The sequence below is a fragment of the Mirounga leonina genome, unplaced genomic scaffold (genome assembly GCF_011800145.1).
Source record: "Mirounga leonina isolate KUSES-001 unplaced genomic scaffold, KU_Mleo_1.0 Mir_151, whole genome shotgun sequence".
Taxonomy (NCBI): Eukaryota; Metazoa; Chordata; class Mammalia; order Carnivora; family Phocidae; genus Mirounga; species Mirounga leonina.
The window spans coordinates 67,798,372-67,939,161 of record NW_023270377.1 but is presented as its reverse complement, the minus strand read 5'-3'; the positions used below and the strand labels follow the sequence as shown (position 1 = coordinate 67,939,161).

Genomic DNA, 140,790 nt, shown 5'->3' with positions numbered 1-140,790 from the left:
ATTTATTTATTTATTTATTTATTTATTTATTTATTTATTTATTTATTATTATTTTTTAAAGATTTTATTTATTTATTCATGAGAGACAGAGAGAGAGAGAGAGAGAAGCAGAGGGAGAAGCAGGCTCCCAAGGAGAAGGGAGCCCGATGTGAGACTTGATCCCAGGACCCTGGGATCATGACCTGAGCCGAAGGCAGACGCTTAACCGTCTGAGCTACCCAGGCGCCCTATTTATTTATTTAAAGATTTTATTTATTTATTTGAGAGAGAGAGAATGAGAGAGAGCACATGAGAGGGGGGAGGGTCAGAGGGAGAAGCAGACTCCCCGCCAAGCAGGGAGCCCGATGCGGGACTCGATCCCGGGACTCCAGGATCATGACCTGAGCCGAAGGCATTTGCTTAACCAACTGAGCCACCCAGGCGCCCCAGATCTAATATTTAAAGAGGAGTCAAGAATCTAAGATTTTTATGTGAAATCTGCCAATTTTTAAAAACTAACAACTATACAAATTTGTATAAAACACTGCAAACCCAAAACAACAGAAAAGGCAAAACATTTAAAGGTAGACAAAGGATTTCAGGGAGATCTGAGGCTGGACTTACAGTGGTTCTCCTTTCATTGGGAGGTCTAGAGACACTGCCCAGGAGAACTTCCAATTTCTCTCCACTGCATTTCCCCCCTCTTCTTCTTTTTTTTTTCCTTCAACTTTATCCTCTATGCCCATCTCCAGCTTCCTTTATCTTCTCACTTTTTTCTCTCTTGCTTTTCCATCAGAGCTGCCAGTGTCCTGTATGAGTGCCTTGCACGCAGAAGTTTCTGAAAAATATTTGTTTTTGAGCCAAGGTGGTGGGGGTTAGGAACAGGACTGATACCCAGGGGTAAAGACTCTCTACTCTCAGAATTGAGAACATTGTTGAAATTGGAATACATCACACAGTAGGACCTACTTGCCATCTTTGTGTTATATGTATAGTAGGATGAAGACCACAGTAAAATTCTAGCTGTCATTATTTCAGCAGCTACTTATGTTAAATTGTAGAAAACTAATAGCTAATATCTATGGAACATTTGCTTATCCTCATGTGGGATGCTCTACACTCAATAGAAGTCAAGGGGAGCGCAGTTCATGCCTACCCGTCCCTTCACACACAAATTTCACAAACTCAGGTCCAGGAATTCAGAGATTGTAAATTGTGAGGCAAGGCCATGTAGAATTTACTTTTGAAATTCTGGAACGTTTATCACTTTCCAATTCCAATTTTTTGTGTGTTTGTGTTTATCTCATGAAATCTCTTGAAACAAGATCTGTGCATTTGTCTTTGGGGTTGGCAAAAATGAGGGGAAGGTGTGGAGGTTAGTTTCTGTTCTTGGCCTGGTTGCATCTTCACAGGGGAAGTGGAGTGATGCTTTGGAAGAAAAGAAGTGAATAGAGGCAGGAGAATAGAAAGGGCAGCCATGGAACAGGGGTAGACTGAGGCAAAAGGGGATGGCCTGGGACTAAGGAATAGAAACCCATGTGTGTTTCCCGTTTGGTGCAAATAAAAATGGGAAATTTTGGAAGTTTCCAAGAAAGTTGTCCCTTACGTGGGTGAACTAAATGGATCTTTTTCATTTCACCACTACATTTTCCTATTTGTTCCTAAAATCCTGCCTAATTCCTCCACAGCTCTTTTATGAACTGAGGCTGGTGTTTCTGGGACCTTCTCCCTTTGTGGACAAGCCCATATCTCCCCTTCTTTCACTGGGACCTGGTGGGGATGGACCAGCAGAAATCCCTTTGGTGGTGATGACCATGCTTCCATGGGGGGTTTTTACCTTGCCTTTCACAAGGAAATCTAGACCACTGCACCTTTGTTTCCCTGGCAACTGGCACAATGATGGGCAGGTCATTGGTGGGATTTACTTTGATAATAAATAAATAAGTGAACCCAGGTTTCTTAAGCGGGTCTTTAAGTTTCTCAAAGGAAGACTATTTATACACTGGCGCAGAGATCCTGGGCTAAGAATATGAGGGCACCTAAGGCCAACGTGAGGTAATGGGATTTCTGAGGAAGTGTGAGAAGGCTAACTGGAAGCTAACTTGGCATTGAGTTCTCTGTTCCTCCTTCCCTTCTCCTGCCTTAGTACCTTAGATGCTACTCTCAACAGGCACTGGGCAGAGGTGAGAGGGAAGCTCCAGACCTGGGGTGATTAAGGAGTGGGGTGAGAAGTCAGGAGGGCAGGGATGCCTGGGTGGCTCAGTTGGTTAAGCGTCTGCCTTCGGCTCAGGTCATGATCCTGGAGTCCCTGGATCGAGTCCTGCATCGGGGTCCCTGCTCGGCAGGGGGTCTGCTTCTCCCTCTGACCCTCCCCCCTCTCATGTGCTCTCTCTCTCTCATTCTCGCTCTCTCAAATAAATAAATAAATCTTTAAAAAAAAAAAGTCAGGAGGGGAGGTCAGAAGGATGCACTGAGCATCAGGGCTGCCTGTAGACAGATGTGTGGGAAGGAGGGCTTTGACCCTGGTCCTGCTCAGGAAATGGGACAATGAATAGTCCCATGTACAAATTATTTGAGTGGCATTCTGAGAAGTTCTTCAGCCAACTTAGAATAGACAGAGAATATTATAGATAGAAAAGATACAGTTCTCAGCTTTTTTATGATTTTTCTGTTGCTCAGAGTAATAAAATTTTATCTAAAGTTTAATTTGATTGACTCTTTCAGGAAATTACTTTGCCCTGAGAATAATCCTGTTGGTTGAAACAGAAAACTGTTATAAATGACAGGCATTTTATACTATATGAAGTTTATAACATATATTTATGGGTGTAAGATACATGTCTAAACTTGGGAAGAAAGTAAGGATTGAGACTGTGTATAATTACACAAATTTCTATGTGTCGTATACTTATATACTTTTTATAAATGTGTAACTATAGTATGTTGCTCATGAAAAATTATGGCTTAAATTCCAAAGTGCCATTGCAATCCAGTCTTGCCTGTGGACATGAGGTAAGCTCACAATAATTTCCATACACTTTTGTTCTCAGAACATTAATTTTTGAGGGAGCAAAATGTTAATTTCAAGTATTGGTGATTTTCTTTCCAAAGAAGGAGTTAATTTTGAATGGATTAGCATTCAATAGGCCAATTGGACTTAATCTGCCATCTGACAGTTACTCATATGAGGGAAATATGGCCCCAAACCATTGAGGTGAGACACTGGTCTGAAAACAATTTTAACCTGAAAAACCATGGAAAATATGGATGCGTACACACATCTCAGCATCCTAAGAGTAATCAAATGCCAGCAGATAGCAGAAATAAGGACTAAAGATTAACACTGAAGATATAAGAACACTGTTTTCATCTTATTGATTAACTTCTCCATTTTGTAATTCTGTGAAAATCCCACTAGCATGTTGAACTTTTCAAAATATTTTTCTATATTTCATTTTTTAGAACAACAGATTATTTTTTTAGCTAAAGGCTTACCATTGGTCTTCCTTTACTGTCAGTTAATCTGTAACCAAAAATATTTCCCATCTTAGCTATCATAAGCTTTTTTTTTTAACATTTATTAGTACAAACTTTCCCCCTTCCCCTAGACCCCAAGACACAAGACCTGTTTTTGTTGTAATTTTTCCTGTTTTAGAATTTGAGCTTCTCAGGTGCCTGGGTGGCTCAGTTGGTTAAGCGACTGCCTTCGGCTCAGGTCATGATCCCAGGGTCCTGGGATCGAGTCCCACATCGGGCTCCCGGCTCAGCGGGGAGCCTGCTTCTCCCTCTGACCCTCTCCTCTCTCATGCTGTTTCTCTCTCGCTCGCTCTCTAATAAATAAATAAATAAAATCTTTAAAAAAAAAAAAGAATTTGAGCTTCTCTTCATCAACCATTTCCTAAGAACCTATTCCCCTAATATCACTGGGTTATTTGTGGACAGAGTCTTAATTTAAATTCAAACTAGCCCCAGTATCAGTTCATAGTATCTTCCATCTTACAGCAAACTGAAATCAATGTTAATCTTCTAAAAGGATTGATTTATCACTTAATGCTTTCTTGATAATAGTCTTCTAATCTGATTTTTCATTGCTACTGCATCTAGAGCAACAATTTCACCTTTTCTGTAGCTATTCCTGGGATCTCTATTTGCTGCTGCCTCCCGACGTTTTTGGAAAGTCTCATAATACAAAACTCCATAGGTTCTGTTTTGACTTTTCCGTTCTTACTTATCTTTACAATAATGAAAAGAAATGTTAGTTAAAAATATTTTCTCTAAAGGCCTGCCCAGACTTGTAATTTAGCAGATATTGTGGGGGGTGTGGGGGTGATACGGAATAGTGCTTAGGTTTCTCTATTGCTGAAGTAATCCTGGGAATCTCTTCCTACTCGTGCCTTAAATTCCTCAGTATTTCTGGTTGCTCAACAACATATCTGTGAGTTTATATGTCTTCTTAGAAATAACAGACTTACTTTGGGAAATAAGCACTTAAGAAATGTTCAATCACTTGTGACCATGCATTAGTGCACTTTCCGAGCTATCCTAGGCAGATAGAGCAAATCAGAGAAAATTCTTACCTCTTGAAGGACGTAAGATAATGCACATCACCAATAAAGCAAGCACAGCAGAAGTGGCAACTCCAAGTACAATTTTTAACCATGTCTACATAAAATAAAGAAAATTGACATATACATAGTTTCTGTTAAATAGTAGAAATGGCAAGATTTTGTTTACACCTAAATCCTATTTCTCTCTCCCCACAAAACCTTTGATTGTTTTCCACTGATCTGGCTATAATTGCTGGAATTCTCCCAGCTCTGCAAGGACAAATGTTTCTACAGTATATTTAGAACAATCTCCCAATCCCAACCCACTCCAGGAAGTACATACTTATGTACAAATCCTCACCTTCTAAACAATAGAAAACTGTGATCGAACTCAACTCAGCCAGTCCTCCTTCTTTAGCAACACCTGAGGCTGCATATACTAACCTTCATTTTTCCAGATGTTTTTGAAAGTTAGCTAATTCTGACTTCGGAGCGTAGGTCACCGGATCTGTGAAAACCGTTGAAAGAAGCAAGTCTGTCTTCAGAGTTGGAAGCTGAAGCTAGGACAAGGTTTTTTTCTTTCCACGGACTTTTGAATACCGGGCCAAATTTCAAAAGATTTCTGTAAAATTAGAAACAGATTTTGGGGGCGTTCTTGGCCTTGAAATGAACTGTGAGTGGCTCAAGGGAGGTTTTATAGCCTTCTCATCCTTGTAAATTCTACACCAACATCTGCTTACGTTGACATACAGAGGTTTTAGTTGTCTTTTTTTTTTTTTTTAACAAGGTCGGGTTTATGTTTCATTTTCTTCTAGAAATCACTTACGGATCACTTTGGCAAGCGATCACATTTTGTGTAACCATTTTATTTGCAACCAAAAGAAGAATTTAAAATAGTACAACCTCCAGGTACACACAATACACATATATCTATTTTTTAGCAGAGAAAGAAAATTAAAGCCCTATAAGAGTTTATGAGACATACACCACATAAGTGCACATTTTTATTCCTCTGGGAAATTATGAGGTACTTGCGGACAGAAATGTTTTTCTTTCAGCACAATTTCTTTGTCCATATAGCACCATATGCACTTTCAGTAAATACAGAAGTTTAAAAATTCAACTGTCTAAACCCACGACTGCTTTACTTTAAAGAAATAAAATGCCATCTGGTGAAATTTAGTATGGGTTAGGTGTGTATGCACAGGCCAGAAAGATGGAAAGATCAGTAAGAATAATTTACCAACAGACCTTTGGAAGAATGGAAATGGCTTTGCAAAAGTGATATTTTTTGCTTCCATCTCAGAATATATTCTGAGAGAGAAGACCATTCAGTAATCATAGAGCCTCTAAGACAAATAAAAAAGCATTTGAAAACAGAGGTAAGTCTTAAGTACAATTTCATTTTGGCTAAATCTATATAATTGCAAAGCAATTGGTCAGCCCGACAGATCAGGAAAAAAGGTTGACTGAATTTTTTAAAAATACATACATACAACAGTCTCTTGGAGTATTCTGGCTGGTTCAGTGCAAGACACTCGGATAGATTGTGCTTCCACATAAACACAATTGTTAACCTACTGTGTCTTTCGTTTTTCCACTCATGATTTTCTTTTCTGGAAGTTTATGACGTTCTCACAATGACTAAAACAAACTTCATGTTGACATCTCCAGGGTTGTTCATGAAAGGTAATGAGGAAACAATACTGAAATCTGTTGCTGTTTGCTTTAGTCAATTGGTCTGGCTCCCAGAGGAGGCTTTCTCCAGCAAACAGCAGAACAGTGGCTTGCGAACTTCCTTTCAGACATTCTCCAGACAACCCTCCCTGAATTCCGGTCTTACGAAAATTCTGTTGAGGAAAATGAGTCATTAAGCGCTTACTGGCAGAGAGATGTAGCCACCCAGATTCTAGATGAGTCTCCCTCTTTGGCAGTTGATGGGACCCGCTCTTTACAAACTGAAGCAATGATTAAGAGTAATATCCAGGCTATGCCCTAAGCTTGCATTTCTATTGATTGTGAGATCCTCAAATCCGAGATAAAAGCCACCAGCTAGGTTCCAAATGAACAGCTCCTGTGTGTGTCCTCTCAGATTGATTGCCTCCTTTGGAAAATTCACACAGCATGTTCTCAAAAGTTTTGTCCCAGTCTGCCAAAGCCCCAGAGTCCACAAGTACTTTTTAGTGTGTTATTTCCAAGACTTCACGTTCTGAAGAGTGACTGTAATAAATGATGAGGGTGTAATTAAAATGGATACTATTTGCTTTAGCAATTAAAAATGCACTGACATGTGTCTGGTCTGAGTACCATTTAGGATGGCAGCCAAGTGTGGGTGTCCACAAGAGACTCATTTAATAAGTTTTATAGAGAAATTGGGGTGCTTTAAGAGGAACAGATTTAGGTTGAAACTGTTAGTGAGTGGGGGAAATTTTGAGGCTGAAATATGTTTACTTAGTTTTGTTTATTTTTTCCTTGGAAGGTTGGTGATTCAAATTCAACTTCTGGAAAATTCTTACTGGTTTAAACTGTTTTTAGAAAAATGGGACTAACTACAGAAGTAAAGATGTCAAGAGTTTTTCCATGTGATTCCATAGGTTAGGGACATGTTGCTTTAATAGAGCTTCACATGTCCATCCCTCTGAGATACTGTCTAAGTGTTCTAGCTTTCATCCAAACAGAGACTCGCACAAAAATTTGGATGCTTTTAATATTATAACATCTTTACTGGCTTTTTCTTCTTTCAGATTGAATACAAAAATGCTTATGCTAACATTTTTTTTAAACATTAAGGAAACTGACTACCATTCTTATTTTATACAGTGAATCAACATCCAATCAGTTTGTCTGTCAGGAAAACACATATGAATAAGCCTCAGCCTGTGTCCTCAGGGAGCTTACTTTCTAGTACAAGCAGGGCAGGGAAGTTCTTACATATTTGTTTCTTTTCCCTTTCTGGAACGCTGGCTGAGAATGAGCCTCAGTCTGGGTTCGTCCTTAGTAGGAAAGAGACTCGTGATTGGCTGTTGACTTCAGCATGGATCCAGGAAGAGAGTCATGAAATCCACATACCATGCTTGTAAGCCATAGAGTAGGTCTAGTTTTGGTCAGGACTGGGACTTTTTTCAGAAAGTGACTCTAGATCTATTCAAATGTAACAAAAATGGAAAGTATGACTTCGGCCTGTAAAAAACTAAGAGCAAGAATTAGGATAGTAGAGGTTCAACTGAGCTTTTCCCAAAGATGGGCCTTCTAAGGCTTAATTTGGAGTATGACTACATTCTGGTAAGCCCACTGGGAAAGTTAACTATAACATAAATCTTTAGCTTACTAAGACAGATTTCTAGAACTATTTAGCAATAGCTATTGTGTGTCTGCCAAAAATGAGTTTGATTTAGATGTTTTCCTAGAAAACACATCCAGTGATATACTCATAGAGAGTGAATGGGGTAAGACCATGCTGAAGGCATAAATAGGGATTCTATCTTTTTATTTGGAGGTAGAAGAATAAAAAGAGAGAGATACATTTATGAACCAAAATCTAAGACTAAGATTATTTAAGGACAAGTGATAAGTAAGGGGTATGAGGGCAGGAGTGGAGCCTACAGAAACCTTGATTTTTATAAAATAAGAATTTGCACTTAAGAAGTCCATGCATGCCCATCTGATTCCTTAGATTCAATAAATATTTCCAGGTCAGGGTATATACAAAGAGCTTTAATACACTATTTCTTTTAACTCATAACCAAAACTCATTTTACTGATTAGGAAATGGAGCCCAGAAAAATTAGATAACTTGCCCAGGATTCCAACAGAACCCAATATTATCATATTACATTGCTTCTCTGTAATACCTCCTGAAGCTGATTCAATAGTAATAAATATTTTTTAATTTAATTGACATCTCACTGATTTTCTATTCAGAGATATTTTAAAGGTATGATGGTAGAATCATTATCATTAAAATATGCACAATCTTCACATTTTCAGAGAACATTGTTATACATGTCTTAAAAGACCACAGTCTCACTCTACAAGGATAGTGTCCAAAATATTAATTCGGTTAGAGTTCTGTTACAATGGGGGTTTAGTAATCAGAACAATAATTATACATTGCCTGGGGTTAAAATGTCTTCCTCCAAGGACTTATTTAAATTAAGGGATTAAGCAGAATCCCATCATCAAAGAGATTTTGAGATCCAAGCTGAAGGATTCCTGAGATCTTCAAAGCTCATAATAACTATCACATAACTATAGATTTGAAAGAAGTGGCATAAAAGTGTCAATGAGAATTGAGAGAGTTTAAATCACTTTTTGAATCTGGTCTATTTCCTAAAACCACAATTGTTATGTAAGGGAGAATATGAAGCAACATGCCTCCGAGTTTGTAATTGGTACCTATTACCTTAATAGATGTTATAATTAGATGTCAGATATAATTAGATGTCAGCTATAAATAGATGTCTAAATATAATAATTAGGGCAAGTTCTCCTTGGATGTGCAGAGAGTTAACAATCAAAGTTAGATTAGAAAAAAAATTAGAGAAATAACCCATTTCTTTGGGTGCCTTGATGTACCTTAAATATGTAACTACTACATCTCCTTAGAAATGCTTAATCAAGAAAGACTGATTAAATGGTATAAATTGAATGTGTAAGCATTTTACATATGTTATTATAACTTATTAAAGTACACTGGTATTTCATTAATGTTTTTAAATTAGAGAATATTACTACTGATTAATGTTTATTGAATACTTTTATTGAGCCTGAGTCTTTTTTTTTAAATTTTATTGTTATGTTAATCACCATACATTACATCATTAGTTTTGGATGTAGTGTTCCATGATTCATTGTTTGTGCATAACACCCAGTGCTCCATGCAGAACGTGCCCTCCCTAATACCCATCACCAGGCTAACCCATCCTCCCACCCCCTTCCCCTCTAGAACCCTCAGTTTGCTTTTCAGAGTCCATCGTCTCTCATGGTTCGTCTCCCCCTCCGATTTCCCCCCCTTCATCCTTCGCCTCCTGCTACCTTTTTTTTTTTCTTAACATATATTGCATTATTTGTTTCAGAGGTACAGATCTGAGATTCATCAGTCTTGCACAATTCACAGTGCTTACCAGAGCACATACCCTCCCCAGTATCCATCACCCAGTCACCCCATCCTTCCCATCCCACCCCCCACTCCAGCAACCCTCAGTTTGTTTCCTGAGATTAAGAATTCCTCATATCAGTGAGGTCATATGATACATGTCTTTCTCTGTTTGACTTATTTCACTCAGGATAATACCCTCCAGTTCCATCCACGTCATTGCAAATGGCAAGATCTCATTCCTTTTGATAGCTGCATAATATTCCATTGTATATATATACCACATCTTATTTATCCATTCATCTGTCGATGGACATCTTGAGCCTGAGTCTTTTCTAAGCACTTTATATATAACTGTCTCATCTCATCCTCAGAACATTAGCACTATCATTATCCTCATTTTAAAGAGGAGGACATGGATGCACAGAAAATTTAAATAACTTCTTCAAAGTCACACAGCTTATGACTCGTGCTCATAAGTCATGTGGGTGGTAGAGATGGGACATGAACCCAGAAGGTCTTATTCTATAAGACAATTTGATTGGTTCATGTTTAAGATTCTGACAGGAGAGCATATATAGGTACAGTGATGGGATATGTAATTGAGGCTGGATCTAGGAGGAGGTGAAACAAAGGGAAGAAATTAAATGGGTTAACAAGCTGCATATCTTGATGAGGCGAAAAGCAGATTTTGTAGTAGTATCTGAGTGATAGAGTGGGAATTAAAAAAAATGTTGTTACCAGAAAGCAACATGTTTCAATTTAAGATTTGAGTCCAAGGTGCTGACAAGGCCTAGTATCCTTGTGCAGATACAGAGGTGGGTGGCTGAGGTAGATGAAAGGAGTGAAAGTAACTAGAGATGCAGTTGACAGAAGAGTGAGAGGCTCTGATGCCATTTGGGATGTCTATCTGGCACTTAATTCACCTCAAATTATGGTAATACTTGGGGAGGGGGAAGAAATACCCTGAGTCACATTCTAAACATTTTATAAAAAAGTTGAAGAAATTTCCAGTTCAAGATGGTAGACTGAACATATACATCAATTTCTTTGCCTTCTGAAACTCCGTTAGACTGATTATAAAGGCAGGAAAGGATAAGACATGCAACAAAGGAGGAAATGGAGAGTGTCATCAGTGGATGAAGCAGAAAAGAAATAGTGACACTCTGGGACACACCTAGAAAGGAACTTCCATGGAACAGTTCCAGAACTGAGATAGCACTTACCACTGAGGGTAGGAAAGAGAATGGGGTTGTAATGAAGGGTACTAACTAGTTGGATATCCATACATAGACTCTTCACCTTTGGATGCAGAACAATTCTGCAGCTGAGCATTTATTCCAGGCAAAAACATAGAAGATTTCATTTTAAGCCACATTAAACTCTTACTGGAGGGTACTAGGGGGGCTGTCTTGGAGTCAGTGCAACAGAATAAATCCAGTCCTCCAGCTTATTGGCTTCCCGACCTCTTTTCCTTAAACAAAACCCATCAGCCAACAAGCCCTGCCTGCATAGTAGGGTCTCTCCATTCTTACATCATTCTTACATCTGCTATAAAAACCAAGAAACAGTAGACAAGAATAATATCTTTTTTTTTTAAAAGAAGAATCAAAACCCTAAAACATGAAAAAAAAAGTAAAGACACTAAGAAGAATAAATAGGGGGAAAAAAGTCAAGGAAAATAGAAAAAGTGACCATGGAGGTAATTCTGAGAACAGAAAACAACAAGCTTGAATTCAGCACTTGCACTTCTGGCTACATATCCAAAGGAAATGAACACAGGATATCAAAGAGATATCTGCACCCCCGTGTTCATTGCAGCATTATTCACGATAGCCAAGATATGGAAACAACCTAAGTGTTCATCCATGGACTAAAGGTTAAGGAATTGTGGCATATACGTACAGTGGAATATTATTCATCAATAAGAAAGAAGGAATCCTGCCATTTGCAAAAACATGGACCTGGAGGGCATTATGCTAAGTGAGATAAGCTAGACAGATAAAGACAAATACTTCATGTTATCACTTATATGTGAAACTAAAAGAAAAAAAAAAGAGGGGAAAGAATTCAAACTCCTAGAAACAGAGTTTTCTACTCTGTTTCTAGTAGAAAAGTGGTTGCTGGGGGAAATAGGGAGAGTTTGGTAAAGAATACAAACTTTCAGTTATAAGCTAAGTAAGGTCTGAGGATCTATGTAAATTGTAGTGACTACAGGTGATCACACTGTGTTGTGTAATTGAAATTTGCTAAGAATAGAACTTAAATGTTCTCACACACACAAAAAAACATAAATGTGTGAGGTATTAATTAACTAGATAGGAGGAATCCTTCCACAATGTATACGTATATCAAATTACCACGATGTACACTTTAATATTCTCACAATTTTACTTGTCAATTATACCTCAATAAAGCTGAAATGAAAAACAAAAAATTTAAAAAGCTTGAATTGGCATCCTCAGTGAGATTCAACTGGATGCCAGTTTATGAAAAAGTAACATTCAAACAAACTCTAACATAATAAAAATATGATTGCCGCATTAGAAAAAAAAATCATTACAGGCTTTGGGGAATAAAATTGAGGAAATCTCTCTGAACAGAGAAATACAAGATGAATAATATGATGTAGAAGAGAAGAGACATAGAACATAAACCCAGCCAGTTCAATATCTAATTAGTAGGAGTTTGAGGAAGAAAGTCAAAGAAAGCAGAGGAATAGGGGTTATACAGAATAAATACGAGAGAATTTCCCAGTGCTGAAGAAGAAAACATGTCTTTAGGGCCCACAAAAAGCCCAGCACAAAACGTGAGAAAAGACTCATACCTAGACACATAACTGTGTAATTTCAGAATATTAATTTCAAAGAGAAAATTCTGAATTCTTCCAGAAAGAAAAACAAGTCCTCTACAAAAGAAGCAAGAATTAAGCTGACAACAAATTTAACATCTCCCAACTAGATGCTGCAAAACGACAGAGCCTTGTTTTCAGAGTCCTGAGAGAAAATGTTCATCAAGCTAGAATCTACTTCGGCAAGAAACCAGTCGAACATGAGCATAAAATAAATATATTTTCAGATGAGTGGGAACTCAGAAAGTTTCCACCCCAAATATCCTTTCTTCGGAAGAAGCTTGAGGGTGTATTTCAGCAAAATGAGGGAGTGACGTACTACAGTCACCTTTCAGAGGAGAACAAAGCTGAACCAAGAAATGGTGAATCGGGTCTTTGGAAACCAGACGCTAAGAGTGCGTGAGTGCCTGTCTCTTGCCATTTCTTAAGTTAGATCTATTCTTTTGAGTAACGATTTTTTTTCTAAGTTGGAGTTGTTTTTCATGCCACTTATAAACAAGAGTCCCGATAGTCACATAACAGATGGAGGCGGTTGACGGAATGTAAAAGTAGAATCTTAAGAACATTCTCTACTGATCAACATAAAAAGTACTATTGGACCCATAGAGGATGAAACATAATCCGACCAAACTCTTTAGGTCAAAAGCAATACCTACATATTCACAATAATTTGAGTGTTTGTTGGTTTTAAATTTTTATAATTCACTATGGACAAATCACAAAAGCTTTTTTTGTAGTCAGAAATTATCAGTCAAAATTATTTATTATGTGTATATGAATAGAATTGGATTTATATAGAATAGAAGTTGGAAAGTGGAGGAGGGTGAAGAAACACAGAGAGAAGGGCAGGGCAACTTCTGCCCTCATCTCGCAAAGCAAGCAGTTGAGAGATCTCATCTCGGATGAGCAAAGTAAGAATTGTAGAACACATAACACATTTTGCCCTGTCACCTCCATACAGTATTGAGGACACATTGTAGGAGAAGAATATTTACAGTAGTAGAAATATAGAGCCATATGATTTTTCATATAATTTCAGAATAAACTTCTGCACTAAGTAGTCTGATATAGTAGGTGACATCTATGTTCAGTATCTCCCCCCTTTTTTGGAACATTTGTTCCATGGCACAATAGAAAAAATGGGTAAAGGGCAAAAATAAAGTTTATCCAGGCCCATCTACAAATTATAAAAATGTAAAACAAATATTATTAGAAATTAATAAAGTAGGGGCAGCTGGGTGGCTCAGTCAGTTAAGACTCTGATTCTTGATTTTGGCTCGGGTCATGATTTTGGGGTCCTGGGATTGAGCCACCTTCAGGCTCCATGCTCAGTGCAGAAGTCTGCTTGTCCCTCTCCCTCTGCTCCTCCTCCTCCTCTCTCTCTCTCTCACACACACAAGTAAATAAATAAATAAAATCTTTTAAAAAAAGAAATTTATAAAGTAATTTAAAGGTTGCTAGACATCAAAGAAATGCAAAATAAAATACAAAAATGTGATTTTTTCATTTCTTGGATTGGTAAGGATTTAAAAATGGGAGCAGGCCCTTTCCCAGTTAGCTGATAATAGAGGGAAGTACTATAAACTTTCTGGAGTGCAGTTGAGGAGTAAATATAAAAAGTATGCATCCCCTTCAAGATAGTGATTCTACCTCTGGTAATGTACTTTAAGGAAGACATTAGATAAGTGTACAAAGCTGCAAATACAAGACTATTGTTGAAACTCAGTTTACAATATTGAGAAACTGAAAACATCTAAAAGCCCGTCCAGAGGGAATTAGACAAATCCATATGGAACATATCAAAATGAATGATGTACGTCTACATTTATTGACATGGACAACATCCACAATCCATTGTTTAGTTGTATAATCCCATTTTCGTGAAGAAGAGGCAGGAAAAGTTTATGTAGATATATACATAATAGAAACTCTGGAAATATGTGCTTCAGAGCATTGGGTTACCAGGTGGGGTTTGGTGGGCATAGTCTTTCCTGGAAGCAGAAAAGAAAAGGAAAACATTATCTCTAAAATATTTACAAACAGTAATAAAAGCCACTAAAATCAGTCTGCTTTTTTATTACCACTGTGTCCAGTAATTCTAAACAACTTTAGTGATACAGTACTCCTTCATCCTGAAGCAGACCACTGCACTCCCAGTATACCCCACACTTGGTATGCCATTCCATCACGAGGTCATGACCTGAGCTAAAATCAAGAGTAGGAGGCTTAACCCACTGAGTGCCCAGGCACCCCAAGAAGCAGATTTTAGAACAGTAAAGGAACTGGGAGAGGATACGGAACTTTCAGTAGCACATCTCATGTCACATCATTCAGGAACCTACCTATTGCTATCATGAGTAAGACCAGGTCTCTTAGGTTTTCAAGAGATAAATCCTATTAACATAGGATCACAAAAAAATCACTGGCCCTGACCTGAGATCTATATAGTTTTAAACCTACACATAATTTTTGGTTATGTGTCTAGTAGATGGTATCAGGAAAGATGATAGCAGTGATTTATGGATGAGAAAATAGGAACGACATTACCACCATGGACTGAAGTTCTCATTCAACTGTTATCTTCTCAATGAGAGTGAATCAGTCATTCAAAATTGACCCTCCTCAATGTCCAGGTTTTTTTTAGTTTACCTGTCTTTTTTTTCCCATAGATGTTACTACTTCCCAACATCCTATAATCTGGACATATGTATGTATTATTTCTACTGTTTATTCCTCTTTCACTCACATATAGCTCCATTTTGGTTTGTTTCACTAATTTATCATAAAGGTATAGGAGCAATGCTTTGGATAAAATAGGTGCTTAATAATATTGCTGTCTGAATGAATGAATGAATGATACAGATGATATGGAACACACCTGCTGCTCATAGTGGGTCCAAGCTAGATAATGCTCAAGGAGAACACCTCCAGGTGTGACCAGTAAAGGGTCAAGCTCATTATTGTTAAACAATCAGATATTAACCATTGTTATCTAACAATGGTCATTTAATCCTTGTGCTACTGCTTAAGTGTGCCTTTCAGTGTTGTTCATTATAACATGGAGAATTAGTAATAGGAGACTTTACTGCAGCAATTCAGTCATTTTTTCCTGAGAACTGAGGAAAGATTACTGGCTCTTTATGAGAAGTATCTGTTTTATGGATTAGTAAAGTAGAAATTAGTACAATTCCATGTCCACTTCTTTTTGACATTCTAGTTGGTGAAATTTCAAAGAACACGTAATCTAATCAACGTTGTGTTCCACTCTGATAATTTTTCCAGTAACTTGTAGTTTAAAACACACACTCACACACACACACACACACACACATGCATGCCAGAATTGTGGACCTATTTTTTGACAAGTGATCTGCCATGCTCTCGGTGAATGGCTTGGCATCACAAAATTTGAATGGCAAAGCTATGCTGATGTAGGCAAGGAGTTGTATGGGTTCCTGTGGGCTCTGTCTGGACCATCAGATGTCTCCTCATCCAGGTTCACACTGATGAATCATCACAGGGGAGGGAGCTGTAAAGAAGGATGAAGGAAGCTGCGGGCAAGAGAAAGGAAGAGCAGATGAGGGTGGATTCTGTAGGACCACACAAGCTACTCAGGCATTAATTTATTGTCCCACAACGTAAGGCCACAAAAACTGGCTACGGTGAGGCATGAGCTCAAACCCACAATTTCTCTTTTGAATACCGAAGGCTAAAGAAACTTTTTCTGTGATACTGAGGAATGCTCCTTTATTCTTTAGTAACCTCATTCCTACTGTCACAGGAAAAAGGAAAAACATTCCCTTCGCTCATCTCCTAATGGAAGGCAAAAGAAAAGACCCTTTGCTGAATGCAGGAGGGGTCATGCTTGAGTGCAAGCCAGCTTGCTCTAGTTTTGCTTTTAATCAACTAAGAGAAATAGCTGATGTGTGTTATTACATCCTCTCAAATATATTTTCAGGGCCTGAAATATTACTTATGCCAGAATCTCCTTATCACTGTGATCCCCACAATTTGTCCTTCACTAAATGTGAGGTCCCTCCTTTGAAAAATCCCTAGTCACTGACCTCTCAGTGCTGTGTATTGGGTATCACCATAGTGTCAAAACTAATATTTCACTGAAGCACAGAAACTTCCATGGCTTCAGTATTTCTAACATAGTTATATCTTAGTTATAGACACAATAAAAATACTCAAGAAAAAACATATTTTCTAGAATACTTTAGGAAAATACCCATCTGCTCTACAATTCTTTTCTACCACCCCTCTGAATTTTACCAAGACCAAAGAGGCAGCAAGCTTTTTGAAGCAAAGAAACATTGCCTACCTTGTGTGAGAGTTTATCCAATCTTCTAACTTGAACATACAGGCTAGAAAAGGTTTTCGGGAACACAAAGCACTTTAATCATTATATTGTTACAGTCTATGTAACAATTAAATAGTAGAATACTTCAGATATTAAACCAGCCACAAAAAACTTCAGTAAGAGACCAAATGAGATGGAGAATCAATGTCTCCTAACTCTCAATTCACATCTAAGAACTGACTACCTTATCTTATTTATGGGACTTATGATGTAGGGGAAATAATGGGAATGACAGCTTCCTTCTTCCACTTTTTTTGGTTATAATGGTCTTACCTATAATAATAATCAATTTATTATGATTTTTTAATGTCTGGAACAGAACCATCAGCCATCCTGTGCAGAATGAATTGTCATTGATCTGAATGAATATGCGTGTGTGTGTGTGTGTGTGTGTGAAAAACAGAGATATTAAGTCATTGAAGAAGGCTAAAGCAGAAATAGTAAAAGCCAACATCCCCCAGGAGAATAATTTAGATATTTGAGAGTCAAAGACCTTAATGTGGCAGACAAACCCAAGTTTTAAGATGAGGGGGAATCTAGATTTCTCTCTTCAACAGGATTAATTTTTCCCTTCTCAACTCAATGAGGATTAGTCCCATTTTTGACCATACCTTTGATTCAGTTGTCACTTTGACCTCTGTGGAGATGTGATATAGGAAAAGAAAAATAAATGAGAGTGAACAGACATGAAAGAGAGGGAGGGTCAGAGAGAGCTCTGGCCTTGTTCACTTGTGAGGCAGTAGAGTTATAATACACAGAAATGAACCAAAGTCTGACTCCTGCTTTTCCCTCTTTTCCCTTCAAACACTGCCTATAATTTTGCTTTTGCAGAAGAGAGGCTACTACTTTATATTCTCTCTTAATGGAAACAGGTTCTGAGGTGGAGAGATGCAAGCAGGGTTTAGTTTGTGGATAGGGTTGGAGGTAGAGAGAGGTTGCTCTCTGGAGATTACACCTGTAGGGAGGGGAAGAAAGCAAGATGGGGCAAAGGGAGACACTGACCTGTGGAACTATTGCAAAGGAAGGCCAGTCTACCCTACAGGGGCCTCAGGAGTTGGGATGGCCCTTCAGAGTTGTCCCAAATGGAGTAAAGGGGGACAGGCTTGTGTCTCCTCATCAGTCTGTGATTTGGCTTTAGACCACCGCCAAGAGGACATAATCCTTGAGAAGGCAGCTCCCCATAGCTTAAGGTAATACCCAGGGAGGGAGGCAGCCATATTCCCAAGCCCAGGGGCATGAGTGCCCTGGCCCTGAAGAGGGGATCTGGGCAGAGAACCATGGTGTTTATTATGTATTCTCACAAGTAATTGTTTTCATCAGATAGAAAGATAGGCATGACTGCAGAGATAAGATGTCAGAGAATTAAAAGAAAATAAGAGAATTCAAAGTTAGGTAGTAACTTGCCAGAAGAAATTGGAACTTAATGTTTAAACTGCATTTTCTCTATATCTGTCTTAAAAAATAATTTAGAATTGCCCTATTCACTGCAGTGGCTACTAGCCACATGTGTCTATTGAACACTTGAAAATGTGGCAAGTCCAAATTGAGATGTGCTAAAAATACAAGATACACACCAAATTTTGGAGGCTTAGTAAGAAAAAGATATGAAATATCTTATCAACAATTTTTATATTAGTAACGTATCAGTGTAATATTTTAGCTATATTGAGTTAAGATATGTTATTAAAATTAATCTCACCTGTTTCTTTTAACTTTTTTTTTTAAGATTTTTATTTATTTATTTGAGAGAGAGAATGAGATAGAGAGAGCATGAGAGGGGGAGGGTCAGAGGGAGAAGCAGACTCCCTGCTGAGCAGGGAGCCTGATGTGGGACTCGATCCCGGGACTCCAGGATCATGACCTGAGCTGAAGGCAGTCACTTAACCAACTGAGCCACCCAGGTGCCCTCTTTTAACGTTTTTAATGTAACCATTGACAAACTTCAAATTAATTTTGTGTTTCACCTATACTTTCATTGCACAGAGCTGGTCTAGACTAATCTTAAAGTCTGACAAAGGGGTCATTATCTCAGGCCACAGCCTAAGACAAAGCATTATTGGAAAGCATAGAATGAGGAGTGCAGAAACCTCCACATTCTCAGAAACTCACTTCCTGGCCTTTCTAGAATGGCCATCCCAAAGCACCTTATTTAGTTCTTAAGAGGCCAAGATAGCACCTGGGGTGTATAACCAGTTTGCCCCCATTGGTAGAGTGAGAATGGATGTAGGAAGTAACCATCCTTCTTGAGAACCAGAGTCTCTGGGAAGTAAAAAAAAAAATGCTTGCTTTACTCACAAATTGGGAGATTCTGACTCATTTTAAACCCTTTCCTCAGGACAAGGGAATTGTACCCACCACAGCTCAGTGATCAGTGTGGGTGGATTAGAAATCACCTGGACCCCAGGAGCCAGTTCTTGGGTGCAGTAGAATAGTTCTCCTGTATGCCGGGAATATGACCCGCATGAGGCACTAGGTGACAACCAAGCAGAGGCATGAGTCAGAATGAAAGCAAAAAGAAGGTAACGTAAAGAAATTAGTTGTAATTTGTTCCTATCACCAATTGTGCTGTACTTTTGTATTTATTCTGTTTATTGCCATCAATTCCGTACCAGCCACGATTTCTCCAGCTCGTGATTTTATTTCAACATCAGCCAGAATCACTCATTGCTTCCACTCTCGCTGCCAATAACCAAGTCCAGATGTTCATCACCTCAGACTCACTGGCTCCAACTTCCTCCCAGTTTTTCTCTCTTCAATATGATTTAGTCCACTAACCCTTTGTAGATCGTCTTTTCTACAATGTGTTGCTCTACTGCTCAAAAAACTAGAACGGCTTCATATTGGTTATCCAGTCAAGCCCAGATTCGGTTTGGCATTCCAACAGACATGCAAAGCACGTTCATTTTTCTTCTTCCTTCTTCCTTATTACCTTCACTTACAATACACTTCCTTCTCTTCTTACCTTTGAAATTACTATGAAATATGAACATCTACTATACCCCAGGCATTATTCAAATTCCTTACTCACTCTAATTCAGAAGCTTTTCTCTGTTGATCCCTGACTTTTCTGAATTCTTTCATACCTATAATTTGCATACCACATGATTACTGCATGCTCATATTTTTTTTTCTGATTATTTTGTGCCTATCATAGTTGAACTTTCAACCAATTGGTTAGTTCCCCAAGGTCAGAGATTACACCTTATACTCCAAATCGGAAAAAGAAATTAATATTTACTGAATGTTCTCTTTGTGTCAGTCACTGTAAAATGTGTTCAACATTTGTTATCTGGAATTCTCTGTAGTCACTTTTCCTTGTGTGTGTGCTTTCCCTTCATTGTTTCCATGTTGCTCTGCCAGACTGCCCTGATGCCAAATACTCCAACTGAAGTACGGAAGTAGATTTACTGGTCCTTTGGGATGATGATGGTGGAATTTCCGCTGGTAATTTCTCCTTGGGCTGTAGCCTCCTGCCTTGCTCCTGGGATTCTCTCTCACATTAACAGTTTCTCCCTTCCTCTCTAGCTCCTTCTAACTGATCCTGTTTTATGCAAAAAACAGCTCAGCTATTTCTTTGATTAATTTGCCAATGGACCTATAAGGAGGTCCCATTTTCAAAAATAAGCACACACATTAGGGGGCTTCTAAAACAAAGATTGTTCTCTTTCTCTGAGAGGTATTATGAGAGTGTTAAGTCATTAAAAAATCTATCATACAGACATTTTCTCTTTTAATCCTCTCAACAATCCATTACATGGTCTTTCATGTAAGATAGGATTTTGTGGTTTAGCTCTTGGCATTATAAAACTGATTGTTTGGATTTAGGAAATGAAAGTTTCTAGTTATGAAATATATTCTGTCTTGTTTCTAAGTTATTTGGTTAGAGAATAGGTCAGATGCATTTGAGTCATTTCCTGTGTGAAATACAATGTTTATACATAAGAGTAGCTTGATATTTGAAAATTGTAACTTCTTGTGGACTAACTCTCATATTTCTTTAGATATGATTGCATGAGTGAGTCCAGTCTGGTGGGAGAAACCCCAGAGTAATTTGAACAGGTAAAATTTAATATAAACAATTATTAACTACAATGGGATTAGAGTAACAGAAGATTAATAAGTAAAAAGAACTCTAAAGAATACAGAAATAGGGGTGCCTGGGTGTCTTAGTTGGTTAAGCAGCTGCCTTCAGCTCAGGTCACGATCCTGGGGCTCTGGGATGGAGTCCTCCATTGGGCTCTTTGCTCAGCGGGGAGCCTACTTCTCCCTCTCCCTCTGCCTGCCGCTCCCCGCTGCCTGTGGTTGCGGGCTCTTTCTCTCTGTCAAATAAATAAATCAAATCCAAAAAAAAAAAAAAAAAAAAAGAATACAGAAATAACAGAGCTATGGAACAGCCACTTCCCTTGTGCCTGAGATAGACAACCCAAGGCTGAGATTCAGATGTTATTGGAAAGAGCAGCCATAGGTAATTGAAAGCAAAGAATTTGCCAGGGTGCCACAGGAACTTGCTGGAAGTCTGTCTTCTGGAGCTTGCTGGAAATATGCCCTCTGGGTCCCAGGGAGAGCTGTTCATGGGAGTGTTCACGGAGACACTGTACACGTAACTGAAGAGATGCAGTGGCTGGCCACTGAGTCCTGCTGGCTGCCATGTAAGCCCCTGGTGCTGGAGAAAGCCACGTGCGCCACAGGAACTGGATGCTGGAGAAGCCACCCACACTTGCAGAAGCTCGCGATGCACCCGCACGAGAACCAGAAAGCAAACCCCTTTCTTTCCGCATTGTTTCTCCAGCACCCTCTACAGGCAAAGTTTCATGTCAATGCCAGCTGGCAAAGCAAAAATACTCGAAGGGCCCAGATGCATGTTTAGGGACCATATAAAAAAGTTGAATTTGGAGATGACAGATAATAAATTGATAACAAAAAAATTACATTCACAAAAAATTCCCCACTTTCCAATGTATACTTCTAAGGTGGAAAACACCCTGTGTGGATCAGGCATCTATAAAGCCTAGGATAAATGGACAGAGAGAGGAAAAGAAATGAGCAAGTAAAATCATGTTGATTTACATTATAAAAGGAAGAGTTTGAGAGGAAGGGTGGGGGAGATAAAAAAAGAATACAGGATGATTTCAGGAAGATAATTTTGAGGAGTTTTGAAGAGATATTGATATTGGGTTTCTTACAAATACAACCCTGTGCTGAGAGGTCACAGACAGGACCAGCTTTATTTGGGGAAACGTAACATTTTAAAGCTTTTCGAGTCCATCAGACTTTTAAACATTCTGATTTTTTTCTTTAACATATCAAAGAATAAATACAACAAAATGTAGTCTAATATCCTGCACATAAGTATTTACTAAATCATTGGTGTTTTATTTATTGTTTCTAAACCAGCCAGTCCTGATACTGCATGATAATCCTCTTACTTAGTTTCTAATTAGTCATTTTCCATTCATCAAAGCATGTTAAAAATCCTGACTGCTTTCCTTAAGTCCCCATGTCCATCCTGAAATCTAAAGCCCAACTTGGTGGGTAGTCTAGTGATTGATGCCAATAGAAAAACCTCACCAGCCTCCTACTTTTGTGCCTTTCCACTAAACTGTATCTTTTATTCGTATTTATTTTTCCTGTTTCAACAGCAGCAGAAGTATCTATCCTTCTATCCAATTGTCATCCCTTCTTTTGCTCTTGATTTCATGCCCTTTCTTCTTCCTATGCCTTCTGTGGCAACAGTTATGCCCTCCCCTCTCCCTTTGAGTCTTGAATCTCTCCCTGTTTCTTGGCTCTTGCTCCTTAGCCTGTCAACAGGCTTAAAACTTTGGACTCCCTTTCAAAATTTTCTCATCTTTTTCACAATACCCATTTAAAGATCATCTATGCTTATTGCATCCATTTCCTTCCTTACCAAAACTCACTCTTTGTTGAAGACTATCTGCCAGACTTGCTTGGGAGACACTTTCCTTAGCCTAATCGCATAGTGTAGTCAAATTGAGCCCTCATTATAAAGCATATTTTAAACCTTTTTAAAAAAGTACCCTGATCACTGAATATTGTGAACAAAGATGGACGTGGTACCAACTATCCATCCTTCCATCTGTCCCCGACCAAACAATGATTGTCTAAGCATTCTTTTCCTCAGATGGTTACAAGGTAGTGACCTTCCCTGGGCCAGAGAATGACTTGCTGGGCCAGCTGCTGAGGAGAATGTTGGAACAATAAGATTGAGTCTCAAGACATCTTTTCACTAGGATGGATGTGACCAGAGCACAGGCATCTCACACTCTTTCTCCCACCTCTGGTTCCATCTAGAGAAGTCTTGACCTTTTCTCATGACGATTACATCAGAAGCTGGCATCCTTTTTCACTCGTTTATTTCCATCTCAAACCCTTTTAGTGGAGGTGAACCTAGTTTAACTATTTTATAATTATTTGGGTAAATAAAGCTTAGTAATATTTTAAATCAAATGGCATGTTTATCTGTGAGATATTTCAAACTTATTATATACTTTAAGCAAAAATATTTTATTCTAAACAGAGTTAAAATGACTTTTCCTTTTCTAACCATATTTGATGGTAAAATTTTCTTTTATGGATTATCAGGTGTTCTCCTTTTTCTTATCTCTAGGTACTATCCATCCTCCACGCCCCCACCCCCAAGATGGGAAAACTCTTAAAAGGACTTTGAAAAATCTCCTGGACATGCCACAATCCAAGGCAATCTTCTATCTCCCAACCCTGTTGGAAGTAATTCTCTCCTTCCCTTCTCTTATAGCATCGGTCATTGTCTCCCCTGCTGGTATTTATGAACATGGCCAATCTCTGTATAAGTGAATCCTAAAAGCAAGATCCTTATTTTACTCATTATTGAATAAAAGATCCTCACTATTAGGTAAAAAATCCTGTGGGCAAGAGCCTTATTTTAATTATTAGTGCCTAAAATACAGTACCTTATAAATAGTAGGACTTAAAAATATTTATGAATAGAAAAGAAATAATTGGTCATTTATTAGATGTGTGAATATCCCTCAGTTAAATTTGTTTTTCCTTCTTCGTTTTTATTTCTTTGTCTATGTGTTATAGTGTTACTGTCTTTTTAATCTCTGCTTCTGTTTCATTTGGCTTCTATTTATTCCCTTTTTACCTTCATTTTATCTTTTTTTTTCCTCTCCTGCATGGAACACAGCATTCTACATGGAATGACATGTTTTGGTTTGTTTCTTGCAGTTATTTGAGTTTTGCATTTTGTCCCAAAATAAATGAGTGATAAAAATAAAACATCGAACTAAGTTGTCCACTAAAAAATTCAGGGCCTTAACTGATCTTTCTTCTCCACGAGGTTAGTAGCTTTCAATAGAAAAAACCATATAGTCTAATTAAACACAAGAAACATCATTCTTAGAGAAAGATTTGGGATATGCTTGTCAAATGAGATAAATCCCTTAAAAGTTGCAATTTTGAGCTCAACAGGTTATCACAATTATTAGCATAAATTGTGCAAAGTACAGTCATGAAATTATAAACCTGGGTAAAATGCTAAGAAAAAAAGGAAACATTGGTGTGGTATTGAATTGTTATTAATCTCAGGTGGGCAACCTTGTCCAAGATAACATAACACTATATCAGTTGTTTTGGTCCTTTTAGTACTATACAAATCCTTTCAGCTTGATGAATTATGATCATTTTATGGCCTGTTAAGGATTCAAAATTAAGGAACTAACCATCCAACAGTCCACTCATCCTATGTGTTTATACAATAAAATACAAGCATATTCATAAGAGACAGCAGAAGACAGGGTTTGAAGGAAATACTTAAGTTGAAAAAATGCTCATCTTTGGTTCAGTATTATTTTATATACACAACCAAATTAAACACTTAAATTTCTCTTGTGTCAATATCACGCCCATTTATGAAATTAGTATGTAAAAAAATAATATGCTTCATCAAATATATTCAACTTAAATAGTGGTCCAAACGTATTCTAACAACTGCATGGTTAAACACTACTTCCTACAAAGTCTGTTTCTCTTCCCATGGCCCCATTTAGGATCTGGCCTTTAATTTGGATTTAAAAATTATGAACAAATAGGGCTCACAGCCAATTTCATCTTCAAATGAGATACGGGATGACTAATTTCATGTAAAGAGGAACTTGGTAATACTCTGTGTGGAAAATATCTAAAAATTACAAAAAACATCTGTAATGCTTTCCATCTGTATTTCCTGTTTTATAACCTATGACCTAAGTAAAAGGTTTAAGGATTTAGAAACAAATAAAATCACCATTTGTGTTGGACAAAAATTACTGTTGACATGCTACAGCTCAATCTTCTCTCTCATTCTTGTTCATTGCTGACCAGTTCAGTACAACAACACTGTCACATTATTCTTGAAGGTAAAGACAGAACCTAATTAAAATTATAACTACATAATTCACCTCTCTTACAGTGTTTTATGCTTTCAACATCTGCTTGTGACATGCCCTCACGGTCCTTTGGAAAACCACTTCTTACTCATTTAGGTGCTGCCTCAATGCTTTACAGGCAAGATGTTTGTATAAACTGTAAACTATTGTATTTTAATTTCATATGGCCTGAAATGATCTCAAACTTTTGGTATAAAACCTTTACAGTCTTCTATCCACAAGGTTGGCCAATGATCTACTGGCTTGGAAATGCCTCTTGTTCTAAAATTTCCTGACACTTCCAGGCTTGAAATGCATGACTCCAGCCAATATACCTGTCCTGTGAGACCCCTGCAATGCCCTTTAGCAGATACGAGCTACCTTCGAATGTGTAATGTGCTTGCCAGGTATTTAGTTCACAGCTGATATTGCCACAAGTCATTAGACAAGTTCTCCAAATGAAAGCAGCCAGGGAGCCAGAAGCATAGACTAGGGCAATGCCAGAGTTGTAAGGAATCTTTGACACCACTTAATCCAGTTGCTCATTTTCCAGGAGAGGAAACACAGGACCTGTGTGAGATGAGGTTGCCCAAAGTGCGCCAGCCAACTTAAGGTTTTGTGGGGATGAAAACTAGACCTTAGAACTCCAGGTTGATGTCTATATGTCATGAGCATATTCTGTAAATCATCCCCAAATATTCAAAGTATTAAACTGTTCAGTAACGTTCGATCAAAATGCTGCAATTATTACCTGCACCATAGTTTGAGCTTTCAGGTATCATCACATGTTAAGTTTTATACTATTTGAAATGCGTATTTTAAAACTTTGAGGTAGAAGTAACACTTCTTTATTGAAAAAGAAATTACTGGAAAACACAGATGAAAAAACCTGATATTTGTTGACACCTCAAAAACAGTCTACATATGTTACAGTAGTACATTTAGCTATTTTATGCATTTGGTTTCCTGCATAGTTTCCAAAATGTTCTAGAAGACAGCAATAATTTAAATGGAGTCAGCTGGAGTTTTTAAAAAGTATTTTAAGAAAACCACAATCGTCTTTTGTCCTCTTGCATTCCCAAGAGTTCTGATTGGTTAATATCCATCTTTGTTTGGTTCTTATCAACAAAAGCTAACGTTAGACTGAATGTTAACGAATCCATCAAAACCACAGAAGAATTTTCTTTTCACTCCCTCCAACATTTTGTTTCTCCTTAGTCGTAGGAGGTAACACTTTCCATGCAGCGGACCATCCGAATAAGTGTGGGTTAAAATGGTCAGTCGTGGCTCTGTGTCAGTCATGTGGGTCTTCATGCTAAAAGCGGCTACTTGTCTGCTGGGAGAATGTCTTGAAGGCTGGGCCCTGTGTCCGTCTCCAAGTGGTCGTACTTAGTTGGGAAACACTGAAAATATCACAGTCACAGAGTGGTTACCCTTCTACCTGGGGTTAGGGACAAGAGGAGGTAGACACTCTCTCTTTATTCTCTAGTAACATCCAGCATCTGCTCCCTGCTAAATCCTGGGTGAGCCCTAGACATCTCCAGTGACAGGTAATCTTCCTTGAGCACAGTGTCATGTTCATGGAGGGAAAGCTGGAAAATAAGCCTTGAGTTACCCGATGCTGCTGCTTCATAATACCTCACCTTTGAGGGTGCTTCATATTTTTCAAAGTGGTTTCATATGTACACATATATCATCACTTACTCACAAAAGCTGGACAAGTGGTGGGAGAGGCAGAATTCTAAGATGCAAGATTTCTGCCTGCTGGTGTATATGCCCTCAAAATCCCCTCACTTTGAGTGTGGGCAGAACCTATAAGTATAATGAGATAGTCACTCCTGTGATTCCAGTTAGGATTTTCTTAGCACACAAAAGAGAGATTGTCCTGCTGGTTTTGAAGAAGAAAGCAGCTGTGAGCAGGCCACATGGTGAGGGCAGCCCTCGTTGCTCAGAGTGATCCCCAGTGGACAGCTAGCAAGAAAACCAGAATCCTCATCTTCAGCTACAAGGAGATGACAGCCAACAGCCTGAGAGAGTTTGGAAGTCATTCTTGGCCCAGTGCATCCAGATGAAAGCATCACCTGCTCCACAACTTGATTTCAGCCTTCTGAGACCCTGTGCAGAGGCCCCTGTCCAGGCCTCTGACCTACAGAACATGTGTAATAATAAAGGGCTGTTGTTTTAAGCCACTGAGTTTGTGGTAATTTGTTGTGTAGCAATAGAAAACTAATGAAAGCCAAGGCAAATAATAATACGACCATTTCACCAATAAGGACACTGGTTCAAAAAGATGAACTGATTTGGTTAATTTTATTTTGAAGATTGGTGACAGGACTGATAGCGATACCTTGGATCCTCATTTATACTCCAGCATTCTTTCCACATACCGTAATGCTCCACACTAATTATTATTGGTGAGTATTCTTTATCCCTGCCCACCAACAAGATAGATTCTTGAAAACATATTATATTATCTTCCTCCATGCAGCTCAACAGAGAGTAAAGCAATAATTTTATTAATCCTCACATCAGTTCTGGAGTATAGTAAAAATGTTATATCAGTATCATATTAAATGTTAAGTTGATAATATTTTTAAAGGTTCTCAAATCAAATGTCAATCTTCATCACTACACAAACAATATTGTGAATAGTCAAGATCGGGAAATGTGATAGGTAATTCTACCCACTTTTTGTATTGTTTCTTTGGCATATTATTTTTGAAAACCACTACAAAATTCTTTATTTTGAGACAAGGCAAATCTAAGCCTTTGTGCACCATCATCGTCCCCCAAGCCTGAAAAACAGAAGGGAGTGAGAGGAAAAATTAAATGCACATTCAATTAAGGATTCCTTTTGGCCAAAGTGAAAATAAGCACACAGCAATTTACTCACTTGGCCACATTTTTTGCAGATAATCTCGCCATTTGTTTGATAGTCTACAAATTTCTTTCGTAGTGCTTTGTTTTCTCTCACAATGTAGAGTTCCCTAAAATTATCAAGAAGTAAAAAAAAAAAAATCTCTGAGAATTTGCAATGGACAAATACGCAGCCTATGGGTATATGCTGTTGGATCTGAAGCTCATCTGTAGGCGTGCCCATCCCACATCTTATTCCTTCTCTCCTTTCACCCCTGTGGATCATCAGGCAGATGCCCCCTTTCCACACACACCTCCCAAGGGTCATGTTGCCTTTGGTGGCTTCTTCCAAGTCTGCCTATTATTTTAATGAGACTTAAGTTGTCCAAAACTCTGAGAGCACATATGAGTATACACCAAACTAATGTGCCTTGGATCAAAATGGCTTTGGGTCTTAACACTTCTCCCTCCCTGCCCCCGTGCAGTATTTGAAAAAAAAAATGACACTTGAAATGGGGATATGATGTGGGGGCTAAAGGAGGGGAAGTTCTGAAAAATGATGAGTCTCATTTGTACTATTTTCAAAGAACATTCACAATACAAGCTACTTCACCTCCTATAAAGAAACTTAAAATTGAGTCTTCCTGGACTTACTTGAATACTGGTGTCATGTTGACGTGGTGCATCTTCTCAATAACGTGGATATCTTCTCCAGAGCAGGCTAGCACACTGCAGTTTTTGCAGAGGAAATTTATTGATGATGGGTTTTCCTTGCAGTACTTTGCAATACTTCTCTTGATTTTCATTTTCTTTTCCATTATACTTTGCATCTGTAATTCCAAAATCTGCATTGAGAAAAAAAACAAACAACGTTTCTTTTTTTCCCCATAGTTTGACTGAAGTAATTCTCCCGGAATTCAGAGATCTTAGATAGTTATGAAAATGTACACTTGGCCATAGTCTAGAAATAAATATAATGAGGTGATCTCCCCCAAAGAATTTAGCATATAATCCTTCCTTATGATAAGAAAATGTGGAACCCTCTGGTGTTCTGAAAACAACCTACCCCGTTTTAGACAAGTTCTATTGTGAGAAAGTCCTTAGCAATATTCCACAAAAAACTCACCCTCTAAACTCTCTACCTTACCATTACTTTTAATTCTGTCTCATAAAACAAGTCTAAACCTTCTTTTACATGGAATATCTTGGAAGAACAAACAGTGCTATTGCATTACCAATCATCTTCTCTTACCTGAGATAAGCTCCCCAGTTTCTTTAAGCTTTTCTCACACATAATTTCTAGACCCTTCACTATCTTAGTCAATCTCCTCTTTACACATCTGTGGCAGAAACTACTGGCTTCCCACCCAGTTTCCATTCTTACTGGGAACAGAACTATAATCGCATCCTGGGTGGGAATATGCTAGCTAAATGACTACATTTCCAAGCCAGTGGTCAGTGAGACATAAGAATAGAATTTCCAGAAAGACTCCTTAAGTATCAGATAGCTGCCATATGCACTTTTTGCCTTTTCCATCTTCTTCTTCCTGCCTGAAATGAGCATGTGACAGTAGAATTTCAAAAAACTATCTTTGACCTGGATAATGAAAACCAAATATTAGGAGGGCAAAGAAGAGAGACAGAGAAGAGTCTTGGCTTCCTCACGACATCATGGAGCTATCATATGGGTCTAGATTGCCCACATTTCTTATGAGAGAATAAGTCCTTAAACCCCTGTATTCCGGGCCCTGTGGTTAGTGGCATAATTTATTTCATAACAGAAACAATGTAGAGACACAAAACTTGAGATAGGCACTGGCCAGTTCTCACACTATACCAATTCACAGTAGGAAAACCTGGTTCTTAAGTAATTTACCTCTAAACTGAACCTCTCTCAGATGGTAAATTTATATTAAATTGTGGAGGAAGTCATTGTTTTCCTGAAGGCTAAGGGGAAGTTTTAGTAAATGCAAACTATCCGTGCTGATGAACAAAGCCGAATAGTCCAACTTTGACTCTCATCTCTGTTTTGGGCTTTGATTCAACATAGCCATATTTAGTACAAAAAAGAAAATTAAACCTTGTGAGCAACCCATGGGCCATACAATAATTTAATCGGACAAGTACAAAGACTGTCATGTAAATGATAACAATTAGGTTGTTCTTGCAAGATATTTATAATTCAGTGAGCTGATAAAAGATGATTTGGCATAGGACCACGTACATGGCGGGCAATCAAGGAACACCTGTAGGTTTGACAGGAAAAATAAAAATAAGTCTAAGGTTAGTGTATGGGTATGTATCCAGGACACCAGGAACTAAAGGATTAGTTCCAAAATAGTAAAGAATATGAAACAATTAGAGGGGCAAAAAAATAAAACAAAGCATAAGAAATATATGGGAGGCACAGCTGCAGTGAGTCAAAGTCTAAATAAAATGTAATGATGGGGCGCCTGGGTGGCTCAGATGGTTAAGCGTCTGCCTTCGGCTCAGGTCATGGTCTCAGGGTCCTGGGATCGAGTCCCGCATCGGGCTCCCTGCTCCTTGGGAGCCTGCTTCTCCCTCTGCCTCTCTCTCTCTCTCTCTCTCTCTGTCTCTCATGAATAAATAAATAAAATCTTTAAAAAATTTAAAAAGAATTTTAAAAAATGTAATGATGTGGGAAAAGTTGTTGAGTCATTGTTAGGGAAAATGCTTTAAATCTTCACATTGTTTCTAGAAGTTTGATTTAAAGGCTTTCAGTTAGGTACAAATTCTGTATAAGGCATGGAAAACAGACCTCACCTTCTGTGTCAGTGCTCACCATTTATTAGTGGCTGCCTGAAAATTGTGTTGAAAAGGATTCGTAACTCAGAAGAAGGGAGTGCTGGGACCTAGTAGCGATGTCTGCTGTAGAGATGTCTGCCAAGGGAGCCAAACAGAACAGTAGTGGAATGTGCCCCTGCATCATTGCCGTCCCTGCTCTGAGTTTGTCAGCCTGGAGTAGCTTTAGGAAGGCAGGTCTCTTAGCCAAAGGAAACCTAAAAAGGTAGTTGATTCTGGGGCCCCCAAAGAGACTGTATCTTACTGTAGGCATAATCTGGAAAATTTCGACTCATAAACTCTGGAGATGGCCTAGAGTTTACCCAAAACACCTCGTCTTGAAACATCAATCTTTGAAAATATTCACTGGATTAACTTTCCAGTGACATTATTTGGCCACAGATGTTTGATTTGACATTACCAAATGTTTGGTTTGCCTTACATTTAAAGGGGTTTTAAAATATAAGTTTGTGTAGAAACCTGGCCAGGAAACCTTGGAGTTGGTTATAGCAATGCACACCAATTTAAAAGCATCCCTTTCGTGAAACTCTATTTAGGGTAGAGCCAATTCCAATGTTAAGAAACTAACATTCACACCCATATGCAAGGGTGTGAATTTTCTTCTAAATGGATTGTTTGCTATTATAGTAGTTACAGTCTTTAATTCAGTGGTATGGGGGATTTCCTGAAATATTGTAGAAATGCATTCTTCCTTCACTGCATTCCTCCTGCAGCTCAAATGACTACGCTAGTAAATTGAGATGAAGCCGATGACATATTATGTATCTAGCCTCAATGTCGCTCCTTCTAAGAGACTTTCCCCAAATACCCAATCTATACAGTATTCATCTAATGACTTGTTTCATATTGTCTTATTCTAATTCTGTAGCATTTATCCTTGTGGGATGCATTTCTTGCTTCATTTCTGTTTCTTGTTTCTCCTCCTCAAATCTCATTATGTATACTCTATAAGCCTCATGCAGCAGGGATCTGTCTGTGTTATTTGCTACCATGTTCTCTCTTTCTAGAACATTGCCTGGCACACAGTAGGCACTTCATAAAGATTTCTGGAATGAAAAACTTGTGCCTGTACAAACAGATTGAACCAAACCAAAATTACCAGGTTGCCTTGAGTGGGTGAGACATACTAGTCTTTCTGATCAAGGGCAGACTAAATTTATATCATCAAAGTTTATGGTTGGTTTCACTGGAACAGCAGCCTGACAATTTCTGCCCATCACAGATCTTGATTCTTTGTATGTGAATCTGGACTAAGCACAGCTCCTCCCAACTGGAACTTAAAATTCAGCACAATTTCTGTCTTGAGACTTAGCCACTTAGCTATCAATGGCAACCACATGCAGCCACTTTAAAGTGAAAAATAAATTCAAAGGGCCAAAAACAATACCTTACGAGCATACTCCTCTGGGTTCATATTTTGAACATGGTCTATAGCTTTATACATCATTTTCTCTCGGAAATCGTTAACTATCTCACGTTCAATAACTCCTGAGTTACTGTGGGCAACCAGGACGTAGGTGCTCTCATCAGCTCTGGCTCGACCACGGGCCTGAGAATATAAAGAAATCAAGTAAAGGAAGGGTTATGCCTTTCTGTGAACTCTCTCATTTTTGGCCTGGAATGGTATTCATTGCTCAGTGTCCCAGCCCTCAAGTAATTTCTCTATTCTCTGTAAAGTTAGTTATTATCCGTTTTTTGTAAGTCAGTTATTTGAAATTCAAAATGCACTTTAATGAACGATGTTTGAGAGCAATGATGGTTAGGTTACCACCCCAACCCTCAAGACCCTCAGTTACACAAGACCATCCTGTCAACCCTTTTTGTTCCCAGGAACCTGCTCTCAACCCTGAGAACCAGCGTCATTGACTTGGACTGGGGAGGCACTCCTCCAGCCTGGTAGGAGAGATGGATGGCAAGAAGGAGCGTCTCTGACCTTGACACCAGGGCTGGTGAGAAGGCATTCTGCTCCTGGTAGCAACATTGGATTTTGAGAACATTTCCCCATGAAAACATGCTCAACATGGTGATAAATTTCTATAGTCCCCTTTAGAAATTGATCTTTAGGTACATTTTGAGTAACAGAAAAAATGTTGTGACCTGGCCCAGGAACCTAACTACCAACTATAATATGATCTGTATAAAAATGCATTCAGTGTTATTTATAAACTGCTAACAGACTAACTCTTGAAATATAATTACTTCTTAATTTGGTGGTTATCTGGTTATCTTAGTCTTCCATGACTTCCATGCAAGGATGCAATTTAATGCATTTAAAAAAGAGATTTAGGGGCGCCTGGGTGGCTCAATTGGTTAAGCGACTGCCTTCGGCTCAGGTCATGATCCTGGAGTCCCGGGATCGAGTCCCGCATCGGGCTCCCTGCTTGGCGGGGAGTCTGCTTCTCCCTCTGACCCTCCTCCCTCTCATGCTCTCTGTCTCTCATTCTCTCTCTCTCTCAAATAAATAAATAAAATCTTTAAAAAAAAAAAGAGATTTAGTTAATATTACAGGAAGAATATTATTTATATTAACCAGCACGGCTCCCATACATACTCAATGAAAGGTAACAATTATATTCTTAAGAAAGTGTGGGTGGGGGGTCACCTGGGTGGCTCAGTTGTTAAGCGTCTGCCTTCGGCTCAGGTCATGGTCCCAGGGTCCTGGGATCGAGCCCTGCATCGGGCTCCCTGCTCAACGGGAAGCCTACTTCTCCCTCTCCCACTCCCCCTGCTTGTGTTCCCTCTCTCACTGTGTCTCTCTCTGTCAAATAAATAAAATCTTAAAAAAAAAAAGATACTGTGGGTAAGAGATAAAGTGAAATTAAATGGAAATTAGGACATTTCGTTTTTGTTTTGCATGTATAATTCTGCCTCCCCCAACATATTATTATGAAAAATTCCAAACACCCAGAAAAATCTCAAGAATAGGGAGGAAAATGCAGAAATAGTAGTGCTCCCTAAGGTGTGGGCATATTACTTTGTCAGACATTTTAGGGACACTGCACTTCAAATTCCTGGTCCAGCTAGGAGCTCACAGACATCCTAGGGATGAGGAGGCCTCTTTTGACTCTTACAGATGGGCCACTGTCCTGTTTCTAAAGAGTTTTGGGACACAGAAATAACAACCAAAGAAGGGTTGTTTAGAAATACAACAGTTATCTGTTGTCATATGAATTAAGCGACACCATAAAAGGCAGTAGTATGCAGCTCTTCAAGATTTCTTTTTCTTTTAACTGAGGTATAATTGACATATAACATTGTATTAGTTTCAGGTGTGCAATATAATAATTTGATATTTGTATATGGCGTGAAATGATTTCTCTTTTAGAAGGAGAATAGATATATTTTTAAAACTATTTGTGCTGTTTTGCTAAAAGAAAACAAACTGATACCACAAAATCAAAGATTCACATATTAGAGGTATTAAATGTACCTGGACCATGGCTATTTCATTAGTGACGAGGCCGTAACGAATAACGATATTACATTCTTTAATATCCAGACCTTCTTCAGCCACTGTGGTAGCGATGAGCAGATTTATTTTTCCTGTGCGGAATTTACTAATGACTTCTTTTTGTTCATTCTGTAGAAACAGTTTAATAAATTAAATTTTGTAAAGCTTAAACACATTAAAATCTTCTAATTAGCAGAAGAAATAATAAATTGCAACTGGTCAGTGCAAATCAAAGGATTAGATCATACACGGATCCACTGCCATCTGTTTTTGGCATTGAACAAAGACATGATAGTGAGACAACATTTGATTTCCAATCTGGGATTACCACACAATAACAAAAATATTTCCATCATCCAGTCTGGAAGTGGGAAGACCATTATTTATGCCAAGGAAATAAATTGATGGGTGACTTGGGAGGGAGGAAAAAGGAGATGCTTTCAGTGGAGAGGAGGATAAGGCAATGAGAGACTAGAATGGGCTTTGCTTTTCACTACATTAACTTTAGAATATTTAATATTCAGAAAATAAGATTCAGTGACACTTTTAAAGATCATTGAATTCTGAGTCACAGAGAAAATAACACACTCGATGCCACATCTGGTCACTGTAAGAGTCATTCAAGCAGGAAACCTATGGAATATGTCTGGAAGGACATGTGAGAAACAGAAAACGTTGGCTGCCTCCAGGGAGGGAGCAAGAAGACTGGAGAGCCGTGCCCTGAACCTTATTAATTCGGAAAGAGGTAAATATATTATGTGTTCAAAGAGAAGTTCAATAAAATGAAATAATAAATTATTAAAAACATAATTTTAAAAACTATAATTAAATGAAAAAAAGCTCTGAATTTTGAAACTTAATATAAGTAAAGAAATTAAAGAAGCACTCTGGCCCTTGCATAGGAGGAGTGGGTAAGCATAAACCTAGCCTGATAGGGTCAGGGCGGTTTTGTTCTCAGACTCATCCAAGCTGTTGGTCCAGTCTGGTGCACATTTATGCTATCTTTTACCCCCAAACATTAAACAAAAACATTAAGCATTAGACAAAAATAAACACGTCAGACCAACGGTATGTTCTCCCACCCTCTTTTTCTTCTTAGAGGCAGTGTGTGTCTTTTTTTGACTACTAAATGCTGGACAATTGTGCAGAAAAGCCTCTCTCCAGTCTTCTCTGATAACTTCTCCCTCTCACACTCATGTCCACTAATAAAAGCTTACATGTCTTTGGATTTTAGCAGAAGATGTCTGTGCTATTCAAAAGAGTAACTTAAGGGGCGCCTGGGTGGCTCAGTCAGTTACGCATCTGCCTTCAGCTCAGGTCATGATCCCAGGATCCCAGCTCCCTGCTCAGCGGGGAGCCTGCTTCTCCCTCTCCCTCTGCCCCTCCCCCCACTCGTGCGTGCTTGCTTTTTCTCTCTCTCAAACAAATAAATAAAATCTTTTTAAAAAAGTAACTTTAATAATGAGAATTTCAGACAGGGTTAGACCCTCAAATCACATCAAATAAATGCTGACTCCCTCTCCCAGTGAATAAGTCCAACTCTGTTCATTAGGGGAGGGTGTGGGGCATAAGGAAGGGGTGTGTTCTATATTTTGGCATATAGCCCCCAAATCTGAAACGGCTAAGGAGCAAAAAGTAGCTTGACAACATACTTTCCTTTTGTACGTCACCTCTTTTCAGAAAAGGAGCTGAGGCCACATATAACCAAAGTGAAAATACTAAAGTTAATATAACAGAAACTTAAAAACAGGAGTGGAAGAATACAGATGTACTATTTGTAAGGATTAACATAGAGGCAGTGAGACTGAACTTTAATTTTGCTTGTGAGCTTCCTGAAAGCTAGGGCAAAAAGGAAACTAAGTAAACTAGCTCTCATCACAAAGGAGGAAGTAAGCTCCTTACCCAAGGAAAACAATGCTTTCTTTTTCTGGCATAAATTTTAAAGGCAACTTTAACTGCGTACAGGCAGTTAGTATATTGAGCATTATAGTGTAAAATTTCAAGAACTATTTTTTTTCAGCAAACATTAAAACAGATTTAATTTGCTCCATTGCACTGAATTCTGATGACCATGACAGAATTGAAGTGTCCCCTTGTCCAACAAGACTCAAGGTCAATATGACTTCAGAAGAACAATTTTATTCGAACAAGCCATGCTTGTAATGTCTAACAGTGCCTTTTTTCTCTTCCATGGGTTTTACTGTGCACACGGTAAGTAGTATAATGAAATGAAAACAAAGCAAAAATAATCTTAAAAAGGAAAAGAAAATCACTCATAGTCCCAAATCTCTAACACATGAAATGTCTTCATTTTTCCAAGTTGCCTTACAGATCCCATCCTATGCAAACGTATTCTACATTTTTTCTAATTGTAATGCACATATTTTTGTGGGGGTTTGATTTTTCCACTTGATATTATGTCGCAACCATTTTTCCATTTAGTTACTAAGTTTAAATGTCAATTATTTTTGCAAAGGAAACTCAATTTTGAAAGTTCCTCCAAGTATGTGAAAAAAGTGACTCCCAACAATGCTTAGCTTATCAGACACCACAGATTAGATTGCTACTCAACTCACATTTTATTTTAAGAACAAGCATTCCATAAAATTATTTGTGGAGTGGCAATAGAATTGATGGAAAAAAAAAACTACAACTAATTTGGGAACAGTAATAACAGGATAAGGAAAGCAATTTAGAAGGATGTTTTCACCTGTGTCATGGGCTTGAACTCACTGCTGTGTCCAGCTCCAATCAGATGATGGGCTTTGACTCCTACTTCTGCAAATTTTTTATTTTCAGTAATCCACTGAGAAAGGGCATATGCACTCTGTCTTGTTTTTGTGAAAATTATTCCTCGGGCCGATTCCTCAGTCCTTGTATATTGTTCCATTATGGTGTTTCTTAATTTGGTCAGCTTTTCATTTTCATGTTTTGGGTTTTCAGCCAGCTTTTTCAACAGTCTCCTGTTTTCTTTAAGAAAGAATTAGTTTTAATTATAAAACATGTGAATAAATTACACTGGGAGATTTTATGTAATGAGATACCAAGATGTAGTTGAACTACAGTTGATCTTGTGCTATCTAATGATCAGGCTAGCTTAATAAATAAATGTATTGCAATCTTGTTGACAATAAAACCAGATGACCAAATGACTGTGATTATACAATTTATGGCTAATCTGAGCCCATCAATTGGAAAGAGCCCCAATATGAATGGGATTTCTTCTTTCAAAATGAAAGATGATTTTAAGAGGGACTTTTGGAAGCAGCAGGCTCACGCCAAGAGGCAAATGCATGAAGTACGCAATCAACATAACATTGATTCTTACCAAAAAATAAATCCATGAGAAATCTATCTGTCCTATCCAGGCTCAAAGGTTTCTTTTCATCATCTTCATCTTCATCACCATCACCATCACCATCCTCACCACTCTCATCACTATCATCTTCTTGGACCGCATACTTCTTCTCTTTCTCATCATTATAGAAAGCTTCAAGGTGATTATATGCATCAATTGTTCGAATTGTATCATTAATTTGTAGGGCCTCATTGTACTTCCTCAAATGCTCTGCACAAACACGTTCTTTGCGATTTCCTTCTCGTGCAGCTATGAAAAAATATGTTACGTACAGTGAAATCATGGTAGAACACACCCCTTAAAATTGTGCTGTGGACTTGAATATGTCTATGATACTGACTCCAAAATCGGCTTCACGTTGTTTTTGAGATGGGCAAGGTAAGGATCAAAATGTGCCTTGAGCTCTAAAAGTTTTCCAAACCCTAGACTGGCTACCTGAGCTCTGGATCAGCAAGAACACACACCTGATTCATGCCGACTCAGAGGAATGGCATGAAAAACATTTCAGTTGAGTTTGCACTTGGAGACAGAAACATAATATTTATCTTAATATGTTAAACATACAATAAGTGAAAGACTGGAAATAAAGAGAAAAATGGATGGATTGGTGCTTCTTTCCTTAGGTAAGGGATTAGAACATGTTCATCCTTATACTACTTCGAACACAGAAATTCCATTTGATATTCTATTTGCTTTCAGTTTGGTTGAGAATATATGACATATCATCTGAAATCTTGGCATAAACATGGAATAAACTAAATGTTGGGTCAAAACCCAAATTACCTTTTTTTTCCATTTGAGTGGTCCATTGTTCATAGGGTTGAGTTCCAAAATCTGACATTGGAGTCATTTGGCAAAAACTTTGAATCTTGTTCATTATTTCTAAAAGTTTATCTTTAAATGGATCCTAAAAATAAATTATACACTTATTCTTACATGCTTGTATTGTTAAAGAAATAACATTATCTTTGTTAAAAATAACTTCCATGTTATAATAAATTTGATTCAGAATCTTTGTCTGGACAAAGTAACAAGTTAATCTCTGACCACCTCTTTGCACATTTATTTTTTATCAGTAATCCACCCTTAAGCCACACACACACCAACACCATGTACCGCTGCTGGAATTTCCATTTTAAAAGTTTTACAAAAATAAAATTAATGGATAATATGCACCTTGAATGCTAATTGTAATTTAAAAATATATGTATTGGGGCGCCCAGGTGGCTCAGTCGTTAAGCTTCTGCCTTCGGCTCAGGTCGTGATCCCAGGATCCTGGGATCGAGCCCCGCATCGGGCTCCATGCTCGGCGGGAAGCCTGCTTCTCCCTCTCCCACTCCCCCTGCTTGTGTTCCTGCTCTCCTTGTCTCTCTCTCTGTCAAATGAATAAATAAAATCTTTAAAAATAATAATAAATAAAATATATGTATTAAAGCAATGCCCCCATTATTTAGAAAGCCTGTAATGTAATTTAAGAAACATTCCCTTTTGAAGAACTGGTTTCAGTATTATTTCTACCAAAATAAAAAGTTAAAAGTTAGACTTGTAATGAGCACCAGGTGATGTATGGAAGTGTTGAATCACTATATTGTACACCTGTAACTAATATAACACTGTATGTTAAAACACACACACACACTGTATGTTAACTAACTGGAACTTAAAAAAAAAAGTTAAGAGATAGAGTTAAAAAAAAAAAAACAAAAACCCAGACACATAAGAGTGCATACTATATGATTTCATTTATATAAAGTCCAAAGTCAGTTAAAACCCACTTTTGGTATTAGAAGTCAGGATAGTAGTTATCCTTGGGGGATGAGTAACTGGAAGGAAGAATAGGGGTTTTTGGGGTGCTGAAAATATTCTGTGTCTTAATCTGGATTTTGATTATACAGGTGTGTTCATTTTATAACAATTCAGCAATCTGTACACCTATGAAGTTGCACTTTTCTGCATGTCTGTTATACTTCAATAAAAAGTATATCAAAATTAAGTAAGTTAAAAAGTAACATGGCAACTTCTTTTAAAAATATATCCTGAGGATTTTTGTGGGGTTTTTAAAAATGATTATGAGTAGAAATATGCATTTAAAGTTATTAAGTATAACTGAATAAGGAACAAGAAGTGAATGAAAATAAAGTATATTCAAATGTTCTGGTTCAGCTGGAATAGATAGTAGTCATCTTCAGAATTTCCAAAAAATTGATCTATGGAGATTGGTCAGTAACATTGGGTTAGTACCTACTACATTTCAAATATAATATTGCCTATTATACATATTTCATGTTATTTAATCCTAATATCCTATGAGGTAGATTTTCAATGATTATAATTATTAGCAAGTACATAGAGCTAAAATTTATCATGCTTTTTATATTTTACAAAAGAAAGTATTGACATAATATACTGGTCATAATGTCCAAACTAACATAGTTGGTTTTTATAATCAGTGAAAATACTCATTGCAAAAGCATCATTAAAGTAAATATTTTACTTCTTTACCATGTCAGTGTTCTCTTAAGAAAGTAAATATGCAAATTAAGTAAGATTTCCATTATCATTACCAACTGTAATCTGGTAGCAACAAAATGGCTCTGCAAAATGTCAGAAAACCAGTGCTGAAATTCACCAAGAAAGTAAAAAGAATAAAATGAATTACAGTAATCACTCTAGTTTAGCTATACAACCTCTCTACCCTCACCTCCATGCTCACATGTAGTCAAGCTACTCTTCATATAAACTGGAAAACTAAAAGAAGGCTGGAAGAGAGAATTCACAGCAGTGCTTTGTTGTCCAACAATTAAAAAAAAGAATAAACCTGCAACTTATTTTGCTAAAAATTTAAGATAATATTCTTCAGATGGTTGGTATAAAATAATCTTTGCATCTTTCAGTTGAGTATGGTATTATAATGAATTGTTGAACATTACATCAAAAATTAATGATGTACTGTATGTTGGATAAATGAACATAATGAAAAAAAACAAAAGAACAAAAAAATCTAATAAATATAAATTTTTTTTTTAAGATTTTATTTATTTATTTGAGAGAGAGAGAGAGAATGAGAGAGAGAACATGAGAGGGGGCAGGGTCAGAGGGAGAAGCAGACTCCCTGCAGAGCAGGGAGCCCGATGTGGGGCTCGATCCTGGGACTCCAGGATCGTGACCTGAGCCGAAGGCAGTCATTTAACCAACTGAGCCACCCAGGCGCCCCGTAATAAATATAAAATTTTAAGCACATACTTCTCTGGTGTCATCTGCAATTGCAAACTTTTTGCATGGCTCTTTTATTTGGTCTTTGAGTTGATCAATATTTTCTTTCACAGTTTTAATGGTACATGCATCGAGATTGGCACATATCTGGAAAAGAGATTTTTTTCAATATTCAAATATTTACTTTTCCTTTTCAACTGATTCAATGTAGAATTATTTTTCATATAACAAATAAGGACCATGACTAACTAAATATAGCATTTTAGTATTGCTCTACTGTGGATCTGATTAACCAATACGTTTATCTCTATGGACTAAAAAGAAGCTTCTAAATCTTGTTGGTGGATAATTCCAGAAAAAGAAGTGTATTTATTTTCATTCCTTAAATTCCATTTGCCGGCTGGAAAAACTGACATGGAAACAATGCAGCAAATTACAGAGATCGGCAGAGAATGGTAATGAGATAACCCTATCACATAAGAGATTTTAAAGGTCATCTTGACATCCCTGGATTAGATTACCACCCTCCTCTACACATAACGAGGACAATGTAAAGCTAGGAGCAGCCAAAGCCTGGATGTGCCTGGATCTAGACTGGTATTAGTCCTTAATCCCATAACAAATTATATCTTGGAACAAATAATTGTGCCTCTCTCTGTTCTACATGATTTTTACTGAATTCAACTTAAAAGTAAGGGACTTAAAATATAAATTTTACTCTGAATTCACTGAACAATTGAAATCAACAATAGTACTTTATGTGGTGTTACCACTTGGGGTCAGCTGACAAGTAGTACAACCGCAACTAAAGATTCTCGTATCTCCATTTTCTCATTTAATTTGAATTACCCAGAATCTGAGAATCACACAGAACAAAAAAGACACAGAAAAAAATATGCAATTTTGAAACTCATGGAGTATTATGAAAATTAGAAATTTTCATAGTTTGTGCATATTTCTATATCAAATGGATCATCAGGTTTAACAACAGGAGTAGATATTTAAAATAAGGTATTTCATTTGTCCCAATTTTTCATTGATTCTATCCGTACTCCATAATTTTTGTGATATTTTTCTGTACCATAGTAATTTATTAGGGCATGTTACTGTTTTGTAGAAGATTGAATATGTTTAACTAAAACATATTGATTTCACTTAACTGATGATCATAGAATACCTTCTTTTATGCACTCCATGGCACTTGGACCTAATCTTACTCAAGAAGCCCAAGAAGCTCTGGCATTTGCTTTTAGGGTTTTTTGTTGTTGTTGCTATTGTGTTTTACATAAAGTTAATGGCTTACTTTTAAAATGTGTTCCTTGGCTTCAGCTTGCCTTTTGGCTCCTCCAACACCTGGTGAAGCTGTTAGTCCTAGTATCTGAGGTAGAGGAATCACTGGTTTGCATTCTTTCTTGAGTTTATTGTTTTTCAACTTCTGTTTCAAGTAACGCCTCATGATGTTATTATAGACTGCTTCTTTGTTGGTGTGATGGCATTCATCAATGACGATGAGGGAAAAGTCTTAAAAGAAAATCCAAGTGGTTCATTTGTCCATACCAGCAAGGTAGAGTGAAAAAAAGTACCTTAAAGGTAGTAAACTGCGCTGTGACGGGGATATCTTTTCTTGAGCAGAATCCTGGCACAGACCTCTCACTTTTTAAGAGGGCAATGGGACTATGTTAGTCATCTGTACATCCAGAGGTCCAGGTATATTAATTATGAAACTATTATTGTTAGTTATTATCCTTACTTAAGAGATTAATTTCAGAAAGTTTATAAAGGTAAAAAGTGTTACAGGATGGAATTCAATCCCTGCCTTATTCCCCACAATTAATCAGGATTACATTTTTGTTCTTTAATAAAACAATTTAATTTTAAGTTGATGAGGGTTTATTTTTATGTCAAATAAGAACCATAACATTTAAACAGAGATCATTTTGCCTTGTTTTAACACTGCATTTAATTATTACAATTATTATAATGATTATTTATACTTCTTTCCCTTTCTCTCACTTTCTCTTCCCTTCCCCTACAAAATAGAAAGGATTATATTTCATTCTATGGAAAAGATGGCATATCTAACAGTAGCCATTAGCATATGAAAATATCCTGTTGGTACCTAGAAATTAAAAGTAAATGGAAAGTCCAGTGAGTGCTTGATTTAATACCATATTCTTATGTAAATAAAGTGACCTAATTAAAAATGTATCATAATTTTTGTGTTTCCCCAAGAAAGTAGAAGAGTTTTAATGAAAACTTAAACAATGGAAGACAATCTAATCAGAGATAATCTTTTTATTTTTATTTTTATTTTCTTTAAGTAGGCTCCACACACAGCGTGGAGTCCAACACGGGGCTTGAACTCACGACCCTGAGACCAAGACCTGAGCTGAGATCAAGAGTCAGACACTTAACTGACTGAGCCACCCAAGCGCCCCTAAATCAGAGATAATCTTTTTAAATCAGCATTTTAAAGATATATAACTAATACAGCCTCTGTGCTATCATCAATATCACTAATTCTTCTTTTTCCAAAAATAAACACTTCGACCAACCTGAAAACTGGACACCATCATCTTCTCCTTTTTCTGAATTTAAAAGGGAGTTTTCAAGGATTTGAGCTGTACTGATGATAACATCATAGGTTTTGACAACTTCTGGAAATGATATTTTTAATTGGGTATCTCCACTTAATCCAATTGTATGATACCATTTCTTCAAAAATGGTTCAAACTCTTTGCGGAAGAGCTGTTCAACCAGTGGCACCTTTAAAAATGACAAAATTAAAAAGAGAGAGAGAGCATGGTCAAAGAAAAAGGAGTATTGATCAAAGGCCTACTACGTGGCAAGCATTATCAGAGGTGTTTACATTATCAGTTAATTAAGCATAACAACCTATCCATCATTACATTCATTAATTTGTCAATAAGCATTTACTGAATGCCTGTTAGGTGTAGACATTGTATCTGAGACATAAACATGTTTAAGATATGGGTGACAACTTTGAGGAACTCAGTCTAGTTGAGCACATAGACTAAGACTAAGCAACAAAAAACCACAAATTAGTAAAACACAGTGTAATAATTCTCCCATAGAAATATATACAAAGTGACAGCAAAAAGGCAGAAGTAACTGAGTACTCAAAAGAAGGGTTGAGAAAGAATTTTAATTTGTAAATCATGAGTCAATGACAAGATAAATTAAAACCAAGGCTGGATAAGAAATAAATTCTGAATTCACAGATCAGGGCCAGGCTATAAAGGGCTGTGAATAACATGCAGAATATTTTAAATTTAGTATAATAGTTATAGGACCCTTGTGAGTTGTTGATTTATTCCTGCTGTTTGTTTTGGGATGGGGCCAGAGGCAACATGCCTAAAAAACTGAAAGGAGCAGAGAACCAAAAGTGAGGAGGTAAGACACTGCATAGGAGAGCAGATGTGAGATGAAGGGGTAGACCACTAAAATAGCTTTGGTGGCTGAGAAAGAACAAAAGAGCAAACAGATTGGCAAAGTAAGTGGAAATCTTTCAGAGGTGACTGGCATTACCGAAGGGAGTAGTTGGCATTGAGGTTACTCGATGTAATTGGCAAGTCACAGTATCTTTGCATTCACTAGCAAGTCAAAATGCAGGTCTTCATGAAGACCCTGACCTGTAAGACCATCACCCTCGGGGTGGAACCCAGTGATACCATAAGGAATGTGAAGGCCAAGACCCAGGATAAAGAAGGCATCCCCCGTGGCCAGCAGAGGCTCATCTTTGCAGGCAAGCAGCTGGAAGATGGCCACATTCTTTCTGACTACAACATCCGGAAAGTGTCAACCCTGTACTTGGTTCTCTGTCTGAAGGGTGGCTATTAATTCTTCAGTGTTGCATTTATACTCCCCAGTGATGGCATTACCCTGCATTATGGCCATTTGTCCCAATTTAAGTTTAAAAATTAAATTACCTTATTTCGCTCAGCATAAAAAAAATTAAATTACTACTTTCAGTTATAGCTGAACCTGTTGAAAATTTTAATAAAGGTTTTGTTGCATGGTAGCAAAAAAAAGTCCTTTCAGCTGGCTCTCTGTATGTCACAGTGCCTGCTGAAGGTGGTTCAGTTGACCCTTCAATGCTACACATTACCAGTCATTTTGAATACCTCCTAGATTAGGGAAAGGAATGACCAGGCCATCTTGAATGTTATATCCTCAGAGAATTTTTCCCACGGGAGCCTACGGATGTATAGTGTGGCAAACAGAGAGTTGGCAGGAGGAGTTTCAAGGGCCAGCATCAAAGAGTAAGCATTATACTCCTCATAATATAATTACCAGATAATGTGATCAATGCTTATCTTTCCACTGGTCTGCAGAACATGTGTTATTCATCTTTTTACTAGAGGTGAGCCCCACTTATGTGTACAATGAGGGCTGGCTGACACCCCTGGCTGAAAATAGTGTACAAAGAACAATGCTTTGTATCATTGTTCAGTATAAATAATGAAGTTATTTAAGAGTGAATGTGGAAAAGAAAGGGGTAAAGTGGAATCTATGAATTTCAACGAAACAGTGCAGACCCAAAATCAATAACCAAGTTTGGTAAGTGGGAGAAAATAATACAAGGTGAGAAAAATAAGAAGAGAAACTTTCCATTAGTGTTTTTGTTTTTTGTTTTGTTCTGGTTTTGTTTGTTTTTTGTCAAAGTCAAGTTTCTGGTCCATCTGCCACACAATCACTTGAGAGATTTGGAAAATGCAGACTCCTGGGCCCCACCAAAGGGTCACTGAACCTAGGGACCGTCTTTGGGGACACAATTCTGTGTGCATAACCTGCACTTAACATGAAACCTCTCATGTGACAGTAAGTCTTTAGAATGTGAGAACCGCAGCTCTTCTCTCTCTTACACAAAGTCATTTCTGACATATTTTTCTAGAACTATTCTTTTCATTCTACTTACACGAGACAGAGGAAATAATCTGAGGAAGAAGTAAGAAAGACTCTGAAGTAGAGAATGAAAATTAAGCTTAGTGGGAAGAGATAGCAAGATCCAGGGGAGAGAAAGTCAGCCCTGAAAACGACTCCAGCCACTTACTTATTATGTGACCTTGGACAAGTTACTGAATCATTTCAATCATTTCAATTTCTACATCAATAAAATGAAGATAATGTTAACCTATGGTAGCACTGTTGTGAAAATTAAATGAAATAGAGGCTGTCATTTTTCTGGTCCTCAGAAAACTTCCCTGATATTTTGCTGATCCTTTTATTCCAGCAGTATAGTGAAAAAAGAAGGCCAGTTAGCTTCAGAAGATAAGGGTTCAAGTTTCAGCTCTGCTGCTTATTGGCAGGATGAGCTCTGACAGACCAATTAAAGCCTCAGAGCCCCAGTTTTCTGATGGGTAAAATGAGGATAATTACGGTTACCTCATAAAGTGCCTGTGTGGATTTAATGAGATACAATAAAAATAATTAATATTGTATAATAAAGTGCAATGCAATATTATCATATTATTAATAAACATCTCTCATTTCTTAGAGTGTAGATTCCTGAGAATAGGATCTGCCTTTGATTTGTCTTTAAATCCCCTCATGCTGCTGAATGATTTAAGAATCTCTATACCATGGAGTGACACAGCAATCTGGGGTTCTGCCCATAAAGGATGAGTCAAGACCTTCCAAAGAAGCAGTATCTTCTGGTCTACAGAGCAAAAATAAGTTTCCACAGGAGGTAGCAGGTGTTGGAAATCCTGATACTCACTCTGGGTGGCGTTGACTTCCTACTGAAGGACACAGAGAAAGCCAGATGCAAGTCTGACATGGCTAATTGGGAGGTGTGTGGTCCTCTTGGAGCCTTTTCCTGAGATGTGACAGAGTGCCTGCCAAGACTAATCAAACCCAACTGCTACCCACTTCTGCTGAATCATATGGGGCTGCATTATAGCATCTGAAGGAACCTGGGATTTATCTCTCGTGATGTTGAAGCCCTAGATAGGAAATAGAAAGTCTGGGAACCCAGGTGGTGTTTTCATTTCTCCCTGCATTTGAAGGCGATAACTTTGGGAAGCACGGAGGCAGGGAGATGAAAGTAAACGATGTTAGAGGGGACAGGATTTCTCTTTTCGAGATCAAGGGTTACAATACCATCTATTAGGCTAAATATAGAACTAAGGTTATGTGGCAGACAGGGCCAGACTCAAATGAAGAGAACTGAAGCTCAAGTTACTTTAAAATTGAAAGAAATGGGATGATAAAGTAAACAATTATGACATATATGGAAGAACTAGTGGAGAGGTTTCTAGTAATTCCTAGGGAAAAACAATAGAGAAGCAGATGATGAATTAGACTTATGTCCTTAAGTGTCTACACAACAGTGCAGTGAATATGAATAATTAGTGAGGATAATTTAACATTTAAACATGGTTGCAAATGTGGATTTGTAAGAATTACCTAGATCCAATGAGATGAAAGATTTGTGATGGGCATACAGCACTGAAAGAAGGAGTCATTATAAGAACAAGTTGCATTAGATGCATACAAAAACCTGAGACCTGCAATGATCAATCAACATGCGTAAGATGAAGAAATGAACGTTTGCATTTGGAAATTAACTGCACAAAGATAACTTAAAAGAATTTTAGTTTAGCAGATTTTCAGACAAAGAAGAAGCTGAGGCTTTTAGTTTATGGCAAACTCCAGGTGAGTCCTTGGGTGCCGGCACCAGTAGAAAAGGCAAACCTGGTCATGGGCTTAGAGTCACATCTCCTCTCTCTTCCAGTCTGCACCAATAAGACTGTATCTATAGTATTTTACCCAACTCTGGATGCTGTATTTGAAAAAGGTCCTAAATAAATGTCTCAAAAACTATGGGCACTCAGGATGATTAAAAATCTGGAAACCATGTTATATGAAAAATAGTTGAAGGAACTGGGAATATTTATCCCAGGGAACAAAAAGAAAAATGACTTAGGAGCCACATTGCTGCCTTCTCTATGTGAAGGGCAGTCGTGAGGCAGGAGAATTAATTCTTACTCTGTATAATCACACTGGAAAGAACTCTAACCAAATGTGGATTTCTGAGAAACAGATTTCGGTAGGGCTTTCCATCAGTGCCAGTCATTCAAAGAATGGATCAAGCTATCTTATTAAAAGCAGAACTTCCTGGATATCCCAGCCTATTCTACTCAGCAGAGGCGAGAGATGAAATGAGAGCTGGATGAGAGCTGGATCTTGAAGTCCTCTTTTAGCTCTAAGAGTTTATGACCCTGGGGCCTGATAAAAGAAGGGAAGGAAATAGATGAATTAAAAATATCTCCTAGGTGTTGAGGCTTCATGCTTTGGAGGAGGGGGTGTAACTAACAAAGAGACAGTTAAGGAGGGAAAGAGAGCCTTTAAGGAGGGAGATGGTGAAGGCTCAGTTTGAGGAAACTGCAGAATACTCAAATGGTCTCAAGAACTCCAGCTGAAGTATCTTCAAATCCCGTTAACTTTGTTCTTTTCTGTAAACCTGGCACTTAAGACCCTGTTCACTGGTTAAAGGGTTCCACTTAATTAGTTATGGAGGTGAGGAAGAGGGAGTGCGAGAAAGAACTAAAACTTACTGAGTCATTCCCAGGCTTGAGATAGGTTATTTAATTTAAATTTCAGAGCAACTATATAGGGTGGTATTATTTTGTTCATTTTACAGATGAGGGAACTAAAGCAAGAAGTTAGGATTTTGCCCAACGTCAAACTACTGCTGGGTAGAAGGTGTATTCAAAGCTAGACTCCCTTTATTCCAAAAGATAATGTCCTTTATAAAGAGAATACGTGAAAGGCTATTCACAAATAAATTCTAATGTATCACTATTGTCACAAGAGAAATAAAACTGTTTTAATAGTAGGCATTCAAGTATAAAGAAGAGGTTTTTCGACTTAGCAGATACATACAAAATGCATTTGGAACTACATGATAGAAATTACTCAGATCATAGGTTCTGAGTATGTTTCTTTGGTACCAAAAGGCAGGTTGCAACTAAAACCTTTGGCATAATAGAAATCCAAGAATATAGAAAAGCTGTATAGTCTATTACTATATATTTGGTAAAGGAAATGATGAAACTCTAGTTATTGTAAGTAATAGAAAAAAGACTATGTCTGACCATGGAAATGTATACTCAATTTTACTCCACAGAAATAAAGATTAATCTGCCCAATATACACATTTATAAATTAATAAACTCATTTATCTGAATAAAGCTCAAATAACTAGATTTTGTTTTGCAGTGAAGAAGACTTAAACCTGTTTATGAAAATTGTTCTTTAAATACTCCAAAATATAAATTATTAGAGGAAAACCTCAGTTGCATTTCAAGTAACATCTATATATAATTCTTGAAAGTTAGTTAACTATTTTCCTTTTTTAAAAAAGTATTTTATTTATTTATTTGTCAGAGAGCGAGCACAAGCAGGGGGAGCGGCAGGCAGAGGGAGAAGCAGGCTCCCCGCTGAGCAGGGAGCCCGATGTGGGGCTTGATCCCAGGACCCTGGGATCACGACCTGAGCCGAAGGCAGACACTTAACCTACTGAGCCAACCAGGCGTCCCTCTATTTTCCTTTTTAACTTGATTTAGATCAGCCAAATAGTCACTTAATTTTTTCTTTGTCTTCAAACAAATGATATATATTCTGGTAAGGAGGACTTGCCACCTTTGACTAAGGGTCAACAGTTAAAGAGACTCCAAAAAACAATATCTGATCCTAGATTCCAGTAATATTTTGAAGTCATTCATGTCCATAGACATGATAACTTAAATTAGTGTCAGTTAACCTTAAAGAATATCTGGGTAAATGTATTATTCTTTACACATAAATAACAGCTATTTGATTTATGCTCTGGTGTTATGAAAAAATTCATTTTAAAAGCTAATAACTTGGATATTACATACATCTGTAAGAGCAAAGATTTAAAATAAAATAAATTACTTATTTTGACATTCCTCTTAATTACATTAAGTCTGCGTGATCCATTGTTATATATGTCATTTTACAAATGCGTCAGAAAAATACAGTGAAAATAAACACTGTGGTATTATGTGCTATTTGGATACCTTATTGACAAGGACTATAACTTTTCCAGGTTCAGATGCTTTTTTCTTCTTGTCCAAGTGATCCTTGGCAATGTAAACAGCCACTCTGGTTTTCCCACTCCCTGTAGGGAGGCATATAATGATATTTTTCCCCTCCAAGGCTGGTTGGGCGACTTCCATTTGGTAAGGCCTGAGATGCAGTTCTGGCTCAGAAGATGCTCTTTCTGCCACATTTTCTTCATCTGAAGGAAATTAAAAGGTAGAAAAATAAGGGAACGGGCAATAAAATAACTAAGGCTAGCAAGTCTAAAACCCAGCATAGGCTTCTTGTGATTTAAACTCCTTTTCATGTGTCCAAACCAATCCATTTTTCTATTTTCTGTACCATATGGGTGTCAGCTCTCTGTTGGCATCTCCAGGGTCGACCCAGGCACCCCATTCTGGAAGTAGCCTGGGGGCAGAGGTGCAGAGGGAGTGAATTAACAGGATGAAGGACAGGAGGGGAGGCAACATGGGAGAGTCTTTTCACAGAGTGGGCAAAGCCAGGGGAAATTGCAAGAAGGGCTGCTGTATAGGATTGGCAGGAATGATTCTTAGTGCATCAGGCTTTCCAGTTCTTTGTTGAGCCCTTCTGCCCTACTTGTTTCTCTATAGTCTTGCCACCTACGAATCAAGAGGAACTGGGAAAAAATGAGTCATCGTTCTGTATCACCACTCCCCTTTACTTTTTATTGCGAAGAAGTTATTATAGCTAATGGTACTTTCCCTCATTTGAAAAACTTTATCTGACAACCAAATACCCAAAAAGCCTGGCTATCTATCTATCTATCTATCTATCTATCTATCTATCTACCTATCTCAAATATCTAAAATGGCAAAACAAAACAAAACAAAATCCTATTTTTGCCATGTGAGATAGGTAGATTAAACAGAAGCCATATTTAGGGAGAAGGGGAAAAACTTCTCCCATGTAAGCCTTTAACTGATATGTTTTCATTAAAAGATGAAAAACGATTCTGTTGATTTAAACTGACTTGTGACTAATTTTGGCATTTAGTTTTAAATTGCGATCTTTATCACTTCCTTATATGTATTCTCCACGTATTCATATTTTCCTGAAACTCAAAGTGTGATATATTAAAAATATTTCCAATTAACATAGATTTCTAAAGTTAAAATTCTCATAAAGTACTAACATGTATTAATTTTTTGAACATTAGAATAAAATTGTTATAACATACCTTGGTTTAAACATACTTTGTTTAAAAGTGATCATATTTATCTGTATTGGCCAGGGGAAAAAGATCTAAAAATGTATAATCTATCATGTGGAATGCAGTAAAATAAATATTATATCAATTTAAAAGCCCATATTTTGCTTTATGTAATCATAAGAAAAAATGAAATGACAGCACTTAGTACTTCATTACACATGAAGTGTCCCTTCTCTTATCAATGATTGCAATAAAACTAAACTAACAAAATCCCATTAACTTCACAAAAGCTGCTGATGGGTCCATTTCAGCAACTGGATGATTCTATTTAAATGGGTTTTAGCTTGTTGTGACCGCTATCTGCACAGGTAGGAAAATTCACACCAAACATCACTTAGTAAGAGTCATCTACTAACCTGGCAGGAAATTTGCCTTCTGTATGGATGAGTAAACAAAGAAGCAATACATTTAAGTTATCTTTGGATCATCTGCTGATTCATTTAATATGATTTTCAGGAAAAACCCATTTCAGATCACCAGCATTTAAAGAAATACATTTACAAGTTTGCTCTCCATGCTTGCTTTGAACTCTACAGCAATCATAATCATTCATCGTCTACTATATTTATGTAAGGTTCAAATTTATTTAAGAATATCTTTACTTCTCTGCTAAGTGGCTTTTATAGATTATCAAAATCCTAATATTCTACCTATATTCCCGGCATTGATTACCTAACTTTTCCCAAAGAGCAAGAATATTTGCAAAGGAAGATGTACTTTAAATTGTGTTTAATACCAAGATCCAGGAATTTACTTTTGCTAAATTGATATTTAGTTTAGGAAATTCCTTAAAAAAGATTAGCAAATTCCCTTTAATTTCACTCTCGGTATATTTTTGCATGGATTTAAAAAAAATAATAAAATTCTGCTTCCCTCGCAATAGTTGCAGGTACCCCTTTAAATAATCAGTTTCCTTTTTTGTTTTTCATGCTTACTACTATATCCTTGGGTAGCACAAAATAAAAAGGGAAACTTAGAGCAATTTTCTGTCTCTTCCCCAAGTAATCAAAGACGAAGTCAAATGAGCAAAACATCGATACCACTTATGCATCTTTGATATTTATTGTACTAATACATGTAAAATGAGTTAAGATGTTAAAAGGGCATTCATGTTCAAAATTTGATTCTGGAGCCAAACTCATGTTGTTTCTCTGCTACTTAACTCATCATGTACCACTAGTTCATTCTGCAGCAAATATTTACGGGGTACCTATTACATGCCATGCAGTCCCACGAATATAGTCCTTGTGTCCAAGGACTTTAGAGTCTAAAGTACTATAATGCTGCCACTGAAAATGTCTGGCTATTAGATAGATAGCTCAATTCGCATCTGCACTTTTGAGTCAAGTCCGGGAAACTTAATAGGTAGCCCCAAGTTTAAAAGGGAAGCACAGAGTGAACATAGAAAAAAAAATGAGAGTTGGATTCATTGTGAGAACAGCATCCAAAGAAGAGCTGGGTGAGTGCTAAATATTCAGCCTGATTCTTGCCTTATCACATCCTCTGACATAGGGATGGAAGAATTTATCCACATAAGCAATGAGAAGAGAATTTTCTCTTCTCTGTCACCAGAAGGAGAGAACTGAGCTGGTGTCAATGAGCTAGGAGCCAATTTCCTTTATAAAAGAAATGTTTGGGTTTTTGTTTGTTTGTTTTTTTGTTTCTCTTTGGCTTGCTTTGAAAAAGCAAAATCAATTAAATACAATAATGAATGTGGTATTTAAAATATGCACAAGCTTTGAATAACATTGTGCCCTTCCTCTACAACAAATATTGATTGAAGACCTGGAAATTATACTATACCATATAAGTGGTCAAAAAATAAAATCAAATAGGACTTAAATAATAACATTTTATTGGAACTACACCATGTGGCACATTTCATTCTCACATTGATTTTGACAGCTGAGTTATTCTTGGAGAGAAAAGGTCTGTCACTGCATGTGTTTGAAATCGACAAAGTATTCCTTTACCTATAGTATGTAACTACGGAAAAATACGCCATTCCAGCTGGACAAATATTAATAGGTACTACCTCGAAATAGTAAGGAAACACTTTCTACATATAAGGCCAATGTGTATTGCCAAAAATATTGCCACTTTGTGAGGTGCAGTATATCTCTCTAAAAATGAGAGACAGAAAAACAAAAAAGCCTTCCATAGCATAATGAGAATATTTAAACTTTAAGAGCATCATTAATATGTTTTACTATGATGTAACACTGCCACAGAGGAACATAATGTTATGGTAGTGGGTCACATCCATGATCCTTATGTCCCACTATGTAATTGTTGAAGGTGGACAAAGGACATATGGGATAGAGTTCCTTTGATGTCAACTTCAAAAGTTAAAATATTATCCCAAACATTGTAATGCTTTTCAGAAATTCAACATATGTTTACCAGTTTGCAATTTATCTAATCCCTTTTTTTTTTTGCATTGATTTCTACTTCAGTCTATATCATGCACCTGAGGGAAAAGAATTTCATAATTTTATAAATGCAGAATTTTACTACCCACTATCCAAAGTAATTCTTTGTTTCTAAGCACTGACCCCATCTAGAACATCAATGGGTGTCCTCTGAAAATGTGTTTGTCTTCAAATGTATTTGCCTTTGAAAATGTATTTGCTTTTTAAAAGTAGGTTGTGTTCAGATTTATCACGTCTTTCATGCCACATTGAGGACTGAAAATCAGCAAATAGTTACATTTGCTAACAGCGCTAAATAGACAAAATCCCCAGCACATAGAGGATACCCATTTAATATTTATTGAATGAATGAATATTGTTGAAAAGCCCTTACTTAGACAAACAAAAATTAGGATGAAGTCCAGAAGCTTAAAACAACCATAAAGACTTTAAATATTAGCTAGAGCATATTTTGAGTTCTAACATCAATAAAATTTAATAGAAATGTTAATTATTAAATGTAACAACTGTATAACAAGTATGGAAAAATCAAATACAACCCACAGAAATAAGCACAGGGCAATAACTTAATAAACACTGAGTGCAGTAAACAGAAAATGAATTAACCCTTTAAAATCCTGGAAAGCTTTTAAGGCAGATGACCACTTTTATGTAAACGATTCTGTCCCTTAAGGACTCCTCTAGTTAAATTTCTGTAATTCGTCTGACAATGCAGGGGAATCTGAAGTACACAATATTCTCCAAGTGTTTTCTACAACTCAATCAGAGAACAAATGAATAATAAAGTAATTTGTGTTTCTTAATTTGCCAGTTTCCTACTGATTCTTAGCTGGCCACATTGTAAAGCATTTTTTGTTTGTTTATAATTTGTTAATTCTAATTATGAAATAGTTCAAATGCACAGACAAATACGGAAAGGTGTATAAAAGATACCCGAGGATCTATCACCTCTTCTTAGAAAATGTTAACATTTTAGTTCAGTAGTAATCATTGGAATTGCACATTCAAACAACAGGAAGAAGCAATAGGAAATCGACCAGACTGATGGAATTTAGGCACTCTGATAACAGGAAGTATTGCTGGAGTGTGGGACTGGGAAGAGGCACTCTCATTTATTGTTGGTGTGATATCCAACTAATAGAGTAATTTGGGAAACACTTAATAAAGTCCTCATTTAATGACAAAATATTTTTTGGAAACTCTACTTCTATGCAAGAGCTATTTAGACAAATTGAAACTCTTTTAACTACATGTATAATTTTTAGTTTTTCATTTTAAAAGGACTCCTGTTAATTGGGTGATGGGCATTAAGGAGGGCATGTGATGTAATGAGCACTGGGTGTTCTATGCAACTGATGAATCACTAAACTCTACCTCTGAAACTAATAATACGTTCTATGTTAATTAATTGAATTTAAATAAAATAAAATTTAAAAAATAAAAAATAAAAGGACTCTTGTTATCTGCAGTTAATCTAGAGTCACAATCTTCTTATTGACAGTATTAATTTTTTTCATTTAAAACGTATTTTGATTAAAAAAAAAAAGTAGGGTACGGGAACACATGTACCAAACCGCATTCATGACTTAAATGCAGTCCACTTAACTGAAACAGAGGGCATAAAGAAAACGGATGACCCGACTCTATGGAATGTGGCATGTGCACATTCTTATCTACACCAAAAAAGATAAGGACTGGACCAAAAATGAGAGAGCTTGAGTCTAAGACTTTTATAAGTTGTACTTTTAAAGAAAGTGAATGGCAAAGTTCCAAAACGACTTCAACTGTAGAAAAGAATTGCTTTAATTGCATAAATCCATCAGGGAGGGTACGAACAGCCCCCATGCTTTCCACTATATGGCGTCTTATTTCACAGTTTTTAAGGTTTACACAACAGTTAGGCAGTACCTGAATCACTTCCCATGGTGCCTGAATCACTGCCCATGTTGCTGTTATGTCCAAGACTTTCATCTAAGCAGCTGACACTTCCTTCTGCCAAACTTGTGTCTGATTCTGCAAAGGAAAACATTTTAAAATATTTTTAAAATATTTCTGAGAATAAACGTATTTTAACTGCACACCTCTACAGCACACAGTACATACAGTTCAATGCAAGTGGAAAAGGCGCACCCAGACGATTATGAAGAAAAGGTAAGAGTTTCTGGCAAGCAACATTTAAAAACCCCACTATGGATGAGCAGCTGCTGGGTAGTGAATCAAACGCATATACCTACTTTAATGCACGTCCGATATGAGAGTAAATACAAACTTGTAAACATTTATCACTTTTGTTGTCCCCCCACATGGAAATTTTGCCCAAGAAAAGAAAATCTAGGCTTGATAATGGCATTGAAACACAAAGTATTATATAGTAACCACTGAGTTATTTTAACATAATCTGGTAGGGAATTAATAAAGTATAAAAAATTAATAAAGTACATGGTTCTGTTAATCGGTTATGAAAATAACAGTTCAGTGATAAACATAACTTTAAAAATCTCAAAAAGAATTTGCTCAAAAAGAATCTCATTAAAGCCTAGCATTGCAGTTGTAGTGGAAGCTTATGTGAGGTTGGAAATAAATGTTTTCCTTTGCTACAATTAAACTAAGCTTCCATCAAAAAGTTACAGTTAGGATGAACGGCAAGAGAATTCTCTTAATTTGTTAATCCCGATGTCTGGTTTTCAGTACTCAGTATCAGTTCCTTTTGAAAATCTCTCTCTTTTTTTTTTCTCCTCTAGGGAAGACTTCCCTCTTTACAGTATATTGCCAAGGACTTATGCAATCTTATCCACAAGGATCAGAATTATTGCTAAACTGGTAAAAGTAAATAAAAGATGGCAACAAATGTCGGCTCTGGAATCAGGACTTAAGAAATTTGCTATTGAGGTTGCTCTGAGCCTGGCTCGCCATTAGTTAAAGTGGGGCTGTTACAATTCGCCTCCTAGAATTTGATAACCATTAAGTAATCTTAGGTACAATCAGGTCTTAGCACTGTAGCTCAATTGCTGATGACTGGAAAATGAAATAAAAATCAAGGAGTTGGCGTATCATTAGGGCACGAGTTCCATTAAATAATGTTCTTCTTACAATTAATAACATTTCATAATATTTATACTTGTTACATAATTATCACTTCATGCTACAGCTCCTAAATGCACTAAATAAATTGCATTAAAGTAGCCTTTAGCTACTTAAAACTAGTCTGAGTGTCACACATTCAGGGCTAGAAATAGAAATGGTTGAAAAACGCACAAAGTATATTTTCAATAAAACTTCTCTGGAGAGAGACAGCGTACAACTCCTCAAAACTACAAGTATCTTCTTTTTCCTTAACCAGTTATTTATTTATTTTTTTTAGTTGGTGCACTGAGGTATAATTTATCCTTTTATGTATCTTTATAATCACTATTTTTAGGTTGTTCTTTTAGGTAGGTTTAGTTTGATGAGTCTGACAAATGTATACAGTTTGGCAACCACCATCACAAGCATGATTTTTCTATCACTTCAGAAGTCCCCTCAGGCTCCTTTGCTGTCATTTCTCTCCTGCTGCCCCCTAGTAGTCCCTGATTTAGTTTCTGTCCCTACAGTTTGGCCTTCTCCAGAACATCTCATAAACGGATTCACACAGTATGTAACCTCTGTTTGACTTCTTCAACTTAGCATAACACATTTGAGATGCATCCACATTGTTTATATCAGTAATTTGTTCCTTTTTATTGCTGACTAGTACTCCCTGAGCATCGGAGACATCTGTGACATCTCCCTTCCGACTTGATTAAACCTAGTCAGCGGGAAATATAATGGCATTACAGCCAGCGCCAATCAAATATGTAAGACATCTTTCTTAAAAGTTAAAAGAAAGCTGATAAGAGATTTGTAGAAAAATTCTCAATGGACATACATACTGTTTAAGTATATTAGCACAACATAAATATACTAATGTGAAAATACTGTGCCTACCAGTTGTCGTAGATTAGCTCTCAAACTCAGATTTGAGGAATCCCTTATGATCACAAGGGAAAACCTGTATATCTCACTGAGAGATTTTAAATATGGCACTTTGCAATTCCCAGAGGTATGCCTTGTTAGAAGCTTAGAGGCGAGTGTGGGATAGAACTGTCAAGCAGAAGAGTGTTTTGGGCAGATGTACTGATGAAAAGAGAATATGATTTATAAGGAAAAGGCAAGGTGTAAAATGAGATGGGGAAAATGTCATTGCAAGGATAATTCTAGATCTAGAAATATAGACTAAGATTTCTGAGGCAAAAAAGTAAATTTTGACATGCTTTTCATTTGCTGTTTTAAATATGGTATGAGAACTAAAGGTAATACCAAAAATACTAAAAAATACTAACAAGTATTATCTAAAATCTAACCCTGTATCTTTACATTTCCCACTAAGTGTAATACAAATGGAAATTACACTTGATTTTCATTTCATTTTCTATTCGCTAGCAGTTAAACAACAATCTTAAAATACTTTGTATATATGTAAAGTCAAGGTTTTCCCCAAGCTTTGCTTTAACATATGTAAGTTTGGGGGAGTTGTTTAGTGCAATGTGCATGATTAATTTATAAATATTAAAGAAAGTTGCTACCAAAAATTGGGTATTATTAAGTGTATTACATGGATTATTTTGATCTTACAAACAAATTTGCAATGTGTCAGGAAGACACTGAGCTCGGTGCCTTCACGATGTAAATTACACTTTAAACCTCAACATCCTATGTGGTAGATATCCATTATCACCTTAGTTTTACAGATGACACAGTGAGGCCCAGAGAAGTTAAATGATCTATCCTGATCACACAGCTAGAATGGAGCCGAGCGAGAAGTCCCCATTTTCTGAATCCAAGCCTGGTATTCCAGTGTTTTTTTGATGATTTGTGCGAAGCTTTATAAACAAGCAAACAATCCTATAGCCAAGTGTTAAGTGAAGTGAAAGTTGGTTATTGTTGTTGTTGTTTTAAAGCATATGGACATTTTCATTGTAATGTCAAATTTTCTATCAATCTTGAAACAGTTTATCTTCCCAAGGGGGGTGGGAAGTAGAGAGATTGTCTTATTTTGCTAACATTTCTGATTTCATCAATAGACTTTCATTTACTTTGTATTTAAATATCCACACAAATTTTGAAATTTACTTTTCTGCACGCAAATAAAAGGAGGAACACTCCCATCCTTGTTAAACAAAATTAATTGGAATAATTTTGCTAGAGATAATTATAAAAATGAAAGTGAATATATAGAGGTCTATTTCTTTGTCATTTTGAGGATATATAAAATCTCCACTTTCTCAACACAAAAATAATTTTGTTTCCTAGGCAGCGAATTCTTATGCATTTGATATAATTTTTTTATTTCATAGAAAGAGAAATACTAAAGGAAATAACTTTAATAATAAAAGAAAATATATTGAATCTCCCATAACATTAAGAATGTCTTCCCCAGAGATTTTCTTCCTGCATTCACTTAAAGAAGTCATGTTTTAAAAATCACACAAACACACATACACATAAAGTCAGATCAAGTGATTATGTGATGCCAAAATTAAACCAGGCTATTGAGTTTATAAGCCAAGAATTCCTGCCACTGATTTATACAGGATTATTTTGTTTTATTCTGTGCACTTTTCACAATATGTCAATCTGGACTTATGTCCTGATGAAGAAAGTCATGTCTATGATGTTAAAATAGATCAGATAAAATAGAGTAGTCACTTGGAGGCAGGGTGTTACCATGAAAAGAACACTGTGCTAGGAGTCAAGCAGATCGGCCTCCAGATCTGAGCTCAGCCACTGCTAACGAGTGACTTAACCTTTTTTTTCTTAAATTTTTTTTTAATATAGGTAGCAGTTTCTACTTTCTCATTTATCTTGAGAATGATTCCGTTAGATAAAGGAAATGAATCATGAAGAGAAACAAATCTTAAATTCTCATGAAGTTGCTACTTAAATGGTCTTTGAATATTGGAGTTATATTATATAATAAGTTTAGTTAACTTTTATATAGGTGTCATTTCCTCTAAGGAAAATATCAAAGCTGGCTACAAAACAGATTAGAAAATGCTGGTAATTTCTAACTGTTAAAAAAAAAAAGCAGTTATTTATATCAAACTCTTTTGGAATGAAAGAAAACGATACTCATCCAATTAAAAGATAGGATTTTCTGTAATAATTTTGTAAACAGCACAAAAAAAGAACAGCTCTGTGTACAATGATAGTGTCTAAGACCAGTCCATAAACCACGGAAAAAAATGCCTCATTTTGCAATCACAACTTGGAATATTTTACTAATAAGGCAGAAATATTAACTGGAATCTGAGAAATTTCACATTTAACATCTTCTAGACTTTAAATACTTTAGAATATTTTTAAACCATTTAGAAACCAAAAATATTGAAGTTAAAAAAATTCAAATGAAAAAAACCTCTTGGTTGAAGGCCTTTTTAGATCTATTTCAATGTAAAGTATGCCCTCTGCTGGAAAATGCTATTATAACAATTAGTTGGTAAGTACATCGTTTACTCAACCTAAGAGCTAGGCTTCCTTAGGTAAAATACAAATTGGTTCTTACTTCTATCCCTGCCAGGTAATGTCCCCCCTATTTTCAACCTAGATGTATTTCCCACTCCACAAATATTTCTCCTTTTTCACCCCTTGCCTCAGGCTGTCATACATTCTCTTTGCTGAAAAGTGGTTTTGCTTTAAAACAGGAAGCAGTGCAAGGGGCCAGGGCTTCTATGCACATTGAGAAAAAAGAAGGGCACCTGCAGATCTCATTCACATGAGAGGTAGTGCTTACAAGGTCTGCAAATAGTCTAATTTCACTTGTCACCGTACTTTCATGTTTATTCTAGTTCTGACCTTGTGATGCATTTTAGCTTCACCTATTTAGCTATTACCCCTTGCCTGGCTTCGTAATCCCCGCAGTCTGGAATGCGGAAGACTACCCTAAAGAACCGAACACAGGTACACTTATGGGCACTCCCACAAAGATCACATGGGCTTCCTAAGTGTGCTTGCTTTCGTACCAGTAATAATACCCTTTCTCTCTCTCTTTCTTTCTTTTTTTCCTTCTTTCTTTTTTAGGGTCCTTTTTTGATAGCTCTTATTGATACTTAAAAATGAACAACAGTTGGGTATTGTCCATATGGAAAAAGCAGGCTTTTTGTGATGACTACATTTGGGACTAAGACGCATCTTTATCACCCTCTTTCTTTTCCCTTCCTCCTCTAATGTCTCATTGAGATATACTAGCCAAGCTCTTCAAGACCACCAATAAAGTTATTTTGGACTCTTCTCCCACTGTGGGTTCCTTTGAAGCTTTCTGTGCTTTTCTGTGGGCTCCTATAATTGGATCAGACACATTGCTAAGACCTCTTGTCTTTTTTTTTTTCTAAAATGCAAAGTATCCTAACACTCAAACACTCCTTTTCTTTTGAAATAACTTATCCTTAATCTTTTTTGAGAGGAAATAGATGACTTTTATTTTCAGCTCTATGTATATGGATTTGTGCGTGTGCGCGCACACACACACACACGCTCACATTTTTGGTCTGTCAGATTCTGCTCTCCGTGCCAGGGAACATGTGTTCCCGCAGAATGGAGAGAAGCCACCTCCACCCACCTTGCATATTCTCTCCTGGATCCAAGCTTCTAGGAAATGAGTTCCCCAAAGAGAAAAAACTCTCCTAGAGCCACAGGCCCACATGGCTATCCATGGAGCTCCTTGCTCCTGTTTATAGAATTTATACTGCTGAAATGTTTCAGTCAGAATTAAATTTGAATTGTGTGTAAGTAATAGTGTTGGCTTAAATTGTATCATGTATGCCCTTTAGCCTTTGGACTTGGATCTCCATCTATAAAGATAGTTATTAGAATACAGGGTTGTGGGGATAATAACCATACTCACTAGAGTGACCTAGTCAGTAACAGAGACCAAAAGTCTCAGAGTAAATCAGCTATGAGTGAAAAGCCAGATGACCACATGGGAAGTGAGTCTTGGCACTAGCAAGGTTTAGGGAAGGCAAGATAGAAGACCAACTGGAAACTTCTTGGGCTGGTAAGCACCCCTCAGGAAGAGCTATTCAAGTTAGGCAGGCTTAAGCAAGCCTGAGGAGAGTATGGGAAGAGACACATTTAAAGGTGTCCTGGTAAATACTCAATGGTTGACTTTTTGAGGTAAAAACAAAACAAAACAAAAAACATGATTTCAAAGTGTCTGCTAATTTCCATGGTGTAAATATTCCTGCCAGGGCTGATTTCAAGCTACCAGCGTGACGTCACAGAGTGGAGCTGGGAAGAAATGGGTGCATCTGGCTCTGGCAAGCTAGTGGCAGCCAGCTCCAGCTCCCCAGGGTACACAGTCCTCCGATGAAGGACTCTCCTACGAACATCATCTGAAATGATCTGGTGCACACTGTGCTAGTATTTCATCATTGTTCAGAGTATTTTGTTTCCTTAGGGAAATCATTTGTAAAAACCATACAGAAGCCCATGAACTCTGATCGATCTGAGAAGTCTTCTCTCCTACCACTGTCCCCGCAGAAATGCTCCTCTCTAATCAAACTGCTTCCTGCATTTTTGTATCATTTTGCTGTGTTTACTACAGCTGGATTTTGATGTGTTTATTACAGTTTGATTCATCTTGTATAGACTTTATTTTTCAGAGCAGTTTCAGGTTCATAGCAAAATTGAGTAGAAGTACAGAGACTTTCCTTAAAAGTCCTGCTCCCACACATGCAGAGCTCCCCTCATGGACACCCCCCACCCTAAACATATTTTGAATCTTCCTACAACTACACCCTTGCTCATAGTGTCCATGCAGTCTGAAATGCTGCTTACCACCTCTGTGCACAGATCCAACACAGGACCGGATGAACGGATGTCTCCGATTCCTCCTTAGGGAGGCTGTCTCTAGGTCTTCCTTCCTCCTCAGTCTTCCCTCCTTATCCTGTAACATGGTCTCCTTCACTCTGGATAGATAACTGTTTTTCTCTGGGGGCCTGGAACTTGTTTTCCGGAACTGGGTTATAAACTCCTTGAGGGTGAGGGCAATACCCCAGTACTTGGTTCTCTCAATAATAAGACCTGACTAACTCACTCTCTGGCTTCTAGTCCTCATTCACATGCCAAAATAGAGAAGGTAAGGCCTAAGCATCAAATTAAAATTAAAATTGTCGTCTTTGTTAAAATGGTGCTAAAAAAAAACCAAACCAAACCAAAACAAAACAAAAAACGCTTGAGGTTTGTAGCCCTAAAAGGATGTCATGAAAATAAATCCAGCACGTCTTAGCTGCACACCGGGGAGATTCTTCCTGTCAAAATACCTATGTCCTCCATCCTGAGAGATGAACAATAACCCTCATAGAACTATTAAGCAATTGGAAGTCATATAACTAACCTACATAGTTCCAGGGAGGTTTCAAATAAAATACAAACCTATATTAACTGTTAGCCAGCACTGACATCAGCAGGGACAGCAGCTTCTCTCTCTCTCTCTCTCTCGCCGGTTCTCCCTTTTTCTCTTTTTCAACTCAAATTAATATCTGCCTTTTGGATTGACTCAGTAGTATTTTTGATTCCCAGTAATTAATGTAACTAAATGTAGCAAAATATAGAAGTGAAGGATGGGGGCGCCAGGGTGGTTCAGTTGGTTAAGCGACTGCCTTCGGCTCAGGTCATGATCCTGGAGTCCCGGGATCGAGTCCCGCATCGGGCTCCCTGCTCAGTGGGGGGGTCTGCTCCTCCCTCTGACCCTCTTCCCTCTCGTGCTCTCTGTCTCCCATTCTCTCTCTCAAATAAATAAAATCTTAAAAAAATAAAAAAAAAGAAGTGAAGGATGGTTACCTGAAGTCAAACCAATCCTGTAATAGTGTGGGTAATTCTGACACCATCTTATATGCTGCTATATCAATTATCTTTTCCACTAAGGTCTCAAGTGCTATATGGTAATTTTTTTTTCTAGAGATTCTAAAACTCTCTAAATTTCTAGAGGCTGGTGCTATAAAACATTATTCTGGTCCTCATGTGCAAGGATAAATTTTGTGGCATTTTTACAGAAATTAGTATAGACCAAATCTAAGATTGGACTTTGGTCTATAAAAAGGCAAAACAAAACAACAACAAAAAAAGTGCTATAACAGATTGGGCCAGGGAGAAGGAGGCTGTTTTATAAAGGTCAATTTTTAAACCCCTCCTACAGAACATGATCTATGCAAAATATATCCACAATATATTCCAAAGCATAATGTCACCGGATAAACCTAAGGAGTGGAACATATGGGGGAATATGAAAAAGAAGGTATTAAAGTCTGAAAACAAGCAGGTTGGTAAGCTCATTAGCTGGGGTGGAATTTTAAAATCTTCACGTGAACGAATATATAAATCAAAATATACACATGCATTCACAGTCATGCGCACTGTATATTCACATATGGCACACTCTACAGTTACATTATAATCTTCCACCCTGGAACAGTGAATTCCATTCTCTTTATAATGTAAAAGCGCCCTCTGCTGGCCAATCTCGGGTACTTGCACTTTCTCGTTTGATAACAGGAAGATCCAACATAGAACGGTAAAAGAAGTCTGAGAGATTTTATGGGAAACTCTTCATCAAAGTAAGTTCACTGCAAATAAAAGTTTTATTTTGTTTTGAATCTCTTTTGCTTTGCTTTCATTTTATTCTAAGGCATTAACTCCTAAAATAGTGTAATGTAAAAGTCGGTGTAAAATAACTACTTACTTGTTTTTGAGAAAGCAATAGCAGATTATTAAATTAAAAATGATTGTACAATCAATTCTACTGTAAGCATACAGAATTAAAATGATCCAGATAACCTCGTATTTCCTAAAGTTATTTTCAACAGAAGAAAATGAATGTGGCTTTTTTGTCCCTCTGATGTTTTCTAGGGAGATGTGGTCTAGAGAAACAGCACAGATTTCCAATATTTTCTTGTTATAAGAGATGACCAGTGACTTTAGAAAGCAGAACTATAACATCCAGCATTAAAATTCTACTAACTGTCTGAGAACTATTCAAACATCCTTTAGAAATTATTGTGTTAATTTAGAAGAAGGCAAGTCTTAAAAATTGGTGTATCTTCATTATTAACCACTTTTTAATGGGAAGTAGTTGGAAGGAGGAAGGAAGAACAAATATCAGTCCCCAGGGTGGAGGCATGACAAAAGCACTCTCCAGAGCTGCCTCCTAGGAAATCCTGATATATCACCCCAAGAGTGAAGGAGAAATGGGTTTAAAATTGGTTTCAGGGCAGGTGACTGTTACTAGTGGTAGCGTATCTTACCCATCAGGTGTGTTAAGGAGTCAAAGGGGCTAAAAAACAATATATAAGGAATCTTTGTATTGAAACTATAAATAATTACCCCTTGTATGCACCAAGACTATTATGCGCTGAAAAAAAATTTTAGAAACTTGTTCAGAAATAAAAATTAGAGGAGTCAATTTAAAATTAGAAACAATTCGAGTTACATTTTTTTCCTTCTGCATATGAAAATTCATATTTATAGAATGTGTGCAGCTTAAGCAATAAGTTTCTTTCAACGTAGCATTGACTATATTTGAGCTATATATGAAATCTTAACCCTATATATTAGAATTCAAAATAAGGATTATACATTATCAATACTGATAAGATACGCAAACAAAATTATGCAAATGCATAGTACAGACTATGGGATATTTTCCCCTTTATTTTAACTGTTAATTCTATGAAAGGATGCCTGTAGGGGCAAAATCCTTCTACGGTAACTTTTGCAACAAAAACTTCAATCAAAAGGACACCAGTAACTTTCTTGGGCTAATGGTACTTTACAAGTTATTTATATCTGTAATTCTTAGTTCCGGAGAGCAATAAGGAAAGAGACAAACACTTGGAATGACCCATAGCATCTATCAGCAGTGGTGTCTAAGACCTAAAGCAAAGGAACTACATTTTCATAAATAAGTTACCTTTTGTTATTGCTCTGAAAAGGGCCAGAATGGATTGGTCTGTCTGGCTCTCAAGTCCACAGGGAAGTCCAGACATCACGAGGATCCTACAGACCAGAAGGTCATTCAAGTCTGTGAATTGGGTGGGGTCCTTATCACTGTACAGTGGACTATACTTCCACATGTTCTCAGACTGGTATATATATTTTAATAGGCTGTCCTTGCATTTACTGTATGAATGTTACTAGCACTTACTGTGACTATGCAGTGACCACTGGTTGACTGACATGCCCGTCAGTTGAAAGCTCCACGGGAGCAAGAAGCCACCTCTGTTACATTCCCCCACTGTCTTGGCAGTACTGAACACTGAACAGTACATGTCTGGCATGTAGTAGTTAAATAAATATTTGTTAAATGAAAGAATCCAAAGGAACAGAGGGCAAATGGGAGAGAGGGAGAGAGGGAACACAAAGGGAAAAAATCCCTTTCCGTCCTCTAAGGCCATTATTGAGATCTAGATTTTTTTTTTTTCACAACATGCAACTTTAAGTTTTACACTAACTCATAGAAAAACAACATTTTTAAAGTTTTGCCCTTAGTTTTGTTCACTTTAAGACTCAGAATCCTCCATAGAGACATAAGCTACAGGCTGATGAGATGCATTGCTGGCAACCTTTGATGAAAAACCCTCATTCAAGATACAGGATCATCTTCCAGCCTCAGTCCTGTCTTCGATTCTTTCTAGTGTGGATTTAGAAAATAGCTGGTAACCCACAGAGATGTCAGGTGTCCTACCAAGGAAGTTTATTAAAATGTGACAAATCCACATTCAGATAGTGATTTTGGCATTCCGATAAGATCATGATTTCTGAAAGAAAGCGCAGCTGCTCAAATGAAAAAAAAAATCCTCTGGAATTCAGGTATTTGCTATTCTGTATATTAAACCTCACTACTTAAAGTGTGGTCCAGGACCAGCAATACAGCATCACCTGGGAGCGCGTGAGAAAGGCAGAATCTCGGGCTCCACACAGGACCTACTGAATCAGAATGCATTTCATTAAGACCCACTCCTCCCAATGGTTCACATACACAGGAAAGCAGCAGAAGCACTGCATAAAAAACAAACAAACAAACAAACAAATGAGTGAGGCACAAGCCTGAATAGCTGGCAAACTATAAAACATATTGGGACTATTTATGACAAAGAAATGCTATCCTATATATTTAGGTACTTCACATAAATCAGCAAGAAGAATATAAACACCTTAATAGACAAATAGATAGGGAATTAGTAACAACAACAAAGAGAATAAACTTACAAAAAGGTTTTCCACCAGAAATCAAAAAAATAAAATTCAAATAGCAAAATACCAAACTGGCAAGGCTTGAAAATAATGATATTTTGTAGAAATACCTGTTCTTGTGGAAGAGACTTCAGGGCAATAGGCACTCTCTTATACTACTAAAGGACACCTAAATTGGTACAAGTTCCTGGAGTTAAATTTGACATTAAGTATCAAATGTCTTAAGATTGCAAACATCATTGGATCCAGAAGTTCCAATTATGTAGTATGTTTTTGAGAATTAAACTGAAACATAGATACGAAGAGAGCTATTCACAACGTAGAAATTTTTAAACATCCTAAATATTTAACAATTGATTTATTAATTATAAAGCACCCAATGGATGGAACTATTATTAAGTCATTAAAAACCATGCTATAGAAGACTACCTAACAAACACAGGAGAAATGCCATCGTGTATAAACATCCACTTATGTTAAAAGAGCAGAAGGATAGATACCCAAATGTTAAGAGTAATATATCTACATTGTGGGAGGATGAGTGACTTTTTCTTTGTATGTTTTCACATTTTCCAAATTTCCTGCAATGCAGCTACACTACTTTTCTGAGTAGAAAATAGTAAACTTTGGAAGCGCCTGGTGGGCTCAGTCAGTGGAGCGTGTGACTCTTGATCTCAGGGTTGTGAGTTCGAGCCCCATATTGGAGGTAGAGATTACTTTAAAAAAAAAAAAAGAGAGAGCGAGAGAGAGAAGAAAGTAGTAAACTTTGCAGTGGTGTGATGGAGTCAGCTTATATCAGCTCACAAAAGCCAATCGTTAGATTTTCAGGAATTTGTGAGTAGGTTAAGCACATCCATTTAAAAAATTAAATAATATCGATTTACAGTTAAATAAATTATATGAAAGCATAGGTAATGAATACTTAAACTCATCACTTCCTAATCGTGTTTCTGGATTTCTCTATTATCTATGTCCTTGAGGCTGTTAATGCCCATTGTATCTGCATAGTGGAAATGCTAACACGATGGTGACCTAGTGCTTCTCCCTTTCCAACTCAGGGACATTACGTTGGAGGTCTGACATCAGCTTCAGTGGGAGCATTTGCATCATGAAGGTTGGCAAATGCTACAGCTCAGGACTTCCTTTCTTTCCTCCGGAGAATTACTTCTTCAACATTTACCAGCACAGCACAGATTTTTAAAAATTGTTTCTTTTAAATGACTATTTCTTGTGAAAATTGAATGTGGCCCTTTGGTGGGGAGAGAGGAAGAGAGGATTTTCCTATCCAGTAAATTAGGGAGGGGAATGTGATTAAATTAGTTTGATCCTTCCAGGAATGTTTCATATCAAAAAAGGTGGTCATGCTGGTGAATAGTTCACTCACCACTTAGTTACTGCAAATCAAGCCAACCCCAGTTTAGCACCTGTCATCTTCTTTGCTACAGCCTTGCGTTTGGTCTCTACAACCCAGCTGAACCTCCCTGAGACATCCCAGTCTATAAAATAAAGAAAAGATAACGAATGGCCTCTTTAATCCTCGGAGCTTGGGATGAATCAAACTAATTCGTATATTTGAAGGTACTTTGAAAACTATGAAATATAGGGTATGCTTATAATACTTATGACATCACGAAGACCATGGGTATCTTCTTATAAAGCAAAATTAGAACCAAATGTGTTCCTATTCATAACATACTAATATTGCATTAGTTTTGAAAAACATTTTTAGCCACAAAGAATTCTTTTAATTTAAATGTTTCTAGAAATATGAATTTTAATAAGAATGCTCACAAAATCCCAAGGCCCAAATTTTTTCCCTGTGTTTCACAGATCCCGATGTCATCAACTGATTTTTCGGGAAGTGGCAATTAGCAAAATATGGAAACTATGCGCAGGTTCCAAATACCTGAAACAACAGAAGAATCCACCAAAGACGATTCCAGCGAATCACTCTCCTCGTCCCAGCCCTCTCTCTCTGGACTTGGTTGACCTGTGGCTAAAAGAACTGCCTCTTGAATGTCGGGGCCACCTTCTTGGGATAAGTTCTCAGTCTCTGTGAATAAAGCATTAGAAGGTAAGTAGTAGTGCAGTGCAAGCTTGTGTAGAGTCTGCATCACTGCAATTGCTATTCTGCAAATGAAACAGGAGTTCCTAATGGACATTTACCGGAATATATTGAAGTACTTTGAAATCCTAAACAGAATGTAAATCGTTAATGCAAGTTTTTACACAATATAAGTAGATATCATTGCTATTTTGAAAACCAAGTGGAGGTTCCCAGTAGAAATCTGCCTGAATATACTTTTGTACTTTGACATTTTGAAATGCTAGGAACATAGTTTTTGTTATGATACGGTATTTCTATTTTTAATATGGACACAGTGAGTAATTCTTTTGTAATGATTACATTTTATCTAAAAAGACATTATCTAAGTATCATGGTAATCACAAAAACAGTCTGATGATTCCCCATCTGACCATTACTGGTAGGAAGTAAGACACTTATTTAGTGACACAAAGTTATATTTAAGGCTGAATTATGAAAATGCAAATTTGGTGGTGGTTTTTCTTTAGCTTGCGCTCTTGCCATTTTGTTCCCTCGCTGTGCGTTCTACATGAGATGTACATATGCTTTAATGTCAGCCTAAATTCATGTATTTTGAATATCTGGAGATTTTTTAGGAATTCAATAAAATATTCTGCATCCTTCCCTTCCCCTTCCCTCCATTTCTCCCATCAGCCTTTCTTCCTTCAACCAATAAGTATTGAATGTTTTCTTACGGGACTATGTGGGTTACAAAGAAAAAGAAGAGTTTCTGTCCTCCTGAAGCTATCATCTATCAGAGAAGACTGATTCCCTAAATAAAGTTTCTTAAAGTATCATTGTGTATTAACCCATCTGAAAGAATAAAGGGAAAGTATGTCCTGCGTATGGAGAATTTCCCAAAGAAAACTGTTGTGACTTTGGACTCTGTTGTTGGACAAAATGACTTGACAATGTTTGCAGGTACACATTAAGTATGTTTGGGGTTTGTAATCAGAATCGTCCATTTATTTTGTGCTTACCATACAAGTGCTATGGAAATGTTGAATCACTTAATCCTCCAAAGAGCCCTAGGTAATAGGTAATATTATTTTCCCCAGTTTACAGAGGAGTAAACTGTGGCACAGAGAGGGCAAGTGCCTGCTCAAAGCTATACAACCAGGGAAGTAAAAGAGCCAGGATTCAATAAGCATCAGTATCCAGAGCCTAGGCTCCTCTATCAGTCAGCTCAGGCCACAATAACAAAATATCATAGATGGAATAACTCAAGCAAGAGAATTTGATTTTCTCATAGTGCTGGAGATTGGAAGTTCCCAATCAATGTGCCAGCAGGATTGGTGTCTGGTAAGAGCTCCCTTCTAGGGTACAGAAGGCCACCTTCTCATTGTGTCCTCACATGGTGAAGAGAGAGACAGAGATCTCTTCCTCTTCTTATAAAGCCACAGTCCTATCAGATTAGGGCTCACCCTTCCGACCTCATTTCACCTTAATTATCTCCTTGGAGGCTCTATCCCCCAGAAACAATCACAGTAGATATTAGGGCTTCAACATATGAATTTTGGGGAAACACTACTTAGTCCATAGTAACTCCTAATCACAAGAATAATCACAGCTAACTTTATTCTGGTCATTAAGACCCACCAGAAAAATTCTTAGATCCCCATAAAAGGAGGTATAGTTCAGCAAACAAAATTTAAATCCCAATCCCTCTGATTAGATTTTCTGAGGAAATGAAAAAATAAGCCCTGCTTTTTGGAATGAGTGGGTCAGGAGCAACCTGCCTGCAGGTAGGGGTGGTGGGGAGTCCACAGATGTTGCCCCAGCCAAGGATTGGAGATTTTCTTCCACTCCTCAAGGGAAGCTCAGAGACCCCTTTCCACTCTGCTCCCTGCCGTCAGAGAAGCCCTCGTATCTGGGTCAATGCCCATCATCACTCCCTTTGGTAGAATGAGGGAGAAGCCCCAACCATGAGAGGACCCTGCTACGGGACAAGAGAGGGGTTTGGACAATTGGTGCCCCTGTTTTTCTTTCCACAAGGCCTTTCCCCCTTTTATAAAGTGCCTGGCCTTGGCCAGCCAGGATATGTGTGTGGGCTGGGGAAATTGGGATAAACTAGTCCCTAAGCCATTCAAAAACAGACACACAAAGACCTAATAAATTTATGGCATACGGTAAAGAAAGTGAAGAGGAAAGCATGAAAGCACTAGATGTATGTGATGAGTGTGTTACAATGTAGGTATTACCTGGGATGTACTACACTACCTACATTGCTCTTGTTCAAAGAATTATAATTTTTAGAATTACATTAAACTTCTAGAGGCGACTGCATGGCTCAGTCGGCTAAGTGTCCGACTCTTGACCTTGGCTCAGGTCTTGATCTCAGGGTGCTGAGTCGGAGCCCTGCATTGGACTCCTTGCTGGGCATGGTGCCTACTAAAACAAACAAACAAACAAACAAACAAACAAACAAACAAACAAAACTTCTAACAAAGCATCTGGTGAAGAAGAATTTAAAAATATTTTAGAAAGAGGGGTGCCTGGGTGGCTCAGTGGGTTGAGCAACTCTTGGTTTCCACTCAGGTCATGATCATGATCTCCAGGTCCTGGGATCCAGCTGCATAGGGCTCTGTGCTCAGCATGGAGTCCGCTTTCCCTCTTCTTCCCCATGCTCCTCACCCCTACTTGCTCTCTCTTTCTCTCTCAATTAAGTGAATAAAAATCTTAAAAAAAAAAAAATATATATATATATATATATATTAGAAGAAAACATGGCCAGACATGTTGTATATGTCAGGAGAATCTAGAAGACACTTTGGAGCAGATCTTCTAGACTCCATCCTAAACAAATGTGCCACCATACACAACTGTAAAATGGATGGGTACCCTCGAATTTGAGGGACGGATATCACAAGGTCTTGTGACCTAAAAGGTCACCTTTCTAATGTTTCTCATTACACTGAAACCAAAATTTCTCAGGGAACAACAAAAACAAAAAAATCTAGACTGCAGCCATTTTCTCTTCGAAATTTAAGCCCTTGAATGTTTGTCATGGATGGAAAAGGTTCCATGAGGTCCTGAAAGGGAACTCATCATGGGTGTGTGTTGTGTGTGTCTGTCTCTGTATATGCATATATATACACAGATGTGTGTGTGTGTGTGTGTATTTCTTACTGGGCGAAATTAACCTATTTCATAAATAACATAGAATAAAAAATAATGTGCTATTTATTTTAATAACTTAGTAACTTTTTATTTTGCAAAAGCAACTGAGAAAAGTGTTTACTGGGTATCTTCTTGCATTAGAAAGTGGTATGTGTTGGGCGCCTGGGTGGCTCAGTCGTTAAGCGTCTGCCTTCGGCTCAGGTCATGATCCCAGGGTCCTGGGATCGAGCCCCGCATCGGGCTCCCTGCTCCGCGGGGAGCCTGCTTCTCCCTCTCCCACTCCCCCTGCTTGTGTTCCTGCTCTCGCTATCTCTCTCTCTGTCAAATAAATAAAATCTTAAAAAAAAAAAAAGAAAGTGGTATGTGGCAATAGGGACTTTGTGTGTCTCACTTAAGTCCATATCTGCAGCATTTGCAACAAAGTGTGCGGCACTCATCACACGTTGTTCATTGAACGAATGATGGGATGGCTGGATGAACAGAAGAAGTGGAGTAAGCTTGAAGTGACTGTAATGTATTTAAATCATTTTATTACCAATTAACTTTCAATTTGTCTTACATATGAGATTTTTGAAAACATAAGATACACACCCTGAAAAGAAAAACAAGATGGCAGTTTATATTAGATTTACAAATAATATATGTGAAGACTCTAAACTGTTGCTTTTATTATTATAATTGAAGGAACAAAAAAAAAAAACCTCACAGGAAGTAATATTGAGATATGTTGGTAATTACAGACCTTTTATCAAATGTTTAATAAATTCCTTAAAAATTGATATAGATGACCAGAAGACTAGCAGCACAGTTGTAATAACCACTAAAATATTTTCTTCCAATTTATTGGTTATCTAATCAGTGCATAAATTATTTTGATAAAAATTTTAGATAATCATCTTGTCTTCAATATAAGATGAATAGTGGAAGGAATATTAGACTAGGGGTCAGCTGCCAATATAGCTGCCAATATTTGGCAGCTGCATAAATATATAAAGCTGTCAATAGCCCAGTTTGCTGAGTTTTATGATCTTTGGTAAGTTAATCTTTTCCCACGCAACAGTTTCTTCATTTGTAAAGGGGAAAAAAATAGATGATTTCTCAAATCGCTTCCAATTTTGAAATTTTGATTCTCAATATCTTAGTGTTTGACATTGTGTCTACAGGCTTCGTTAAGCTTTCAATCACTAGGGAAAATGTACAAACTCTTTTTTAGTAGAATTAGATATACCTGCATTGCTTTCAAAGCAAGTGGTGCCTGTTAGCTCTTGGATAAGGGCGTGGTTTTCTGTTTGATGCAGAACAATCAGAAATGCAGAAAACCAGTTTTCTTTCTGCACGATCCTTTTCAGTAGCTCTCTTACACCTGATTCATTTCCATTGCTTTCTGCAGCAGAAATCTGTTTTAAGAGAAAAGCAGAATTAAAAAGATCACACAACTTCTGAACAATTTTAAACAGGAACTAGCCTTTTTAAAAAATGAGCAATTAAGCATAGTAAGTATTAGTAAAGGCTTATATCTAACCACTAAAGAAAAGAACAACGTCACTTACAGTAATTCTGGATTGTAGCTGGGACAAATCTCTGGGCCAAGCCCCCTTTTAAATATGAACCATTTTTTAAAGCCACTAAGATATTCAAAACTTACACTTAGGAATTAAAGGTTCTACCTTGGTCATTCTGAATAATGGGGACAAAAGAAAATGCCTTTTATTTCTAGTTCTGTTATGTCTATTTGCATCAATTTCGTTCCGTATATCTAGGGTTTGCTATTTCTTTTCAACCCATGGAGTCTATAAATAGGAAGCCAAATATTTCTTACCTGACTATCACTACTATTAAGTAATTACTATCAAAAGATTTATATTCTTGTTTACTTAGTATTTGCAATATGTATTAATGACTATAATATTTTCCTAAATTTGTGTTTAATTTAATATTATGAGACTAATTTATTTATACATATATTCCTTAAAGTATGGGGCAGAATCATTTAGTCTTCCTTTGACTTCTCTTTTAGACTAAACTAACAAATCATTTTAAATGTAGATCATTTGTGTAATCATTATCACAGTGCATCTCCCAGTTCTTAATACGGCACCAAACATTTGGAGAAAAGACCAATACAAGCCACATTTAGACCAGAAAGAAATGAGACAGGGCATCATCAGCCTGTTGTGCCTTTGGGAAAGGCTTCATCCCTCTGGGCTTCAACTTCTGCATGTGCAAAATGAGGCAACTGAAAGGAAATTTCAGGGCTTTTCCACTCTACCTGCACATTAGGCACACCTGGGGAGCTTTAAAAACACTCATGTCTGGGATCTACCCCCAAAGATTCTGACTTATTTTGTCTGTGTTGGGAAGCCAGAAATTTTTTTAAGGATCTCATGATTCTAATCAGCAGCTTAGATGAGAAATATTGACTTACCTCCTCTCAAAGGCCCTTCTGAACATTCGTCCACCTCCTACATGTAGAATCTGGGTTGATTAGCTAGATTAATTGTTTCCTATTAAATTTGTGTATTTTCTAGTCCTATAAATACATCCTATAACTTTTTAGTGTCAGGTATTTGCTTGCATTTTTGAAACAGTGTCTGACACAAATTTAGTGTTAGTTATTATTATGGATGACTGAAGAAAGCATCTACCTTTATAAACACTTCACCAGTGGACACTACTTAGTACAGAGGTATGCAGCATGATTTCTACCCAGTGGGTATGTTTGTCTTACTAGATAATACTTAATAATGTTATTATAAAGGCTTTGCACCTATTAACCCAGAAACCCTGAAGAAGGAACTAATATTAACCCACTTCGCAGACCAGAAATCCAAGGCACACAGAATTCCAGTTACCCCCCTGAAGCCAAAAAGCTAGTAAATGGCAGAGGTGGCATTTCATCCCAGGCAATTGACTTCGGAGGCCAAATACTGCCTTCCTGAGCTATAATTATAGCTACTAATTGTCTCCAATTTTAAGCACATTTTCTGACAAGAAGTGGATAAGATGACTACTGGACTTAATAAAATTTAGGTGATTTCAGTCCATCTCCCTCACAGCATTTTCTAAGCAGATTCTTGCTCATTTTCTACCTTTTGTCTAACTTCATTAATCTCCTAATGGAAACTTTCTGTCTTCTCCGGTGTTTGTAGCATCTTTATTATTATCTGCTAACTTAAAACTTAGTTGCTAAAGACGTTTAGTAAGACTGGTTTGAGCACCTTCTTTCAACTCAATCATTTCTATTTTTAATTACCTTACTCTTTAATCACCTTTAAATCCATCTGACAGAAGTAATCAGAAAGCATTTCTCTAAAAAGATAAGTGATACACTGTAATGAATATTCTCACTAAAAACCTAATTATATTATAGGCATTAAACTTTCATTCACTATTAATCAGTTAAGTTGATTTTAACTGTAAAATTACACTTGTCAAGCTTTCTTTGTCCTTACTGGGTTCAGGCATTTGAGGATCATTATGTCATTATTTCCTATGAGTATTTTTATTATCTGAACAGTGGAACTACATAGAACACCAGTGCAATTTTAGCAACTTCATCAAGATTCTGATTTTTTAAGAAGTCTTCTGAATTTGAGTGCTAGAAAGTACCTTTGAAACAGCCATATATATATATATATATTTTTTTTTACTTAATCTGTTCTCCTAAAACATACTAGAGATATTAGATCCCAGTATTAAACTTGATTATAAAAATTGAGAGGTGAGTATTTAGACTTGAGACTTCAACAGGACATGTAATGATTCTCACTCATGTTCCTCCCTCACTGAACATTTTCCCTAAATATGCAGTTTAAAATATTTCTGATACATTGTTAACTAATTTATGGAATACAAAATAAATATGAATTTGTGGGTAATACAATTACATGCTTTCACATTCTAAATTCTTTGATCTATGTTTTTTCTTTCCAACCGAAATCAGTAGAGAAAGCAATATTTCCATTAAGCACTGGTTTGCCAACAAAATTGCTTGATAAAAATGTTTTCATTCCTTCATAAAAACCTTAGATAACTATTTAAATATAATGGTGATTTTTTTTTAACACAACAGAGCTCAGCTCTCATCCCAGTAACTCAGGAAGCAAAACTCATGTTAAAAAGAAAGAATTTTTAAAGACTAGTTCCTCATAGGAAGAGAAGAAAAAATAAAACAAGATGAAATCAGAGAGGGGGACAAGCCATAAGAGACTCTTAATCATAGGAAACAAACTGAGGGTTGCTGGAGGGGAGGGTGTGAGGGGATGGGGTAACTGGGTGATGGCCATTGGGGGGGCACATGATGTAATGAGCACTGGGTGTTATATAAGACTGATGAATCACTGACTTCTACCTCTGAAACCAATAATATATGTTAATTAATTGAATTTAAATTAAAAAAATAAATTTTAGAGAGAGAGAGAGAGAGAAAAAAAAACTAGTTCCCCATAAAAAGTTAATGTGTTTCTAAATGAATATGTATCAGCACACTGACATAACTGATTTCTTACTAGTACTTTTTCTTGCTAATAAAATTCTTACACATACTAATTTACCTGACAATACAATGAGCTGGGGGAGACTGACTCAGCTTCTCATCTTTATGTAAGGACAACTGGACTTGGTTTCTAGCTGGACCAAACACACTATCTCTGGTTCTCCTATGTAAATGAAAGGTATATGGGGTCTTCCTGGACTCTGGATGTTTAATGCTTTGAACTGGCCAGGACTGAAACAGGAACCTCTCTTCAGCTGTTCAGACTGATATTAAATAACTATGGAAATGTTTATATGGTTACCTCTTTTCCAGAGTTCATGGCTGTCTAAGTTAATGGATGTGCCAAGAGGTCACTAAGTGTCCTAAAATAAAAGCAGTTCAGTCCAGGGGCAGCCCCTTTCTATTAGGGATCATTATATTATAATGATCTATAAAATGATTCTTCTATTTATCGTTGACTCCCCAGCATTTATAATAGTGCCTTGCATACGCTAGACATTAACTATTTATTAGAAGAATGAATCAACACTACAACATAAGCTCCATGAAAGCACAGACAGTATTGGCATTATTATCCAGTCTTTTCACCACTGGCATGATGTCTGCCACAAGATGTCACTCCATAAATTTAAACCAAATGAATGAATAGTCAATCCATTAAAGATGGTTTTTTGGGTACTTACTGGACACAAAACTAAATCTAGGATAATTTCCGGAGGCTCTGATGTATGAAGGGCAGGGGTTGCAGGGATGGACATAAGAATCATAAACTAAAATGACAGACCAGTAGAAAATGTCTACTAGAAAACAGGAAAGGGGCGCTTGGCTGGCTCAGTCGTTAAGTGTCTGCCTTCAGGTCATGATCCCAGGGTCCTGGGATCGAGCCCCGCATCGGGCTCCCTGCTGGGTGGGAAGCCTGCTTCTCCCTCTCCCACTCCCCCTGCTTGCGTTCCCTCTCTTGCTGTCTCACTCTCTGTCAAAATAAGTAAATAAAATCTTTAAAAAAAAAAAGAAAGCAGGAAAATAATTAAAATAAAATACTTTTTTGAAGCCCTAACTTCTTATTCAGATACTACTTTAGGCTGTCAAAAAAGCAGATTTGGAGATCTTATGTCCATCATCCATCCATTTCCAAATGCCTGGCAAGGCAATCCATGACATCATGCGTTCTTATCCTTTATCCCAGACAACTTTTGGAAATAAATTCAATCAGCCAGTTAATACTTATTAAGTATCAGTTCTATACCTAGTCCTGGCTAGGTTTCTAAAGATGAAAGACATAGTTTTTCCTTGGAATCACAGTTTAATCCAGGGGCTTTAAGAAGATCTCAGTTTCAACGTGGTTGATTAACCTAAGTTTCTGAAACTTTAAATTCACAAGGAAAGGTAACCAAATGAATGATGATAAAATTCATCATCATCATCATATCAAAACAACTCTTTATTATTATTATTCATTAAAAATCTTTTTCATAAACATGATTTCTCATTTGTATTCACTAAAGTACCATGAGTGAGAGGAGACATTATGTCCATTTTCATGGGTGAATTTAGGATCAAGGAACTTAAATAACTTGACCCAAAGTAACACATAGAGTAAGAAACAAACATAGATCTCAAATCCAGGTTTTCCCATTCCAAATTCTCACGTTTTCCCCCAGTACGATTTGCTATTTTGAGATAAATATTCATCAATGACCCCCATATCAATATAGATTCTTCTAAATCTAGTGCTTCTTTCCAACAGCTTATTTTTCCACTGTCTTCAATAGCTTTGATGGCACATGTGAAATGACGTGTAGACATGATTCCAGAATCGCACAGAGACACTATTCCTCCTCAGAAAGCTTCAAATGCATAGCTCCTCCATCTTTCAGAGGCTCTTTTGAAATATGAATTTGAGGGAGAGTTTGGGTTGCTTTGGCTTTAACTGCTACCCAGTACATAAATGCCCCTTTACTCTACATCTTCTTTGTGTCAAATCCCTTGCATTACTGCTAGCTGCCTCCAAGCTTGCCAGAATCAAGAACTTGGATAAAATCTAGCTGGCGGAAATTCAATCCAGGCAAGACAAAAGTGATGCTGATAGGCAGAAGTATTTAGAGTAAATAAGGAAAAGTGCTGTTTCGTTGGCAATCGGGACATCATACCCACCAAACATAAACAGCTTTGTGGTGTTACTGGACTCTGTTGCTTCTGGACTTCCTAACAGCTACTGTGGCTGGAAATGCCATCTTCCATCTCCAGCTGGCTTGAAGGCTGCATACTGTCTTCCAAATTAAGATTCTGCCACAGTGATGTACACATTTGTCATATCCAGCTGGACTACTATAATGCGTTCTAGCTGGTTCTCAATACACAAAACTACATAAACGTTACAGACAACAGTGTAAAGTAATTTACTTGTTGGGAAAACCAGCCACCAAAATTAGATGCATGCTTGGGTCTTTGGACAGCCCTATGGCTGTCAAGTCTACAAAGGTCTAGTAACTTTACTCACTAAAGACCAAGTTACATCACAGGCTAATGTGAGGCCAGTGTCCAGAACTTTGTAATGAAGATACAAACAACTGGTGAATCCAAAAGTAAGGAAGAAAGGAAGAAAGAAAGACGTAAAGAAAGAAAGAAAGAAAGAAAAGGAAGAAAGAAAGAAAATGTCAGAATCATAGCATGTTAGACAAAGCCTTTGACTTTTACTCATGGGTTTGTTTATTTGCCTACATGCCTTTCAAAATAAGATTCTTATTTACTTACAACCCTGAATAAGTCGTGTTCAAATAGGTCAGCATTTCTATACTTCACAGTACATCCTTGTTCATTAAAAAACAATGAACAATGAAACATTACATTAAGTATAAAATGCCCTATAAAATTCACCCTGTCAAAATGCCACCTAAAAAATCCACTACTCCTTTAATATGAAAAACTACAATTGGCAACATGGTTTTTTTTCAATGAATTATCTGCAACTTTTAATTCCCAGAGAATGTCATAACTTTGATTAAAGAAAAAAAAAAGTGTGTGTGTAATGTAATTTCTCCATTTGGACCAAGATCAAATGGTGTACGTATAATATAGGCCAGAGATTGGCAGTTTTTTCTGTAAAGTCCAGATAATAAATACCGTTAGCTCTGTGGGTTGTATGGTCTCTGTTCAACTGCTCTTAAAATGCGAAAGCAGTTATATCATGTAAATGAATGAGCATGGCTCTGTTCCAATAAAACTTTATGAGCACTGAAAATTTAAAAAAATCTAAAAACCATTCTTCGTGTTTGGGCCTGCAAAAACCACTAATAGGCTGGACTGAGCCCATGGGTCATGGTTTGCTGATACTCGTTCTATCGAACTATATAAAGTAAGGCGCAAAATTGCACACCACCGGGACCTAAATCCCTAGGTCTGCCACTGCTTTCCCGGGACACCTTGGGCAAGTTACATAACCTACCTCAGTTTTCTCATCTGTAAAACAATGTTAATAACCTTAAAAATCTTAATGCATTATTGGGAGCATGAGCTCTGATAATAAGTTTTGCAAATGATACTAAGTGTCTATAGTAAGTGCTCAATAAATGTTATCTATTAGTACACATTACTATTTTGGAGGTAACACCTCTTCTGGCTTATTTTAGTGAAAGGATTAGAAAAAGAGCTTTTGTTATATTCCAATTCTCAAAATTATGTTGTTAAGTGCCTAACTATTCTCTGCTCAAGAAAGGAGGGAACCAAATTTACGCAGAGATGTCAAAGAACATTTGGAGTGGGGCAAAGGAAGGAGCAACCCCGAGTTACAAAATCTGCCTCCACCTGAACTGACACCTACCCGGTTTCTGTCTTCATTTGTCAACAGTTCCTTCTCCACACACTTGTCCAAGATATCTCTAACCAGAAGTTTGTCCACCAGCGTGGGCTGGAGGAGGTTCAGTAGCTGGAGACACTCATCATGAACGTTCTCAGAGGATGGAGAAGGCAAGTCGGTGAGCTCCGGGTTCAGGTAGCGGGCGGCTAAAACGCTGCCTGCTCTCTGAAGAGCCACCAGAAATTGTCTGGTCCAGCCAGGGGGCCAGCCTCCCTTCTCCAAAGTGCTCAGAAGTTGATCAGCTGCCTGCATGTTCCCAGCGTTGATGGCCGTCCTCTGAATCTGCTCCTTCACCTCATCGGGCAGAAAGTTCAGGTAGTCCAGTACGGGCTCCACCTGGATGTACGTTTTCACTCTGGCCCTGAAACACGAGATGAGATAGCGGAAACTCCTGTCTGCCGAGTAGCCGTTCGACATCTTTCGTTCGTGCTCAGCCAAGGGAGAGGATTCTCCCTAACACACCGACAGCTTGCTGTTCTCTGCTCAGCAGGTGAGCTGTGCGTCCCGCGGGCGGCTTGGAAGCCCGCAGGGTCCGCAGCTCTGGGCCGGGCGGAGCGGGTGGTCCGCAGGACCCCCAGGGCGGCGCGCGGGGGCTCGGTGGGTCGCACCTGGGCAGGGGCGGGTGGTTAGGTGGCGGGCGCGCCGGCGAGAAGCTGCGGGCGGCGGGCGCACAGACGGGCAGGCGCGCCGCTCCGACTCCCGGCTGCGCTCGCCGCCGCGGGCGACCAAGACGCCGCCTCTGCCAACCGCGGTGGGAGCTTTGAGCCCCGCTTTGCGCCGGGCGGTTCTTGTAGTTCGCCGGACTTGGGTTTCTGTTTCGATTCTCTCCGTCTCCCTCAGGCCTTTGCGGACGTGATCCGCCGGGGCGGGGAGTGTTCGTTTCCCAGAGCAGGAGACACCCTTCGGCCGGCTCTGGCAAGGACAGTCCCTCGGGGGCAGGCACTGTGGGAAACGGAAAAGGAAAGCGAAATCGGAAAGCCGCGATCAACAATGCCCCTCCTGCAGGTGTTTCGACTTTTTTTTTTTTTTTTTTTTGCGGGGTCCTGCCTCAAAAATCAGACTTCTCTCCCACAGCCGTCTTGCATCACGCCCGTCAGCGAAAATGTGGAGGGCTTGAAAGCGCGTGATCCGGGACTTCCCGGTCCAGAGTGAAGAGAAACTGCCACAGACCCTGACGCCCGCAGGAAGGAGTTACCCTTAGCTGGTGACTTCAGGTAGGTTCTGCCCCACCCCCAGCCCCCTGTCCGCAGACAAGATGGTAAGACTGCAGGGAGCAGCTGGAGAAAATAAAGCCAAGAAGACATCTTTCCAGAGAGGTGTGAACCCCGAGCCCCAGGATGAAGGACCTTTGCACCCCCTCTAGAATCAACCCGACTTCCTGTAGGTCCCCCCAAACCAGCTTTTTCCTCTGAGAACTTGTGGGTTTGAAAAAGAGTGACTAATGATAAACCGTTTATTTGACTGCCTGATGCGTAAATTGTAGTATTTATTTGGCTTTGGCCAGGGCCTGGCGACAGACGCAGAGGGACGTTAACCACCAACTCAGCTTAAGAGGAAGCCAAGAATGAAGGTTTTCCATCTCCCAGCCTGTAAGTTCCCCATATTCTTTAATATACAACTTTCCTTTAATAAAACAAAACAAAATCCCCAACAACTTATTTTTGATATAGCTGCCATTCTTTTCTTGGATTCAATACAGGAAGTTTTGGCTGAAGCAGTGAGGAACTTAATTAGCAACTAATGTACCGACTTGTAGTAAACATCAACATTTGTCTATGTCATGAGGGAAAAAAAGACACCCACACTGAAAAATGGCAGCTTTGGTTCAGTACAGAAGCCACATAAAAGTGAGTCCTTCAGGTTGCTACTCATATTCTGCAGCCAGGGGGAACTGTGGGTGGTAGTGTGTATGCTTCACCGTGAGAACCTCATGGTCTAGAATTATATGGAGGATGGAGGGGTCAGTTAAGCCATTAAAAAGATACATTTAGGAAAAGTAATCTCGCAGCAAAGCGCATTCAATGAAGTTCAGATAGGACGGGGACGCCTGGTTCTGCTTTGGACTGGATAAGAGAAATACAGAGTCCTTGTTTTTATCAGAGGCATACAAAATATTCAGTAGAGCTCTTTATAGCATCTCGTCCTGTTTTATGCTTTAATTATATTGTGTAGCTAAGCTTTTTTCTTTCCTGTAGGATCGTAAGCTGCTTGAAGAGAGGGCATATTTACACACTAACCAGTACAATACAAACAGTAGGTCCTAACCAGTAGGTCCTTGATGATTACCCTCAGTGGGAATTTTATTTGCTTTGACCTTAGCAGTTGGTCTAACATCAAACACATAGTGAAAGTTACTGAAGTGAAATAAAACTTTGGTCTTGCAGGTAGACCTGCTTTATATTATTCTTTTCCGTTTCTTCATAAAATACTACTATGTATTTACTTAATTTTGGGATTTGACCTTGTACCTCAAAAAAAAAAAAAAAAGAGAGAGATTAAGGGGAACCTGGGTGGCTCAGTCGGTTACGTGTCCCACTCTTGATTTCAGCTCAGGCCATGATCTCATGGGTTGTGAGATCAAGCCTCACGTCCCGCTCTGTGCTCAGCAGGGAGTCGGTTTGAGGTTCTCTCTCCTCTCCCTCTGCCCATCCCCCCACTCACTCATGCTCTCTCTCTCTCAAAATAAATCTTAAAAAAGAGATTAAATTAGACGTTTCTGCAAAAGTATTCAAATTATCAATTTTCGTTATTGGGTCTATGAAGATACCTTTTAGGACCATTCCAAGAAATTCCCTCCACCCCTGCCCTTCAGGTGCTGGCAGGTTTCATTTAGTACATTAAAACAAAACCAACCAACCAACCAAAAACCATTCCGTCCCCTGATATCCATCCTTCTGTCCTTGAGCTTCAAACACCGGAGGATACAAAGGAATTGATGGCTAAATATGGGGAAATAATGTCATCATCTTAACATCATAGAATTGCTGTTTGGATGACAGAGGGTCAAAAGTAGAAGCTTACATGTTTGGTGTTCGGATTATGTCATTCATTCATGCAATCATTTAAAAAATATTTATTAAGTACCTGCGATATGATCAGTGCTGCTCTTGTATAGTTAATAAAACTGAACAAAACTTCTATTTTTACGGAGTTTACATTCTAATGGGAGTGGGAAGACAGATACCAAATAATAGCCAGAAAGTAGGCAATGTTCCAGTGGAGAACAAATGCTATGAGAACTATAGTAAGATCCATTCCTAAGTATTTTGTTCTGTTTGATGCTATCACAAATGGGATTGTTTATTTCTTTTTCAGATAATTTGTTAGTGTATAGAAATGCTACTGATTTTTGTATATTGATTTCATATCCTACAACTTAACTGAATTAGTTGATTAGATCTAACAGGTTTTTGATGGAGTCCTTAGGATTTTCTCTGTATGAAATCATGTCTTCTACAAATAGAGACAATTTTACTTCTTTTTGTCCAATTCGGATACCTTTTATTTCTTTTTCTTGCCTGATTGCTCTCGCCAGAACCTCCAGTTGAATGTTGAATATGAGTGGTGAAAGTGGGCACTCTTGTCTTGTTCCTGATGTAAGACCTAGATAATAATGTACATTATAGTTTCACCAGCTGATTTTCCATATAGACACCCTCCTCTAATTCTCACCATTAGCATTCCATAATATCTATCAATAACAATTCATATTTACTCTCTAGTAAGAGTCACTTTGCTGGATGAGGATTGAATGATGAAGACTGAGCGTGAGTGAGAACACCAGAAGGAAAGTAGAAAGGAACCTCTTTTTTAGGACTCTTCCATAATCTTGATAGGACCCCTTCTGGAGGAAGGAGAAGGGGCGGGGGGAAGCCAAGCCACAGTCTCTCAAAGTGTGTCTTTTTTCTTTATCTATAATTTTGCATTGTGATTTAATTTATTTTCTACTTTCTGTTTGAATAGATGTTTTCCTCTGTCAAGCTTCCTCTGGTAACTTTCATTTTCATTCTCCTTTTTGTTTTCTAAATGTTAAGTTTCTATTTCCTTTATCCTTTGAGGTAGGAAATCTTGTCAATCTATGTCTTTTCCTTTTCTCTAGATCTGCCTTTTCTTTTTAAACCCAAAAGAACATTTCAGTCCCCATCAATTTTAAAAAAGTCACCTGTAGCATTTTGTTCTCTAAACGGTTAAGTCAGGAAGATATGAGATAACAAATTCCTGCTGTTATCCAACCTTTCATCTGAGTTTTCTACAGTTGAGAAGCAGTAAAAATCATAGCTCCACTTCTTTGACAAACTAGAACTACAATGTAATGGCAGTGTGCTTTTCTTCTCAATTAAATTACAATAAATCTAGTTCAATGAGGAAATCCTTCTAAAATTGTTTTTCTGTTCCTTCATTTGTTATCAGCTTGTATCAAGAAAGAGACTACTCTGTTTCATTTAAAGCTAGGTGGCCTTAACCTAGCAGTATAGTGCTCTGATTAAGCACGGTGACCCTGCGCCGGGATGTCAGGACCTACATCTCAGCACCGCCTCTTAGTTGCTGTGTGGTCTTAGGAAAATCATCTAACGTTTCCCACTTGTGAAACAAGAATGATACCAGTACCAGGCCATAAGGTTGTTCAGAGGCTAGACTGTAAAGCACTTAGCACCAGCCCTGGCATTTTAGGTGTCCAAGAAGTGACGACAAGCAATGAGTAAGAGACGGTGTTACCTCTCAAAGAATGCACAATTTATAGTGGAAATAAATTAGTTATGTATATAAACCTATATAATAAGTAGCCAGGTAACTGAGTTTTTAGGTAGGATCACTTTTTTCAAGAAACAGAAGCTAATAGACTGACTTAGCAGAAAAATTTATTGAAAGGTACTATCATAGATTTATATTTCAAAAACATAAATCCAAAACAGAAAAAGGAATTTTAGCTAAGTTTATTAGATCCTAATACTCATTTCTTAATTATTTCCACCATTTCAGTTATAAAATTCTGGTTTTAAGCATGTGCCTGCAAAAGTGTTTCTATATAACAAACAATGTTGGCAAAAAAATCAGGAATCAGTGAAAAATTTTCCAAACATCTACTTTTCCAAATGCTTCCTCTATAGCTTAAACTTTCAAAAACAGTCACTTAGGCATGTTTTTGTTAAAACCTCAAAGGCATAGATTGGCTATGTTTCTTTTACTTTATTTTAAAATTAATGGTTAAGAGCAAACTACAGTCAAATGTGATTAGAATGCCATTGTTTTTTCCTTGAAATTATGGTTGACAGCTAGTAAACACTTGGGGTAGATGTCTAAGCCTGTGTTCATTCTGATTGAAGGGTTCTAATCACTTAATACTCACCCTAATACAATTAATTAAATATTTTTATTTCACCTGCTCATATTATAACTGACAATGTTTTGAAGTAGAATGAGTTACTGAAATCAAGCATTAAGATAAATTGAATCAATCTTTTTGATTTGCTAAATGACAAAGGGTTAAACTAAGATTTTTAAAAAGTAATAAAGCATTATCGATTACAAAATATCTTTTATTATTAATGCACTGGGTTATATCAATTACATTGAACAATCTTATTTCATCTTCATCTGATGCCTTATTATTTAATTTTTGTATTTTATGATACATTATTATAGTAGTACGTGTAAAGATTTTCGAAGTACATATACTTTTATTAGGGTTCATGTTCAAATATTTTTACTGATAAGGAATCAGGAACAAAGTACTTGGAGACCACAGCTCTAGAGAGCCACCCAAGGGCTAAAGGTTGTGATGAATTTGAGGAGCGGGATTAATAAGAATAGAAGAGGAAGATGTATAGGGGAACGGAGAGTGAACTCTGGGCAAAGACGGGGAATTTAGCATTTAGATCTTGAAAGTACAACATTTCAAGTTACTAGTATTGCTTTGTGACAACTGTTAGTATACTAAGTTAACACATGGAAACTGAATATATTTCATATCCTATTGCCAGATATGCAGTAGGATATAAAATATATTCTTGAATTGAATTTTTTAATTTTTTAATTTTTTAAAGATTTTATTTATTTGAGAGAGAGGGAGAGAGAGAGAGCACAAGCAGGCAGAGGGGCAGAGGGAGAGGGAGAAGCAGACTCCCCACTCAGGATGGAGCCTGATGCAGAACTCGATCCTGGGACCCTGAGATCATTACCTGAACTGAAGGCAGATGCTTAACCGACTGAGCCACCCAGTCTCCCCTTGAATTGAATATTTTAATAAAAGTCATGTTCTATTTAAGAAACAGTTCATGTTCACCATAGAAAATTTGGGTGGGGGGGCGGAAATAACACAAATACTGAAGAAGATTATATTAATTACTTGTAATCCTATCACCCAGAGATAGGCATTATTAATATTTTAAGTGTATTTCCTACCAGTATTTTATGGTGTAAATATGGGTATATGCATGTGCGCATTCAACATCCCTTCAACAGAGAGTGAACTGAGATGGTCTCAACTGTGAGGAAGAGATCGCCAAGGAAGAGATCTCCGTTGGAGATCATGTTGACATGCCAAGGGGAGAAAGAGCCTGGGGAAGATTTCCCTACAGCAGGGATGGCAAGGACATTTGGGCAGCAATGCCTAATATTGAATAACAGGTTCATATTTTTTTTTCTTTTTAAAGACCTTATTTATTTATTTGACAGAGAGACACAGCGAGAGAGGGAACGCAAGCTGGGGGAGTGGGAAAGGGAGAAGCAGGCTTCCTGCCGAGCAGGGAGCCCCATACAGGCCTCCATCCCAGGATGCTGGGATCACGACCTGAGCCGAAGGCAGACGCTTAACAACTGAGCCACTCAGGTGCCCAAGAAGTTCATTCCTGTGTTGCACTTGCTGTACTGACCTTTCTTGGTCCCAGATCATTCTTAAAAGTCCGCCACATATAACAGCTTTGTGTGGTGGTGCTTTGGTTAATAAAGGAGAGCTGGTGGCCCCATGTGGTGGAGCAGAGCTGCGTAGAAAGAAAGTGTCGCTGTTGGAAGTGAGACAGGGAATGTGGATCGAGAATTCCATCCAAGGGTGACAATGAGAGCATAAGCCCTCTAGGAATCCTCAGATATCTTAGGAATAGCACCAGACTTACAATGCAGGATGGGAAGGGTCATCTCAGTAGGCATGCTTTCAGCCGCAAGATGAAGAATGCCTGAGTAAATGTGGCCCAGCCAGAGGGATTGCTTTTTCTCCCATAACAAGAAGAGTCAGTGCGTTCATTGTGTCAGAACTCTAGGAGGTGTCCTGTAATTTTCTTGGCTTTTCTCTCATGGTTGCAAAATGGCTACAACAGCAACAACCATTATTTCTACCTACAACCTCAGTTAAAACATGTTGTGGAGCTCTTCCCCTAAGCGGCCTGAGGTGACCTCTGAAAATGGTTCGCTATTCGCTTGACCCAGAAAACCCTACGAAATCATGTAAATCAAGGATTCAAATCTTCGTGTTCACTTTAAGAACACACGTGAAACTGCCCAGGCCATCAAGGGTATGCATATCCGAAAAGCCACCAAGTATCTGAAAGACGTCACTTTACAGAAGCCGTGTGTGCCATTCCGTCGCTACAATGGTGGAGCTGGTAGGTGTGCCCAGGCCAAACAGTGGGGCTGGACACAGGGTCGGTGGCCCAAGAAGAGTGCTGAATTTTTACTGCACATGCTTAAAAATGCAGAGAGTCATGCTGAACTTAAGGGTTTAGATGTTGATTCTCTGGTCATTGAGCACATCCAGGTGAATAAAGCCCCCAAGATGCGGCGTAGAACGTACAGGGCTCATGGTCGGATTAACCGATACGTGAGCTCTCCCTGCCACATTGAGATGATCCTTACTGAAAAAGAGCAGATTGTTCCTAAACCAGAAGAAGAGGTTGCACAGAAGAAAAAGATATCCCAGAAGAAACTGAAGAAACAAAAACTTATGGCCTGGGAGTAAATTCTGCAGAATAAATGCAAATAAAAATAAAAAGAGAGAGAAAAAACATGTTGTGGAGGTGGCTTTCTCCCATTTGCTTCCTCTGAACAGTGAAGGAAGAAAAGATTCCAGGAGTCCCCCAGCAGAATTCTCATCTATCTCATTGGCCAGAACTGGGCTGTGTCCTCCTCCCCTAAAATAAAGTTATATCTACTCAAACATTAAACAATTATGATATTTAACAGTAAAGGAGCTTAAACCATTGTTTGTCATAGGAGCTTAAAGCGTTTTATTTGAATATGAAAGTACAAGGATGAACCAAGGAGGGCTGGAAAAAGGTGTTTTCAGGCTGCTCTCTGTAAGAGAGCACACACATTGCCCTTGGTGAGCGCCCCCAGTGGGAAGTTCCAAAGCTGACAGTGAGCTACAAAAATCGTTCTCAAGCCCAGCTAGCTGTGTATTAGACTCACATGGAAAGATGTATACAACTATCCATTGCATCCAAATCCATTGCATCCAAATCTCCACGATTGGAACTTAGGATCAGTTATTAGGATCAGTTATTTTCCCTTTCAGTTCCACTTGTGATTCCACTCTCCGGCCAGAGGTGAGAACGAGGGGTTAGGGCCAGCTGAGAGTATGGCCCAGGCTCATTATTCATGGTAGTTACGTACTATAAAGTTGTACTGAATTAGTGAACTGAATTAGTGAACGCTGCTCCCGGAGACATATGGAATGAGATCACACTCTGGTCACAACATTTCTAAAACTGATCAATATATAATCTTGTTTTGTGTGTGTGTTTCTGTTTAAAGATACCTAAATTAATATATTTTGTTGATTCATTAACATTGAACTCAGAGTTAACAGCACTATAACTCATACCTGAGTGATGCTTATCTAACACACATTTTCTCTGTGAGACACATCACGATTTTCCTGTGCTTAGAAACACCATATAACACTTCAGGACTATGCTCAGAGGCATTTTAAACAGTGAAATCACTGACAAAAAGCCCCAAAATGCAAAAAACTGGCACTAAATATACCATAAAAAGGACACTTGTTTACAGTTTGAGAGCTGAGACAAGAAGGCAGAGCTTCACCTTGTTTGACCTCAGCTGGGAACATGCGCATCGGGCAGCTCAAATTTTTCACTGCTCTGCACAGATCCACCAATGACCAAGAAAGTATCAAAAGTAATGATTTGGGAGTTACAGATTTTAGTGAGTAGGTAAATAGTTTCCTGGTCTAACCAGGAGAATATGAAAAACTCGTTTTGTGTTTCGTATACGTATTCCTAAATCATTCGTATTCAGTTTAGCTAAAGCCATGCTATAAATGAACATATGTTTTCAGTAATTTATTATGAGAGATGTTGTAGTTTGTAACATTCAGCTACAAAATCCATTGACTTGGACATTGGCAGATATTTGCTTAGGACAAATGGAACCTATTATGCATCACAGAAAATATATTCCTTCATGGCAGCAATACTGTGAACACTTCAGAATGTCAATCTCCAGCAGATATTTGGAAAAATGGATCATATATAAATTCACCTAAAAAGGTCATCTTGGGCGCCTGGGTGGTACACTCAGTTAAGCATGTGCCTTCAGCTCAGGTCATGATCCCAGGGTCACGGGATCGAGTCCCACATCTGGTTCCCTGCTCAGTAGGGAGCCTGCTTCTCCCTCTCCTCCCCGCTCATGCTTGCTCTCTCTCTCTCTCTCTCTCTCTCTCTCACTATCTCTGTATCGCTCAAATAAATAAATAAAATCTTAAAAAATAAAAAAATTAAAAGGTCATCTAATGTCTATAAACTTGAGAGAAGATAACAAGGGCAGAAAATCTGAATCTGAGTGACTTTAGAAGAATTTTTGCTTATCTTATACCTAACTGTTACCTAGGCTTTTGGTAGTTCTCCAACCTGTTGTTTCAGCAAAGAGAATGAGGGACAGAGGTAGGAATCCCTATATCATTTGAAAAACTATCTTCCTTATGATAAGCAACTAGAATTTCTTATACTTTGTTAGGCAGTTAGTTAGACACGAGCAAGGAGGAATTAAAGCAGGGGCTGGCCACCCCTGGGAGCCACCCCCAAGGGTTAACAGTGACACCTTCAGAGCAACCTCTAAGGTCTAACAGAACAGAAAAGGCTTAGCCACAGAGCTGGCTCAAAAGCCACAAGGGGACGTCTGAGAGCCATGCACACAAGGGTCTCAACTTGCCCTTAAGTACCTTCAAGATCACAACAAAACTCATTGTAAGTCCATAAATATGCAATACGTGAATAAATATAATTATAACCAAAGGCATCATGGGTAGGTGCATGTGTAGAGGCCAAAATGTTAAGTAACCACCAGCTGTCAAACAAAAATGTCAATCAAAGCTAAATTTACATGTACACAAAGCAGGCTTAAAAGGATGCAGCTAGAGCTTCTGGGGCCATTGCCGCTCTAACTCTGGCAGTGGCCCACTCTCACTCTTGAATCAAGTGAACTATACTTATCAGTAGATTAAGTATAAGGAGTAAGCTCTGTCTCCCCATTCTGGTCTCGGGTCTCCAATTCTTCGGTGCATCGGGGACAAGAAGAGAGCAACCAGGTAACACTTTTTCCTACCATGAAGAGGGAAATTAGGAAGATTATCATGAAATCCAAGTTTCATACACAATAAAGCTCCACTGGGTAGCCACTTTTATTGCAAGTCTATCATACCCTTGGTGACCAATATTCAAACTGCAGTTCAAGGAAATTTAATGTGACATAGTGATACCTTAGAGGGGGATGGAGAGAGGCTCAGTGGGCGAGGCTCCGGGTCCCACCCCTACCCCAAAGAGAGCAGATCAACTTTTCTAAGTTTTATACTTTGGGACTGAGAGGGGAGGTGCACTTGGAGGAGAAAAGCACACTGGTGGTGACAGGGAGTCTGGTGGTGATGCCTGGAAACAGTACATGAAGATCTGCTTGTACCATCAACCACAGTAAGGGCTTTCCTCTGGCCCAAGGAATCAAGTTGCAGTAGAAGTGTTTTAAGATTTTATTTATTTATTTATTTGAGAGAGTGAGAGAGAGAGAACATGGAGGGAGGAGCAGAGGGAGAGGGACAAGTGGACTCCACGCTGAGCCCAGAGCCCAATGCAGGGCTCCATCTCAGAACCCTGAGATCATGACCTGAACCAAAACCAACAGTCGGACATTTAACTGACTGAGCCACCCAAGCGTCCCAGTAAAAGTATTTTAAATTGATATTACCTCAAGTCTTTCTGGCATCCCTGAGGCAATTTCTTCTGAGGAAGACTAGGAAAATTAACTTTTGCCCTGAATAAATGCATCATTTTGGATATGACAGTGGCTAATCTCTTAACACCGCAGGGCCCTGATTAAATTAAAAAAAAAAATTGTCATGACAAAAAAAGTCCATATTTTTCCATATATTTGGAAAAGCATTTGAAAATCTCTGTGCTGAAATATCAGATCATGATGTATAAAGAATTCTTTAAAAATAGACAAATATTTTACCAGAGCCTTCTTAAACTGTTTCCCAACAAGTAAAAAACACGAATGCAGGCTGGGCAGCTGCCTTTACCCCAACAATTTTTTGTAGGACCAAATATTAGCAGAGTTGGGCAAGTTCTGGAAATAGTACACCATATTGTTGACCGAGGGAAAGGGACTTCTATACTTGTTGTAAATGAGAGAATGCTTGCGTAAAGTCAGTAAATGAATAAATGACCGATTTACTCAGGCTGCAAATTATACCACATTTTAAAAAGTAAAATGATGCTGAAATTTATAATTATATATATAATTTGTAATTATTATTAAATTTTTAAAAATATTTTAAAAATGCTTTTGTAAAGTATTTCTTGATTACTGCTAAAATAATTTAATCTTTTCTCCTCTAAATTCCTAATTAGAATGTGCATTTGCCTGCCTGTAACACATACCTGTGTTGAGGGTACACAGCCTAAGGGGAGCTTACACAGCCCTTCCCAACCTTTAGAACTGATACAAAATTTTGGAACTTATTTAGTTCAGTTGGCTTTCAGTGTGTTGGTTCTTTCTCCCTCAAATGCAGTGAAAACTTCAAAAGGGACATATTGTACTATGTGAGAATTGTTTTTTTTAAATATAGAGTGGTCCAAATTATTTTATTACTACCAATGATCTACTTAAAAATATTTTCAAGATGAAGGATTTATTATTTTAGTAGATGGGTAAAGGTAAATAAGGTTGCAAGCATGGATTGTGAGTAATATTTGATTTAATACTTTTTAGAAATGTTTTGTTTCTCAGGAATAGACTGGTTATGTGCACATAAATGTGCCGTATGCTGATAAGGAATTAAGAATAATATTAACATTTACTATTTGTTGAATACCAGGATGAATTGTAGAGAAAACCTGAGCTTCTTCACAAAATGAATTCCAAAAGCTGACCCAGGTTCTCTGGGAACAGCCAGGAACTGCCTGTGGCTCATCATGTTCCCTGGAACTTTGATGACAAAGTGACTCCTGGGAGGGGCCAGCACACACAAAGCAGCGCAGGCTGAGCCTAGACGGTCAGCCCTGTGTCGCGCCTCCCAGGAAGGCACTCAGAAAGGGGAAGCCCTCCCTTGCTCCTTCCTCAGGCGGTTGTGCGCTACCTGCCTATCATTGTGTTGCCTCTGCTGCCCTCTTGTGGGGGTTTTACTATCGAATAGTAAGTAACTGTCAGAACTGATTTGGCTGGTGTCAAGTAAGTACAATTGCAACTATGAACAACATAGATTTTTGACAGATAACAGAAAAGGTAGGTAATCTGTATTTCCCATGGGAAGATAAAACCATGGCTATAATTTAGTAAAAACTTAAAGTATTATATTTTACAAAAGCCAAGAAAAACATCGAGGGCTCATTGCCCTAGTAGGGAATATCCCCATTTAACAAAGGAGAAACCAAGATTCATAGAAGTTCTATTACATTGCCCAGTGTCACACAGCCAGCAGATGAGCTTGGAGTCAATTATAAATCTCCAAAATACTTATTGCACAGTTCCTTCAAGAGTTAGCATAGACAATAATGGCTAGAACCAACTGTTTTAACATGTTCATTTTCTTATTTTTCCAGTATGGTGAGGCCAACAAATCAGAGATGATTGCCATTGATAAAGTAGTTTATTACAATTTCTAAGAGGAGGGGGCACACCACAGCATGCAGGATCCCATAGAGAAACACCAGAAGGCAGCAGGACCAAGGGGAAAGCATGGGCAGAGTCTTTATTGTGGTTTCTATGGGAAAGGCAAGGCAAGGGAGGGTAAGCAGAGTTAGAATGGACTAGTTTGAATAATTTTAGAGGGCTCTAGGGCATAAAGGTTATCCCCAACTGCCTGTATTTGGCCCTGGGGAGATTAGTGTGGAGGAACACTGTCTTTTGGGGTGGAAGAGCCAGAGAGAGGAGGTAGTTTACAGCAGGAGCAGTAGATTGCCTAGTTTACATATGAAAGGTGAGTCATTTGTTATCTCCGAGAATTGGCTAGTCCTGGGAGGGCCAGTTTCTCTGTAGTCAGAGAGGCCCTAGATGCCAGAGCATCAAGAAGAGAGAAAATAAGAAAATAAAGTAAATATACCAATTAACACATTCTCTTGAACTCAGAATGTGTGTGTGAATGAATGAAATCAGTAGTAATAAAGATAAATCATCCTAACTCTGACATTGATATTAATTTATTATCTGTATGATGTGATTAGCTGATAGTTTTATATATATGTTACCAAATATCAAGAAGAAATGTCAAAATTGATCTAAATATCAGCTGGGGTTTTTTTTTTCATTATTGGAAACTATAACAGGGTCAGAAGCTTCAAGATATATGTTTTCCTGAAAGGTTGAGATCATAATTACTTATTTCAAATTTATACTGAAAAAGATCTATTTTAGGCACATGCTTTTCCAGCAGAAATGAGTTTTGTTTCCTTCTAAACAGCTTTTATTTTGTATGCATATTTATTTAAGAAAATGTGCAGAAAGGTATTTTGTATCGGAATTTGAATTTAAAGAACCATTTTCTTACCCATCTACCTAGATATTTACTCTCTGTGTCCCCATTCAGCCCTTTTGGTAACTTCTCTTCATTTAATTATGCTTTCTGATATCACTAACTACCATTTTCAACAATTTATGAGCAAACCATTGTGTAAAGCTTCTGTTGCTAGGTTACATTTTCCTTTACTGGAATCATGGTGGCTGAATAAAAACCTAGGTTCTTGTTCTCTCTCTCTCTGCCCCCCACCGTCCCTCCCAACACTTCTATATAGCCTATTTGTTTAATCAACTCTTTGGATTTAATTCGCCATTCAATATAATTATTCTATAAATATTTACTGTATGCAGTTTACCTGCATTTTTGTCATACCTTACATAAAAATTAAATGGGTTGAGTCTCTAACTGAAAAGTTGTTGGGGCACCTGGATGGCTCAGTCGGTTAAGCGTCTGCCTTCAGCTCAGGTCATGATCCCGGGGTCCTGGGATGGAACCCCGCGTTGGGCTCCCTGCTCAGCGGGGGAGCCTGCTTCTCCCTCTCCCTCTGCCTGCCGCTCCCCCTGCTTGTACTAGCTCACGCTCTCTCTCTCAAATAAATAAAATCTTTAAAAAAAGAAAAAGAAAAAAGAGTTGTTAAGTTTTGGCAGGATTGTAAGTGTAAATTGTGGGATTTCTTTTTCTTCAATGTATATGATATTTCCCACTTGCTCCTAAAGATCCATGCTCTCTCCCCTCTCCTTTCCACTGTGGCCTGGGACACATTCATGAACATTCTTTCCCTCTGGCTTCTGACTGAGATCAGCCAGTGGAAGCACTGACAGGAGATCAGAGGCAGGGAAAAGAGTGAGGTTATAGTATTTGCTCCCTCAGCTCCCTTCTGTGCAGTTCATCATCGCGTATCCCTCTACTAAAGGTCATGTGTCAGATGACCCTCTCCATACAGTTACTGTCTGTAGGTTTCAACACTGCTTCTTTGCCTTGCCCTCTCATCCTAAGGGCAGTAATGGATCCTCCTTGTAGCTTGCACTGAGATGCTATATCACTCTTTATTGCTGCCTGTTAACTACGTTAACACCTTTGTAAATGGTGACTTTTATTAGAGTTCCTCAATTACTATGTTTGAGTGTGCCATCTGCTGTTTTCTGGTGGATATGGCAGCAACTGAGTTTTTTGGATAAAGGTTGGAGAGCAAAGCAAGTGTCCGAGGTAGGTTAAATAGAGCAGATCTTGGATGGGGCATTAACTGGGCTCCTTACATCCACCCAGTTTGTGCCTGGCACCAACGCTGATCATGGGTCCTTATTTATATTAGTATATATTATAATTCCAATCCTCAGGGACCGTACAAGGAGAATACCAAACTTTTTTCTTTTTATTCAGTTCAGTTTTTAATTTAGTATAGCTGAAGCAATAATAATGTGCTATATAGCTTAATTCTTGCTTTGAGCAACTTCAAAATCTCTAAGCATGGGACTTCATTCATTATTTATTCACTCATTCAAAACTATGTGAACACTGTAGGTTGTCATTTTTCAAACATGAATTAATCAGGTCATGTTTTGTTTTAAAAATATTTTGCAACTGTTTTGATGTGTGTCTACCTCCACAATACAACTTATTATTATCTTAGTTTCCTCTTAAAATATAATTGGGGCTACTAATGTCACAAGATTTGGGGGAAGCTCAAATATGATAATGTGCAAAATAGCTCTGAAAAGCATCATGTGCTATATAAATAAATAGATTTTAATTTTTAAAATTTCTATTACCAGGTCTTATTCCTATCAATAGTTTTACATTGATGAGGGATAGGGGCAATCTTATCTTCATACATATGCAAAACACCTAAGGATTAGTGTAGAAATGGGATGATCTCAGCTTTTAGCCAGTCCATAATCTGTTTAAGCACTGGGCCACTTTTATTTTTATATTTTTTTAAAGTAGGTTTTTAAGCAGCGTCCATGTGTTCCGTTCTGCACTTCATTTATCTATTATTTTTTAGAGAGGGAGGTGGAGGGAGGGGCAGAGAGAGAGAGAGAGAGAATCTTAAGCAGGTTCCATGCCCAGCATTGAGCACGACCACGGGCTTGATCTTACAACCCTGGGATCGTGACCTGAGCCGAAATCAAGAGTCGATGGTTTAACTGACTGAGCCACCCAGGCGCCCCCACTTTTATGTTTCTGATTAAAGTATTTTTGGTTGTAACAGGACCACTGTAGCTTAATTCACATTGTATGTGAGCAAGTTACTAACGAAATGGATAGCTAAAGTAAGTTTTCAGTCAACATTACTTCATTTTTATCTTTCTAGAAAGTCAGTTTTGTGAGTGTATGATCCCATGTTATTAATATGGAGTCCAACTGATATTCACAAGGATGAAACCTGGATTTAACATTGCCTGAATAATAAATTATTTTATGGAGGCTATTAATCAGTGTTGCAGTTTTTACTGAGCATTTGTTGTGGACATATAGTGTGGTCAACATTTTATATATATACAGAATTTCTAAGGAAGTTTGCATTGAATCCAAATTGCTTAATAGGGCTTAATGATCCAAGTGAGGAAGCATATATTCAGAAACTACCATTCTTCACCTCTCTGAAGAGCCCTGTTGACACTTTTTGTATATGCATTATTGTTTTTTAAATTGCTTTTGAGTTTGTGCTTCTGCCGAGAGAGTACTTAATATCACCAGAATTAGAAACCAAAAAACTGTGTTGTTGAAAGCTTAGCTGAATAAGGTCAGTTTGTTAAGTGGCTGGTCTCAGTAATAAATGGCAAATAATATTTACTTCTGTCTTATTTGTGAAGCTTATTACTTTTCTGTGTCCTCACTAGTGGTCATTAACCCTTAGGCATTTGCAACAGTTTCAGACTTATAATAAAATTATTACTGGATAGCTTCATTTTATACTGTCAAGTTTTTATGCCTTATACAAATAACACGTATAGAGCCTTCATTATTCCGTAAAACACATTATTGCATAGAGACACAATAATTTCTGGAAAAGGTATGATAATTATTGCATGTATATCAATCAAAACCATGGCATGAAATGAATATGAATACATTTTAGCATAAAATAGATAAATTCTAGAGCAGATCCAAGGTGACGACACAACAGTGGATGTGATAACTGTCTCCTCATCCTCACCTTTCAGATTTTGTGTGCTATAGATTGAACTGTGTCCCCCTAAAATTTATTTGTTGAAGCGCTAACCCCCAGTGTGATGGTATTTGGAGATAGGAGTCATTGGATGGTAATTAGGTTTAGGCGAGGTTAGGAAGGTGTGACCCTCATTATGGCATTAATATCCTTATAAGAAGAGACAACAGAGAACTTGCTTCCTCTGTCTCTCCACCCATGTACTCGGAGGACACAGCAAGAATGAGGAGTCATCCTAGGGATACAGCCTTGAGCCATCAAAATGTGTTAGTGTTTGTTCAATTCTTTATAGGCCAGGATTAAGGCCTAGTCAAGAAGAGGGCTCAGAAGAACCTGGCTAGAGTTTGGTCAAGGAGAGAGTATTTGTCACCATGTCATTGAAGGGCAAATCTAAAACATCAGTAAATCTTGAGGGCTATCTCCTAAAAACAGAAAATAATTTCACTATTCTCACCGTCTCAACTGTTATACCCTGGTGAACACCACCATCTCTAAATTACCAACAGATTGCTATCAGGTCTTCTTGCTTCTATGCTAACCCCCTTCAGCCTATTGTCAACACAGATGAAAGAGTGATCTTTTACAAATTAAGTCATATTATGTACGACTAAAGCTCCAAACCCTCAGTGGCTTCTAATCTCACCCAGAATATAAAGTCTTTACGATGGCCAGTAAAGGCCTAGGGTGATCTGCCCCAATGTCCCTGCTCTGTAAGCACTCTTGGATTTTCCCTCTGGTTCAATCCATGCCAGACTTACTGGCCTTCTTATTGTTCTCTAAACAGGTCAGGTTTCTGCCTTCAAATTCTGCCTGGAACAGTCTTTCTACATGTCCAACTTACTCATGCCAAGTCTTTGCTTAAACCTCACTTTCTTTTTTCCTTCCTTTCTTCCTTCCTTCTTTCCTTCCTTCCTTCCTTCCTTCCTTCCTTCCTTCCTTCCTTCCTTCCTTCCTTCCTTCCTTCTTTCCTTCCTTCCTTTCTTTTTTTTTAGCAGCATAACCCTCCCTTTCTTATTGAGACTACTTGAACATCTCATTTTGTACTGCAACCTTGCTCTGTCACCGTTCCAGGCTTGCAGCGTCCTTGGCTCGTAGAGTAAAAGAATGAAGCTCATGGACACCAAAGGGTGAAGTGATAGTTTATTAAGTGGAGGTGAGAACAGAAAGAAAGCTCTCTAGAGTGAGAGGAGTCCCCCCGTGGTCACCAAATGATGTAGTTTTGGAATGTTGGTGAGGTCCAGAGCTGACGGCCAAGAAAGAATTCTTGAGATGTCTTTGCTACAAAAAGGTGGAAGGACAGGGGGACAGGACCCGTGTGCAGAAAGAGCTGCACTGGGGTTATGAGGAGTGGCCCATTATATACTTTCAAGTTGGGAGGGGGTTAGGGATAGCATAAGTCTCTAAGGAATTTTGGAAACAAGGTTTCTAGGACCTTGAGGGGGCTACCTGTTGTTGGGAAAAAGTCACTTATTACTGTCTAACAAAATCTTAGTCATGAGACCCTTCAGATGTATATTGGTGGGTCATATGATTGGGGATGACTGCCAACATGTATCTTGGAAGGTAGGGATAAAGGGAATTTCCAAAGGAATTTTTATATGTTAAAGTAGACTTACAGGATCCTGGGGGTCTGGCTAAGATTGCCTTTTGCCCTTAGCAAAGTGTCAACATCCAGGCAGTTGAGTCCCTAGAGAAATGTCACTCTGCCTGTTTCAAGGACTTGTCAATGGGCTGTAAATAGTAAGGAAATTTAATAATTTTTCTTCTGCTCTTATTTCCCATATCATCACCTTACTCCCCCACCACTGCTTTCATTTTCCTTTTGTTCTGTAGCATTTTTCATCTCCTAACATACCATCTACTTTATTTATTGTCTTTACTTATTGTTGTTTGTTCTTCCTGCTAGAATGTGAGTGTCCAGAAGAGCAAAAACATTCCCCCAACCTTGGTGTACTTTTTTCCCCATCTAAACTTGTGCTACACTATAGATGTTCAATAAATTGTCTTTTAATAAATGAATCAGTCTAAGTTTCTTAATGATACAAAATAAGCTCCATGGAGTGCCTGGGTGGCTCAGTGGGTTAAGCATCTGCCTTTGGCTCAGGTCATGATCCCAGGGTTCTGGGATGGAGCCCCATATCGAGCTCCCGGCTCAAAGGGGAGTCTGCTTCTTCTTCTCCCTCTGCTGCTCCCCCTGCTTATGCTCTCTCGCTCTCTCTCTAGTAAATATAATCTTATAAAAAAGTTTAAAAAATAAAATAAGCTCCATTAATGTTGTTTTTCTTTTTCTTTTCTTAAAGATGTTATCTATTTATTTGACAGAGAGAGAGAGAGAGAGCACAAGCAGGAGGTGTGGCAGAGGGAGAGGAAAAAAACAGGCTCCCCGCTAAGCAGAGAGCCTGATGTGGGGCTTGATCCCAAGACCCCAGGATCATGACCAGAGCTGAAGGCAGACGCTTAACCTACTGAGCCACCTAGGCACCCCAATGTTGTTTTTCATTAGCTGGTATGTCTTGTTTTAGAATTTAGCATATAAATAATTTCTATGAGTTAAGTACCCTCTGGGTCTGGAACTGAAGTTTGCTGAGGAGCAGTAAAATTTTATTGACTCTCATGTCCTTGTCTCTCCCATCCCCCACTTACCCCCAGCCCCCCTTCTATATAGAGGGAAAGCAAATGAGGTAGCAACAGATAGGAAAGGAAAACATTAATAATTCAGTCTTTATAGTGTACTAGAAAATGTACTGGTTAATTGAATATCTAAATTTATGGTAAGACCAAAGGTCACCAAGATATGGAAGAAATACCATAGGTAGACATAATCATGAAAGCTTAACATGCACCAGAAAACATGTCTGTGTAAGAGAAGTAATGTGATTGGCTAATTTTAGTCAAAACAATGCATTTTCTTGTCTATTTGTCTAATTCTTGGTGTGCCGTTTTTCTGCTCTTTTTTTTTTTTTAAAGATTTTATTTATTTGACAGAGAGAGACACAGCGAGAGAGGGAATAGAAGCAGGGGGAGTGGGAGAGGAAGAAGCAGGCCTCCCGCCAAGCAGGGAGCCCAATGCGGGGATGCGGGGCTCGATCCCAGGACCCGATGCGAGGCTTGATCCCAGGACCCTGGGACCATGAACCGAGCCAAAGGCAGACGCTTAACGACTGAGCCACCCAGGCGCCCCCGTTTTTCTGCTCTTTAAACAATTTCCTCCTATAGTGTAAATCGTTTTTACTATGTTTTGAAATGCTGTGGTTGGGAGTGGGCAGGGAGGGGAAAATGCATTGTTAAAGAGACTCATTCCACAGCCAAGCTGCCTGGGTTCTAATCTCAGCTTTGCTACTAACTGCACAACTGGGGATAAGTGATACACATCTTCACCTTACCTTTCACATGTGTGAAATGGTGTTACTAAGAGTATTACCCGATGAGGTTGTTTTGAGGAATGGCCCCTCATAGCACACAGTGCCTTGCTACACAGCGTTCACTCTATAAGTAGCTATTTTTATAGAATAGTGGTGTGTTTTCTGAAACAAAAGTGCATAATTTCAAATTGGCTTTTTATACATTACATTTTCATAAAGTGATACTGGTCATATAATACTAACAAATTTTCATTACTATTACTTAAAAAAAAGCTCTGGGCTCAAGTGAATTTTTAAATTCCTATACGAGAAAACCTATAATTTGAAATACGAAGTTTAGAGAAAGATGCTGCAGCTGGTGGTGTTGAAAGACCTCTTTGTGTCTCATGGTACATTGTACACAGTACTGTACAAGAGGTAAAGCAATTCTACCTTTACCTTTCTGAGTTCTTGGCTGAGACCCTTGTAATAAAAAATAGATTAACAAGAGAATAAACCCAGACGTTTATTGACATATATCCTCATGTATACATGGGAGATATCCAGGGAAAAATGAATAACTCTCAGAGGTGCCTCTAGCTTAGATAACGTCTTCAGCTAAATAGAAAAGGAAGAAAGGGAGGGGAGGCTAGTTGTGGGGAGGTACCAGGAAAAGCAGTGTAAACAAGTGTAAGATTTTTTTTTTCAAGATTTTATTTATTTATTTGACAGAGAAAGACACAGCAAGAGAGGGAACACAAGCAGGGGGAGTGGGAGAGGGAGGAGCAGGCTTCCCGCAGAGCAGGGAGCCCGATGCGGGGCTCCATCCCAGGACACTGGGATCATGACCTGAGCGGAAGGCAGATGCTTAAGGACTGAGCCACCCAGGTGCCCCTAAACAAGAGTAAGATTTGTTATGCAGATTTAAGTCTGCATCTTCTCCATTTTTGAGGGTCTAAAGTTGTCTCAGAGGAATAATCTTTGTCCTTCCTGGGAGGGAGGGAGGGAGGAGAAGGACACTTTTGTAAATTTATGTCCTGCTTTTAGACAAATACAGGGAGAACAGAGAGATTTTTCTTTTATCTGCTTCTTCTCAATTGCCTTCAATTCAAAATAATCCTTATGCCAAACTGGCATATTTTGGAATGGCATCTTCTGCTGCCTTTCAGTAGGAATTTCCCTAGGAAGCTGTTTCTCTAAGGAGATACACTGCCAAGAACTGTGAGGGATCTGATATTTTATTCCACTTGTAAGCTAACAGGTAGCCTGCCACAGTTTCATAGAAGTTGACAGATGCATGAGATTCCTCTGTGAGAGACAAAGGGTTTTATTACTCATAGCACCACAGGCAGCGTGACCTTCAGGCTCTCATAGATTCTTCTTGCTCCCAAGTGTCCCCAGGTTGAACTGAGCTTCGAGGCAGGTGCTGCACAAGCAGCCAGGGTTCGGATCAGAATGGAGAAGTCCAAATTTAGGACTGTCATGCTAACAAACCAACCCAAACTCTGCCCTGGAGGGACAGATTACCTTTGTTATCCTGCAACAAATTTCTCTGCCCTTGAGGGAAATACTCTCCCTATCTTTGAAACTATGTGTGTAGAAATGCAAGAGAATCATGGAGACTTGACCCCCAACATACATAAATACAATACAAATGTAAGACTATTATTATGAAAAAAATGAACAAAAAGTCTGACCAGAGATTTAGACTAACACTGTAAATATAAAACACTCAATGCCCTCTGAGCATTTCTCAATTAGAATAAAACCTTGCAACAAATTTGTTTTGCTTTGTAGTGCATTATCACTTGATGCTTTAACAGTCATATGTTTTCCCTCTTATCAAGTAGGTTTTATCATCTCCCTCTATTTATTTATTCTAATAATCTAACCTTATTGCCTAAATTATTTCTTACTGTGTTAGAGGAACTAACACACACTTTCTCAAGAGCGGCCTGTACATTAGCAATCTTCCTTTCTCTCTGCCTCTTCCTGATAAAATTAAGTTTCACAAGGTACAACATGTTCCTTCTCTGTAGTGTAGCTGGGCAATTATTACTCAGCTTTGCAAGGTGGTTTTCCTCTGCTAATAGACAGCTAACCTTTCCCCCCCCACATCCTTATTTTTAAGAAACATTTTAGCGGTTGTCATATGCTTCAGAGATAATATCATCCTGCTCTTTTTCTTTGTTTTTAAGCTAAAGCTACACCTGCCCTGTTGTTTGGTGTATGTATATTGCATCCTGTGCTTTTAAAGCCAGAGCTACAAAATTCGTCTGAGTTCCAGAGAAAAGCAGAACTGTCAATTACTATTACTTAATAAATTAAAGTAACTGTTTAACTTTTCACCAAGTGATAAAAACCAAGCTGTTCCCAACAGTGGATATAATTAGGAGGCACATCCTAAGAGTGAGTCATCGGTAGAGTTGTCAGAAAATATACAGGCTATCCTGTATATTAATGTATAAACAGTGAATGATTTTTTTTTTACAGTAAGCGTATATCTCGTGTGATATTTGGGATAAGTACATTTAAAAAAATCATTGTTTATTTGAAAATGGAATTTACCTGGACATCCTGTATTTTTATTTGCTAACTCTGGCAACTCCATTCGCCATTTATCCACCAAACTACAAGTAACCTTTTGGTAAAATTTCGCATCAAGTGGGTTTTAGCTCAGAAGCACTCCCCTTGGGGCGGAGATAAAGCCTTCAAAGTTTTGGTGTTGTGACATCAACACTACGCAAAAATAAATGTGAGTAACGGAAAGTTTTGAAATTCACAGATGTAGATTTAGAAGTCCAGCTCAAAACAACAGAGGAGTAGACTAAAAGAAGTCATGGACTGGCGGGTTTGCGGGTTCTCGGAAGAAAGGACACTTCAGCGCGGAGAGCCTAGCCAAAAAGAGTGAATGCTCCCGGAGCAAAGCCTTCTGTAGTTCAGTGAGGAGAGAGCGCGAGACCTGAGCGAGCCAATAGGAGCCGAACAAAAGGGGGCTGGGTGCGTGAGGCCAATCAGAGACGAGATGGGTGGGGCTAGACCCCGGGAAGGAGCGGGCTTCGGCTGCCTGGGCTCCGAAGGGCGGAGCTCAGCCAATCGGAACCGAGAGGGGCGGGGTTGGACTCCGGGAAGGGGCGCTCTCAGGGAAGTAAACCGCGTTGCCAGCGCGTCTTTCGGCCTCACCTGCGTCTGCATCTGCCCTGCACCTGCAGCTTCGCCTTTCCCCAGTAGGGCTGACGCTGACCGGAAGGGTGACGGGGGACGCCTGCTCGCGTCGTCATGGCCTACCCGGGATACGGAGGAGCGGTGAGTCCCGGCAGCTTCTCCCCCGCCTCCGCCGCCGCGGGGTGGGGCGCCTCCGCGGGCGGTGCCGGCGTGCGGGGTCCGCCCCCTCCCTCCGCTCGGTTTGACGGCTCGCTGGTACTCCGCGGGCTTGAGGCACCGCGCGGTGTTGGAACCTGGGGCCAGGGTTGAGCAGGGAGCCACAGGTTTTCTGGTCCCTGGGGGCCCCTTTAAGCGAGTCCTTGTGAGGCAGGGATGGTGCTGTGATTTTGGAAAATTTCCTCCTGCATTGGAGGAACAAAAGCGCCCTTGTCTTGTTCCAGTAATATTTTGTGGTCCACCCCCACCTCCCTCAGTTTTGCTAGACGTCCTCTTTCTGAATTTTTGGCCACTTCTTGTTTTCTGTCCTTTAAGTTGCTTATGGATACATTAAGATATGCCAAATGGCTCTTAGTTTTTACTATTCTACCAAGGGCAATCTGTTCTAGACTTTTTTGGGAGGTGGGAAGGATTAGGTTACTCTTTCTTACATAATTGTTTATCCTTAGTCTCCTTTGAGAGTTGGAAGTTTGTAATTTGTGGTTATATACCTTAATTCCTGAAATTGCCTTTTTGGGTCTCTTTTGATGGTCTTTTCTCTTTTTAAAAGAAGCAACTTTGAAAAAAATCCCATCTTTCTTTGTTTGTTTTTAATCCATTATATTGTTTTAACATTTACTGTTTACTTGTACTTCATTGCTTCGTAACTTAGTTGTGTATTTCCTGGAGTTTGAAGTGCATTTTTTGGAGTTCCAACACTTCCTCCATACCTTTACCCTTATACATCCAGCCGCACAGCTCTTCAAACTACTGGTAGTATCCGACCTTTTGACTACTTGCTTCCCGCTCCCTCCTCCCGCCCTCCCCCCCCCATTTTAGAATTCTTTTTTTTTCTTTTTGCCTTCTGGCAGAAATCATCCTTCAAGGATGCAGGTCAAGATTTTTGTTCAATATGGAATAACAAACAATCTTGATACTTCTTTCTCTTCCAGACTCATAAAAATGCTCAGTAAAATGCCTCTCTAAGGTATTAAAAATGTATACCAAGTTCCAAAGTGAGAAAAGTAGAGAGAAGCCATAGCCATAGTAGGAAACAACCATCAGAATACCTGCATTTGAACCATGGTCTCCTTCTTACTAGTTATTTGACCTTAGCCAATTTAGGAAACCTTGTGAAGTTTTAGGTTCTCAATGACAAAAAGGACATAGTAGTTTCATACCTCATAAAGTTTTTGGAAAATCAAAGCACATAATGGAAAGTACTTAGTACCTGGGCTATAAACTCTCAGTAAATATTAGCTGTGTATTATTTTTGTTGGTATTCTTACTGTTTTTCTTATTAGTTTTGAAGATTGTTGTTGGAATTAATCACTTGATTGATCTGTTTACTGGTGTCTTGCTTTTTTAAAAATAAATATTTTCTGATGGAGAGGATGTTTGCATTCTATACAGTTTCCCATGACTAGTTCACAGTTTCATTATATTTACCATGTATTCTTCTAAGTATGTATCTGAAGTATACTACATCTTAGTTTGACTGTAGGTGAAATTTTTTTGCTTTTTGTTTATTTCGGTGATGTTGATGGTAAACACTTAAAAAGTGTGCTTTATGCTCATCTGTTAGATTAAGTTCTCAGAGGCTAGAAAGTTCTTTTTTCTGTTACACTTCTTTTGATGCTGGATAATGTGTTAATGAACTGAATTATGTCCTAATGCAGGACATCTAGCATTTTGTAGCTAACGGCTTTTGTGATAGTGAATTCGGTTGCTTTTAGTATTTCTTTTTATTCTTGCTTTTCAGTGGACTCCTCATAAGTATTTTCTTTTAAGCCAATTTTGGTGGATAACAGGTAATATTTGTATTAGTAACCTTAACCTTTTTCACTCTTATAGTTTGGAAATTTTAGTGGTCAGATGCCAGGAATGCAGATGCAAATGGGACAGCCAGTGCCAGGAACAGGGCCAAACCTGCTGCGTGGTGGATACCCAGCATATTCTGATAGTTATTCCTCAGTGGGAGACCCCATGTGGACATACTTCACTGCTGTTGCTGGACAGGTGAGATGTTAAATATATGGCACAAACATCAGTTTTTGAAAGGATTGCTGTTTAAAAGAAATGTCAACTCTGCTGCCTTTGGCTCAGGTCATGGTTCTAGGGTCCTGGGATGGAGCCCCACATTGGGCTCCCTGCTTGGCGGGAAGCCTGCTTCTCCCTCTCCCACTCCCCCTGCTTGTGTTCCCTCTCTTGCTGTCTCTCTCTCTCTCTGTCAATTAAATAAATAAATAAAATCTTCAAAAAAAATAAATGTCAACTCTATTACTTAGTATGTCATTTTAAATGTATATGAAATTTATATTTTAAACTTATCTAGACTAATTTTTCTCTTGAGATCAGAGATGAGGGTAGTCATAATTATTTTATTTTTTTAATTTTTAAAAATTTATTTATTTATTTTAAAAGATTTTATTTATGTGAGAGAGAAAGAGAGCGCATGAGCAGAGTGAGGGGCGGAGGGAAAAGCAGACTCCCCACTGAGCAGGGAGCCCAACGCGGGGCTCTCCATCCTAGGACCCCGAGATCATGACCTGAGCCGAAGGCAGACACTTAATCGACTGAGCCACCCAGACGCCCCAATTATTTCATTTTTAGAAGTCTGTTAGTGTGATGCCTGACACATTGTTCATTTCACTAAGACTGGAAGCTGTGGTGCATGACGACTGAGCCAAAGAGGATTGGGGAAAAGAGATCTACGTGATCTATATGTTAGTCTCCTTGAAGAAGCTGGGACAGAGTATCAAAAAGGAGATTTTTAAATTGTGAATGGTTCTGGGAGAGACTTGATGGTAAACCAGTCAAGAAAGGGTAAAGACAACAGAGCAGAATGGAGGTTCAAATATCAGACTAGTGAGAAGAGACAGATTCACACTTGAGTCTTAGTCACAGTCTGTATCTCTTCTTTTAGACTCACCAAGAAAAACTTATGGAATAGTTAGAATTTCACAAAACTTTGATAACATTTTTCATTTATTATTCATTCACTTTAGTGTTCACTAGATCCCATATGCTTGGCTAGAAATAGAGGATATACACAGAATTATTATATATGGTGGACACTTTATTTTGGTGACCCCAATTCCATTCACAACCTCTTTTTCCCTTCTGTGGTAGGAGTGGGAAAAACCCTAATACCATCCCGGATGCCTTTGAATCTTGTAAAGGTAGCCGTATGCCACAGGACTGGCCATTGCGATGTAGGTGTAATTTCTTTAGGATGCTTTCCTTTCCTAAATGAGAAAAACCTTCCTGGCAACTAGTGTTGGCCCTTTTTGCTCCTTAATTCTTCCTGCCTGGAAAGGGAAACTTGAGGTATGGAAGTGCGGCAGCGATCTTGGTACCTTGAGTCAACAAGCTTGAGATAAAGGCCTTTGGATGGGATATATAGAAAAATGTAAAGAGAGTGATGGCATTGTGAAGTTGCCATACAGTTCTGCCTAGCCTCAGACTTCTTGTATAAAACAATAAACCCTTATTGGTTTAAACCTCTTTGATAGTATTTTCTATTTTTTTTTTTTTTAAGATTTTATTTTATTTATTTATTTATTTACTTGACAGAGAGAGAGATAGTGAGAGCAGGAACACAAGCAGGGGGAGTGGGAGAGGGAGAAGCAGGCCTCCCGCCGAGCAGGGAGCCTGATGTGGGACTCGATCCCAGGACCCTGGGATCATGACCTGAGCCGAAGGCAGACGCTTAATGACTGAGCCACCCAGGCGCTCCAGTATTTTCTGTTTTTTGCAGCTAAATGCAATGCTGTTACATGATACCATTCTTATCTGCAAAGAGCTCTTAAGTAGTGTAATGTGGGGAATAAATCTGTTATCTGTAATTGACTATATAATCTATTTTACAAAATTACAACTTAAAACATAGGAACTAGGCATATATATTTAGAGACTTTTATTTGACTTCTGAACTCTTTCAGGCTTACAGTTGTGAACAATAATTTGCATGTTTGTACTATTTGATACTTGCCTTAAATTTTTCATAGTTTTGTGCTTTTGAAGATTTATTTATTTTAGGTGGGGAGAGGGGCAGAGGGAGAAGGAGAGAGAGAGAGAATCTCAAGCAGTCTTTGCGTTAAGTGCAGAACCTGATGGGGGTGGGGGCGCTTGATCTAATGACCCTGAGATCATGACCTCAGCTGAAACCAACAGTGGCATGCTTAACCGACTGCACCACCCAGGTACCCCTAGTTTTGTGCTTTTGAATAGTAAAACTCCACGAGGACATGGCCCTTGTCATTTTCTCCCTTATCAAGTAAGCACTAGGAATATATTAATTATTCAATAAATGTATTAGATGGTAAATGAAGGGGGGGAAATCAGAGGGGGAGATGAACCATGAGAGACTATGGACTCTGAGAAACAAACTGAGGGTTCTAGAGGGGAGGGGGGTAGGGGGATGGGTTAGCCTGGTGATGGGTATTAAGGAGGGCATGTATTGCATGGTGATAGGTATTAAAGAGGGCACCTACTGAATGGAGCACTGGATGTTATACACAAACAATGAATCATGGAACACTGCATCAAAAACTAATGATGTAATATATGGTGATTAATATAACATGATAAAATAAAAAAATGTAAAATAAAAAAATAGATAGATGCATAAACTGTCTCATCTTCAATGTTCAGTCTAGATATTTAAGCAATTCTTCTGTATGTTGAATTTTGCCTAGCTTTAAGGAATCAGGTGAGTTTACTGAACTCACTTCTGCATCTGTATTTTTTTTTTTTTTGATGATCTCATAATTAATGATGTTCTATGAGAAATGTCCAATTAAAGGTTTCTACAGTGTTCCTTTTTATTGGATAACATTTTTTGAACGGTAGTGATTCAATCATCAGTTGATAAAGGGAAATTCTGGTTTGTACCTTTGCAAATACACATACACACACACACGCACACACACACATGCATGTCAATAATACCAACAACTTTAACTTGAGTGTGCATACTGCTTCTGCTTTTTCACACAGCAGCTCTGTGAGGTAGGCAGGATGGATGTACCCTTTTATTATAAATGAGTAAGTGGAGATTAAGGTTTAATAACTGAACAAAGAGAACTTGAACTTGGGTATCATTTCAAAATCTTGCTGCCTATTAGTTAACCTAAACAATGGCAACTAATTTTTTGTTCATTATCTAACTAATAATTAAAGCTCTTATTCAATTAGAAAATGTAGTTTTCTACCACTAATGCTCTTTTTTTGGTTAGGGTTTATAGAGTTGGTCATTATCATTAGCTCAAACTGCAGTAAGGAGATCCAAAAAGATCACTTAGATTTCCTACATATAATTTAGGAAGACATTACTTGTTAGTCTGTTAGTCAATTAAGGTAACATGTTTTCATAAAATGTATGAAATATGAGTATGAGGTAGTGTAGTATATTAGGAGAATGCTTTCTGTTGGTAATAACTGTGGAAAAGCTGTTCAGGTTGTTTTTCGGACCCCCAGAATACTGAAAAAGCTCATGTAAAATAGAATTTCACTCATTAATTAGATTTTAGATTTTTAAAATTTAATCGACACTTGAATGCGAGGTTGTAATATTTTCAGCCTTTTGAAATAGTAAATGTATGTGGCCACAAACTGTTAGAAATGACTATAGTTGAACGAAGAACCAGTGGTAATTGTCTTCATTCCACCAGACAACCAACCTGCTTTGTACTATGTACTGTGCTAGGGCTTGGGGATGCAAAGATGAGTGAAACTCAGATCCTAACTTAGAAGAGTTCTGCCTAGTAAGGGAGACAGACACACAGGGAATGATAATGGTACCAGGAAAGAAGTGCTAAAGGTAAACAGGCGAAGATTATGGCAACACTGAGAGAGCATTCTCTGATCTTTATGCTTGTTCTCTTTGCCTAGAACAGCACTGTCCAAAATAAACATAACAAGAGCCACAAACATAAGCCACATATGTAGTTTTGAAGCCTCTGTTAGTACATTTAAAAAGTAAAAACAAAAAAGTGAAATTAATAATATATTTTATTTAACCCAATATATCAGAAATACTAATATACCAATATGTAATCAATATAAAAGTTATTAATAGGGTGTGGTATATTTTTGTTGTTACTAAGTCTTTGAAATCTGGCATGTATTTTACACTTACAGAACATCTCAGATCAGACTAGCCATGTTTCAGTGCACAGTGGAATATATGGCTAGTGGCCACTATATTGGACAGCTCAGGCCTAGAACACTCTTCCCTCAGATATCTGCATAGCTTGCTCCTTTACTTCCTTCAGATCTTCCTCGAAATTCACTTTATGAATGAATAAGTCAATTCACCCTATAAGGAAATTCACCCATCAGTGATTCAGTTATAGGTGAATTCACTTTATCAGCCTCGGTGAGGCTTTCCTTAACTGTCTGTACAAAGTAGCTTTGGTCCTCATGTCATTCTTCCCTATCTAGTGGTTTTGTGATTGTCCCCACCTTGATTGTGTCCAGAATCCGATTTCATGACAGTTCATGAAATACACCACCTACCTGGCAGTGGTATTGCAGATCCCATCAGCAAACGGGGGGGTAGCTTAGCTTAGCATTTTAGTCCTGCTTTCCTAAGCCTTCCACTTCTCAGAAGTGGTATCATCAGACAACAGTCTATAGTATATTTTGTTTGTTTTGTTTTGCCCCTTGTCCTGAGTAGAATGTCCCGTCTCACTTCCTGCTTTCAGGCAGTGAGCCACTCACATTCCCCATGCCTTGTGAAGTCCTCAGAAGCATGCCCCCTGCCCGACTTCACATCTGCCCTCACTCCACTTCCTAGTTTTTGCTTCTATGTGATGTACCCAAACCCAATTTAAGTTTGGAATTTCATAGGTATAAATTAGCTTCATACAGTTTGAAAAACAGAAACTATTCAAATAAAGCAATGAGCCTCACATATATTTAGTTAGAGAAATAAATGTCTTTTTCTCTCACAATTATTTTCCTTCTCCATTGCCATAGAAGGTCCCCTAACTTGCTGTTGTATTGCTAAGTGGCTTAAGGTCCAGCTAGGGTAAGGCAAATGAGAGACTCACCTTTAAATTGAAGGGGGCTTAAAAATTTTAATAATTGTGATAAATAATGTTTTAACCCCATATTAAAAAATTAATGCAAAAAATCTATGATGAATAAATATCCAATTTTTAAAAAAGATTTATTCATTTTTGAGAGACAGAGAAAGGGAGAGAGAGAAAGTGGGGGGAGGGACAGAGGGAAAGGGAGAGACTCTCAAGCAGACTCCCAGCTGAGTGTGGAACCGCCCTTGGGGCTCAATCCCAGGATCCTGAGATTATGATCGGAAGGGGAAACAAGAGTCCCATGCTCAACAGACTGAGCCACCCAGGTGCCCCTGCACTGGGACCTTTTGATGAATGTAATGGAAAATGCCCTGAGTTTTATAGCATTTAATTCTGAACTCGTAAAATAATAATCTTGGTTTTTCATAGGAAGATTACACATTCAGTTCTAAAGTACAAGACACAGACAGACTGCATTCTACCTTGTAGCAGTGCAAAGCAGTGTGGGGAAGGAAGCATAGACCTTGCAGATAAATAAGCATGTAGAAATTTGATGCATGGAGTTTAAAGCTCTTTTTTTTATTTTGTGGGAGAGAAAACAGTGAGATGTGTTTCTTAGTTTCACTCATTCAAAAAGGTTAACAAAGACTAAAATACTATTTATATTCCTTAACTCAAATTTATAATGACTTTTTCTGGGTCTTTTGAACCTACTACTTTTCAACTTTGCTTCCTCTATAATCTTTTTTTTTAATTTTTTTTTTTAAGATTTTATTTATTTATTTGACAGAGAGAGAGACAGCGAGAGAGGGAACACAAGCAGAGGGAGTGGGAGGGGGAGAAGCAGGCTTCCCGCCGAGCAGGGAGCCCGATGTGGGCCCGATCCCAGGACCCTGAGATCATGACCTGAGCTGAAGGCAGATACTTAACGACTGAGCCACCCAGGCGCCCCTCTTTGTTCTTTTTCTACAAAAGAATTTCCATACTCTTCAGGGTCCCTTCTTTGTCTTTGAATGTACAGAAAGAATCCAGAGAAAGGTCCTCTATGTGCTAAGTGGACTTTTCTGTGAAATGTTACAAAAGAAGCTCCTGTTATCATTGGACCACATAGGATTGATTTGCTTCATTTTAATTGTATTGGTCAGGGTTTTAGTAAATTCGAATTGCTCTTTTATAGAAAGTTTTAATTTTGAGCCTGTTTGCACAATGTGTTATTTTTATAAATGAGGAATAAAATTGATGAAGCTTAGTAATTCTCACTAATTTTATTCTCAGGTTTAGTATCATTTTCCCGCTTAAGAAAAGTTAAAGAAAGGGACACCTGGGTGGCTCAGTCGGTTAAGCGTCTGCCTTCAGCTCAGGTCGTGATTCCCAGGGTCCTGGGATCGAGTTCCACATCGGGCTCCTTACTCAGCAGGGAGCCTGCTTCTCCCTCTGCCTGCTGCTCCCCCTGCTTGTGCTCTCTGTCTCTTTCTCTCTCTCTCTGACAAATAAATCCTTGCTCTGTGGGGAGCCTGCTTCTCCCTCTCCTCCTCACTTGTGCTCTCTCTCACTATCTCTGTCTCTCTCTCTCTCAAATAAATAAATAAAATCTAAAAAAAAAAAATCTTCAAAAAAAAAAGAAAGTTAAAGAAAGAGGCAATTTATAAACATGTTATATTTAGTGTAGTGAAGATAGGAGACCTTTTTAAATTAAAAAAGAGAAAAGTCATTTCCTTCTTTTGCTTCTGTTTTAGTAATTTGTAAAAGAGTGTTTTCAAAATTCACTCTGCAGTAACTGACAGTGACTTGGCATCTGTGCCATCATTTCAGTGAGATACCATTGACAGTGGCAGCTGAGGACCTCATTGATTGTTTTGTTTGTTTTGTTTTATTTACTGATGATTTCTTAGATCATGTTAGAAGTGTGTGCGTAGTTTTTCAAAGTCTTGAAATATAATAATGGTTTGATATAATAGGAAAGTAGGTAATTGTTTAAATAAAAATTCCTTCTAGTTTATCATTGGAGGGAAAGTTGCTAACCTACTTTTAATTCTAAACATATGGCTAATTTTTTTAAAGTAATTTTCTTAGTCTAGAATTTATTGAAGTTTTGTAATCAAATCCCGGAACTATGCATGGCAGAGAAAGGAACACTTAAATACTCTCTGTAGGCACATGGATGATCCAATGGAAAGAATTTAATTTTTTTAATTCCTGAGAGAACCACTGGAATTTTTGTTATAAGGAATTCCTTGTTAAAGATTCATTAGAATATGAGTATTTATAATACTTCTTGGAAGTTGGTTGTAAAAATTTTCTTTATTTCCCAGGTCTCTTACAAAAATGAACTCTTACAAAGGTCCTGTTTTAAATTTGCTTCCCTGATCCTATATCAGAGCTGTTGTTTTGCATTTATGACAGTGTTTATGATGCTTCCAAGTAATTTACTCTGTATATTTTTGTAGAAAATAGGATGAGGTACTGAAACATAATGAGAATATTCAACCTGTTTCACTTCCATTGTGATTTCTTGTTTGCATTAAAAAAATTTTATTTCCCATAATAAGTTCAAACAAGAGTGTTTGGGAAATAATCAGAAGAATAGCAACAAGATGCAGTATGACTCCAAAATTTTGCTGGGGGTAATGGGGGGGGTGGGGGGGAAGTTATTCTCTCCTTCCAGTTACAGCTTCATATCCCATGAGAAGGGCATTAGGGGAACATTTTTGAGTTTTTTCTGAACACATTTTGGTCATTTTTCCATTTTAAGTAGAGGTACAATGATTCTCACAAGATAATATTTTGACCTATTATAGGTCAGAATGATTATGCTGTTTCTCAGAAGTAGAAAAAATAAATTATACTTGAAGTGCTTAAATATTAATAGAATATAAGTTGATTATGAAAAAATTATTTTGTATGCTATTTTGTAATATGCCTTTGCTGTCAGTAATTACCTCTATAATTTTGTAGTTGATTGTAATGTTTTAAAGAATGCATATTTATTGATTGGCCTAAAACAGCCAATCAGCATGTTAATATGATTTGATATAATTGTGCATTAAATCTGATTATAATTATTTTTTGACAGGATGGTGAAGTGGATGCTGAGGAACTTCAGAAATGTTTGACACAGTCTGGAATTAATGGAACTTATTCTCGTGAGATCATTTCCCCCCCCCCCCCCTTTTAAAATACTTTTTAAAATCTTTTTATCACAGTTGTATATGCACATAATTTAAAGGGTCAAATAGTTATGCAAAGCTTATTGTGAAAATAACTGTTCCTTGTGCATAATTATCTCCCTGATATTAACCACTCTTAGAGGAAGTCTCATTCAGCTTTTGCAGCTGATTCTTTTGAAATTTGCCTCCGGATCTCAAAATAGCATCCTTTTATCACTATAGATTTTCAGTTTTAATGATTAACAATTGATATCCAGCTATGGAAGATGAGAATTAACTCTCTTGGAACTTGAAACTCACTCTTGTCCCAGTACTCCACACTGGAATGCTTCCCAATCTTACTCCATCCAATATAGCTGTATAGTAATTTTTGTTAGGTCAGTAATCAGTACTTGTCTTATTGTTATTTTCTAAATGTTCTTTTTCTGTCTTGTGATAATGTATGATTAATTTTCCTTTTTATATACTGTTTTACTTTTTCTGAAATTAATCATCATTCTGGAGCTTTTTATTGTGGTCTACTTTCTATGCATAGCTGCAAACCTATCATTCCTTCACCATCATTCTGGAACTGACTTTCCATGCCCTTTTGAGTTGGATCTCCCTTTTATTTCATCTCTAGTCATTTTAAAAAATACAATAAAATATAAAAGTAACTAGCTTCTCAGTAAGAGAGTGCATGGGAGGAAAGTCTTTTTAGACTTTATCTGAAAATGCTTTCGTTCTGTCCACAGAATTAAGTGACCAGGTATGGAACTCTGCATTACAGATCATTTTCATTCAGAATTTTAAAGACATTGCTCCATTGTTTCTAGCATCCACTGTTACTTTATCTTCTGTTTCCTGCCAGTATGTCAGTTTTTTCACTGTGGAGGCTTGTGAGATCTTCTCTTCGTGCCAGGTTTGGAATTTCATAATGCTGTGCCTGGTTGTGTTGTGTGGGAACTCAGTGGGCATTCCCAGACTGGGAATTCATTTGCTTTAGTTCTGAGACATTTTCTTTAGTGATGTTTTCTCAATTTTTGCTTCTGGAATGTCTCTCATTTAGACTGGTCACTTTTCTTAATATTTTTTTCTCCTATCTCTGGTTTTCCTCTGTGGGGAGATTTCCTCAGCTTTATTTTTTGAATCTTCTATTCAGTTTTTTTTTTTTTTTTATCTGCTATCATGTTCTTAAAATGCAAGAGCTGCTCTTCTTTTTTCATGTATGTGATGTCTTCCCTATCTCTCTGAAACTGTATTTTTGTATTTGTTGCTAATGCATTTTTCAGAGTTTTTTCTTCTTTCACCAACTGTGTTTCCTCCAAATTTTTTTCCAGTTTGTTTCGTTGTCTTTCATGTTAGATGGCTTTTCTCGGGTGTCTAATGATCCTTAGTTGCACATATTGAACTAAAATGCAGGTGAGAAGCTCTGAGGTCATGGTTTGGTATTGACTGTAGACTTCCACATCTGGTGGTTTGGTGGGGCAGTTTGTTATGCAACAGTATGTTTAGAGATTTCCTTTTGGGCTGGTTGTCTGGTAGGAAAGGAGGAGGGAAGACTCAGCAAGGTTCTCAGTCTTTGATAAACTGTCACTTAAATGCCTTATTTTTACCAGATAGCCTGGGGTTAGGGTTCCAGTATGTGCCTGGTATCCTGCAGTTCCCAGACCTCTCCAGAGAATAAAACCCCAGACTTCTGGTGGGGTGAGAATTGACATGGCAGCCATCTACCAATTTGAGTCAAGGAGGGTTGGGGGCTCTCAATACTCTTTAAATAGATATTCAGTTGGTCCTCCTGGTTTTATCTCTATCTTAACACTTGCTTTCTGAAAATACTGCCAATTTTTAAATGTTTGGGGTCTTCTCTAGGATAATTAGGCTGGTTCTCAGCTTTTCTTATCATGTGTTTGGGAAGCCAGTTTCTCAGATCTAGGGTTAAGATTAGGGTGAGAGTTAGGGTCAGGGTTAGGGTTAGGTAGGGTATGTGCCTGGTATTCTACCGTTCAGAGACCTCTCCAGATGGTTAGGGTTAGGGTTAGTGTTAGGGTGAGGGTTTGGGTTCAAGGTTAGGTGTTAGGGGATTGGATTTAGGGGTTTGGGTATGTCCCTAATATCCTGCAGTTCAGAGACCTCTCCAGAGTATAAATTCCCAGGTTTTGCTGAGGTTAGAATAAATATTATAGACATCTCTGGATCTGAGGCAGAGAGGATTTGGTGCTCTAAATGCTCCCTAAATAGATATTCAGCTGGTCTGTTTTTATCTCTACCTTCATACCCATTTTCAGAAATACTACCAATTCTTAAATGTTCGGGATCTTCTCACGGAGTAGTAGGCTGCTTCTCGGCTTTCTTCTTGTGTATTCAAAAGCCACTTTCTCAGATCTAGGGTTAGAGTTAGGGTAGAGTCAGGATTAGTGTTAGTGTTAGGTTTAGGGGTTGTAGGTTACTGGTTAGTGGTTAAGATTAGAGTTAGGATTAGGCTTAGTGTTAGGTTATGTGTCTGGTGTCCTGCAGTTCAGAGACCTCTCCAGAGAGTTAGTGTTAGGGTTAATGTTAGGGTGAATGTTAGTATCAGGGTTAGAGGGGACTGGTTATTGGTTAGTGGTTAGGGCTTTGGATATGTGCCTGGTATCCTGAAATTCGAAGAATTCTCCAGACACTAAATCCCTAGATTTTTGCTGGTGTGAGATTAGACATGGCATCCATCTATGGAGCTGAGGCAAGGAGGGAATTTGGGGCTCTAAATCCTCTTTAAATGGATATTCAGTTGGTCCTTCTATTTTTCGCTCTACCTGTACACCCATTTTCACATATAATACTAATTCTTACATGTTTGGTTCTTCTCCTGGATAATCAGGCTCCTTTTCAGCTTTTCTTATTGGGTGTTCATCAAGCCACTATCTCAGATCTAGGTTAGTTAACTTCCATCCATCCTACTTTTCCAAGTTACATAATTCTTTTCTTCTGTTTTCTGTCTCATGTTTTTTTCTAATGGTTTATGACTTTAGAAAATTTAGTTTTTTGCCCATTCTGATGGGATATTGAGGGAAATGAAAATCTATTAACTTTCCTGAAAATTCTTCTCTATTCTTTATCAAAAATATTTCATCTTATATACACGTATACTCAGTCCTATTTTGTGATTGAAGATATGCTTATTTGAAGACTCAGTGTTTGCCATTTGTTATCATATGTTCAGATTTTCCCATGTAATGGATGTGTGCCATGTTAACTTGAAAGCAAAACATATCATTTGCTTGACAAAATGATGGAATGCCATCCAGAGTCCTCGTGGTAACTTTGCCACCCTCCTTCTTCCCACTTGAGTAGTATTTGTATGAAGGAGCATTGGGCTCCAATCCTGACTCTTCCACTTATTAGCTCTATGAACTTGGGAAACTTTATTATACTGGGCTTCTGTTTCTTCATTTGTAAAATTGGGACTTACAGTACTTTTGAATGTTTCTGTGAAATCACCAAATCATACTACTTGGCTCATAGTGAATGCTCATTGAGTGTCTGTTGAATTGTCAGTCTGAAAATATTGTAATCACCTATTCTAACATTGACACTGTATAAAGAAAATCAGCTATTTTAACTTGTAGAATGTTTTATGATTTTTTTCTAATAGGTTTAAAATTTAGCTGAAATGTTTTTTATTTATAAAAATTTCAAATAGAAATTTTTAACTAGAAATTTTAAAATTAGATAACTTAATTTTAAGCATTTTTATTTATTTATTCATTCATTTTAAGGAGCTACTAACAAGAACTTTGTAAGCTTTAGTAATAGTGCTGACATAGTATCTCTTTTATCAGGACTGATATAATTGGTCTTGAGGTAAATCAGCTTACCAGTTCAATGCAATTGTGATGAGGATTAGAAAAATTAAATTCTACCTAGTGAGTCTTCAGTTATAGTTCTATAGATATGAAAGTGGTAATATTTCTTATAAGCCAAGATTTTAATATAGTTTATATTTACTTTTTTCTTCCTGCCTTTTCTTTCCCCCAAGGGAAAATAGCTGCTTCAGATCAGAAGCTCATATTTTTCTTACTTGATTGATTGTAGTAAACTAGCAAATGATTTACCTATATCTAGGTTCATCTTACTTTACTCTGTAGTCTGTTCAGTGTAAGTGAATGTTTCTGGATTGGAAATTTTAGAATTGCCCCTCTGCTCCTTAAAATTCTTCAGTGACTTCCTTTGGTCTAAAGCGTTAGGGTGGCATTCAAGACTTTTATGATCTGGCCCTCATCTGCCTTTCAGATGTAATCATAGGCCAGTCCTTCACCCCAAGCTTTAATCAAATCTCTAACTCCTTCAAGTTTTGTGATCTCAGTATATGTCAGACTTCTACTTAAAACCTACTTATCATTTGTGTTAGGAAAACTGAAGCTCTCCTTTCCCCTGTGACAGTAATTTTTAGTTATCCCCAAATCCCCTGACTAGATGTGAGTAGCTTGAAGTAGTAGTGATTTTTATTTTTATCTTTTTTTTTCCACTAGGGATGCCTAACATTTAAAGTTTGTTGATAAGGGGTGATTGTGTATTTTTGGCAATTTATAAACATTTTGTTTTATGAAATAGAAATTGTCATAATTTTACATATTTAAAATTGGGCAGACTCCGATTCAAATAATAAATATGTTTTATAGCCTTCAGTTTGGAAACCTGCAGAATTATGATCGCCATGTTGGATGTATCCTTGAATAAAAATAGAAAATACTAGAATATAGAATAATTGCTTTCTGAATATAACCAAGCAATTGTTGGCTATAAATGGCCCCATAGTAAATTGGAGACTTTAAAAATACTTTGTAAGATCCTGTTTGAATTCCATACTTTTCCATTTTTACGCAGGAATCTATTCATATGCTAAATCTGGCTAACTTGCAGAAGCATACTAACAATTTTTTAGTCAGTGATTTACAGTTTTGAGTCAAGTAAATTCTCTTTGGTATCAAAACTTATTTTTATTAATAAAACTATCAGAGAGATTACACAGGGAAAATGGGATTTAATGAATTCAAAGAACTTTGGGCAGCTCTTAATGCCTGGAAGCAAAACTTCATAACTATTGATCAAGACCACAGTGGCACAGTGGAACATCATGAATTGAATCAAGCCATTGCTGCTATGGGTAAGAATATTAAAATTCTTTAGAATCTATCCAGATCATCTTTGTTCTTTGATGAGATGAATCTCAGTTGTTAAAATTTGTTAAGGAATATATTATTTCACCAGTTGTTGCCCAATTTAATTTCAAGATTGTAGATAAATTCTGAGTGAAGACCTTTAACAAAACCATTTTATCTATGATTTTTCCAAAAAATGATCTTTTATACGTTTTGGTTGATAAAATAATTTCTGAATTTCCTCTTTTGAGTATATTAAAATGTATTCCCCTAATTATTGGCACTCACGATTTATATTATATCTTTTGTAACTTGGTAAGATCTCTAATATTTATTTATTTAGTTATTTAGCTATTTATTTTTACCAAATTTTTTGAAATATAATTAATATGCAGTGTTATATTAGTTTCAGATGTACAACACTTCTATACATATCTATATCAGGTGTTCAGCCATTCTATATATTACTCAGTGTCCACCACAAATATATTCACCATCTGTCATCATACACTGTATATTATGACCTTATTGGCTGTATTCCCTATACTGTATTTTTCATCCCTGTGACTTAATTTTTTTTTATTTTAATTTTTAAAAAATATTTTATTTATTTATTTGAGAGAGAGACACAGAGAGAGAGCATGAGCAGGATGGGGAGCACCAGATGGAGAGGGAGAAGCAGGCTCCCCACCGAGTGCAGAGCCTGAGATGGGACTTGATCCCAGGACCCTGGTATCATGACCCAAGCTGAAGGCAGATGCTTAACCAACTGAGCCACCCAGGTGCCCTGACTTAATTATTTTTTAACTGGAAGTTTATACTTGTTAATCTCCCTTTTGGCAACCATCAGTTTGTTCTCTGTATTTAAGAATCTTTTTTTTGTTTGTCCCTTTTTTCTTTGTTTGTTTTGTTTCTTAAATTCCATATATGAGTGAAATCATATGTCTTTCTCTGACTTATTTCACTTAGCATAATACCTTATATAGGTGCATCCATGTTGTTGCAAATGGCAAAAATCTCATTTTTTTCATGGCTGAGTAATATTTCATTGTATATATATACACCACATCTTTTTTATCCGTTTGTTGATGGATACTTCAGTTACTTCCATAATTTGGCTATTGTAAATAGTGCTGTAGTAAACAAAGGACTCCATATATCTTTTTGAGTTAGTGTCTTCTTTTCTTTGGGTAAATATCCAGTAATGGAATTACTGGATCATAGGGTAATTCTATTTTTAATTTTTTGAGGAACCTCTATACTGTTTCCACAGTGTCTGCACCAGTTTACATTCCTGCCAACACTGCAGGAAGTTTTTTTCTCCACATCCTCACCAATAATTGTTAGTCCTTGTCTTTTTGATTCTAGCCATTCTAACAGATGTAAGGGGGGTCTCTTATTGTGGTTTTGATTAGAATTTCCCTGATGGTGAGTGATGTTGAGCATATTTTTGTGTGTCTTTTGGCCATCTGTTTGTCTTCTTTGGAAATATGTCTATTTGGGTCTTCTGCCCATATTTAATTGGATTATTTGGAGTTTTTGGTGTTGAAGATGTTAAGTAGACTTATTGTAGTAATCATTTTGCAATATATACAACAGTGGAATCATTGTATCATACATCTGAAACTAATATAATTTTATATGCCAATTATACCTCAATGAAAAATTAAAAAGAAAAAAAGGAAATACAGAATTTGAATGATAGCAAAGATCACTAATAATCTTTGCTTTGATATTCTTTAAAGAACTATAAAATTACGAAATTGAAATATTGAAGCATTAAAATCTACAAAATACTCTAGACATTATTTAAAAATCAAAATATATTTTAAAAACACAAAAAGATCATTATTTGTTTTCTTAGCTTTGACTTTATTACAAAGCTAGAATTGTGATATTTATGTACCACTTAACCACCTTATTACTTTATTAGTAATAAAGCCTTTGATAAATTTCAATGTGAATATACTTTGTTTCTAGCATATATTTTTATGGAATGAATTTTGGAAATTTATGATTATTTTTAAAGAAAATGCAATGTTGTGGTGCTCTTACGGTGTTTGGTTTTAGAAATTTTAAAGTATAAATTCCTTTTTCTAGGTTATAGGTTGAGTCCTCAAACATTAACTGCTATTGTTAAACGGTACAGCAAGAATGGCCGAATCTTCTTTGATGATTATGTTGCTTGCTGTGTGAAGCTTCGAGCATTGACAGGTATTGATCGTTTAAAAATGGGTGCAGTATTACGTAGCTATGTTTCTGAATAGTATCTCTCATTTTCTTCAACAAGTTTGTAATAGTATGTATTTTTCACCTTTATTCACTGTTAAATCTAATCACTTTTAAGGCTTTAAAAATTTAGTAATATGAATAGTGAAAAATTGTTATAGCTCAGTTTTGGAAAGTTTTCTTCATGTCTCAGTTGCCCAAGTTATGAAATCACTTGATTTGATAGAGAATGAAGAGAGAGAGAGGGAAGAAGGCAGTGGAGTAGGAGAACCATAGGCTTGTCTCTTCCCACGAACACAGCTAGATAACTGTCAAATCATCCTAAATACCCCAAAAACTGACCTGGAGATTGACAGAACAAACTCCACAACTAAAGGGAGAGAAGAGGCTCCATTGAAGAAGGTAGGAAGAGCAGAGATGTAGATTAGGAGAGAAATGGATCACGGGTGCTGCAGAGAGGAGGAAGCCGTGGTCATGGAGAAGGGCAAGAGAGGAAGGAGCACCCAGGAATGCAAAGAACATTTCCCCAAAGCCATTGGCTTGGAAAAGGGGAGGGGCTGAGTTTTGTGAATTCTTGGCAGTCAGTGGGGCTTAAAACCTGGACTTTTAAAGGTTAGGGTGCTTGGCTAGGGTAGAGCCCAGAGGGCACTGTGCTTCTCCTGGAGAGAAGGCAGGCACACGACCAGGGGGCAGATAGCATGGAAATAATGATCTGAGGAATGCTTGGAGCACACGGGAGAGTATTCGCTCTTCTTAGAGCATGTCCCTGAGAGGCAGCCTTCAGGGAGACACCTCTCCAGGAACAAAGGAGCTGGCTGATGTCATTTCCCTCTCCCGCCCCTTAGCATAAACACAGAGCCACCTGCCGGAAGCAGGGCAACACTGACACTGGCTGTCTAGCTTGTTTATACCAAACCTCACACCCCCGCACTCTGGCGGGACTGCCCTTCTCAGTCAAGCTTGCCTTAGTCCCAGTGTGGTGGGCTCTTCCCCCAGAGACCAGCACAAGCCCCTGCCCACACCGTGTCTCCCAACCAGAGAATTCTGCAGGGCCTCAGTTCTGGTGCAAGTGGTGTTAGGTCTGATTTCAGAAGCAGACCAGAGCACACCTAGTTAAAACTGGCCACAGTCTGGCCAAGGACCGAACACTGCCCACAGCAGATAAGTGGAGCCTCTGAAAACACCTAGCCTGAGGGACAGAGCAGCCAAAAGACAAGAGCAGAGCACATGGAGCACACACCAGAGACACTCCCTGAAGTGCCAGGCCCTGGGCACTACGTGATGACCTCTTCTTCATAAAGCAGTTACTTTCAGGAGCAAGTGACATAACTGGCTTTTCGAACACATAGAAGAAAGCAGAGACTTAGACAAAATGCCGAGATGGAGGAAGTTATCTGAAATGAAAGAACAGGATAAGGCCACGGCCAGAGATCCCAGCAAAACAGATATAAATAACATGCCTGATGGAGAATTTAAAGCAACAATCATAAGGATACTCCCTGGGCTTCGGAAAAGAATAGAAGACATCAGTGAGACCCTTACCGCAGAGGTAAAAAAGCTAAGAAAGAATCAACCAGAGATGAAGAATGCAGTAAATGAGATTGGAAACAGGCTTGATGCAATGAGCAGCAGGCTGGAAGAAGGAATGAATTAGTGACCTAGAAGACAAAATAATGGAAAATAATGAAGCTCAACAAAAAAGAAAAAGAAAAATTATGGAATATGAGAATAGACTTAGGGAACTCAGTGATTCCATCAAACAATAACATTTGTAATAGAGGCATCCCAGAAGAAGAAGAGAGAGAAAAGGGGGCAGAAAATTTATTTGGGGAGAAAAAAAGAAGCTGAAAACTTCCCTAATCTGGGGAAGGAAACAAACATCCAGATCCAGGAGGCACAAAGAACTCCCTTCAAAATCAACAAAAGCAGGCCACACCAAGACATAGTGTAATTAAATTTGCAAAATATAAGTGATAGAGGAAAAAAATCTTAAAAAAAAAAAAAAAAAGTCCTTAACTTAGAAGAGAGGAGGACCCAAAGATTAGCTGGAGATTTATCAGCAGAAATTTGGCAGGCCAGAAGAGAGTGGCATGATTTATTCAAGGTACTGAATGGGAAAAATCTGTAGCCAAGAATATTGTATTCAGCAAGGCTTTCATTCAGAATAGAAGGAGTTTCCCAGACAAAAAAAACTAAAGGAGTCTGTGACCACTAAACCAGCCCTGCAAGAGTATTAAAGGGGACTCTTTGAGTGCAATGGAGAGACCAAAAGTGACAAAGACAAGAAAGGATCAGAGAAAATCTCCAGAAACAATGACAAAACAAGTAATAAAATGGCACTAAATCCATATCTATCAGTAATTATTTTGAATGTAAATGGACTAAATGCTCCAATCAAAAGACATAGGGTGTCAGAATGGATAAAAAAATAAGACCCATCTATATGCTACTTACAAGAGACTCATTTTAGACCTAAAGAAAGCTGCAGATTGAAATTAAGGGGATGGAGAAATATTTATCACACAAATGGATGTCAAAAGAAAGGCAGGGCGCCTGGGTGGCTCAGTTGGTTAAGCGACTGCCTTCGGCTCAGGTCATGATCCTGGAGTCCCGGGATCGAGTCCCGCGTCGGGCTCCCTGCTCAGCAGGGAGTCTGCCTCTCTCTCTGACCCTCCCCCCTCTCATGCTCTCTATCTCATTCTCTCTCTCAAATAAATAAATAAAATCTTTAAAAAAAAAAAAAGGCAGAGTAGCAATACTTTCTATCAGGCAAACCAGACTTTAAAGCAAAGACTGTAACAAGAGATGAAGAAGGGCACTATATCATAATAAAAGGGACAATTCAATAAGATCTATCAGTTGTAAATATTTATGTACCAAATGAGAGTACCCAAATATATAAAACAATAACAAACATAAAGGAACTAATTGATAATAATACAATAATAGCAGGGGACTTTAATGCCCCACTTACATCAACGGACAGCTCATCTAAACAGAAAATAAACAAGGAAACAGTGTTTTTGAATGACACACTGGACCAGATGACTTAACAGATATATTCAAAACATTCCATCCTAAAACAGCATAATACGCATTCTTTTCACTTGCCTATGGAACATTCTCCAGAATAGATCACATATTAGGTCACAAATCAGGCCTCAACAAATACCAAAAGATTGAAATCTTACCATACATCTTTTCTGACCACAACACTATGAAACGAGAAGTCAACCACAAGACAAAATTTGGAAAGACCATAAATACATGGAAGTTAAACAACATCGTACTAAACATGGGTCAACCAGGAAATAAAATAAGAAATGAAAAAATACAGGGACACAAATGAAAATTTAAACACAATGGTCCAAAACCTTTGGGATGCAGCAGTGTGGTCCTAAACAGGAAGTATATGACAATACCAGCCTACCTCAAGAAGCAAGAAAAATCTCAGATAAACAACCTAATTTTATACCTAAAGGAGCTAGAAGGAAAACAAAACAAAAACAAAAAGACAACAAAAGGAACCTAAAGCCAGGAGAAGGAAGGAAATAATAAAGATTAGAGCAGAAATAAATGATATAGAAACTAAAACATCAAAAAACAGATCAATGAAGTCAGGACCTCATTCTTTGAAAACATTAATAAAATTGATAAGCCTCTAGCCAGACTTAACAAAAAGAAAAGAGAAAGGACCCAAATAAATCACAAATGAGAGAGAAGAAATAACGACCAACACCACAAAAATGCAATTAGAAGATTATGAAAAATTATATGTCAACAAATTAGACAACCTGGAAGAAATGGACAAATTCCTAGACACATATAAGCTACTAAAACTGAAACAGGAAGAAATAGAACACTTGAATAGACTGATAACCAGCAAAGAAATTGAATCTGTAATCAAAAAAGACCCAATAAACATAAGTCTAGGGTCAGATGGTTCCTAGGCAAATTCCACCAAATTTATTTTATTTTTTTTTTAAAGATTTTATTTATTTATTAGAGAGAGAGAGAGCGCACATGAGATGAGGGAGGGTCAGAGGGAGAAGCAGACTCCCCGCCGAGCAGGGAGTCCGATGCGGGACTCGATCCCGGGACTCCAGGATCATGACTTGAGCTGAAGGCAGTCGCTTAACCAACTGAGCCACCCAGGCGCCCCAGAATTCCACCGAGTTTAAAGAAGAGTTAAAACCTTTTCTTCTCAAACTATTCCAAAAAATAGAAAAGGAAGGAAAACTTTTAAACTTATTTTATGAGGCCAGCAATACCCTAATACCAAAACCAGATAAAGATTTCTCTAAAAAAAGAGAACTACAGGTGATATCTCTGATGAACATGGACACAAAAATTCTCCATAAAATATTAGCAAACCGAATCCAATAGCACATTAAAAGAATCATTTACTATGATGAAGTGGGATTTATTCCTGGGTTGCAAGGGTGGTTCATTATTGCAAATCAATCATCATGGTACACCACATTAATAAAAGAAAGGATAAGAACCATGTGATCATTTCAATAGATGTAGAAAAAGCATTTGACAAAGTACAATATCCATTTATGATTTAAAAAAAAAAACCCTCAACAAAGGAGGTTTAGAAGGAACATACCTCAATATGATAAAGGTCATATATGAATAAGACCCACAGCTAATACCATCCTCAATGAGGAAAAACAGCTTTTCCTCTATGGTCAGGAACAAGACAGGGATGTCTGCTCTCACCACTCTTATTTAACATAGTACTGGAAGTTCTAGCAAGCAATCAGACAACAAAAAGTAATAAAAGGCAACCAGATCAGCAAGGAAGAAGTCAAACTTTCACTATTTGCAGATGACATGATACTTTATATAGAAAACCTGAAAGACTCCACCAAAAAATTGCTAGAACTGATACACAAATTCAGTGAAGTCACAGGATACAAAAACCAATATACAGAAATCTGTTGCATTTCTACATACCAATAATGAAGCAGCAGAAAGAGAAATTAAGGAATCAGTCCCATTTACAATTGCACCAAAAACATTCCATGCTCAGGGATTGAAAGAACAGATATTGTTAAAATGTCTATACTACGCGAAGCAGCCTGCACATTAAATGCAATCAATATCAGCAATATTTTTCAGAGTTAGAACAATCCTAAAGTTTGTATGGAACCACAAAAGACCTTGAATAGCCAAAGCAACCTTGAAAAAGCAAAGCAAAGCTGGAGGGATCACAATTCCAGACTTCATGTTATATTAAAAGCTGTAGTAATCAAAACAGTATAGTGCTGGCACAAAAACAGACACATAGATCAATGGAACAGAATAGAAAACCCAAGAGTGAACCCACAACTATGTGGTCAGTTAATCTTCCGACAAAGCAGGAAAGAATATCCAATGGGAAAAAACAAATGGTATTGGGAAAACTGGACAGCAACATGCAAAAGAATGAAACTGGGTCACTTTTTTACACCATACACAAAATAAATTCAAAATGGATTAAAGACCTAAATGTGAGACATGAAACCATAAAAATCCTAGAGAAGAAGGCAGTAACCTCTGTGACCTCAGCTGTAGCAACTTCTTTCTGGATAGGTCTCCTGAGGCAAGGGAAACAAAAGCAAAAATAAACTATTGGGACTTCATCAAAATAAAACGCTTCTGCACAGTGACGTAATCAACAAAACTAAAAGGCAACCTACAGGATGGGAGAAGATATTTGCAAATGACATATTTGATAAAGAGTTCCTATCCAAAATACATAAAGAACTTATAAAATTCAACACCCAAAAAACAAATAATCCAATTAAAAAGTGGGCAGAAGAAATGAATAGACATTTTTGCAGAGAAGACATCCAGATGGCTAACAGACACATGAAAAGATGCTCCACACCACTGATCATCAGGGAAATACAAATCAAAACTACAATGTGATAAGCACCTCACACCTGTCAGAATGGCTAAAAACAACACAAGAAACAATAGGTGTTGGTGAGGATGTGGAGAAAGGGGAACCTTCTTGCCCTGTTGGTGGGAATGCAAACTGGTACAGCCACTGTAGAAAACAGTATGAAGGTTCCTCAAAAAGTTAAAAATAGAACTACTTTGCCATCCAGCAGTTGGACTACTAGGTATTTAGCCAAATACAAAAATACTAACTCAAAGGGATACATGCACCCCGATGTTTATAACAGCATTATCTATAATAGCCAAATTATGGAAACAGCCCAAGTATCTATTAGTTGACAAATGGATAATGGATAAAGAAGATGTGAGATATATATATATATATATATACACACACACACATACATACATACACATACATATGTATGTATATATCCCCAGTGGAATATTACTCAGCCATAAAAAAGAATGAAATCTTGCCATTTGCAAAGACATGGATGGAGCTAGAGAGTATTAAGCTAAGTGAAATAAGTCAGAGAAAGACAAATGCCATATGATTTCACTCATGTGAAATTTAAGGAACAAAACAAATGTGCAATGGGAAAAAGAGAGGGAGAGAAAGAGGCAAACCAAGAAACAGACTTTTAACTAGAGAACAAACTGATGGTTACCAGAAGGGAGGTGAGTGAGGGGAATGGGGGAAATAGGTGATGGGGGGATTAAGAAACACACTTGTTGTGATGAGCACTGGGTGATGTATGGAATTGTTAAATCATGATATTGTACCCCCAAAACTAATATTGCACTATATGTTAACTAATTTAAATAAAAACTGAAACTTTTGAGTATGAAATTAGTCATTTTTTTAGTGCAAGTATTTGAAACTATATATTTAAAATTTTAATATTTTTTGTTTGCTTGTTTAAAGATTTCTTTAGGAGAAGAGACCACTTGCAACAAGGGGTTGTGAATTTTGTATATGATGATGTGAGTATTCTGATATTTACACTGTGTTCTAGATGTGTTCAGTTGTCAAAAAATTTAAGTGATCCCTGGTATCAGTACTGGGATTAATATGTTTTATAGACCATATTCTTCTTCTGTTTTTTTCAGCTAAATGCAAATATGATTCGGTATTTGTACAAATACCAACTTGACTTTATATTAAACATAAAGATACTTCTAAATTTCATGACATGTTTTTGGCAGTTTATCTTTCAAGTCATTTTTTTAAAACATTTTATTTATTTGTCAGAGAGAGCACAAGCAGAGGGAGCAAAAGAGGGAGAGGCAGGCTCCCCACTGAGCAAGGAGCCCGTTGCAGGACTCAATCCCAGGAACCTGGGATCATGACCTGAGCTGAAGGCAGACTCTTGACTACTGAGCCACCCAGGCATCCCATCTTTCAAATCATTTTTCAGGGCCAAACTACCACTATTTTTATAAAGAGTAGTTTACTCTTGGTGATATTAAGAGAGAGGAAATTTTCATATATGACAGATTAGGACACTGTTCATTTCTTGTTTCAAATGGTTACAATTAGCATCATCCCATTTTTTTAATTGAATCTATAGGAAAATTATATTTTACATGTACATCAATGTTTCGGGGTTTTTGTTTTGTTTTTGTTATACGGAAGTTAGAGGGTCAGCATTTCCCTACTGGTATATCCCGGTTTACATTACAAGACTTGGAAACATTTAAAACTTCCCCTCTTGTGAAAATGCTTTTATGGAGTATAATTAATCAAAAACAAAAACCATTTTATTGTTACCAGCTGATGATTTTGCTTATGTATTAGTTTTTGCAGGGTACTATGGCAATTTGAATGTCTAGAATTTGAAAGCTGAAGAAACACTGTGAATTTTTTTACCTGGAAGAAATGAACTGGACTACTTTGAATTTGAAGCTTTGGGGGTTTTTCTGTGTTAAACCTGTTCCCTTTCTATGTGTTTTTACTTTAGTGCATAGTTCAAAGCAATAAAAGAAGTGCTTTTGTATTTGGAATATTAATTGCTTTTAGAAAAGTTATCACTTAACAGGTATCTGTATGGTATCCTAAAATATTGGTATATGATGAATTGATATAAATACCTTTTAACTTTAATTTTTAACATTGTTAACCCAGAAGAATGTACTTACAAGAGACTATATAAGAAGCCAAATAATGAAAGTCTAGATAAAGCTAATGTATACTTACCAGAAGGTTACAAATTATACTTTGAAATTTTGTTTGTAGTCATTGGTTGTGAAAGGGAGCTAGAAGGAGAAGCCTGGATTTTGTGCCATATTTGTAAGAGACTTTATTCCTTGATCACATAATTCAAGAACAGAAACTCACTGGTCTTTGTCTATGAAGAGAGAAAGTTCCTAAAATTTTATGTTACATCACCTTAGGTGCACCATAAATTAACCTATAGAAATAAGGCTACAGGATGCATTTTTTTTCCTTTGTTTTTGTCAGTGCATATTTTTTTCAATATGCTTTTTTGTCTTCTGTGGAAAAAAAGTTCTTAATAAACATCCTTTTGTGACTGTACTTTTTTTCATTAGTGACAACAAAGCCTAAAATGGCATCTTCCTTTTAAATCTAGACTTTCTGGAAGTGATACATATTTTTAATGAAATGTCAACATTTCAATGTATTCTGTGAAGCTAAATTGTTTTATATATATAATGCCAACTGTTCACAAAATTAAAAAACAAGTAATCTACCACTTTGCTTAAATGTTCAGAAATTTTAAGTTTGACTTTCTCAACATTAGCTGCGGGTTTACCATTGGCATTGGTAAACTGGTAAGTCGTTGAGCGCAGGTGTGTAATGTTGGGGGGGTACTGACCACAGGTGGCACCATGGCCTGTTTCTGTGGCATTACTGTGGAAAGTTGCAAAGTGGTCATCAAATCCTTAGCATTTAAGATCCCTGGTGTGAGCTGTTGTAATTAATCCAGCTGCTTTCCTGGCAAATGTTCTGTCTTTCTTAGTGAAGATTTAAAAAAACATGTATTTTTCTTACACTTTAACTGAAGGTCTTCCAGCTTAAAATGTGAGTACAAATTGACATGATTTTAGTATGACTGGTGACCAATTTAATTAGGCTTTTTATAAAATTCTGTGTTTCTTAAAGGGTGGAGGGTGAATGGCAGTATCTTGAAAGAAAACTTTTTATAAACTCACAGAATTTTAAATCAACTTTTACTTTTAACAGTCCTGGAAAGGAAGTATTGGATAGTCATTTTGATATTATAATTTTATACAATTAGCTATCATTTGGTCAGCAGTATAAAATGTGTGATGAAATAATCCATATACTTTTGTCCTCTGGATGTTTTTTTCCATGAACATATATTTGATAATGTGAGAGGATGTTAACTGAGCCATTAAAAAAAAAATACAGGATTCTAATTAGAAGTCTTGTTGGGAAAAACTAATGTAAACACACTCATATCATTCATGTTGAATAAGGGTGATAATATGACTCAGCAGCCTGGGATCTTAACAGCCAGTTTACAGGTAATCTAGTCACTGTACTGTTCTGAGGTCTGTTCTAGTTTTTCTTTACTTGGAGGCTACTGGTTGAGGCAAAACTTTAAAAATGACATATGGTATTCTTCATATAAATTTCTGCCAGATGACACCTTGTATTAGAACTCTTTATATGATTCTCTAATTCATCCTCTTCCAAAGGTGTTCTTATGAATTTTGGTCGTAGGAGATCTGTGAAGGAGTTTCGATGAGCAAATGTACTTGGGAAATTTTCACCCTTTTCAGGGAGTTTGATAAAGCCTAAGGTACATAAAATCCGGTTTACTTTTATTTGACCCAGTTTTTTCCAAACTTTTTTGACCACAGAACCCCTTTCTCTAGCAAAGCTGATTTTCCATGCCAATCCAACTTACTTGTCAGACAGTTCTTTTGTCCTTTCCATTAAACAGATAATCTTACCAAACGTTAGCCATTGAGAATATTTTACTTGGATTTTTATACTGAAATGCAATTCACTTTTTGATGCTCTCAAGATAATTGATGTAAACAGACATCCATTACACATAAAAATTAAATAGTGGATGATGAACAATGCCTGGAATATGAATATAATGTGGTAGTTTGTACTGTTTAAGTCACACCCAGTTTTCTTGTGATGATGTAAATTATTGAATAATGTACACTCTTAACATCTAAGTGCTTTTATTTGTACAGTAAACATGTTTCCATGTCATTTTGAGAATTTTTTAATAAACATTCAAATAGCTTGCTGTAAAGTTTTGTATCATACAAAATCTGTTACATATATGAGATGCTTCAGTTCAAATAACAGTGCAGTAATTCACCCCTACCTATTAACACTGCCAAATGATTATGATTAAATATCAGGTATTGCACTTCTATTTTGAGTGGCAGTTTACACATTTTAAATTACATCAAGGGGAAATCAACACTATTTTGAATCTTAATTTGGTCCACTTTAAGTGTAATTTCAAGGACTGTGCTCATGTGATCTATTTAAGCATGCATTCAGAAACAGAAAGTAATTTAAAAATGTCAAATGATATGTTTATTTCCAGAAAAGGTATTCACCCTGGAAGAAAGTAAAATTTATTAACGTAGTTTAAAGTCTGTGCAATTTAAAAAATGAGAAAAAATATCAATTTGTGATTATTTAAGTAAAATACACAAATCAAGTTCACTTGTACTGTTATGACATTACTAAACGGGACAAGCTAAATACTCTTTGTCAGAAATGTGCTTCTCTTTTGTCCTTTATGTTTGACAGACTCATAGATATGTTTTCTCTATTAGTCGCAGTTTTCTGGGAACTTAGTAGGAATACATTTGTGAAAGTCTGGTGATTATATTTAGTGAGTAAAAATCCAAGACTTCTTTCCGGTTAGCATTTTTTTTTTTTCTTTTAAACTTCAAAATGCAACCATGGGTGTTTTATTACTTTGAAACTTGTATTTAAAAACCACATTTTTTTTGGTCTTATAGCACTTTGAAATAAATGTACAATGCTAAGCTATCATCTAAGAGTATGTCTAGACTTTATAATAAAATTAGATGATACAAAGAGAAAACAAATATTGAGAACTTCTGTTATAGTGATGAATGCAGAGAGGATTTTAAACGAATACCGGTTTAGGTAATTTGTAGTCTAGAATAAGGTTATAACATCATATATGTCCATATGTTAAATTTTTTCCTGTAATTTAGAATACTGAGCACAAAACTACTTTCCAGCAAGACACTAGGATACTTATGAAAAATTTATGTCTGACTCACTATCAACTCATTATTTGGATGCTGGGAAATCTGTGCTTTTAATTGTTTCTTGCCATGTCTTTTTCTGCTTGTTTTAAAAAAACGTATTTTACTGGCATATGAAGGAAAGAGCCTTATATTATGTAACATTCCTTTTAACCAGGTAGCTTGGTAATATACAGCTGTGTGTATTATTTTGCGAGCATTCAGAACTCAGGTGTGCTTCTGTGTATGTGCATATATATAGCAAGTAGACATTGGCAGCACTCCTACATTACTGTGATGTGCCATACAGTTAGGGGGGGAAGAGGGTCCTTGCCTATGAGCTACTTGTATTTCCAGGTGTACCCCTTCCACAACATCAGAGATGCTGGCCATCTGGAAAGCTTACAGGAAATGACAATTGGGCTCTGTCATCCTTCAATAGCTATAGTCAGAGACAAATAAGCCAGAAATTAGTACCTTCTTCTGACACATTGTATGTGTGTGTTTGGGGGTGTTGTGTCCCAGCCTTTTCCCTTAAGCATGAAAATATAAATATATACACGCAGTCATTGGCATTTTAGCTGGCTGTATTTAATCACATTTTATCTTGCTGTGATCACTGAAATTTCAAAGGGTAACCTGAACAGGTATGAATGTTCCAGAAACATACTAAATAAAGACCCATATTCTTTTGAAAATCATAGGCCATTTTAAAAAAAATTAGGATTAGCCAAACTTTTGGATGCATATGTAATTTCCCAAAGCTATCTAAATACGTCACCCCCAAATTCATCTTACGCAAGAGATTTTAAGTTTTTAAATAATTAGCTTATTCGTACTTTGATTCTCATTTTCTAATCAGCCTCACTTAAAGATACCAGTACATTGCTTTCTGATAATCTATATTTGATTTGGTTTTTCATTTATTATATAGGGAAATGTTCTCTTGGCTTTTTAAACCTTAAGAAATGGATGGTGGGGAATCTAAGCCACTAAATGGACCAAATAGCCTTTAGCTTAGAAAATGCCATATTGTGACCAACAAATTTTATTGAAAAGATTTCTCTGAAGATAGTTGGATTTTTTTTTTCTTAAATAATAGATAAATGATTCTGGGGGGGAAATTAAGCGCATATGAAACTTAGGCAAATGGAAATAATGTAATCTGGATATTTCCAATCTTGATGAAAAAAAAAAATGAACCATGTACACATTATACGGAATTCGTGTCCCATGTAATTTGAAGCCTGCTTAGTTATCGGAAATCTTAAGGAATGAAACAATAAATGCTTCAGTAAATTACCATTATGTTCTTGCTAGCCAATAAGAAGTGAAGTGTTTTTATGTTTCTTTAATTTTAAAGATTTTTTTATTATTTATTTATTTGAGAGCGAGAATGAGAGAGAGAGCACGAGAGGGAAGAGGGCAGAGGGAGAAGCAGACCCCCTGCTGAGCAGGGAGCCCGATGCGGGACTCGATCCCGGGACTCCAGGATCGTGACCTGAGCCAAAGGCAGCCGCTCAACCAACTGAGCCACCCAGGCGCCCCTATGTTTCTTTAATTTTAGATTTAATGCTTTTTACCACTCAGTCCAGTTTACTGGTGTCCCAGTGGAACTCCGTAAACTGTAGCAGCACTGTTACAATTATGTGATTTCATGAAATACATCAGCACCACCATGCCTATATCTAGCACTATGCCTAGGAAAATGTTGGAAATAGTTGGCTTCTCTAATAAAAGTATTCTAACTAGCTAATGAGATTTACTTTCTTTTTCCCCAAAATAATTTCTTTTACAAATTCTTGAATTTTCATGTATAAATAGATCAGAAATGATATGCTTCGTTCTTAAATTATGTATATATACTATATTTTCAATACAACTTGTACACTTTTAGCTACCAAAAATTTGCAACCATTTTTACATGAAATTTACATTTTTCTTATTTACAGTTATTTGTAGAAGGTTATTGCAAAACTAGTTGTGCAAGTAGATTACACTGTCAATACCACATACCAATCTTTGAAGAAAATATTTGCTAAAAAATAAATATTTCTGCACAGAGTATTTCAAAAGCATCATGATTTCATGCTACATTATGTGCATAAAGACTAGGAAAAAGTATGTGTTTTGGTAGATTGTTTCTTTACGTTTAAAGCATTCCAAAGTACTTACTACTTAACCAATGTGAGTGAGCTTCTTTGTATCAGATGACTGACATTTTCAAGTGATTACACACATTATTTTTTGAAATGTACTATTTAACCGGCAAACATTCTGATGTACATTTTCCTATCAAAATCATAGAATGCAAATTTCAGCTAAAAAGAGGTAATGTGTCTTTCGTTAAAATCTGTAGGTGCATAGGAGATGAGAACTAGGGATTCCTCGGTATTTTTATTACTTTTTTTAATATTTGGGGAAAAGTGTGGCATATAATTTCAATGCTGTAATTATAGAGGCATTTTGAAGACGCTATGGAGGAGGTAATTATAAGATTACTGATCCTTGAATTTTACTCCTAAATAAGGATGATGGAATGGTGTGGCATCTTCTTACAGGTATTCAAAATACTTAATACATACTTAATATATGTTAATAATGTATATAGTGACAGTACAAAAAAAGATATGGTTTAAATACTAACAGGTGTGATTATTTTCAACTTAAAAGCAATACACACGAGGGAAGTACCAAAAATACAGATTAAACATATAGTGCTTTAAAACCGTAAGTGTACCAAATTATTTTGTATCTTTTAAATTAACTAATGGAAGTCACAAACGTCATGACTACAATTTAGGAATTCAACTTAGTTTTGACATTAGCTCTTCAAGAGTAACCATGTTAATTTTGCCACTTCTCATAATAAAAATATTTTATTGAGAGCATTTGTATAATACTTGCTACTCTCATTTAATAAGTTTGACTATGACTGGTAGAACAATGAAATTGTTCAATTGATTGTATGGTTCTGTGTTCTTAACATTGCATTCCTATCGATGTTTTGTCCGTCTATTCATAATAATAATGTAATAGTTCTAAATGACTTCTTGTTAGTCGTCTCTCTCAACCTCCACTTAATAGTTTATATAAATAAGCTTTGTGATACTTTCTTTTCATGCCATCAATTATTAATAATTCATGTCTTCCTGTGAATTTTCCTTTGCACCACAGGACATGTAATGAATTATCCTAAGCTCAGGCACTGATCAATCACAGCAACAAATATTTTATAAAGTATTTTAAAACATCTTTTTAGTTTTTAAAATGTCCACTTCCTTGTAAGTTAAGTGGAAGCCAGAGAAGATCGCTTTGAACGAGAACGTTTAGGAAGTGAGGAGGGAGGCGAAGCCATTGCCTACCTAGAAGACAACTGCAATGCAAATACATAATGCTATGGGTGTTGGACAAATCCTGGGATGCTACGGCAGAGGACGCTTCCCTCGCACTGGGGTTCTACTCTGACTACAGGGGATCTTTGACAGCCCTGTGAGAATCACGGTAGACATTTTTGTCACAGAGTGGAAATGCTGTCAGTGTTGAGTAGGGGAAAGAACCATGGAAGGTTTTCAGAAGACCTAGGTCGTGCTATGGCATTTCCACTGGAATGACACCGTATTGTGATGATGCACAAGTCACCTAAGGAGCTTACCAGTTACATGGTGCTTTACGGTTTACGAAGCACTTCCACGTATATACTCCAGAGGCTCCTCAAGACCCCTCAGGATATTTAAGACGGTGCCTCTACAGTTTGGGCTCTGGGGCTCACTGAGGGTTTGTCTTGAAAGTAAGTGCAGCAGGTAGGATTTTAATAAAGGTTTACCACTCTCTTTGCCTTTTCTACCACTGAACACTGGACTGTGTCTGTTTAACGTATCTGTGCATGACGGAGTGGGCCTTGATGCCTGCAAAGAACCATGACAACTATAAATTCTATTTTCTGAAAAAATAGTGTTATTTTCTTTCAAAAGTGTATTTCGAAAATGCATTTTCAAATATCCATGTGGGAACTATATTGTGGATCTAAAGAGGGGCTTCCCCGGTGAGCCGGTCTTTACAGCCCACGTTCTACTTGTACCCAATTCAACAGATCACCTTACATACCTGGCATTTAACATTGATTCGGGGTAGATAGGTTTATAACAATGACATTCATACTCTCACTTTTATTATTATAAATAAGAAGTATTACTTTAAAGCTATAAACCTAATAGTGCAAAATACAATTAGAGAAAACAATAGCTACACTTGCGTTTTCTGAATCAAAAACTTCAGTCTTGGTAACGGCTCTTTAGCTGGAGACAGCACATTATGTAGAAGCTAAATTGTGGAAAATTATTTGTTTTCCTGATTGTTTTTGAGATGTTCCTAGGTGAAAATCAAAGAATCTAGAGTTTTGGGGGCACCTACTATGTGCCAGGCACTTTACTATATGTTATCTCATTTCTTAAGCTTCTTTGAGGCAAGTACCATTATCTTATTTTTACAGATTCAGGAAAAGGACTCAGGGACGTTAATTAAATTGGTCAGGGTCACACAGCTATTAATGAAAGAACTCATCCCGAGGCCCATCTACCTTGATGATTCTCAAAGTTCTTGTGTTTATTGGGATCATATAGGGCAGGGCTTGTTCAAAGATGATTGCCAGGTCCCACCCCCAGACTTTCTGAGTCAGTAGGTCTGGGTGGGGCCCAACAATATGCATTTCTAGCATGTTCCTCAGAGGTGTTAGTGCTGCTAATTCTAGGACTCCATGTGAGGACATTGTTTTGTCTTCCAAGTGCCTCTAAACTCACATGACAGACACATTTGTTGTACTGCCAAAAAAAAAAAAAAAGATTAGAAACCTAATAACATTTGAAGTTTTTTGTAATTTATAAAAATTTCGATTTGTAGTAAGAAATCTACTCAAATACATTGATCTGCTTTTGGTTTTAACCATGGATAAGTAATTTAAAGGCTACTATATTATAAATTAGTGTTGTGATTCATTTCTAATAACTAGATCTACCACATCCCTTTTTTTTTAACCATGAAAAGCCTTCAAAGGAAAGATAGTGTAAGAACGATTATTTTAGGTATGTTGATGAGGTGATAAATTTTATCCTTTCATAATATATGATTGGATTTTAAATAACATTTGGTTAAGGACACTGTTCTTTCAGGCATTTTGGAACGATTGCTAAAGATAAACCTCCAAAAGACCTGTAAGCAGCCCTAGCTCGCACCGACGGCTGCTATGCCCCAACCTGGTTTCCGTATCTTCCGCCTGGAAGAGTAGGAGAATTCATCTCCGATGACCAATCCATTATCATGGACCTAAGAAACTAGGCTATCCCAAATTTGCCCCTGCCTTCTCATGTTTGTTCAATGAGTGATTATTAATTTAAAAATCCGGCAAGGACATCGTGTCAGCATTTTTTCGTTCCTCCTTTCCTTATCAACTTATTAGAATATGGGACTCCCCTGTAGGGTAAAATGATACTTCCTGCTCTCTGCCCAGCAGTTAATAACAGCAGGAAAACATCTCACTCAGATGAACTTCAGATTTTAGATGGCATTTTATTTAGGCCTGGGAACCAGGTAACATTACTTTTAGGTGGAAAGCAAAAGGAGTTACGTTAATGCTTCCAGTTCCCTGGAAGAAGAGCAGTGGCTATATACCACTATGACCAGCTGTAGCAGTCAACCCCGCCTCTCAGGACGATCCCCGCATGCAGGGCTCAGGCTGTTCGCTACAGCCCGTGGGCAAAGGGACAGTGACTTGGGGCATTAGGCCTCTGGCTGGGTCAAGGAGATGGATTTTGTAAAATAAGAGAATTGCTTTGGTCATCCATCAGTCATTTTAACCATTGAGCCTCTGACATTTCTGCCTAACTAACCACTTCTTCATATTGTTCAGGCTCTTGTTAAGCTGATATCCTATAAGAGGGGACCTTCTTAATCCTGTCCAGTTCTCCGAGACTTAGATGATAACATCAAGCGATTTTTTTATGTCAAGGAATTAAAAGGAAGACAGTCTGTGTTATGCTCGAATTTAAACAAGCGGGATGCTGGTACACTATTCCCCATCTTCCTACTCCTTCATGCTCAGTTTTTATAAAGAAGTATAGAGGCTTGATGTGGAAGGCTGAATTTTACACATGTCATACCAGTGTTGTAGCTGAAGCATTCGCTAATCCAACAATCAGATCTAAACGCCTCACCTGCCAAATCCTCGCTCCCTACAAATGAACCGTCTCTGGTGAATTTATATTCTGAATTTCCCTGAAGCTGAGGCTGGCAATCCTTATGAAATTTGTTGCAGCTGCAAAAATGTGCCTAAATATGGACATAAAATCCTTAAATAGTCCTCTGAATCAAAGTTAGCCATTTCTTACCCCCTGCTAGGCACCCATAAATGTTTGCTGAATGAAGGAAGGACAGCATCAGTTAGTCCCTAAATTTGTATCTGCATTAACACCAAATGGTTTGAGAAGCTAGTTGAACTTGTTCTATTTTTTATTGGGAATGGACTGGTCATTTTGCCATACGTACTTGTTTGTTTGTTTTTTTCAAACACTTAGCAGGATGTGAATTTGCTCATGCCTACAGATTGCCTCCCACACATGTGACCGTTTAAAAATATATAGGGAGCAACTTAAGGTCACTTTAATCATATTTTAAATAGTGCAATAGCTTTGTAAATTTAAATGAATTGCTTGTATTTGAAACTAATAGTGTCAAAGGTAAAGGTAAGTCAATAAATTACATTTCTATCTTGGAGGGATAGAAATTAATCCATTTAATAATGTGCACGGATATATTATTTCTTTATAAATACATGTGAGTATAAGAATCATTAAAGAATGAAGAAACTTGCAGAAATTTCAAAATTTTGTTCAGAAGGAAAGGGTATAATGGATCAGTCCCTAATAAGTTTAAAATTGTACTCAAATGAATTGAGAAATAAAGCTTGACTAAAAATTGACTAATCAGATTCTTAACATGCAATTTTTTTCCGTATCCTGATTTTTATGAGAGGCATATGCTCCTCCCTCCAAAAAAAATCTAACAGTTAAGGATATTAAAATATATTCCATTGTATGTTCTGATATTCTGGCGTCCAAATATATTCGGCCCAATCCATAAATAATACATTTTCATTTAATCTTTGATTAGGAAATGTGTTTGACTAACCGAACGAAACTGAAATGTTACTGCTGGTGTATTCATTTCCTTTACAGGCAGGTAAAAACACATTGTTTTTCCACAGCTGGGATAAGAAAATCATGGAACAACGTATACTTAATGGAAGCTAGTTTGCCATGCACATCCGCTAAGTTGCACATTTTTTAAAAAGAACTCTGTGCGTCCACTCTTTTGATCCAGTTCAGGATTGCCCTAAAATATGAATCAGAGGAAAACTCTGGATATCAGCTTGTGTTAGTCATGCTTAAGACTCCCTCCTCCCTCAAAAAAAAAGAAAGAAAAATGAGAAAAAACTTGTTTCTAAATGTTCAAGGAAATGTGCCAGTGAGAAATATTTTAGGTGGTTTGTAAATGAAGTTAGAGACAGAATTTTAAATAGAAAGGCCTTTTTGTCCTCCTTAAAGCTGGCCTATATTCATGTATTTGGAGATGGCTCCCTACACGATCAGAGATTTAGAACTTTTTTAGAACTTTTTTTTTTCCCCCGGTGTGGTGAAATGAATGTAATTAACTATAAACATCTCAATACAGAAGGGTATCTATCTGTTCTTAAAATGACTAAGTTC

At 37.6% G+C, this 140,790-nt stretch overlaps 3 protein-coding genes, 2 long non-coding RNA genes and 1 pseudogene across 16 annotated transcripts in view; 4 read left to right on the top strand and 2 right to left on the bottom strand.

The window, feature by feature from the left end:
* Positions 1-6,249, bottom strand: part of FAP (fibroblast activation protein alpha) — a 74,945-nt gene extending 68,696 nt beyond the window's left edge. For 2 of the 8 annotated variants that reach the window (XR_004679686.1, XM_035007897.1), the window contains exons 1-3: positions 6,019-6,248; positions 4,971-5,148; positions 4,557-4,641 (exon numbers count right to left, since the gene is read on the bottom strand). Coding sequence is in view for 6 of the 8 variants with exons in the window: in XM_035007897.1 (XP_034863788.1) it covers positions 4,557-4,641; positions 4,971-4,976 (91 nt within the window). In the remaining 2 variants the exon portion in view is untranslated. Of the gene's footprint in view, positions 1-4,556; positions 4,642-4,887; positions 5,149-6,018 lie in introns of those variants that run through there. The other 6 variants (XR_004679685.1, XM_035007892.1, XM_035007894.1 and 3 more) reach the window with 6 other exon arrangements.
* Positions 6,250-19,271: 13,022 nt separating this feature from the next.
* On the top strand, positions 19,272-23,547 carry LOC118012398. 2 transcript variants are annotated; one of them, XR_004679689.1, is made up of 3 exons: positions 19,272-19,354; positions 20,837-20,894; positions 23,461-23,547. It is a non-coding gene; the product is annotated as an uncharacterized LOC118012398 (long non-coding RNA). The 2 variants fall into 2 exon arrangements; XR_004679688.1 differs by lacking the exon at positions 19,272-19,354 and adding an exon at positions 20,089-20,279.
* Positions 23,548-26,310: 2,763 nt separating this feature from the next.
* IFIH1 (interferon induced with helicase C domain 1) lies at positions 26,311-81,106 on the bottom strand. Its single transcript, XM_035007890.1, has 16 exons — positions 80,476-81,106; positions 73,389-73,557; positions 68,861-69,007; positions 55,600-55,704; positions 50,007-50,227; positions 43,494-43,704; positions 42,242-42,459; positions 40,969-41,085; positions 38,509-38,632; positions 37,696-37,974; positions 37,078-37,337; positions 34,347-34,496; positions 32,304-32,465; positions 28,748-28,938; positions 28,131-28,224; positions 26,311-28,032 (listed from the first exon to the last, which is right to left on the bottom strand). Exons 1-16 carry the CDS (start codon positions 80,926-80,928, stop codon positions 27,853-27,855), a joined length of 3,081 nt encoding a protein of 1,026 aa, XP_034863781.1. The 5' UTR covers positions 80,929-81,106; the 3' UTR covers positions 26,311-27,852.
* A 297-nt stretch (positions 81,107-81,403) lies between these two features.
* GCA (grancalcin) lies at positions 81,404-132,402 on the top strand. 3 transcript variants are annotated; one of them, XM_035007899.1, is made up of 9 exons: positions 81,404-81,725; positions 82,016-82,100; positions 106,193-106,357; positions 114,452-114,521; positions 119,186-119,229; positions 119,523-119,670; positions 121,766-121,879; positions 128,715-128,773; positions 129,588-132,402. In XM_035007899.1, the coding sequence occupies exons 3-9, from the start codon at positions 106,214-106,216 to the stop codon at positions 129,612-129,614; spliced, it is 606 nt and encodes a 201-aa protein (XP_034863790.1). In that variant the 5' UTR covers positions 81,404-81,725; positions 82,016-82,100; positions 106,193-106,213; the 3' UTR covers positions 129,615-132,402. The 3 variants fall into 3 exon arrangements, with proteins under 3 accessions (XP_034863790.1, XP_034863791.1, XP_034863789.1); XM_035007900.1 differs by lacking the exon at positions 81,404-81,725 and having other exon boundaries at positions 81,742-82,100; XM_035007898.1 differs by lacking the exons at positions 81,404-81,725; positions 82,016-82,100 and adding an exon at positions 104,146-104,284.
* LOC118012397 lies at positions 87,289-88,508 on the top strand (annotated as a pseudogene). Its single transcript, XR_004679687.1, has one exon. The product of XR_004679687.1 is annotated as a 60S ribosomal protein L17-like (transcript).
* Positions 114,544-117,779, top strand: LOC118012399. The gene is made up of 2 exons (XR_004679690.1): positions 114,544-116,954; positions 117,019-117,779. It is a non-coding gene; the product is annotated as an uncharacterized LOC118012399 (long non-coding RNA).
* Positions 132,403-140,790: the final 8,388 nt, after the last annotated feature.

Excerpts from the sequence above, each read along its gene's own strand:
- GCA (XM_035007898.1), top strand. The coding sequence starts at position 104,258 with ATGGCCTACCCGGGATACGGAGGAGCG. Across the intron at positions 106,358-114,451 it reads TCACTGCTGTTGCTGGACAG|GATGGTGAAGTGGATGCTGA; the intron begins GTGAGATGTTAA and ends ATTTTTTGACAG. Across the intron at positions 114,522-119,185 it reads AATTAATGGAACTTATTCTC|CCTTCAGTTTGGAAACCTGC; the intron begins GTGAGATCATTT and ends TATGTTTTATAG.
- IFIH1 (XM_035007890.1), bottom strand. The coding sequence starts at position 80,928 with ATGTCGAACGGCTACTCGGCAGACAGGAGTTTCCGCTATCTCATCTCG. Across the intron at positions 34,497-37,077 it reads AGTTCAAGCCCATGACACAG|AATGAACAAAAAGAAGTCAT; the intron begins GTGAAAACATCC and ends CTGTTTCTACAG. Across the intron at positions 32,466-34,346 it reads ATGAAATAGCCATGGTCCAG|GCCCGTGGTCGAGCCAGAGC; the intron begins GTACATTTAATA and ends TTATATTCTCAG.